The sequence below is a fragment of the Podarcis bocagei genome (genome assembly GCF_964188305.1).
Source record: "Podarcis bocagei genome assembly, chromosome: 5".
NCBI classification, from domain to species: Eukaryota; Metazoa; Chordata; class Lepidosauria; order Squamata; family Lacertidae; genus Podarcis; species Podarcis bocagei.
In genome coordinates, this window is record NC_138129.1 from 37652825 (window position 1) to 37797003 (window position 144179).

Consider the following 144179-nt stretch of genomic DNA (forward strand, 5'->3'; position numbering starts at 1 on the left):
AGACCTCTGAAGGCAGCTCTGTTTAGGGAATTTTTTAAATATTTGATATTTTGTCTTAATGTTAAATATTCTTTTGTGAGCTGTGGGGTAATAATAATAATAATAATAATAATAATAATAATAATAATAATAATAATAATAATGGTTCCGATTTGCCCAAGTTATTCAGGTTCAGATGAGAGAGGTTTGCCCATATATTTTTTTGGCCAAAAGACAACAGGCACCAACTAAATCCTTCTATCTGTGCAAGAATTTCTGCTTATGCAACAGGAATTTCTCACATCCCCTCTCCTAGCATGTGTCCTCCAAATCTGTTCCCCCAGGTTGGGGGAACCACCAGAACTGATTTATTGAGGCATGGGGCGGGGTTTGAGACGTCCCGTTGCACAAGAGGGAATCCTTGTGCTCATGGGAGATGTTACTTAGCATTCTTTTGAATACAACCCTCAGTCTTTAAATAATAATAAAAAACCAAATATGTTTCATGGGAAAAATCCAAACCTCAGCCAGCCAATCCTACTGATGGCTACATTAGTGATATGTCATGCTTGTTTATAGCTATTTTTTGGACTTGCTTCAGAGTCACAATGTCTTTGGCCTCTATAATAACAGAAATGAAAACTGAAGTATTATACCAATGGGCCCACTGGTTATTCTGTTGGGTTATGCAAAAGGTACAATATTCCCAGATGGCAGAGTAGTAGTGATACATATAATTATAGTTATAAATGGGAGATTGACCTAACATCTATCAATAAATGGCTTTAAAGATTATAAGATATGATCAGGCCTACAAACATAATTAGTGTTAGAGGGGGATATAGAAAATAATCAATTTATAGAGAAATGGAAACTTTTTTATTCATTCTAGGAATAATGAAGTTTAGGATTCAGTTCATTCCTACTCCTAAACCTAACTGAGCCTGTGATCATTTATCTGTCATTTCTTTCAGTTTTATTCAATTTATTCATCACTTTGCCTCCCACGTTGACAATATTTTTTCCTACTTTTCTGTTGAAATGAGGAGTCTGGCCATTTTTTCTTCCTCCAGTTTATATATATTGTTTTTGTTTGTCCATGAATGAAAACAAAGAAACAAAATTGGGGGTGCAGGTGAGGAAAAGAAATATTTGTCGTGGCGTGGAAAATTCAGAAATCCAGTCAACCAGCCCTATTGATTGCCATGATAGTAGTCTGTCAAGGCTGTTTGTGGTTAAGAAGCGTGCTGCTGTTCCCATTTGAGTACCGTTGAAGCAGTCATTCGTTGAATAAAGATTAACCCCCATCTGCTCTTGTTTTCATCGCTGAGCACACTTCGAAATTCTACACCCACTCTTGGCTGCTCCATAGCCAGCCCCAGAGAACAAACACTGAGCTACAGCAGCACATCCAGACCCTACTGGTACCAGAGGGGTTTACGGTCTACTTTCAATGCCTTCTGCTTCATAGCTACCAAGGCTGTGATGCTATTACTGATTCATTTCGTTAGATGTAGGAAAGGCCTTTCTGGTTGGCTAGCTGTAAAAAGTTGGTTTCCTTTGGAAAAATGCAAGAGCTCTGAAAATAAAAATTAAAAAGTCTGAGGGTGGGTTAAATTTGTTAAACATTCCTTGAAAACCAGCCAGTTCTTTTTCACCATTATACCCCAGCCATCATACCAACCATTTGTCTTTGTACACACGCCCCATTTTCCTATCTACATTTCTGGTTACAAATCAGCTGTCTAAAGCACTTGGATGCTATTCTTTAAAATGAGGAGCTGCGATTGGTTCAGTTGTTTTTAGACCCAAAATCAGAGTCAAATATATTGGGGGAGCGGGGGAAAAGCCTTCTTGATCCCTAATTTTCTTTTTTTATTATTATAAATTTTTTATTGGTTTTACAAAATTTTTAAGACAATACAAACATATAAAAAGACATACAAACACGTATAATTTCATAACCTTTTTTTTCATAGACCGTGTTTCTCAGACTTCCCCATACCTCCCCTTTCTGCATCCCAATGTCCAAAAGTTTTTAGCAACTCTAAATATATCTGTCAGACCTCTGTCCTCTTAATCTTTCCTTCAATCTAATCTTATTTCGCTGTAACCCTTTCTTACTCAAACCTCGACATTCTAACATTCAGCAAGTTTATAATAGTCCTTAAGATAGATTTTGAATTTCTTCCATTCTTCTTCCGCCGTCTCCTTTCCCTGATCGCGGATTCTGCCAGTCATCTCGGCTAATGTCATATAGTCCATCACTTTCATCTGCCATTCTTCCAGAGTGGGTAAATCTGATGTCTTCCAATACTTTGCGATGAGTATTCTTGCTGCTGTTGTAGCATACATAAAGAAAGTTCTGTCCTTCTTTGACACCAATTGGCCGACAATGCCCAAGAGAAAGGCCTCTGGTTTTCTTGATCCCTAATTTTCTACTTCCACAATATAAGGGACGTTTCTGGATTGAGGCACAGACACAATACTTAAGGAGCCGGATCTTTGTCAGGGAAGAATAAGTTGTGACAAGAAACTGTTCCTGCACAATAGAATAAAATGTGTGTGGTAAACCATCATCCAAGGGTGCAAAAAATAAAAGATTTTATATATAGCCTATATTTTAAAAATCCTGCATATACTTCTTTGAGTTTGTACTCTTTTCTTTGGTGAAGCTACACATTTTCAGTATTAGGCTATGATTTATTACTGATTTATCTGTTGACTCTCAGGAGGCATGCTATTCCTTTCTGCTTTGGCAAGAGTCAGTGGGAGGGTGGCATGTTTATCAGAGCTGGTAGCAATGGGCCAGTGATTGTGGAAATAGTGTAGTGTGACCTGACCAGTCTATAGGTACTGCTGGCTGTGTTACGATGCAGGATTTGGGGAAGAAGGGACAGAGATAACGAGTGGAGAGAGGGAAGGAAGTAGAAGCTAGGAAGAAAAGACTCCTCCAGACAACCTGCTTATTGAGCATACATCTCAATGCACTTGCACAAAGCTCAGACCCTCCAAGTGTCCCTATTTTCCAGGGACGTCCATGATTTAGAGAAGCCAACCCAGTTTCTGACTTGATCCCAGAATGTCCCACCTATTATTATTATTATTATTATTATTATTATTATTATTATTATTATTATTATTATTATTATTATTATTATTATTTATATACCACCCTATACCCGGAGGTCTCAGGGCAGTTCACAGAACAAAATCAAAATATAAAACCACAAAATATATAATCAAAATAAAAATGACAACCCAATAATCCCTCCCCCAACCCCCCAACCCCATTTAAAAAGGGCATACAATGTCAATCAAATGAACCAAAGGCCTGGTTAAAAAGGAACGTCATTCTGCTTTATTCATTATGCTGCAGTGTTTCCCCGGTGTTATCACATCACTGCGGTCTGGAGGAGCTCCTCCTGCCCCCAGACACTTATGATATCAAAAGTTACAGAATTTCAGCAGGAAGCTATAGGACATGCACTGCTTGGAAACAAAGCAGCTTGTTTGCCCTGAATGTTTGCAGGCACAAACATTATTGAAAGTGGGGTCCCATATAACTGCTCTGATACCATCATGAGCACAAATAAGCATGAAAACACAATAAAAAGGGCATCTGGGGCGGTCATGTCTTGAGTCTTTATTGAGCACTCATTCTGATTTCTTTGCAGGGAGGTTACTGTATTTGCATATATTGCTGTACACTGCCTTGATGTTTTAATATGAGTGGGTGGTACGTAAATATTGTTATAGATAAAATCAAATAAATACTAGCATTTGTCCTAATTTATTTGAGTGGTTAATCACTTGCTTATCCCACACTTTTCAGTGCATTTTCACGTCACTTTCTAAACCTCAAAAAAAAACAAAACAGGCTTGTTTTTTGTTTTTGTTTTAAGATGTGGGTCTGTTGCAACAGAGGACTTTAATCAGAAAAGGCTTACTTGCAACTGCTTCCCAACTGGTGCATCACTGCTGCTTATGGAGAGAAGGAAAAGGAGCAATGCAGAAGGGAGGTTCATATGGTACAAATGCACTGGCAGACCCAAACCAGCACCACTGCTGGTGTGTTTGCCCTGCACATTTTTCTCTACTGCTTCCCCTCTTCCCTTCTCCCTCCTGTTAAGCAACAGCAACTCCACTGATGGGAACATAGCAGCTCTGCCCCATTTGGCAAGCCACTTCCGGCTTTAATACACTTTAATGGTGTGCGCCTAACTTTCCAGTATGCACTTGAACCCCTCCCATAAAATACTGTCAGTCTGGAGTCGTCCAAAGGACAGTGGAGATGGAAGGTGACCTGAAACCTGCTCATACAACCAGCTTTAGCTCATTCTAATGGCCATGTTTCCACACACTTTCCCACCATTTGGTTTCAGGACTCTGAATCAACAATGGGGCTTTTTTTGTTCTTGAATTTGTTCTTGCGAGCAGTAGCTAGTAATATGTTCGTGTCTATCAAAGCACCCACATGTCTGCAGTCCCTGTGGTGATGTTCACTCAGAGCCCATCCCCATTCATGGAGACTTTTTAAAAACATCATTAAAAAGTTAGTACTTGAGCTAATGTTTGTTCTCTCGTTGATGTTGTTTTTTACTTTTTAGTTCAAGGCTCGTTTATTTTATGAAGGGATTATGCACAAAGAATAAGCCAAAAACAAATTCACTGGCGCAAGCCTTCGTTAATGCACAGAGTTAAAAGTAAACCTCAAACTAAATGCTACAAAGATGCAAAAAGACAAAGACGAGCTAGTCCTAATATTAACATCCAATCAGGGCAGCTTAATTCTTTGGTTAAATTGCTGGCTTTAAGGGAACAACAGGTGGAAGAGTTAAACTGTAAGTTCCAATGCCTAGAGAGAAAAGACTTTCAGAAGTACACAATCCATATATATATATATATATATATATATATATATATATATATATATATATATATAATGCTTTCGTAGATTTTCACGGGTACAGGAATGCAGGTTTTGGTGTCTTCGGGTGTCTTCCCGTGTAAGAGTTGGGGTGTCTAGGCGACGTTTCGACGAGGTCTCACTCGTCATCTTCAGGCTGGTGCTTTCGGCTTCTTGTTACTGGAACAGAGCAGGATCTCAGTGTTTGAGTTCCTATAAATACTGTTGAGGGGGTGTGGTGTATAGCCTCCAACGTTCTGGGCAGAGAGGAAGTTCCCAGGTTAGTGTGTCTTTTCTTCTTTTGTTCATTAATTAACACCACTCAGACCAATAGTCAGCTCCATAGGCTCACCTCTACAAAATCTCGCTAAATTTCTCGCTAAGCAACTTCAGCCCTATGCAGAATCTATCGCTTCACACGTTACAAACTCCTTCCAGTTCATAGAAACAATAAAGAAGCAAAACCTACATCCCGACGACCTACTTGTGAGCTTCGATGTTGTATCTCTCTTCACACAAGTGCCCATTAATGAAGCCTTGACAGCCATTCAAAACAAATACAATCCCCCCGAATACATCCTGGACCTGACCAACCACTGCCTAACCAACACGTACTTCATCCACAATGGACAAAGATACAAACAGATAGAAGGAGCACCTATGGGATCACCCCTCTCACCGGTCATCGCAAATCTGTACATGGAACACTTTGAAACCAATGCTTTAGACAAGTCAGAACACAAACCCAAACTTTGGCTCAGGTATGTTGACGACACCTTTGTAATTTGGCCACACGGGAAGAAAAAACTAGATAGCTTCCTCACACATCTCAACAGCCTACACCCCAAAATACAATTCACTATGGAAATAGAAGCCAACAACCAACTTCCCTTCCTTGACGTCCTAATCTACAAAAAACCTGATGGCTCCCTAGGACACACTATCTACCGGAAAAAAACACACACCAACCGCTACTTACATGCACAATCACACCACCACCCTGCACAAATAAACTCCGTAGCCAAGACTCTCATCTCCAGAACCAAACGCCTGGCTGACAAAGACCACTTGACAACTGAGTTACAGAATCTTTCAAATGTGTTAATCGCCAACGGATACCAGCAAAACAGGGTTACGAAGCTAATCCAAAAAGAAACACCCCCCAAAAAGCAAGACACAGAAGAAAACAATGGCATGGCCCTCCTTCCTTATATCAAGGGCACTACAGATAAAATTAGCAAAATCCTCCATAAACACAATATCAAAACAGCCTTTTGCACCAACCAAAAAATAGCCAATATCCTCAGAAACCCCAAAGATAAAATCCAGTTAGAAAACCAAGGGGTCTATGAAATACCCTGCAAAGTCTGCCCAGCCACGTACATTGGACAAACAAACAGACGAATAAATGCACGTATCGCAGAACACAAGAATGCCGTCAAAAAAGAAGAAAAAACTTCCTCTCTTTACCAACACATGAAAGAAACAGGACACGAAATTAATTTTTCAGATTCCAAATTGCTCTTTAACATGGAACACCACCACAAGAGAATAATCATGGAAGCCATCGAGATAGAGAAACACCCTCACAACATGAACAAGCGTGACGATACGTCCCGCCTGCCAGACATCTGGAAAATAGCCCTCCCCACAAAAACCGACACCAGAACCAGAGGCACACAGAACGCCATCTCCAATCAACCACACCAGACCCAAACCCAGACCCTCTCCACAGATAAATTACAGACACCATCCAGTAGCCAAACCATAGTGGCACCTCCGGATGCTGCACCCCCCTGCAATCCCTACACAGATCTGGCTGGCACAGGGCACAAAACCACAGCTCGCCCCTATACACGAAGCCAAGCCAGAGCACAACTAAGTGCAGTACAGCCATCTTCTCAGAAAAAACTCTTCACAAGGTCAAGAGGTCAAGACACGAAAGCTTTAGCAACTAATCCACACCTAATGACCCTCCTAAGTGGTACTCAGAATATCACTCAAGAAATCACTCAAGATATCCCTCAAGTAATTAATGAACAAAAGAAGAAAAGACACACTAACCTGGGAACTTCCTCTCTGCCCAGAACGTTGGAGGCTATACACCACACCCCCTCAACAGTATTTATAGGAACTCAAACACTGAGATCCTGCTCTGTTCCAGTAACAAGAAGCCGAAAGCACCAGCCTGAAGATGACGAGTGAGACCTCGTCGAAACGTCGCCTAGACACCCCAACTCTTACACGGGAAGACACCCGAAGACACCAAAACCTGCATATATATATATATATATATATATATATATATATATATATATATATATATAATATATATTTGCTTTCGTAGATTTTCACGGGTACAGGAATGCAGGTTTTGGTGTCTTCGGGTGTCTTCCCGTGTAAGAGTTGGGGTGTCTAGGCGACGTTTCGCCCCTATACACGAAGCCAAGCCAGAGCACAACTAAGTGCAGTACAGCCATCTTCTCAGAAAAAACTCTTCACAAGGTCAAGAGGTCAAGACACGAAAGCTTTAGCAACTAATCCACACCTAATGACCCTCCTAAGTGGTACTCAGAATATCACTCAAGAAATCACTCAAGATATCCCTCAAGTAATTAATGAACAAAAGAAGAAAAGACACACTAACCTGGGAACTTCCTCTCTGCCCAGAACGTTGGAGGCTATACACCACACCCCCTCAACAGTATTTATAGGAACTCAAACACTGAGATCCTGCTCTGTTCCAGTAACAAGAAGCCGAAAGCACCAGCCTGAAGATGACGAGTGAGACCTCATCGAAACGTCGCCTAGACACCCCAACTCTTACACGGGAAGACACCCGAAGACACCAAAACCTGCATATATATATATATATATATATATATGCCTTGTTTACTATACCTGCTAATTCCTTTTCTCTACTGCATCAAATAGTCTGAAAAGCAGTTAAATAAATTATTTACACTTACAAACAACTGATCAATGCAAAAGCCAGACAGAGGTCACTCCCTGGGCAAGGCTACATCTTTTCAAACTGCCAGCCTCATACAAAAAACCAACAACATCCCATTTCTCTGCCCATGGCCATAATCCAGCAAGGCACTTAGGGGCTCCGGGACTATAGCTCAGTGGCAGAATATATACTTTGCATGCAAAAGGTCTCAGGTTGAATCCCTGGCAGCTCCAGGTAGGGCTCTGAAAGTCTCCTGTCTGAAACCCCAGAGAGCCATTGCTAGTCAATGTAGACAACACTGGATGAGCCAGTGCTCTGACTTACAATAAGGCAGTTCCCTGTGACCATTAACATCAAATAAGTAACTTTAGAGCTAGCACTGCCACCTGTTTTGCAAGGCAGGGGATTCTTTTAACAGTAATGCCAGTTCAGCAGCAGAGATCTTATCACGCTAGGAAAAGGTTGCACTGACTTGCTTTCCATCTAACAAGCCACAACAATGAACAGAGAGCTTTTGCTGGGAAAAGAAGGTACCCCGTATGAAAAAACGTATTTCCCGTTGACTGCCCGCTCTTCACATTTTAGAGCTGTAATGGAATTTAAGGTTCTCCCTAAAGCAGCAACAGGGAACCTGGGGCCCTCAAGGTGTTAATCTAATTCCCATCATCCCTGACCATCTGATGAAAGCTGGAGTTCAACATCTAGAGCAGGCATTGCCAGACTTGGCCCTCCAGATGTTTTGGGACTACAACTCCCATCATCCCTAGCTAACAGGACCAGTGGTCAGGGATAATGGGAATTGTAGTCTCAAAACATCTGGAGGGCTGAGTTTGCCTATGCCGGATCTAGAGGGCCACAGGTTCTCCATCCTAGCCCTAGGAATAGACAGCAGGCATATGCTCTTGCTTCTTGAATTGCTGAGATGAAGATTTGATTTCACAATTCCCCATCTCTTGTGCCAGCGAATTTCGTTTTTGGCTTTTTCTTTCCTTGGGGAAATTCTGCAATCAGATGCAATTCTGCAGTCAAATTATTTGTTCACATACAGGTCTTATTGATGCAGTTCCTTGTCCAAAGTTAGAGGCTCCAAAACCAGTATGACCAGTCCTATTTATGATGAATAGAATGTTTAGTTTACATATGGGGGAAAAACACAGGTTCAAATCTCTCCTTACCTATGAAGCTCAATGGATAGCCTTATGCCTATTTCATGGGGGGGGGGGGTTCTGACCCTGGGGCCAGACTCTCTTACTTCGGGGAAAAGGCTGTAGATTTGGAGGGATGGTTTTTCTAATGGTCAGCCCCCACTGTACATACAAACTAGAATCACCAAAATGATTCTACTTCCCCTCCCAAGGTGGTTTCATTGCCCTTGTTGGACTCTGAGGACTCTAGCTCAGAAGCTCTATACATCAGTTACCAACCTTTATGAATACATGGACCCCTGTTTTACCACAGGGTTGTTGTTTTTTTCCTGACTCCCCACATGCTAACTGTTGTATTTTTAAGCTTTGTTAATGGAGAAAATACCTTAACAACAAAAAACTATTATGAACATAGCAGGGTGTCAATCCAACAAGTTTCAAATGCTGATCTGCACATTCACTTGCTCGCTCGCTCTCTGTTCCCAAATGAGCAATTATGATATTGCTGCATGGCACCCCAATTTCAAAGCAGTGTGAGATTCCAGGGGATCCAGTTGTGTACCCAGGGTTTGGTTTCCTCAGAATGAGGGACAGCGGAGACTGTGGTGTCCTTATGATATATGGTTTATTTACACATATATCCAACCTGAGCCTACAGTGGAGGGGCTCACAACATTAACACCCTAATAAGGTCTTGCTACTTCCATAACCACAGCCTTGGATTCCTGCAGAAAATCAGGCATGGCTCTGTCTCCCAGCTGCCCAGCCTGCAATATACTTCTGGCTTCTAGCTCATGCACACAATCCTGAACTCTGGATTTTGTATTTCTAACAGACAGTTGAGGCTACTTTGTTACCTTAAGGGCCAATACTTAGGCCATTACCAAGAAACTATTGCTATCTCTGTTGACCACCCATCCAACCTGAAGGCAATGAAGCCAGTGTTTCCCTCAACAAATCATAAGCAAGCAGGTGGAACATCAGATAGTCAGGTCCCAGGCCATATAATGCTTTATATGGCAAAGTATCCTTAACTACTGTGTGGGACTGTACCTACAAGCAAACTGATAGTCAGTGTGGAACTGTAATCAATGGTGAAATATATGCGGTTCAGTGTTGCAGTTAACAGCCCAGCTGTTTTATTTTTTTTCCAGTTGGTTACTGAAAAGTCTTCATTGGCAGCCACACAAATAATTCATTATACTAGTCAAGTCTGGATATTAACAGGGCATGGATAACTGTGGCTGAAATGTGCTTCACTAGGAAGCTGGTGACACATCAACACATTGGCTGCAGGTCCGAGAAGCCACACACACCCTAATTTGGTTGTCCATCTGCAAGACTGGAACTAAATACAACCCCACATTGCTCTTTCAGGGGGAAGGCAACATCTTCTAGTGATTCGTGGGCCAAGTGCACTTGCAGCACCTCTGCCTTGTCCAGATTGCATGGTTCGCAAGTTCTTCCTGATGTTCCACCTTGTATTTGTCCCTCTGTGCAATTCCAGTGCAGCTGGAAGCAGCAGGTAAAGAGTGTAATTTAGTGTAGGAATTATTCTGAAGCAGCTCCATGCCTGTTCTATACAAAAAAATGATGAAGCTACAGAATCAGTATCCATAGATTTAAAAACTATGGGTTCATTTTTTAACTACTTAACCTCTTATTGAAACAAAGGTGACATTAATGTTCCATAATTGTAACAGTGGGATATGTTACACCAGGGAACTATTGTAAAAATAAATAAATCAAAAATCAAATCTCATTGCTTAAAGTTAAAACATTTCATGTTTCCCTTTTTTTCTGCCATTGTTTTAAAACATGTCCTACTATTTCCAAAGAGTGCTATAACCGCAAAGGGTAGTGTTGAGAGTGACCAGATGCGAAAATAAGAGGAAGCTTCCACCCTTAATAGTTGTGTAGGAGAAGGCATTTCAGCAAGTGCAATTTGTCATGTAAGCTACAACTGCTGAAATTCTTCCATCTACAAATCTATTAAAGGTGTAAGAAGCCCCATCAAGTTTTCTGTCTAGCCACCCTGAGGAAACAGGGAAGTGACAAGCACAGGGCATGAGTTAGAAAGAACCTATCGCTTGAGTTACGAAAGGCTCCAAAATTTGTAATCAGAATATTTAATTCCCTATCTTTCCCTTTACCCTAAGGAACCTTGGAGCTGTAGTTTTGTAATTCATTATTTGAACTATTTTTAAACAATCTCTACATCAAGTTGAAGTTCTTTAAATTGGACTTGAACATGACAGCCCATCATTTTGATTGATTTAACAACATCTTGGCTGTCTCTTACTGCAGACCCAGGTCATCGAGCCTGAGCTCCTACAGCCGCGGCCTGCCATGAACCACCAGTGGCAGGACTGGCAGCGACAGCAGCAGCAATGTTCTATGCTTATGATGCTATCTTACACTCTTGCTAATCATACTGCTTTAAATATGCTCTTTATATTTAACTTCCTTTAGTAATGTTTTCTTTTGAAATGTTTTAAGATAATATTTTTATTTCTTGCTAATTACGTTGCTTTGAATGTATATTTGTCTTTCTTCAGTAATGTTTTATTCTTGATTGTTTTAAAGGTAAAGGTAAAGGGACCCCTGACCATTAGGTCCAGTCATGACCGACTCTGGGGTTGCGGCACTCATCTCGCTTTATTGGCCAAGGGAGCCGGCGTACAGGTCATGTGGCCAGCATGACTAAGCCATTTCTGGTGAAACCAGAGCAGCGCACAGAAACGCCGTTTACCCTCCTGCCAGAGCAGTACCTATTTATCTACTTGCACTTTGATGTGCTTTCAAACTGCTAGGTTGGCAGGAGCAGTGACCGAGCAACAGGAGCTCACCCCGTCACGGGGATTCGAACCGCCGACCTTCTGATCAGCAAGTCCTAGGCTCAGTGGTTTAACCCACAGCACCACCCGCGTCCCTCTCTTGATTGTTTTATTTGATGTTTAAATGTGTTGTAAACTGCTTTGAGATTTTTTCCCTTTAAAATACAAAGCAGTATGGAAATGAATTAAATAATAATATTGTTCTACAATTACCATTCAATACAGTGTTCCACACTTCCAAACCTAGAAGCAAGGCAAGCTATGTATTTGAATAAATAAAAATCTGCCTGCTCATGGGTGTAGCTAGGATTTTTGTTGTGGGGAGCAAGACTTTGTTTGGGGGCAGGACCAATGTAACCGGTCAGTTAGTTAAGTATTTCTATTGTTTTACTTGATCTGGGGGGGGGGGGAGTTGCCCCTCTGGGTCCCCCAGCTACACCCATGTGCCTCCTTCTTCCCTCAAAATCCACCTTTTCGTCCAATGGGTTTTGTCGTAGTTGAAAAATACTTCCCTCTTCTAAAGCCAGCATGAAGCTCTCAGCAACAAAACCTGAATTACATTTTAACCACTACTTGCAAAGCAAAATGAACAGTCAGAAGTAGGCACTCTTCGATGTCAAGGCTGCAGTGCTGGGGATTTGCTCAAAAACTGGTCACATACAAAAGCATGCACTTAACCAGGTGTTTGTGGGATTATCAAACCCAGTGAATGCACCAATCAACTACAGAGACAAAGAGAAGCCCAGATTTTAAATGCTACCTTTGGCCACAGAATAGGACAAACAAGAAGGGTATTATACATGAGAATATATAGTTGAAGGTGCAAACACTACACTCAGCTGTGAAATATGTAATGAAAAATCTGCTCCAAAATGCATGATGGAACAAATCCATCTCATTGACCTTGATCTCCTAGGCAGGAAGGCTTTAATGGCAACAGCCCTGTGAAAAGGAACATGTATTTCATCAGCCCCCCCCCCCAGGAATCTAGATTGCTCAGCTCATTTTTTATATAAATATTCTGCTCCACATTCAAAAAGTAAGTACCAAACCAAAAAAATCACATTAATCACTCATCTACATATAAAATAAGCATCATTTATGGAAAAGATTCACTGTCTGTAACCAAGCATTCATTCTTCCCACATCATTTTTAATTTTCTCTCTAAACCAGGCTGGCAAGACTGTTCTTATTCCATTTCATTGCTCATCTGGGAAGATTGATTTAGACACCAGAGAAATGCATAGTTCAAAAGTGTAAATTAAAAGTTCAGGAAACCTTGCGACTCTGTTCTTCGCCAGAAGTGTAGCTCTTCTCAGGTGTGTAATTCTTCCTACTTCTGCTAATAAAACACATCCTTGGAACTCATGTGACTTTCTTCAAAACTACGTCTTTTTAGAGCTCAGTAGTTGATAATTTAGGGATGCGGGTGGTACTGTGGTCTAAACCACCGAGCCTCTTGGGCTTGCCAATCAGAAGGTCGGCGGTTTGAATCCCCACGACGGGATGAGCTCCTGTTACTCGGTCCCTGCTCCTGCCCACCTAGCAGTTCGAAAGCACGTCAAAGTGCAAGTAGATAAATAGGTACCGCTCTGGCGGGAAGGTAAACGGTGTTTCTGTGCGCTGCTCTGGTTTCGTCAGAAATGGCTTAGTCATGCTGGCCACATGACCTGGAAAAACTGTCTGCGGACAAACGCCGGCTCCCTTGGCCGATAGAGCAAGATGAGCGCCGCAACTCCAGAGTCGTCTGCAACTGGACTTAACTGTCAGGGCTCCTTTACCTTTTTCGTTGATAATTTAGCATGCAGGAAACCCCAGTTCAATCCCTGGCACTCAGGGCTTGGGAAGATTCCTGACTAAAACCTGGGACAGCTGCTGCCAGGAGGGCCTAGCTAGGAGGGGCTGCACTGTTTATCTGGCTTCCTCACAATGATGCTGCTGCTACTTGTCAGGAGGGTGAAGGGTGAAGCAGTGGGGAGGTCAGGGTGGTATAGGCACACCAGCAGGAGTGCTGGATTGGCCTCTCCCCTTCTGCTTCTCAGTATGCTGCACAAATGCCATTGATGGGAGGCCAGATGTATGGCACTGCCTCTTGTCCTCCAGCTGCTCCTGGGTGATATAGATAGATGGGCCAGTGGTCTGGCTATATTCCTAACTTCAATGCTTTCATGGTACTTTACAGTTCATTCCAAAACCTTTGCTCTCTCCTGAAGAATTTCCTTCACTCAGCAGCAGCAACTACCAAATAAAGCAGAAAATCCCACCTCTTAGCATTGTGTCATGTGCCATGTGCCATGACTTCTGCTTCCCAAAAGGTGCAGGCAATGTGTATAACAGGGAAACCACCTGAGAGTGCTATGCCTATTTGCATCCCATGGATGTGCAACGTTCCCCTGAGTCTGGTTGTGTTGTAGTAATCACATTATTTAAAAAAGCTAAAGGTAAAGGACCCCTGACAGTTAAGTCCAGTCGCGAACGACTCTGGGGTTGTGGCGCTCATCTCGCTTTAACTGGCCGATGTTTGTCCGCAGACAGTTTTTCCAGGCCATGTGGCCAGCATGACTAAGCCATTTCTGGTGAAACCAGAGCAGCGCACAGAAACGCCATTTACCTTCCCGCCAGAGCAGTACCTATTTATCTACTTGTACTTTGATGTGCTTTCGAACTGCTAGGTTGGCAGGAGCTGGGACCAAGCAATGGGAGCTCACCCCATCGTGGGGATTTGAACCTCCAACCTTCCGATCGGCAGACCCTAGGCTCAGTGGTTTAGACCACAGCACCACCCGCATCCCTATCATATTATTTAGGACCCCCAAAAAGTTGTGCAGCTTTTTTTTTTTTTACAAAAATGACAGAAAAAATATGACATGCCTAAGATCCACTGCCTTTCAAATATCCCCCCCCCCAGATGTCAATTCCAACTTAGAAATCCCAGTAATGTCTGGGAAGATCCAGACCTGTGGCAGCCCTCCATTTTATCCCCTGCCCATGTGTTCTCCCACCCCAGCTGCATTAGTGAAAACAGTGGGAAGTAGCCATAAAGTGACCAGGTAAAACTACAGAGTGTTGCTAAAGCACACTGAGGGCCAAACTAGACATGATGTTAAATGTGAGGTGCTCGTTTCTCCCCAAAGGCAAATTGCATCAGCAGAGGGGTATAATATTTGGTATTGGAGAAGGCAGGGAGGAGTTTTAACTATTTTCTCTGCTGCTGTGGTCCTGAACACCACCCCCCCTGCCCATTTGAAGTTGATATTTGCTTTCAGGGATCCCACTTCCTGCATTGGCACCAATCCCTCTCTGCTGGTGCCTATCAGGGAAAATGTATGTTAAATGCAAAGGCATATTTAACATTCCATCTAGTTTGGTGCCAGTTGACATTTTCTGTGGATTTTGCATCTCAATTCCAGAATCTATTTCCTAGTTCAATTCTCATCAGCCTATATATGAGGGAAGCTAAGATCACTTTTCACTCTACATTTACATTAAATCTCACTTGTTGCTGCTTCATTCAGCTTGGAGAACTCTAAAAGGCCTAGTTACAGTGCTCCATATTCCAATATTATGCACACTTCCTTGCCAGTAAACTGCATTGAACACAGTAGAATTTATTTCCAAATAAATCTGCATAAGCTGAGGTTTCACATTACTATATGAGCATCCACAGGTTATAATAAACAAGTGTACAGTACAATCAGTGTAGTTGTCCACAATAGCTGGTTCTACATTTGTAGAGTCTGTGTACCTGTGCCTTCAATAGCTAAGCTGTACAAATCAACAGCTGTATGCTGTTTCACACAAACAGCTTCTATCTGTGTTCAGTGTAGCATAGGAACAAGCCTCATGTGAGACTCTGATGCCTGTCTCTCTAGTCTCTGCCTTCCATTTTTTTTCCTGCTTCCTTCGGGGTACTGTCATCAATACTCTAGTCTGCTGGTCTTAACTACATTTCCTTCTAACTAATCAGAATTCCCAGGGCAACAATTTAATCATTCCGCCACCAGTAACTCCTCTACCCTCCTTACACATGTGGAAATACAGCTGCTGGTGGCAAATAAAAGACTTTCTGTCTTTTGCTTCCCCAGCCCAATTGCTTTAAACTCTTGCTTTCTCTAGAAATATTTCAAACAAAACACACCTATATGAATGGATGCATTGTAAATCCACACACACTCTATGTGCATTTGCACATCTCAAAGCTTGGCAAAGCCCTGATTATTCGCTGCTCTGTTAACTCAGTTTAAAAGCTGCCTTAAAGATTAATGAAATTAACACAAGGCTAACGCTTTTGCCAAATCTCCCAACGGCAGCAACATCTTTTGCCAAGTGTTTCAGTAGGATGCTGGAATTTCCAGCACATGAAATTTGCTCTGGTTTCCCTACACAATGAACACAGGCCAGAGTCTAGAATCCAGAGGGAAGCTAGGAGAGAAATCCAGAAGAGCAAAGAGGTGAATTGATTTGTCTCACTTCAGCTATAATGATCAGATTAAGTATAACCACAGTTTACTCCTTTCTGAGCTGTTGGAGATAACTCTTGTTATCTTGGGGCTAAACTAGACAGGAGGAGGAGGAAGGGCCACAACTCAGTGGGGAGTATCTGGTTTGCATGCAGAGAGTCCCAGGTCCAGTCTCCAGCATGTCAAGGTACAGTTGGGTGAGTCTTCTTGTCTGAAATCATGGAGAGCTGCTGTCACTCAGGGCTCAGCCACACTCACCTTTTGCCCTGTACTTTCTAGGCACAGGTCTGTGCTTTAAAGCTCTGTGTCAAAGGGCTTTTTGTACTTGTTTCGCCCTGCTGCTTTGTCCAGGAAAACCGACTCTTTAATGCTGAAGCTACAGTCATGGCTTCCACTGTAATGCAAAGAGCAGAATGCAAAAAGCAGAGACAGAGTAACATCCTGATGCAAAACACACTGAAGGTGGAGGAAGCTCTTTGGGGGATTAGATAGTAGGCAGGGTAATGCCAATTTTTAGAATGGGGGGCAGGATCCAGGACTCCAAGAGAGTCAGTCAAATACCGATCCCAGAAAAATTGTTGTCAACATTTTTAAGCCAGGCACCAAGGAGGACAAGTCTTGCTGAAGAAGAATCAGATTTCTACAAAGAGAAGTCATGCCTCATCAGTCTCTTAGAATCTTGTGAGAATATCTGCAAATGGATAGATATGATCTCATGGATAGTGTATATTTTAGAACTCTCAAAAGATGTTTGATAAAGTCCCAAGAATACTTTGCAGTCTGAGCATATGAGCATGGGGCCTTCTTATGGATCAGTAACTGATTTGGGGGAAACATGCACAGTGTGTTATAACTCATGACAGTTTTGACAATGCTAGGAAGTAAACAGTGCCGGGAAGAGTCTGCCATGGATCAGTATAAAGGGCAATGCTATTTAAGATGCATATGTGACCTGGAATCAGAACTGGACTACACCAAGTTATTCAGGACAGCGAAGCTCCAAACATATGAAGCAGCTTCAAAATAATAAATGAGTTAACTGAACAGCAGGTGAGGTTCAATAAATACAAAATAATGCAAATAGAGATTCCTGTGTCAAACACATTCACTAAATTACCACTGTCTGATCAAGCATATATATGAGTTGGAACCATAAGCCTCCCCTCTATGACATGAGTACAGACACTATTCCAGGCATTTACAGGGTAAGGAGGCCTGTGCACACATCTCATATGCAACTTGCCTCTCTGCTTGGAGCATGTGTTCCTTTACGCAGGGGAAGGGAAGAGGCCAGAGGGTGATATGGCAGGAGCACACCAGCCTCCAATTCCCTGAGTGGATCAATTGTGTCCCTGCATCTGTGCTAGGAAACAAGGCTGTTTGCTGAATAACAGGGATAGAGAACCTCCAGATCTTGTTGGACTACAACTCTCATCATGCATGACCCTGGCCATTGGTTATGGGCCAAGACTCATGGAAGTCCAACGGCATCTGTTGGGCCATAGGTTTATCATCCCTGCTTTACAGAGTTACTTCTGCCCACTGACAAGTCACTGGCAGTGAATTGGACTGAACCTTATCCGAGTCGTTACAAACCCCTGGGGAGCCAGCAACATTTTGACAGGCTTTTTGTACTCAAGAAAGAGTTTCACTACTTTGCCAAAAAGCTAAGGTAATAGATTGACATGGTTTAAGCAGGTACACATAATGAGGTTCTTCTCTTTCCTCCATCAGAACAACCCCCCTATTGTAAACTGCTCAGTTGCTTTTTCGATTACTTGAAGATGATTTCAGAAAGCCCACAGCTTCTCCTCCCCCACTTGGCCTCAAAAACAAGCTCATATTTAAATGAACAAATCCATCCTGCAGAGATTAAAACGAACTTTAATATTTCACAGCCTGGTATTTACATCGCATCCGAAGCAGGTATAACATTGTCTGTTACAAAAAAACGTTTAGATAACAAAGTCAGCAGGTCATACAGTCACAGCATGGAGGCCAGGCCAGTGCCAAGTTGGACAGGTCAAGGCAGAGTTTTGAAGGCGCAGCTGTTTGCCCATTCTCTCCGGGAGCTCCTGACATCCATCTTGGTTGAGTTGGAGTCAGGTGTTCACTTTGGGTTATACTTAGCAAGGGTAAGCAATCATTCTCAGCCTCAGCCACCACCCTCCCCCAAGTCAAACCAATGAACCTTCATGATCAAGGTAGACATAATGAGACACAGACATGGAACATGTTTATGGATGCCAATTAGCTGGGAGCAGATCTCAACATTCCAATAGGAAAGATCAGCAATGACTTGTCTTTAAGAAACCCTAACCTTTCTGTTTTATGCCTGTTGTTCTAATTTGCTATGAAAAATGCTAAGTAAGCTTTGAATAAGCATTTCCACTTTGGGGCTTAGATGTCCTGTGCATCCAGAAACAATGAGAGAACTTCACCAAAGCTATGTCGTTTCTCTCTGTCTATTGTCTTCTCCTACCCTTTCCTTGTCAAATCCCACTGAATTAAAGTGGATCCTCTCCTCCATTTATATCAGCAGAAGCAGCAATGGCATCATAAGCTGGGAAGTTTAACTTAGTTCTCATAATATTTTCTTGTGAGGAGGTATAAGAGCAATCAATTGGTTCCTGAGAGGGATCTGCACTCATTACAGTTGCCAAGTACAAGTCTTTATTTAATACTAAATGTAACTAAGCTCTCTCAGTTCTCTGAGTAAAATTTAAGACTGTAGCAGACACAACATAGCAAAGAGAAGAACACACCTTCCCCCCTCGCAATTTCTAATATTTGCAATAGAATTCTGACAACAACAGTAATTTGTGTGACTTTGAAGGAACAGAAGAGATGAGAGTATAAGCCTGATTAATTACTGAACAGGAGAGGAAAAGACCAAGAGAGAACATTTTGGGTGACTCATGAAAAAGAAAGAGACAGCATTATGAATACTTGTTCTCATCTCTTGTGCTTCCAACAAAGTGTAATGAACTTCTGTCTGTACTGTAGATTCTTCCATCCGTCCAGGTACAGAATCTGAAGCTGGTAACTGGGTAAATGTTGGAGCAACTGCATGGTCTTTCTTGGAGTTCCTCTAATTTCACAACACAAGATTATAATTTGGTTTCTTGTTTCCAGAACTCAAAGCCTGTCTTCTATGAAAGCGACAAAAACATGAATTGGGAAGATTTTGTAAAAACACGAATTTTATTTTGAATCGTGAACTTGACACCCACTCGACACCTTGATTCTCTTTAGTGATCGTCAGATCCAGCCTACAGACACAGGAGAATTCAAAGGAAGGAAAATTGCTTTCCCCTCCTTTGTAGTTATCAACAGATTCTATGCAACTCCAATATTTAATTGAGCACTAGGGGAAGAAATACGTTCTTCTCTTTTGCAGGTATATCCATGGTATGGAAGGAGAATGTGGAGCAGTTCTTGTAACTGCATTCAAGACCCATAATTGTAGACTTAGTAGCAGCTGATGGTTAAATACCTTAGAGGCTGCACTGAATCAGTGGTTGATGCAGTATTTTATCTTCAAAAACAAGGGAAATTTCCCAAGATCTCTGCCCAGACAGGTACGTCACCCCTTTCCTGTAATCCTTGGTGCTGTTCTTCCAGGAGGGAGCAAACTGCAGCACCACTCCCTTGGCAGGTGTACACAAGGAAGAACAATAAAGTGCCCATGAAAAATAGGCATCCTATACCACAGTTGCATCCTATCCTGTGCCAATGAGGTCCTTCTGTTTCCAGGTCTTCAGAACATAGAAGGAATATCTTGCACCTGGAGAAAAGCCACGTTGTGCCATTTCTGCAGTGCCAGCCATGTCAACACAGATGCATATCAGATGAGAGCAGATCTTCTCAAATCTACCTTGTCACCTGGGAACAAAGGAAAATGCATTAGACAGATATCTGGTAATCTAAGGAATTATCTCTGATCCAGAACCTCCTGTGCATCCCAGTGCATACATAGAGCTCTTGCATGAATGGGCTTTCCTTGCAGGTGAAGTTGCCCTGCATTGAAAAAGATGCACTGAGAGTTTGCAGGAATAGAGAGGATAAGTCGACCATTCCTATTCAGCATTCAGAAGATGTCTAACAAGATTTTGCAGACCTGTTCCTCATAAGATAACCAATCCCCCAAACATTTTTCTTTCATTTTGTGGGGAGAAGAAAACATTCCATAGGAGTGAGCTGACTGAAGCATGTAATTTTCAGAAGTCAACAATTCTGGAAGCAAATGGAGGGGCAGGGAGGGAGGAGACAAGCCAAAATGTTTACGTAGGAAAATCATATCAAAGTTATTTAAGCAAGCATATGGTTGCATTCTGACATGAATTTCAGTCCACAAGGGAAGGTTGCGGTACATCAGAATTATTTGATGATGATGATTAAATTTGTGTACCGTCCTTCATCCATAGAAATACCAGATAAAATACCAGCATAAAAATACCAGATAAAACCACAAAATACATAGCCATATTAATATGTTGCAATTTAAGAGAGCAACCTTGCCAGATCACTTCATAGGCCCATCTAGGTTAGCATCCTATTCTTACAGTGGCCTAGCAGATGCCCATAGGGAGCTCACAAGCAGGGCATGAGTGGAACAGCACTTGCTCCAGCTGCATTCCCCAGCAACTGGTTTTCAGAGGCACACCACCTACAACAGTACGCAGCCATCATGACTAGCAATCACAGACAGCCTTATCCTCCACAAACCTGTCTGCCTGCTTTGAAAGCTGGTGCAAAGTGGTAGCAAATTCCAAAGTTTGACTACACGCTGTCCTGAATCTTCCAACACTGGATCATCCTGGGTTTTAGTAAGAGACGCTGACAGCCTCTCTCTATATTTTCTCCATTCCCCATCTTACTTGTCTTTTCTCAAAATTAAAAAACCCCAGACATTGTAACCTATTCTCTTAGGGAGTTGCTCCATTCCCTGGATAATTTTGTTTGTCACAACAATGTGTATAGCAACATCTTGGCAGTGTTTATTTTCAATCCCTTTGCTATTTTCATGGCTGCCACACACAGGTTCAACATTTTCATAGAGATATTCACCAAGAACCTAATATTTCCTTTGTGATCAATCACAGCCAATTCAGGCCGTATGTGAAGTTAAGATTATTTGCCCCAACAGAGTACTGTGGTAGCAGCATGATTATGTGGTTGGAGAACTGGACTAGAGCCAGGAAGGTCCAAGTTCAAACTGTCTCTCTGTCACGAAGATCACTGGGTGACTTTGGACCAGTTACCATCTCTCAGCCTCATTTACCTCACAGGGTTGTTGTGATGAAGAAAGGAGGTGAGTACCATGTAGGGTGCCTGCAGCTTCTTGGAGGAAGGGCAGGAAAACAACTGAGTAAAAGGATTTTTAAAAAAGAAAAGCTAACCGTATTTATCGTCACATGAGCTTTTGTAGGCAAGTTCCCGTTTTGTTACATGCATTAAATGCTCCATTGCAGGGGGTTGGGGTCCCTTCCAACTCTACAATTCTATGAAATCAGGGATGGGGAAACAAACATGACCCTCCAGACATCTCTAACTGGCCCTCAGGTCTCTCCAAGGCCATATACCTTGCTTAGGCCAGACCCCTCTGTGGGATGGCCCTCTGCTATGACATCGTCATGTCCTTTTGACTGGCTGGAATATATCCTTTGACTGTGATCATGCCTCTTGCCTGCCTGGATGGAGAGATGTGGTGTGTGTGTGTGTGTGTGTGTGTGTGTGTGTGTGTGTGTGTGCTGGGACCTCTGGTTTCTGCGTTGCTGGAATGTAACCCACTGGATGTAAGAATCACCTCTTGGTCCACCCACTTTTTATTCTGGTCCTGCCAGCTCTGCCACTGTCTGCTGAGAGGTAGGTTCCAGTCTATGAAAACTTGGGCCACAATAACTTTGTTAACCTTTAAAGCGCCTCAGACTCTCAGTGGCTTATTATCTTTATGAAGGGGAATCAGTCACCAAATCCCAGAGATCAATGTAGAGATCAATAAAAAGTCAGCCCTGGAAAAATATCACTGACATTTGAAAGTGACAAGTTCAGCCCCGTAACAGCAGCCTGCAGAATCACTCTCAGCATTGGAAAGGCACACAAATCCAACCTGATGCAATTGCGTCTCTTAAGGCAGGATCCTCCATCCACCAAATGAACATGATCCTATAGTGGGTTTGCAAATGGGTGCAAAATAGTCTACTCCTGTGCTTGTCTGCTTGGCCTCTGCTCCATACCCTCAAGCCATGCATTTTTTCTTGCATGCATATAGACAAAGAGGGGCAGTGAAAGACAGCCAAATCTTTCAAATCTAAAATGCCTACTGTGCACCTAAGATTGAAGAGCAACAGCTAAGGATATTTGGGGGGAGTGGGGAAAGATTTATTTGAGGCAGGCCAAAATGGAATCTGTTCAAAAATGCATAACTTAACATGTTAATTCTTTCAAGTACCTCAAGGCTTCCAGTTCCAAGATTACCTTAAGTGACCTTTTTAGCAGCAGAGGTGCTAGGTATTATTATATTATTATTATTAAGCATTCTTTAGCATTCATCCAACATAGCTACATTTACATGACTCTGCCTGCGGAGAAAACATAGTGTGTGTAAGCCTTTCAAAATAATTTAAAGCAAGTGTCTGCATTTTACAAGAGAAATCATTAAGAGAACCTCTGCGGAGGGGAGGGGGTAAAAGAGAAAGGTGTGCCCGGCATGCAGGCAATAATTTATATTAAGCCCAGAGCCTGCTTTTCTTCGCTGCCATGTGTCCTATGTGCACGGTAAATAGTCTAAACAAATTCTTAAACAGCAGCTTGAAAATTGTGTCTTGGCTTTGAGATGCTGGGTTATTCCAATGGCTGTGGATGATTTCATAGTCTTCAGATGTACCGAGCCCTATTTACCCATTACAATGTCCTTTCTTATGGATTTCACAGTAGGACTAGCGATTTCTGTCAAGGCAGCCATCAGAGCTGTGGATGCATTTGAAATTTTGCTATTTAAATTCTATCCCTGCCCTTGTGTGCATGCCAAACAAGAGACACATTTCAGCAGGAACAATTTAGCAAATCCATTGCAAAAATGGCAAGGAGATCAAACTGAGAGCATCAGAGAGAGAGAGAAGCTCAATTTGTACGCAGCAGAGGCCCACAGCTAAGGGGGAAAGATATGCTTATTATTTAACTGCCCATCCAGTAATACCATAGCGGTTAGATCCCAGGCTTCAAAGTGGACAGAACAAACAGAGGCGGTTCGCTTTAATGCAGAGGCTGAGATGACCAGATTGAGAAAAGCAACTCATGGTGCTCTTTGAAGGCACATAGAGATAAGGAAGGGCAAACCCTCATTCATTTCCCAGACAAAAGTCACAGGGTGCTTCCAGACAGTTGCTTAGTTTGCAAGCAGGTCACTGAGATACTGCAAACCAGACATTGGCATCGGAGGGTATTTTTTTAAAAAAAAATGTTCATCAGCTATCCCCCAGAAAGGGCAAATCCAGATTAAATTAGACTTTGTGTGGATGTTGCAAAAAACACACACACACACAACAAAAAACAAAACAAAACAAAACACCAGTCCCAAATAATCCTCAATCTGGTAGTACCCATGTTCTATGGCAGGGATACAGAGCCTGGGGCCCTTTGAATGCCGTTGGACTCCAGCTCCCAGCAGCCCCAGGAAACATTGCCAATGGTGAGGGATGATGGGAAGTGGAGTCCCACAACATCTGGAGCACCACAGGTTCCCCATCCCTGCTCTATGGTATCCAAATGCTTAGTGCAGACAAATATTGCTTGTGTCTTTAAAGAAGTAATATGGGAAACCGTTCTCCAGGAACTGCTGAAGGCGGCAGAAGTGTCAACTGGTTCAACTGAGCAGTGCCTTCATGACGACTGGTTTCTTCCTTGTCACTGCAAATCACATTCAGCCCTAAGAGAATACATCACCTGTCCTCTTCTTCAGCCTACTCAGAACTTGCTGTTTTCCTGCCTCCCTGCAGTCTCATCAGACTACACTTTGTTCCTTCTGTCCTGCTATTTCTGTGCAGCAGGCACATAAGCACCAAAGCCCTTCCTCTACACACACACACACACACACACCTGGTTGCAAGAGCATGGGTTGCCCCACGCAATAAAGACTAGGGTTGGGTTAGGTTTCTGCACTATGTCTCTGGAATGTGAAAGATGGATCAAGGCATTAGCACTATAAGAAGGAAAGTGCGTTGTTTCCTGTTGGAGGGGGGAAGCCAGAATGAGAGCCTGGCTGTGGGCCAAATGGGTTACTGCCAAGTGCTCCACATTCTGAGAGCACAAAGGGTGCGTGAATGATGTCAAGTTGTAACACTGCCAGGAAAAGTGGGGAGCAAGCAAAGGGGAAACAGATAAAGAAAGGTTGGTGGTGCGAAGTTGCTGTGATTGATTACTCAGCAGCATTTTGATTCCTGAGCCAACGGAGGCTGCTCTGATACTTTCTCCCTCTCTTCTTCTTCTTTTAAAAGCCCTTCAGTGTGAACATGCTATTTGTCGAGTAAAAGATAAGGAAGGAACAACAGGCAGCTATTTTGCAGGATAATTTTATGGGGTGTTTGCGTGGAAAGGAGATGGAAGCACGAAGCAAGCAAAGCCTGAAGAATAATTATGCTCCACTGTATGAACAATGATTACAAAATTATGCAACTGATTAACCATGACATACATGTAATTACTAATGAGTTTGATAAAATTTTAATTATACCTTGTTCTTCAGGGTATTCAGCAAGCCATGAAAATAATAATCATGTAGCTCTCTGTCACAGATGATTGCTCCAACTGGAGGAGCTGTGACAGGCTGGAAAGTCCTTGGCTGGAACGTGATGCAAAGCAGAGGGAAGTGGCTGCAACAAGCCAAGGCTGGCAGGCGTCTTACAGGCAAACCATCCTCCACTATTGTATTTCTTGGGATACTGGGAGGAGTTTCATCTACACACTTAACTGCTCTTGCATAAGATGCTGTTGCTAAACACCCATTAGAAGGGGAGACCTCAAAACCCATTTCCATCTACCGGCTCACGTTCGCTTTGACTCTGCAACTGATGACTCACTCTACTCATCCACTTCTTATTTTGTCACTCTGCTCTTGAATGCTATGCAAGATATATAAGATAAATCTGGAAAGAAACTTGTTTGAATGAAGTCATCTCCAACGGATAAAAATAAAAGGTTTTGAGTTTCTGGGAAAATGATATTTAACTCAGATGAAGTGAGAAGGTTCATTTTTAAAGAGCGCACTTCCCCCAATTCCCTCCTAAATTTTCTTTTCTACTGCTGTGTAAATTCTGATGAGAGTTGCACTTTCAAATCACTCCTAATAGCAAATAAAACCTGCCAACAGGACCACACAAAAATGGGGCCACATAGAAATAAGAGGGGGGTATCAGTGTGTATTCAGGATCCCCCAAGGTTCAAAGAAGCACAAGAAGTACCGTTGTAAGTTTTTTGGGGGGCAAGGATCCCCTAAATTCCTAGGCGCCAGATCCTCCCTATAATTCCTGGATTTAGTAAAAGGTGGAATTAATCAAGGTTTGATTAAACTGTGCCAAACACTGCTGGCATAGTCCAGCCTGGCATAGCTAGCTGAGTGTGGGTCATTGGTGGAACAAGGCTGATGATGGCCAAGTCTTAAACCTTACAAAAGATGGGCCATCAGGCAATTCAGTGCCATACTGCAAGGGGAAGAGAGCTCCTCCAGCTATGTGTCAGTGGGCAGAGACAAAAGGGATTGAAAAAGGTTTAGGATTTCAGTTTGGCCTGACATAAGCGAGCAGGAAGATCAGTTTGGAGTTTGCAAGCTGCAGAGAAAGTGGAGTCAGAGCACCACGTGGGCTGACAGGCAGGAAAAGGGACAGAGAGCATGGCTTTTTGCTATTTTGGATCCAAGACTGCTGCACCTATGGGAGAAGCAACAGACCCTCTTGGGGGCTTGCCTGGCATCTCTGGAATTTCACACCACTCAGATTGGGATGTGGTGTAACAGTACTAAGGGGGGGGATTTAAAGGGTCAACCCCCCCCCCGAACAGCACAAGAACGACCGATCCTGCTTAGTAACCACAGAATGCTGAGCATTTGTTGGGGGTGGGGGTAGAATAGAAACTCAGGGGTGGGGGAGAATACAATAGAGTATCCTGGAAGATGGGCTGACTGGCTGGAACTTCACACTGCTGGAGCAATCCACACTACATTGTGTTCACATCCCACTTTTGAGTAATAAACAGAAAATTTCCCATTTTGAACAAAAATGGCTTTGTTCAGAATGTGTGTCCAAGCATTAGAAAAAGTAGTTCCGATTACATGCTTTGATTACATTTAAAATAAAAAAGGAAATATAAGGAACTAACCAACCCTGTAACTGAAGCAACAAAGGCACTCTAAAGTTTCTCAGAGTAGCTTCAGACTTGATGGACAAGGATCTTGGGTAGGTGTATGAAGAGTCTGGTGGTTCCTGTCTCCATGTAATCTAATTTGATTTTTTTGTCGCATGAAACTGTATCGAGGTCTCTTAAAACGTGCTGCAGTGTAAGCTGTGGATCTCCACTGCCTTCCTGACATACAGCTGTTGCTTCTCTTCTTCCCTTCCCAAACCTCCTGCCATTGCACTGGCCATGGCGATCCTTTTTTAGGTATATAGCAACTGCCTAACAAATACACAAAGAAGTCAGATATCCATTGTCACTTATCTGAAATCACTTTGAACTGAGATCTTTATGACAGGTGGTCAGGAATGGACAAGATGCATTGTGGGGCTCTTGAACCATTATATGCCCTGAACATACTGTTGTTTATTTGGCCTACCAGATATTATGAAATAGAGTCAACTATTTGAAATAGATTCAAAGCATCACAATTGTCATTCACAAAATCATGCGCTATGTGGATCTCATAAAAAGGATCACAACAATGCCCTCTTGGGGGGGGGGTGTGAGAGGGGGAGCATTATTTGACTCGGCCTTCTCTCACCCATCTTGGATTAGGAATACCTTGGTGGTCTTTACTTTGTTTCCAGTACTGCAGCTCCATCCGGACAAATCTGGTAGCACTTTACACTCTTCTCCTTCTACACATGGTTGCATTTGGCACCACCACTTCTGAAGCACTATTGAGGCTAGGAAAAAACGAAAGGCATAGGACTTTAAAAGCAAAGCAAAGCAACGACACCAGGCTGGACACTACAGTTATTTACTCCTCAGGAGAAAGTGTATGCAGTCAGTGAAGTGGATCATCTCTTTGTGGCAGCAAAAGGCCCCAATATAAACAGAAACTGAAAGAAACGTTGACCATAATCTTAAATGTTAACAGGTCAGCTCCAGAGTAGACCAATATGAACACTCAAGTCAATTCTCTTTAATTCATTCATTCATTCATGTTGCTGTTGCTGTTGTTATGATTATGAATTTCTATACCACTTAATATCCAAAAAATTCCAGGCAGTTTACAATCAAACATAAAGCATCAAACACAACATTGCAAAATATGAAAATAAGACAATACTAACTAAGATCAAATGCAAGATGCACATTTAAGGCAGCATGGTTAGTGGGAAAACAAAATATCCTCTTAAACATATTTTTTTTAAAAGGCGCAGGAGCATCACTGCATCTTCACACATCCCAAGGATGGAGTGCTGGCTGGTACTACAATCGAACCAAGCAGCCCCAAAGCATATTTTATTAGTTGTTTCTCTACCCACTATAGGGGCCATCCACCATGCCAACCTGCAGTGCAACAATGGAATAATTTGAAGACACAGGTCATAAGAAAAGCTCATCTCATTATCAACCCAAGTTCTGCCACAAACATGACCAAAGTCAGAAGGATCATCAGGTAAATCGTTCAGGGCCAGAGAGGAAGAAATGTAATGAAAGAGCAGCAGTGTTCCATTCAAAATGGAGGTGTGGGGATTGAATGAGCTTGGCAGGATGTGCACACCATGACAGAATTGGTGGGAAGAGTTGTCTTGGTGAATTAGGGCTTCCCTGGCTCCTGACAGTTTCAAAGACAAAATACATGTTAATGACAAATGTGCAAGAGCAAGAAACCTTGAGAGGCTAACTGAAACAGAGATGATGTACCTAATGGTGCCAGGGCCCTAATTTAAAATCAGAGTGAGGTCTGCTTCTCTCAAGTTCTTTCTGACCTTAGACATCGGGCTAAAGTCAAAGGTGGCATTGTAGGAGATCAAAACTGCAGAGCCTGATTTTGCTTGGCCTGTCATCTTATTCTCAACTCAGGACAACAGAAAGGCTAAGAAAAAAGAAATGGAAAGACTTGGAAGAAGGAAGAGACTGGCCCAAACATGCACAGGCAGCTGTGAACCTCAGGTTCACATTCTCCACTTTCTTCTCCCAGCATAGTCACTTTAGCTTCCAGTTTTAAACTAGTCAAAACCTTGCATTACATCCTAGCTGGGAGAACACTGTTTAAATTCTGGTTTGTTAACAAACCTGGATCATAAGCCATGGTTTGCTACTGACTTGTTTAAACCAACCATAGTTAAGACTAGATTTGTTTCAAATATTTACACCCAGCCAAAATGTTTTGGTTGTTTCAGGAGGCCTTTAGGAAAGAGGAGAACAACTTCCAGGATTGGTGTACTTAGTAAACTTATTAAACTTAGTAAACTTACAACTATACAAGGTGATCCAAGAACTTTTCATCCATTAAAAAAAAAAAAAGATAAGAGGAAATCAAAGCAGCTAGGATGCCCAGGTGCCACCATACATTTTCACAACAGGACAGGAATATCCATGGAAATGATGCATGGGAAACACATGGCCCTGCAGGTATTCTTGGATCCCTACCTCCCATCAGCTGCAGCCAGCATGATGAATGGTCAGGGATGATGGGAGTTGGAGTCTAACATCTGCCTTAAGTTCTCCATCCTTGGGTTAACATTACATTTGAAAGACTGCACTGGGTCCTGGAACTTGTCCAGAGTGAGTAGCAGGTGCAGTTCGGGTAAATACTTCTGTGAATGTTGATACAATTCTAGTTCACAGCCCAAGTACACAGGACTGATTAATTAATTAATTTTATTTAAACTATTTGTCAGCTACCATTCAGCCAAAGCTCGCTGAGCAGCTTACAGAACTGTAAGTACACAGCAAATAACAATCAAAACGAATTCACAGCAAGCAGTTAAATTATATATATTGCTGAGATATTTTTTCTTTCATAAACTTTATATACAACTTGGTTGTTAAAAAAAGCTTCAAGGTGGTTTATAAAACAGATAAAACAAAATTACCAAGAAGAAATAGAACAATAATTCATTTTTTTTCCATGAAGTTAAATAACAATAGACTAAAAACAGATAAAAACTGCAAAATCCTGGGACAACAAACAGGTTTTCAGCTGGCACTGAAAGAAAACCTGGAATGAATATTAAAATGGCACCAAGGGAACTTTCCTGGTAAGGGATTGTAAAGGTGTGGTGCCTCAGCTGAAAAGACCCAAACCCCTGACTTGTTTCAGATGGTGGAGAAATTGGGAGCAGGACTTTTGAGGCCAATCTAAAAATCATGCAGGAGTAGGGCTGTACTTTGGGAGATAAAAAAAACTTCCTAGTTCTGCACATTAATTCTTCAGTATGCATAGAAGAAGAGATCTCACTCGTTCAGAGGCTGGAGGTTGCCAATCAAACAGCAGGTTTCCACTACTGGGAAAAAAGAAGGCCAGTTTCACTGAGGGGATGAAGTTTTTATTCTCTGAGCCAATTACTTTTCCCCAAAATCCAGCAATAGCCAGTTTGTTGTGCCAAATCCATTGGTAATTCAGAACCTCTCTTCTGTGGTGAGTGAAAGTAACTCCTCTTCCATCTACCCACCACGCCCTGCAAGAACCGGCTGTTGATATAAATCAACTGAAAAGGGCCCTGAAGCAAAGTGAAAAGAAGACTCTCCTGACAGAGAATGCTCTGTAATCCGAATAATTGTTTTTGTCTTTTTTTAAAAAAAATGTTTACAACAGAGCTACTTGCATCACAAATTATGTGATAGAACCACTATCCCAGGTTATTTGGAGGGTGATCTAACTAACTGAGGAAAGCAGCCATAGCTCTGTGAGACAAAGGGTCTGTTTTCCACAGGGAAGGTCCCAAGTTCAGTATCTGGTGTCTCAAGGCAGGGCTAGAAAGACACATCTTTGAAATGTTTCACAGCCATATCTAGTAAGTGTCAACTATACTGCGCTAGATGGACCACTGGTCTGACTCAATATAAGACAGCTTCCTATGTAATGGGAACATTTCAGGTCAAGTGAATAGTCCTTCTGCTATTCTGAGACAGTATGGAAGGGAGTAATGATGTCATTTAGGCCCAATATGTACAACACATTTAAAGCAGTATCATGCCACTTTAAACACTCATTGCTTTCCCTAAAGAATCACGGGAACCAAAGTTTGTGAAGAGTGCTGAGGTATTGTTGAGATGCCCATTTGTCTCATAGAGCTACAACTTCCAGATTTCTCTGGGAAGAGGTGGTCCTGTAGCTAGGTGGGGCACCCACATTTCTAGGTGGGGCATTTATTGGACTGTGGAGGCACATATAGCACCAGTCAACCCTGTGCCCATATTCACTGGTGGAGGTTGTGAGCGCCAGGCCAGGGGAAGGGAGAGGCAATGACCTCCTCTCACACTCATCTATGCAGAGTGTGTTAATTCACATAATGGGCTATGTAAAGGCCAAGTTAACAGAAAATTCAGTAAGAACACCAGGATGACTGCCAAACGAACACCAGAAAATGCAATGCAAGCAAAAGTTTATGCTATAACTAAGAAACTATAAACAAGTATGGAGCATGTTTTTGTTATTGTTTAAAAAAAGTTTTAAAACTGCAGTGCGAAAAGAATAAAACCAGGTTTAGAATCAAGCAAGAGCATACTGCAGTGCAACGTTAAGGAGAACAGTGCTTCAGAATAATATGCCTAAATTTCTTGTTGAAGTCCATGAGTCTGAGTCTTTAAATTTGTAGTACAGTGTACTGTATTTACTGCACAATATGCTTCCTTTTGTAAACTTATAAAAATGCTTGATAAACATTTGAGAAAGCTTTTGAATGGTAAGTTCACCTTTTCAGCGATCAGAACCAATTCTCCCCTGCTCATCATAACCACAGAATAACAAACTTATTTCTTACTGCAAGCAAACAAACATGCTTCTTTTTTTGCTGGCTGTGTAGAGAACACAACTGAAACTGAAAAGCAGAGCAAAGTCCAAGGGGTGGAGTCTAACTGTGGCCCACAATACAAGATACAGTACTAATAATTGACTCTTCTGTGGTCATGTTACACTAGAGACTGTTTTTTTCAAGATAGGGTGATGGTGTGATAGGATGATTGTTTTAACGAAAAGTCCACCTTTAGCCAGGGAAAGTCTTGAGTGAGCAGGGTTGTTTTGGGGGTGGGGGGTTGGGGCTGGCCAAGGGTGAAGTTTGTTGCTAACCCAAGCTAGACTTCAACTTCCAACCTAGAACTTGTATTGCTGACAGCTTTCACCTAAGCAGCTAAAATGATTCTGATCATTCCCAGAAGTAATAGCTCAACCAATGGTTTGAAGGATGAGGTGACTGGGAGATATGAACCGTATTTTATATTGTATTAGAAATCTTTTTCTGCTTTCTTAGCACTTTTAATTGCTGAGGTATGTAGAGCACCCATAAGAACTTTATGTCTGGGCTGCAACCGATGCGGGCACGATAATTTCTGTGAAATTCCAGTGGATAATTTCAGGGAAACTGCTTTGTTCACAAAATAAGAAGCACCTTTGTGAGGCTGCTTGGGGATGCAGCCTTTCATGGGAATTGTATCCTGTGTTTTTTAAGTAGTTTCTTGGCATCATGTACAAATCCATTTGCACCAGCCAAGCTGCCAAGCCGATCAATAATGCACCAGCAGAGGCTTCCAGCCACTTCAGATAGATCCAGAATGACACAGCTCAATAAAATATAGATGGGGGTGGGTGGGTTAGTGCTTTGCACAGGTGATTAGATGGCATGTTCTTATTCATGCTGGTAGCACTTACACTGCAGAAACAGGCTTTTCTAAGTAAAATAAAAATAAAAATAAATCAACAATAGACCTTAGAACCAGTCTTGGTTACTTGGTTAATGACTAAAAAATAAAATAAAGGAAACAGAGCTCTGTAAAGTGAGCCCCTTTCAGAGTTAAACTAAGGAACATTCATACAAGAGCATTACCGTATTTTTCGCCCTATAGGACGCACTTTTTCCCCTCCAAAAATGAAGGGGAAATGTGTGTGCGTCCTATGGGGCGAATGCAGGCTTTCGCTGAAGCCTGGAGAGCGAGAGGCGTTGGTGCACACCGACACCTCTCGCTCTCCAGGAAGCTATCCGTAAGCCTTGCGCGCCCGGGGGGAGTTCCCCCGGGTGTGCAAGGCTTGCAGGCGGCAGCCTGCAGTGCGGAGCACGGGGCGCCCTCCGGAGGACACCCCGTGCTTCGCACAGGTGTCGGCAAGCCTTGCGCACCTGGGGGATCTCCCCCCCGGGAGCGCAAGGCTTGTGGGCGGCAGCCTGCAGCGCGGAGCACGGGGCGCCCTTTGGAGGACACCCCGTGCTTCGCGCAGGTGTCCACAAGCACTGCGCGCCCGGGGGGACTCCCCCCGGGTGCACACGGCTTGCGGGCGGCAGCCAGCAGCGTGGAGCACAGGGCGCCCTTCGGAGGATGTCTCGTGCTTTGCACAGGTGTCTGCAAGCCTTGCGCGCCTGGGGGAACTCCCCCCGAGTGCGCACGGCTTGCAAGCGGCAGCCTGCAGCACGGAGCACGGGGCGCCCTTCGGAGGACGCCCCGTGCTTCAAGCAGGTGTCGGCAAGCCTTGCGCACTGAGGGGAACTCCCCCCGGGAGCGCAAGGCTTGCAGGTGGCAGCCTGCAGCGCGGAGCACGCGGCGCCCTCCGGAGGATGCCCCGTGCTTTATGCAGGTGTCCGCAAGCCTTGCGCGCCCGGGGGAACTCCCCCGGGTGCACACAGCTTGCGGGCGGCAGCCTGCAGCGCGGAGCACGGGGGCCCTCCAGAGGACGCCCCGTGCTTCGCGCAGGTGTCCGCAGCCTGGTGCCTGGCACGTGGGGCGCCCTGAAGCAGAGCGCCCCTCGCGCCGGGCAGACATCGGCCAGCCCCACAAGCTCGGGGGACAGCGGGGAGGCGCAGCGCCGCCATCCCACTGTTCCCCGACCTGGTTTTGGGGGGGAAATAAAGGAAAAAAATTCCCCTTTATTTCCCCCCCAAAAAAGTAGGTGCATCCTATGGGACGGAGCGTCCTATGGGACGAAAAATACGGTAAATATTGGTTCGGAGTCTGAAACTGAGCAAATCAACCCACAAGTCATTTATCTCTAAGTAGTCTTACTAAAATCTCTGATTTATCTTTCTGAATAAGTATGGAACCTTCGTGTTGAGGGGTGAAATGCAAAATAAATAAATTGACAACAGTGCCACATTTAACCAATTAACCGAGCCGCAGTTATGTTAAAAACCTTTGGAGCTACAGAATTCTGAAATACCACCCAGTGGTTCCTTCTGTGCCACGTCCCCTACCTATCATATATGCTGGAGTTCCATGATCTGTATTCTCCAGCAATGTAGGCCCTGTTTTGCGAGGGAGAAGGGAAGAAGAAGAGCACTTGAAATTATAATTATATACCAATTTCCTTTATTTTTTTAAAAAGCATTTTGGATATAAGAGTAAGGATCTATGGGACCCATGGGACGGCTGTCTATAGCCTACTGTACTAGTGACAAAAATGATGGGAAAGGTCAGTCTTGTTGACTTCTATCCCGCATGTGACTCCCTTCCCTTTAGCAGCAAAAGTGTTGGTGGTCTCGGTTTTCCAGGAAGAGCAGGAGTCTCAGTTTTCTAGGACGAGCATGTCTGGCCAATGCCAATATCCATCGCAGTCAAAAATAGAGGTGGTCCACTAATCTAGAATTTCACAAGTACTGAATCCCAAATCAGTTACCTAACAATGAATTATCCTGAGAAGTTTAAAGAATGGTTGCAAAGATATGCCTGAAAACACATCGCTCCAAGAAGGTCCCCATGTGTAGCCAGTGGATAGAGCCTTAGATCTGGATGAGGCAAACTGAGTTCAAAACCCAAGTTGTGCCCTCTTGACTGCTGTACCCAGACTGTGAAAATGAAACAACTAACGAGTTACTTCAAGGGGACATTTTTGAGAGTGAATGAATTCCAAATCCTAGCAAACAGTAATGATGGGCTCTATGATTCTGTTCCCCTGGGACAGCATACATAGTTCCCCATGTTCTACCAGTCTGCCTTCAGTCTCTGCTCTTCCAATGGTGTTGTGGCTTTTGTTACTAGTTCAAAACCATGAGGGGGGAATGGCAGCTTTAATAGGGAGAAGCCAACTCCAGATGTGAAGAGTAAAGAAGGAGCATGAAAGAAAAGCGCCTTTGGAGATGGTGTAGTGGTCAGTGTCTCAAGCTGGGACCTGGGAGAACAGGGTTCAAATGCTAACTCACCCATGAAGCTCTCTAGGTGACCTTAAGCCAGTCACTGTCTCTCAGCCTAGCCTACCACACAGGGGTGTGGTGAGGACAAAAGGGAAAGGGAGAGAACCATGCATGCCACATTAAGCTCCTTGAAGGGAACGTAGAATCATTAAGTGGGTTTTGCGCTCCTTTTTGCACCAAAAATGTTCACTGAAGAACATGCAGCTCAGCCCAAGACCTCAACCATTTTGATGTGTTAGGTTGCAATCCTAACAATGTGTACTCAGAAGTAAGTCCCACTGAAGTGGGTCATGATTGCTGTGTTAGCCTTAACTATCTCTCTCTGCCCCTAAGTGGTGCCTGCACCCCATACAGATGGTTTGGTGCTGGCACAAATTCAAAACCGGGGTATGAAATTGGAGTGCCACTTAGGCAGTACTGCTGACTACTGTACAAAGTGATTTGAAGCTGTGCAAACCTGGATTGACATGGCTTGCTTGGTGACGATGGCTGAATTACTAACTTCTTGATCCTGAAGATATTTACATTTATTTGAATGTGACTTTATTCAAAGTGAATCAAGCTGTCGGGGCCAGTTTCTCAAATGCACATCCATCAGCTGTCAAATGATAATAATAAATTCTACCCATTTGAAAAGTGTGTTGTGCTTTCATAAAGAACCCGGTAAGAGCAGGAGATTATTTCTGATTGCAGCTAAATATACAGCTGATTTTGCTTAAACTACGAAGCCAGAAGTATCCAATGTAAATCTCCCAGCAGGCACACCTAACTAGAATTAAGGCTCCAGAGCTAGGGGTGGAACTCTTAATCGATTCAACAGCAATTTCCAAACGCAAATGCACACTTTACAGAGAGAGCTGCTCACTTACCGTCTACACATGAAGGAGCAGCGTGCGTCGTCCCAGCCACCTGACCTGGAAAGCAGGAACATTTCACTGTTTGTGAGCGCTCCTCAATCTTGTTCTTATTGCAGCACCTGTGAGCAGCGATGACTTCGCATGTGCCAGGCTCTATGTGCACTGCAAGGAAGAAAGGCACAGCAAATTACAAAGGGATGTGGTAGTCAAAGGGGATTGTGTGTTTGTGTTACAGCAGCAGCAAATGGGCCATACAATGCTGAACATATGGTGATACATTCTAGAGGAATGATCAGGCCACAGAGTACAAAATGCCAAGCTGGACCCGTCCTGTCTATTCAAAGATGCTACTGTATACAAGATCCAAGGAAAAGGTTGTCATTTCTCAGCAACAAGTTAGAAGCAGTACAGAAATCTAATTGCACCGTTCACAGATTGCCACTGGACAGCTGGAGCTCTGTTGACTCTGAAAGAACAGCTGGCACTTGCAATAATAATAATCAAAAAATCCAGGCAAGGTAAAATGTACTCAAGGGAGATAACTTGTTAGGATGTGTATAAAATTTTTAATTCTAAAGGTGGAACCCATGCCCATTAAAAGACCTCTCTGCAAAAGGTTTTGATTGGAAAGAACTCATTTGTATGATGCCCTTGACATAATTTCTAGATTGTATCTAGCTGCATGTATCTAATGTGTTACAAACCACAAAAATGTACACACCCATTCCAGATGGGTCACATCTTGTAGATTAGAAGTGGGGAACCACGTATATTTGAAACACCACTGAAAAAGCATGCAAACACCCTCCTCCACCCCTGCGCTGCCCTTCTTTGTGGCCCTTTGGTGACATTTTAGGGCAACTTCTATGTTCAGCATGATGTGTGTGTATAGCTGCACACATATCAGGTGTGCCTAAAATGGCTGCTGCCTACAGTGACTAGACATAGTGGCTATGTTATGCCTCTACTGTCAAGCAGCATGTCTCTGAATGCCAGAGAATCAACTGTGGAAGAGTGCTGTCGCACTTGGATCCTGTTTTGGGCATCCGGATGACCACTGTGAGAAGAGGATGCTTGTCTAGGTGGGCCTTTGGCCTCATCCAGCAGCCTCTTCTTATGTTCTAATGACTTCTCGATGTTGGAGTCCAACTAGTTAAGGAAGCCTGGCTGGATGAGAGGAACTAGCACACACCATTCACTCACCAACAAAGCTACCCCATTCTTGTCATACATTCCTGTTCCTTTCATTCCAAAATCCATTTTAAGACAACAGTTTATTAGACCAACCTACGTATCAGAAAACTGTGTTCACACTTTCAGGTTCTCCAAAACCTTTCAACAAGCTCAGTCAGGGAAAGCCAACACTGTGCCTTTCATATGCTGTCGGACTACAGTTCACATCTTCCCTGGCTATTGTGTCATGCTGGCTAGGCCTGCTGGGAGTTGTAATCCAACAACAGCTGGAAAGTCACCACACTTAACACTCCTAGGTTAGATGGTAAAATAGGCAAGCAAAGGAAAGGAAAAACCTGGCAGGTAGTGAAGCCATGGATACAGAGTGGACTATGGCAGCAGACATTCAAGGAAAGCTTTGTGAGATGCTGATCAGGTTGTACCTAAGTTGCTGGGCAGAAGCAGCTGGCAGGGCAGGGTAGCACTGCAGAAACAGTCTCCCAGTAGCAACATCACTGCCTCATACCAGGAGCAATGGCAAGATGGGAATGCTAGATTGGCTCTGCTAGTGCACCCACCAGTGGAATGTGGAAGGATGTAGAAGACATTCAAATAGGTCTCCCATAGGTTCCATGTATGTTGCACTTAGGCCTGCTGGGTAGTAGCTACTGGCGGAGCAAGGTGGTGCTGAGGGTTGTGGCATCACTTAGCAGGAAGGGTAGGGCAGGACAATAGCCAGGTTGGGCAATGCAGATGCACTAGTGTGTCCATGCCACCCTGAACTCAGTGCCACCCTGTCCTTCCGCCCCTCCATCCTGGTAAGTGGCATTGATCCCTCTGCTAGGAGGCTGTTGCAAGGTGCTGCTCTGCCCTTCCAGCCACTTCTGCTCATGGTAAGAAGGGAAAGCAATGGCTGAAACCTTATCTTCAGGAATAGAAAATCCAGCTGTTACCCAGGCATGTCTCCAACCTTAGGCAAAAGACACAGGCTCTTTGGTAGGTAGGAAACAAGACAAAAGAGACGTCAGGCCATTTCTGTGTTAACAGAGCTGGAGGTAAAATTTAGGCAGTGTGCAAGGTTTTTTTTGAAAAAGATTAATGGAAGCTAAATCAAGTAGTTTGACCTAGCAGCTTCAGGAAATGTTCCATTGTTTAAAAATCCTTTTTTGAGATGGATGACTAAAACAGGATCCTGTACTGTATTATATCTAGCAGTGTATTTATTTTCCTTATAATGCATCACATCAGTGGTTCATAGATGTCATGCATGTTGACCCAAGACCCTCGGCTCAGGTCAATACGTCATTTCTGGCAGGTACCAAGACTGCTCTGAAGCTCATGATTTTGCACTTTGCCCTACTAAATTTTTGCTGTGCAGTTCATGAATCATCCAATACATTATGTATACTTTCCCAATTCTCAGCTGAATTGACTGTTCTCTCCATCTAATTGCCATTTCATTGACACATTCTTCCTTTTCTCACTAAAGTTGTCAACAAACATACCAAACAAAACAGTCTTGGGACTGACTTTGGAAATTCAACTGGGAACCCTTTCTTCAGCTCAAAGATTTGCCTTTTATTACCATCAGAGAGTCTTTCATTTGAGCAGTTGCTTTTCTATCTCACAATACAGATATCATTCAAGGGCTATCTGTTCCCTTTTAAGTAGTAATTTCTCTCACAATATGGTATCCAACATTTTGTAAAGGTGCAAATACGTTGTATTTAACTGTATTTCACTTGCCTCAGAAAGAGAGATTGCTTAGATGTAACTGCCTTTGAGTAGTTATTTGCATAAAAGAAGCAGCTATCTTTTTGGAATTTGTGGCCATATCTGGAAATTCAAAAAATCGATGCACAAAATGGCTGCTGTTGGGGCCTGGCTAGTCACAAATGACAAGTAACTTGCCCAAGAGACAAAGTGCAAGGCAGAGCTTAGGGCATGAGCCTTTGCACATAAAACCACTCATTTGATCCTACAGTGGTGGGATCTTTAAAAAACAGATACATTGGGCTCATCCATACTGCTGTTTAACGTGAACAGTAAGCTTTCTGTACCTCCACTGATTCTCTGTTGTCCATATGATGTTCTGCTCCAAATTACTGCCTTCCCAACTCTTCCCCCTCCCTCAGTCTGGACTTTCTTATACTTGGGATACTCTGAAAGTGAGAGAGTATGAGAAAATCTAGATTGAGGGAAGGGGAAGTGTGGGTTGGCTGTGTTTTGGAAGACAACATCATATGGACAACAGAGAATTAACAGATGTACAGGAAGATTACTATCCACATTAAACAACAGGATCAGTGAGCTCAATATTACATCTCCTTTGACATTTTCTTCCAATGTTCAAACATTATGTAAATGAACTAAGCAAACAAAGAATGAGTGAGTCAAATCAGTTCCTTAACTGTCCAAAGACTATTGTTCACATGAGAAAGAAAGGGGGGGGGTTAGTTAAGGGAGAGGTTGAACAGAGCAGCCCATAGCTCAACTCCAATCCTCCAACTATTATTTGAGAATTAGAGATGGAGAAATATGTCAATTTCCCAGTTTCCCAATCTTAAATTAAGTTCTCCAAATTTCCACAGCAATTTGGATTCTTTTTTTAAAAAAATTCACCCTCTTGAAAATTCATCTGCATTTTAGCACTCCTTTCTTCTAATGAACACTTTTTTTTGTATGCAGTTTTAACTATTATACACATTTTTGCACAGAATAATGCACGCACGCACACACACAATTCAATCCACATTTTCCCCTAAAAGTGCAAACAAAATCAAAACTGTTTCTCATGCCTAGTCTAAATTGATGACAATTCTTTTCAGTCAGCTTCATGGTGCAATGATCAGTTGCAATTCCCTCCATAGTTTCACCAATCTTCGCAACACCACACCACAAAACCCTCAAATGACAAGACATACCATTTTGAAAAACCATGCCTTTTAGTGACTTCCATACAATTTCATATAATTCCCTGGAGCACCCATTCAGTTAGAGCCTTTCCCAACATTCATAATTAAACAAATCCAAGGGGTCATTGCTTATTCAAATTACACACTACAACTCATTAACCACGGAGAAAGGAGTATGGGGTTGGTTACTCTGTAACATGGTGCTTTGCTGTCTATACTTCCACTAAAGCCCATTTTCTTTTGCATACTCAAGCTTTCATTAAAACTGAATTATGACGCTATTTAAAAGAGTGAGTCAAATTTATGGTCAGGAATGTTATTACTAAATACTTCCAGGATAGGTAATTGTGTAATTATGATGGGCAGAAATGAAAGTGATGGTTCATTAGTAGAAAACGTCCATGAAATAATAATAAATAAAGCTAAATGGAAATGGTAGTAATGCAGAGCCTTCATTGGCTCTCAGCCAAGGGCTTCCCTGGGCTTGCACATTTCAAACACTGGCTGACACTTGTAATGGGATATTCTTTAACCCTTGCAAGCTAATGGGGCTGACATGGAGCCCGACAGCTTCCTGAAATACTTGTAGGACTCCTTAAACAAACCAGAGACACTTTATGTTAGGGATGGAGAACCTGTGGCCCTCCAGATGTTGCTGGACTCCAAGCCCCGTTCACCATGGCCAGTGTTGAGGGATGAAAGAAGGTAATGAGGTCAATGCAGTGCACTGTGCCATCCTCTCTGCTGCCTAGCCCCTTTCCCTTCTAGGAAGCTGCATCAATGCCGGTGATGGGAGGTTAGGTAAGCACTGGTGTTGTAGACCACAACCAAGCCTATCAATCTAACAATTTAAAAATACATAGGAAGCTGCATTACACTGAGTCACACAACTGGTCTATCTAGCTCAGTATTGTCAACACTGGTGGGCAGTGGCCTCCAGAGTCTGAGACAGGGGCCATTTCCAGTGCTACCTAGAGTTGTCATAGATTAAACCTGGGGCCTTCTGTTTGCAAGTTGTGTTTGCAGAGAAGGCCCCTGTTTGTCCTCAAAATCAAGGAGTTCTGGGCCTTCCCCAAATCAGTTTGTTTACTATACCAGTTGGATGCTTCCTTGTAAGGCACTCTGTATATGCTGCTGCTTATCAGCCTTATATAATCTAATAAGTAGCATGTTGGGGTGCAAGGTGCAATACTGCAGGAGGGACTTTCAGTAAACTCTCAAACTTCTGAAGTGTTACACTCCCTCCTCAAGAACACAGTCCTAAGCGGTTAAAAGAAGGAGATTGCAAATGCCATCAAAGCAATCTTGTCCGAAGTTGTTAATGAAGGAGATTCTGTGCCATTGTGCAATAGGTACAAAGGAAATACCTTTTATAGACTTGGTAGCCCCATTCTGTATTAAAGCTAAAGCCAGACAATTGTTCAGCCTCTCATCAGCAATGATTACGTGCACCTTCCAACCTATTTTCTTCCTGCACTCTCTGCTGCCCACTGGCTGATCAGTGAAGAAGATAAATGCATCCAATTTCCCCACCTCATTCCCCTGCAGACTTTGGGGGAAAGCTCTTCAGAGGCTCCTTTGGAATATTTGGGGCCATTGTTCAGATGACGGACAAGTTTGGCTGAAAAGTTCTGTTCATTCTCTCAAACTACCTCTATTTTCTGAGTCACTTTGTACTTTTTGGAAATGTCCTTCCTGCTAGTTAATTTTAACTTTTACATCTTTGATTCTCCTTTTCCACAGCATTCTTCAGGAAGTACATCAATGGGTCATATTACCGGTACAACCTAGTTTGAGGTTAAAAGAAGTAAGCCCATTTGCCTAGTCCAACATTTATCTAACCCTTGTGTCTAATGTGCCTTCCCCAAGTTCATGAGTTTTAGCTAGAGGGCTGCCAGCCAATCTGCTTTTGAGACAATGCAGTCTGTTGCTTTCATTAATTAATTGACTAGAATATAATTTACAAGCTATTTTTAGCACTTCCATCGCTTGGCACTTTACAAAGTAGCATAAGCAATAGACGAGTCCTTGCCTAGAAGAGCTTGCAATCTCAATTTAGTAAATTGATAGAAGATGAAGGCAACTAAAGGAGATGAAGGAAGATCCTAAGGATAACAAGAGATTGATAAAGATATTTCAAAGTGAGCCTTTATAGCACCATTGGATATTGAGAGCTTGGACCCAAGAATCCTAGGCCTTAAGCAAATACCTACTTCACAGGTAAGGATTGCAAAGCCAGAAAATAAGTGTGCAGGGAATGGCTGTCTATTCTGCATGCTTCACTCACTCACTGGCTGGGATGCTTTTCTTCCTCCTGCTACTCAAACACACAGATGGCTGCATATTCCCAGTTAGGTGGCTATCATAGCTCTATGACAGCTACTAAGATCTGCATGCACACTCTTAAAGCAAAGTCTATCTAACACCCTTTAAACATGGTGAAGAGTTCCTACCCTGGATGGAGCTTCTCTGTCTATCTTGGAAGCTATTTTGCTTTCACTGGGTTCAAAATTTCCTTTCCTGTCCTTGTTATTTTTCAACTACAGCCTCTCTTCTCCATCATACAGTTAACTGTTATTCAGAAATAATAAAAAAAATGCAATCCATGCAAATAGCTAATCAGACAGAGCCTTGACTCATGGGGTTCTTCCTCTCCAATTACGGTTTTATGCTAGCATAAAAAACTTAAACCCATGCAAGATGGCGAATCCAGTTTGTCATAATCTCTCCTGCCTTCCACTGCTGTGTATATCATATTCCACATTGTTCTGGAAGGCTCCCCACATCCTAAGTAACAGCTGTTGGGAGGGGGGAGCAAAAATGGGGTGTTCCAACTTACATGAGTGTAATAATAATAATAATGATAATAGAGAAAAAACAAACAAACCCTGGATACAACCCATTATGACTCAGTATTGCTGCCAAGCTATTAGTTCTGTCCAGATCTTATCAGCAATGATTTTGAGGGGCAGATAAATCCAGGTTTGTAATTAACTAACAATTTATTTTAAGAATTTGCTCATTCTTCAAGCAAAATTGTCATTTTAAAAACTTTTCATAATACCCACTTAAAAGGCATTTCATGAGCAATTAAGCTGTACTTTTGACAAGCATTTAAAAATGAACGTTAAGAATGCTTTGAAATTAACAAGATCAAGTGAATGCTCTAAAGTGCAGTGCGATCTTTTATTAAAGATTAGAGACCAAAAAAAAAGAGTTGTGCATTTGTTCTGTTTTGCCCTACAAGAAGGTTTAACTACTCATGCCATTTCAAGAAACCTAGCAAGCTGCTTTTAAAGTGGTCAATTATTTAAGCATTTAATGAAAGGAGCAGCTTTTAGGAATACTTAGCACGTTAGAAATTAGGAGCATAGGGCTGTATTCAATTAATTTGCAGTGCTAGCAGGAGCCGGTGCGATAATGCCCACGAGCACAACAGGATACCCTCTCCTCCCCATCCCAAATCTGCTTTGGAGGGTGGAGCATGTAAAGAAAGGGGGCAGGCTTACACCTTTATTGCACAACTGACTGGCAAGGTAGGGCAGCTGAGTCTCCACTATCTGATAATCCCTACCACTAAATCCCTGTGAAGCCCTACAAACCTTCTCAGGGAAACAGAGGCATTTTGGCTCTAGTGGATCCAATCTGCCTCTTCTCCATTGCTGGAACACCCTGTTTCTGGGCCTTCATAGGCTACCACTGGTGAATAATCTAGCTGTGGTAGATCAATGGCCACAGAGCTTTCTGCAAGCATAGTGGGTGCTACTGAATGGATGTGTGCCCCCCACTGAAGCAGAGCAGCTCTCTGCTATTGGGCTCCTCCACCCCACTCTTACCACCTCCAGCTGGTAGATATGATGGTTAGGATTACTCTACAAATACCCCAGATGCATTTTTGGGGGGGTTTCTGATGCTGTTCATCATTTCAAAATACCTGCTTCTACTAAGATCATAAGAGATCTACTAGGGTGGCATTCAACTAAGTGTGACCCATTTAAATTAATCTAACTTAGTCTTTGTCAGGAGCAAGTCAGCAATAAATCACATGAAGTAAGTTAACTCTTTATTAGAATAAACTGGATCTGCTCAGGAGTGCCAGATCTAATGAGAAACTATTCTTCAATAGGTCTTGCTCCTCTGAGACAGTTCTAGAGACTGAAGGTCCTTGCCTTCTCACACCTACCTAAGGCTCCTCCTCTCCCAGGTCTTTCCCAATCAACCTGAGACTCCACCGTCATGTCTGCCTTTGCTCCTCCTGTTTCATACCTCTTTTGGTCCTGGGAGACTCATCTCTGCCTCTTGGCCTACCTCCTCTCTTCCTTCAGCTTCAGATTCTAGACTTCCCTCTGCCTCCCTCTGTCCCTGCTCATTAAACCCTGCTACCTCTTCAGTTTCTGACTCTTCCCCCTCCCGGCTTCTCCCTCTCCTCCCTCATCATTGTCCCACCACCATTCTTCTTTCCTTAGAGATTCCCCAGCTGGTGCCTTCTAATATTCCTCTGTGTCCAGCCAGTCCATGACAGTCTTGCTCATTAATTTCAGTGGGTGGCATCCAACTTATTAAATGTATGTGAGGAATGACTCCCACTTGCACGGCAGGACTCCCCCCTCCTCACCCTGAGTGTACCATTCCAAAATCTGCTTCAGGGTATTGGGGGGAAACTCAGAATTGATTGAGGGGGCCTGCAGGGTAGGATAGTGGGGGGAAGTTATTCTCGCAAAGTTCTACTTTGATTGCAACCCTCCTCTGAGTAAAACCTTGTTTAATGCCACCCTGTTTAGGTGAGCATGACCACTAAGAGGTGGGTGCCATTCCTGGTCATGTGAGAGAGCACAAAAGATTCATAAAACATCCCCCGCTTTTGAGATTGCAGCACTGTGCAGTCACTCTTTAATGCAGATTACATTAGCTTGTCTAGGAAAAGGCGTTTTGATGATGTGGAAACTCTTCCAGTCAGCCTACATGCCTCTATAATCTGCAGTTTGACAGCTGCTCAATTTAAATAAGCATCTGGGATTAGACTATTTGATGCCTTTCCTCTTCCAGCGTGCTAATTATTTACTAATACAGCAGCAAGGAGCATTTGATATTGGAGGTGGTGCCTTAGTAGTTTCTGTTGTCACCATGAATTTAAGTCACCAAGGATGTAGGTATTCAGGACTCCCCAACGTCAGAATGTGGAATCGCAGATCTGATTGCACCTTGATATTAAAAGTTCCATATATATATATTCTATTTATTTTAAACATCTCTAACCTATGTTAAGAGTTAACACTGTAGTCTGAGAGGTAGCTTACAGCATTCATTTAAAACAAAAACATCATTAAAAATCAACATTAAAACATAGCAAAACACAGCCATAAGACTCACATAAAATATAATAACTTCAACCCAGCTGCAGGAACAACAGCACAATTCAGTTAATAAAAGCCTGATTTTGTGATTTACGTTATGATTATTATTAATTTTTTTCTACTGATGTTTTTGCTTTTGTTTGATTACAGTAGGTATGTGGGGTTATTGTAATGTATTGTTCTTTTATAGTTTATGTTATGCTTATACTCTCTTAAAATGTTGCAAGTCAGTTAGAAATTCCTTATGTTAGTACTTGGCTGATACACTGAATAAATAACAACAGATGCCACAAAATGCAGAGATTAAAATAATAGTTTTCACCTGGTATATAAATGGCAAGTGTGGAAACAGATGATAAATTAAGGAGAAGGTGTTCCACAATGGGAAATTTGACTTTCCTCTTTAAAAAATGGTTCCAGGGAACTATTCTAGAAAATGTGCATTTTCACAAATATCACTGAAAGCATTGTTTTGCCCAGAACATGTCACTTCTAAATGTAGTGTACAGTATAAGCAAGGCAGTAGGAAGCTATTTTAAAATCATATATACCAACTCCTCGATGTACGTTTTCCATTTTCAATAGGAGGAAAATGAAAAATCCAATTTAAAGCACCGCATGTGCAAATAGCCTAATTCATTAACTAACAATTCAAAATGCAGTTTTGAAATGTGACCCTAACTGAAAGCACGCCTCGTGAATGGAGGGGTGTTCACTGAAGATCTCAATGTTGTAACCACCTTGGTGCATTCTGTTAATTCTGGTGCTGTTTCAGACCTTTCTGTGAAACGGCATCTTACATTTTAGTCACAGCTTGATAATCCACCAGGTGACTTTTTTCAGCGACAGTAGGATAATTGCAGGATGGGATGGGGCAGGGGGAGGCAGGGTAGAGAATAGCCTTGTTCTGGCGGAGAGAGCTGTTTAATGTGTCTTATAGCTCAGTTGGCTAGTGGATGGTTTTGATAATGCCAAGGTTGCAGGTTCAGCTGCATATTCCTGCATTGCAGGGGGCTGGACTAAATGATTCTCCAACTCTAGGATTCTATGAAATGAGGCAAGATTGAATGTATTGCCCTCAGCTGTACTTGAGGGACGAGTCCAACAGATTCCACATGAAAAATGCTTATATCCCTGTGGAGATGGCAGTACTGAATCGGTGGCGCATGCCCTTCTGGCTTGCACTCTTTATAAAAACTCGAGGAATGAGATTATCACCCCTCTTTTATTGTCCATTCCGGGTTGCCCAACCACCACCACAGAGTCCTTTATCCTGGCAGATCAAGATGAGCAGGTGACAGCAAAGGCTGCAAGGTTTTTAGCTGGGGTAGAATAAGATCCACTATTTGACTATTGATTCAAAACCTTAAAACGTATTTTACATAATTGACTTTTTATTTCTATTCTTTGTATATTGTATTGTTGTTTTATTGCTATGACCTATGGCTGACGCAAATGAAAATTCATTCATTCATTCATTCAGATAGTCAAAAGTGTTGGTGTTTTTATATAAAAAACACCCCAAGACAAAAATCTCCCAATAATATTTATTTGTTTGTTTGTTTGTTTGTTTGTTTGTTTGTTTGTTTGTCTGTCTGCTTGCTTGCTTGCTTGCTTGCTTGCTTATTTGAAAGAATTTTATCCCACTCTTCCATCAAGAAGGGTTCTAGATTGGCTGGCAGCAATCAAGAATGAGACAAAGAGGAAGTGGATTAAAAGACAGTTAGCATGAATGGGAAGAAGAGGACAATTGCAAAGGCTGAAGATGGTGGTGGGAACTAGGGTATTTCTCAAATATTTTGAAACAGTTCCCTATGAAAGTCTGAGCATAACTGATGCTTAATATTATCTGTTTCTGGGAAGGGCCCTAAAGCATCAGCAGTAAAGCATCTTCTTTATACACAAAGGGTCCTAGTTTTGACACACACACCCTCCCACTTTTCCAGGTAAGGCTGGGAATTGTCTCCAACCAGAAACCCTGGAGATCTGCTGGCAGTCAGAGTAGACAATACTGAGCTAGATGGAACAGTGGTATAAGGCAGCTCTATGTTTCATTCTGTGGTGGGTTTGAGCCCCATGTTGGGCAAACATTTCCTGCATTACAGAGGGTTGGATGCGATGACACTCGTGGTCCTTTCCAACTCTACGATTTTTTTATTCTATAATGATATAGTATATATATCCACACTAGTTTATTCCAAGCTGCCCCTCAATTCATGGACCTTTGTGCATTTTCCTCTGTATTCATGTGTGTTGCTTCTTGTTCCGAACTTGAAGGATGTATTATGTTTAATAATGCTAAGTGTGTGTGCAGTTGCTCCCATATGCAAGCCAAATCATTTTTATTCAATGTGATAAGAGGGAAGAGAATACTGTGGTGTCTTTGCAGGTTCAGTAAGTGGGGTGTATGCAAGATTAAAACTTAATCTCTCTCCTCTTCCCTCAAATGAAAATGAACTGAATGAATAGGCAAAGTGGTGAATGGGTGTTGTGTCCATATTCAGGGTTTTCTCCCCTAAGTATAAAAGAAAGAAAAAATCCCGTGACAAGGAAGGTGGTGATTGTGAGGTCATGTGCTGATTGACTGATAATTTAGTTTAAAGACAAAGGAAATAGGCTTCAAGGCAAGTGGCAAAGATCGGGGTCAATGCACTTGTTCAGACCTAAGAAAGACTTAGGAAGCTTAGTGCTTCTTTAACAAGCTGCTTACTTTCATGCTGATCAGGAATCAATTATGAGAAAGTGCTGACTTCATTGGCTCCTTCCTCTATATTTCATTGGCAAGATTGCCCAGAAATTAGCTGATACCAGATATACAGAGTGCTATCCAACATTAGTCATGCTCAGAGTAGATCCACTGAAATCAATAGGTCTACTCAGAGCATCATCCACAAGATTCTACATGTGAATTTATAACCATTTCCGGCCATGATTTGGAGTGGATTTCTGATTTTGGTGTAAAGGACAACTAATGACCATGGTTTGCTAATATGCACATAATGACAATCTATGGTTAGTACTAAACAACAACCAAATTGAAAGAGAAGATGTGCACAAATGCAGATCATGAGCTGGAGGATCATCTTACTTAAGCGAGGCAAAACAATCATATAAATAATATTTAATCTTGTGTGCTGAAGGCCAGAAGATCCTACACACTGTTTTTTCAGTATTCATTTAATTTTATAAATGTTTCTAACCTGCCCTATATCAATCAATATCCAGGAAGGGTACACTTCTTAAAAGCAATAATTCAACATATGAAAGCTCAATAAAACCACCAATAATCAGCAATGAACTATAAGACAGCGAGCAGATCACAAAAACTGAGTGGCAATCAATGACTCTCAGCTGGCCCAATGCCCTGATCAGGCCTTAACCTGGCACCAAAATGAAGGCACATTGGGCAAGAGACAGGCCTCCAAGGGAAGAGAAGGGTTCTTACCTGTGTGTAAACTAGTATAAGCTACACCATCTCTTTTAGAAAACTCACAATCTGAGTACACAAACTAGCAGAACAATTTGGCTTAGTCCCAATAAATCTTCCACCTTTGGGGGGGTGGGCGGAATCTAACTCTGGCTCCCATCTATTGCCTCTGTGGAATCTCTTCGCAACATATATGTATTTGTTTTCATTTTCCCCTGTCTTGCCTTGATTGTATACTCCCTTAAAAAAAAGGAGCAGTAAATTCAAGATTAAAAAGAAACAAACCAAGCCTCCCATCTGCCAACTATGGTTTTTTCAAAGTACAGTACAATCTATACGAGTCTTAAGAATATCTTTCCTTTGTAACTTCAGCCCTCCAGAACAAACACATGGGGGTGTAGAGACAAGTGGAAAGCCAGGTTTTTAGAAGGCACAGGGGAGCTGAGGAGGCTCCTTGTTTCCAAAAGTTGCAGAAAGTGACAAAAACAATGTCAGAGCCCTGATCATGGCAGCCCTCTCTCACCTGTTCACTTTATGCAGTTTTGTAAGCCTGAATATGGCTTCTCTGAATCTCTAATCTAAGAGCATATGTAAAGTTGAAACTACCCACTTCCCTTCAGAAAGCAGTTGGGGAAATGTTTCCCCACAGCAGAATCTCTCTCTATATATATGTTTGGCAAGTGTCATAAGCACAGCCTCTGCAAGTATTTATTTATTATCCTTCAACAAAGGATCACAGGGCAGTTTACAGTATAAAGACACAAAAATACATAGCCTAATGACAGACAGTTTATTTAGCCATAGATAATTTAATTAGCCAAGGCCTGGGTTAAGAAGAATGTTTTCCCCTGGTGCTTAAAGATATATAATGAAGGCACCAGGCAAGCTTCCTTTAGTGTAACTTGTAAGCATTATTGATATTATTATTATTTATCTATTTTCATAGCTACTCTGAGTGGCTATTCCCATCCCTAATCAGCTTCTGGAACTATATGAAGAAAGAGAACATCCATCCAAACACACAAAATAAGTTTATGGGTGAGTCTAATAGGTTACCAGCTGAAACACTGACCCTTGGGAGGCAATCCATGAGCTTGCATACCATAGTTCCATAAGGACAAACCACACAGGCCAGGAAAGTGTTCTTGGCCACCACACAAAGACCATTTAGAAGACTGTGGCTCTCTCTCTCTCTCCTCAATTCACAAATGAGCCTGCTAAATGCTGCTTGTCTCCTTTGCATCCTTCTATCAAGTTCTGCCAGCCTCTTACAGGTCTCAGTACAGTAAAGGATTCTGGCCAGCTTAGCTCAATTTGTTCCTTAGATCTGGCAACCAGGCTAGGAAGCAAAAAAGAGCTCGAGATAATAGCAGGTGCTCAGAGATGTGCAAAATGCTGAAGTCTCAGGTGCTCAATGAGCCAGAAAGAGCTTCAGAAATCCATGCAGGAACCACACAGCTGCCTCAGCAGAGCAGCTGCCCTGCAGAATGACAGTCAGAGACTGGTTATATGAGCGAGGTGGCTGGGTACCTAAGGCACACAGGGAAAAGAGCAACAACATACATATCCACTGAGAATAGCACCAGACTGCTTTTCAGAAAACCTAGGTTTTCTCCTAGATGGATACAATATGGTTCATATTTTTCAAATGTGACCAAATTTCCCATTTCCCATTTAGCAAAGATTATTCTGAATTCTGAGCCTATAATTTTTATTGCTTGCAGTCCTTTATCCTCTGCAAATTAACAAGCATACTCTCTGTTTTCCCATCCAACTCACACTTTTGTCGGGGGGGGGGAATAACACCTAATGCTGTTGTTACAGTTTTATTAAATTGACACAGCTCTTTAGGTGTAATCTTCCATTAATTCTGTAACAGTTCCTAATCCTGCTCTTATTTACTGATGAGTTAGATGCAGTATACAAATTTTGCTTTTACAAAACCCAACAACTTTAAGTGCTGTGCTGTATTCGAAGGCACATTCAATGCAAACTACAACTGCTTATCTCTGTTTTGCCTCTCACATTTTAGCCATGTTAAGTGGGTTCCAGCGGCAAACCGAAGCATTTTAGCTTTCCCAGACCTTTGGTTTGGAGGGGTATGAAACCCCTAATATTGTTTTCAGATATGGTAGGCCCTGTAATTGAATGAACTAAAGGATTTCGTTAAGTCTTTTTTGTGCTTTGGTATTGTATGGTTTTAATGCGTTGCATCCTACCCTGTGGCCTTTTGGTGGAAGGCAGGATACAAGCAATGAATATAAATGAAGAAAGAAATGGTTTATGAACCATGCATGAGCATCAGAGTTGAGCACTCCTCCATTGTATGATCCCACTTGGAGCTTCATGCCAAGCTTGTATTAAGTCTGAGTTAGTTTCCTGTTACATTCAAACCAGGGGACTCAGGCTAACACCCATTAACAAACCAGTATTATAAACCAGCATATCAGTGGAGAAGCTTCATAAACATGGGTTATGTGTTTATGATGATGAGAAACTTCATCTCTCACCTGGCCTTTGTGGGTTATTAAAGTTCTTTTGGAGCACATTCTTTCTCTTATTATGTTTACACAAGCAACACAATGGAGTCCATTTATCTTATGTTTTCCCCCTAAGTACCACTCAGCATGACGATGAAAATGGAGAAGAGTGGGTCTCTTTTTCTTTGATGGTCTGCTGCACAAGAATAACAACCCTCTCTCCCCTTACAAATTGACAGTCTCCAGATGGGCAGAGCGTGCTTGTCATTCATGTTCCACAAGCAGCTCAATCATGTTTGAGGCTCCTAAGTAAGTAGCCTGGGGGATGTGGACGACTGCCTCAGGGGTTGCTGGGAGCAGCCACCAAGTATTTTTTGAAGGGAGCAGTGCCTGAGGACAGTGGAGCATTAGCTGATTCTCAGGAGAAAAAGTGACTGAGAGTAGCAAGTTTATACCATCTCACTTCTGTTCCTGCAATTTTCTTTTTCCGTTCACACCCATTTTCATATTTGCTACTCTTTCAGGGGTTGTCTACTGGCAAGTGACCGGCAAAAACTAGAGAAGAAAACCAAAGCCTTGGTTTACTATGTGTGTGAGGCAACGCTTAGGAAGATCTTGGGAGGTATGCAATTAACATGCCCCATCTGCACAAGGATTTCCTCTTGTACAGCTGGACTTTCCTCCCCCCCCCCCCGCATGCTCTACACCCTCCTCAGGTCTGATTCGGAGTGCACTGACAGAGCATTCGCTTGGCACTACAGTGGTACCTCGAGTTGTGAACTTAATTCATTCTGGAGGTCCGTTCTTAACCCAAAACTGTTCTTAACCTGAGGCACATTTTCGCTAATGGGGCCTCCCGCTGCCACTGCCATGCGATTTTCGTTCTCATCCTGGGGCAAAGTTCTCAACCCGAGGTACTACTTCCGGGTTAGCGGAGTTTGTAACCCGAAGTGTTTGTAACCCGAGGTACCACTGCATATTGTAACCATGTTACAATGAAGTTTAGAGACTCGATCTGGGTAGCAAAAGATCAGACTTCCACACAATATTCAGGAGGCTGCTAAGGGCCATGAATTTCAAACAGCATCTTGGAAAAAGTAGAATGCGATGGAAACACATCTCATTAACTCCCAAAAATTACACTGGAGGACACACACCAATTCTGCCAATTTCCCATTTCCAGGCCTGCCTCCCTCCCTAAACCCTGAACCAAGGATTCTTTCCATACTCCAGAATGCAATTATTGAGACATCTAACCAACTACATCATGCTCAGAAATGACCCCTCACCACATTCCTAGCCACATGCCCGAGAACTCTTCAGTTCTTTCTTTCCCATCCTCTCCAGGGTACAGTCTTTTAAAAGAGGCTGTAAGAATGTACGGTATACAAATTTGCCAAGGTTAATACAGTTACATGGCCTGCTCTATGCTTACTCATGCAGCTGCAAACACTAGGGTTTGTTTTTGTTTTTTTACTAGCATTTATTTATTTATTTTAGCAGAGCTTTTTAGCCAAGACTCTTAGCCAGGCAAAGAATGGCAATCCTTCCCTTTCTCTTTTACTTTAAGATAGCAATGAAGAGCTTTTACACTTAGTGAAGTAAAAACTCCTTTGTTCAGGGGCTCTTCAAGAGGCTCTAGCAGGCTTTTAATTTGGCAGTAGAGAATGAATTAGATTTTTATCATGTTGAGGCACCCTGACAACAAACATTTCCAAAAGATGTCAGAAATATAACTCTACCATTGAAATCATTTTTTTTTTAAGAATGCATCTATTTTGTTTCCGAATCCCACAAATTAAAGCTAATGAAAACTCCTTAGAACTGATCTTCCCGTCTCCTTGGCAGACAAATTCTGAACAGCAGGAGAAGTTTGGGGTATAGAAAGGCTTTGGTCAGTATGCAGTTAACACACAGTTTTAGAATCCCACTGGGATGGTAAAATCTATGTCTGGCAAGTAGGGACTTCACTTTAAAGAAGACTTTGCTTTGCTAACAGATTAGCAGGGCTTGAATAAATTTAGCAGTATAAAAGGAAGTGGAGATAATCAGTAAGAAGGACAGAACTTGGTAACTTAGAATACACGGAAGAGAGAGAGAAAAGAAAGGACATCAGAGTAGGAGAAGAAGGGAAGTCCTTAGGTGTTTTGTGTTGTGTTCCTTATTTGGTCGTGGTTGGGTTTGCATTTTTCTCCTCTTAATCTTTACTTATTGTTTTCGAAGTCTATGTAAAAACACAAGCTAAAAAAGACTTTGCTTTTTAAAAAATAAATAAATCACAAAATAACTATCATGCTCAGTAAATGCAGTATCTCCAACTTTCCATGCTTACAGGAAAACCCAGCTGAGAACATCATGGCGCTTTCAGGACATGCCAGCACCCAGAAAGGCTGCAAAGTAAAGACTACTGGAGAGATGAATCGCGGAATGAAAGGAAAAAAACACAAACACAACTTGCCCACCTTGAAAGTAAGGTGAACACGATAAAAACATTGCATTCCACCCAGCAGAAATGCACCAGAATTTCCCCTCCCCTTCGAAATCTTTTCAAACGCAATTTCTAAAATGAATGAACGTTCATGAAAATTCATGAAGAACAAATGAACCTACAGAAATGAATGGGAGAAATAAATGAAAATCTATCCTTTCCTTTGTCGTAGGAAACTAACAAGAGTCAGTGCATTGCTGCACATATATCCCAAGCTGTGAACCTGCTCTAGCAGTGGAAGAGCAGTCTTCTTCCAGCCGTGCTGAATGTCCAAGTGTGTAGAAGTCTGTTTGGACTAAATTTGAAATTTGTTAGTCCATCCCCATAAGAAGAGTGTGCAGGATCAGGCCAATGTTCTCACAATGGCCACCCAGATATCCGTGGGAAGCCCTCAGGCAGGCCCTGAGCACTCTCCTGTGGTTTCCAGCAATTAATATTCAGAATCATTACTGTGGTCAACTAGGGGGACAGAGCTAGTAGCCACTGATAGGCTGATTCTCCATGAATTTGTCTAATTCTCTTTTAAAATCATCCATGTTTGTGGCCATCACTGCCTCATGTAGGAGTGAGTTCCATAGTTTAACGATGTACTATGTGAAACTAATCCTTCACTGACTTCTGGCGCTGGTTGCTACCACGCAGGAATCTGACTAAAATGAGTTATTGTTGTGTGCTTTATCCAAGCGGTAATGACACAGAACACATACAGGATTTATTTTTATTTTTTTTGCTTTTGCAGGGAGCAGGAACAGAGAGAGAGAGAGAGAAATTGTTTCAATTTTGTACAATTGCACATGTTCAACCCAATAATTTAACTGGATGGCTTGTTTTTGTATTGTTTTTTAAAGTGCAGTTGAATTTAGCTAAGTAAAGTTGGTTTTCTCTTATCCTTAATAGTGCACGCAGTTCAACAAATTCAGCCACACACACAAAATCAATAATGAAAAACAAAACACACACACAAATCAAATTGGACAGATATATATCTGTGCAGATGTCCATGGCTGTTTTAAATGGGGAAGTATACTGACCTATAACCTAGCCAACTATAAGAGTGGCTGGGGAAACCCAGCCAGATGGGCGGGGTATAAATAATAATAATATATTATTATTATTATTATTATTATTATTATTATTATTATTATTATTATTATTAGCAAAGAAAATATTATAATACAGTGCAGAGCTTCTAAATACCAGTTTCAGAAAACCACAGAAGGGGAAGAGTGCTCTTCTGCTCAAGACCTGCTTGCAAGCTTCCTACAGACATCGGGTTGACCCCTGTGAAAAAAACAATGCTGGACTAGAAGATGGGCCATTGGTCTGATCCAGCAAGCTCTTCTTATGTTCTTATATAATGACAGGTGCATAGCCCCACCCTTGTATCAAAGTCGGTGCAAGGGGTGAGGTGGGAAGATAAAGACCTGGCCCATTGGGTCAAAAGGGTTCCACACTCCTGATTTTGGATAAACAACTTGTTAACTAAGTCCAGGATGAACCAATGACTCTCCTAGCCACACAGGGAGGCCCAAAGGGGTGAGTGCTGGGAAATTTGGCAGGAACCCAACAGTGGCTGAAATAGCTAGAGCTAGAAACCTTGACATTTCCCATTCCCACATTGCACCATTATAGAACTAAATTCTTAAGAGCTTTGATACAGCTCTGCACTTAAAGCATATAAAGCATTCCACAAATAACACAACGTGTCAGCCATGATACTTTACAATTGTATGATTCTTCCCCAATGAATGAAATATGGAGGGATAGGCCAAAGTCTTCCATAAGTTAAGATGGAAGACTTAAGTAGTAACTTTCCTAGCAGTACCTGCTGCAAATCTGAAGGTCTGAAAATAGTAGCTGACAGGAACAAAAAATAAACTGTCAGTCATAACAACTTAAGGTTAAGATTAGCTGAACTGTGCATTTCCTCACTTTTTAGCGCTTAAGCTGAAGAGGGCTTTTAACCTCAAACAGCTTAGTGTAACTGAATCCGAAGTTTCTCTTGAAAGTTTCTGCATATAGTGACTTAACTTTTGATGAAGATGGCACAGAAAGGCTCCATTTGCAGACATCTTATCTCTCCCCCACCTCCACTTAATAAGGGAGGCAGAGGAGTATGAAATGACTCGATAATGAAAGGTTAGAGTGACACTCAAAGGTAAAGGGTGTATGATAAAACTTATGAGATATCATAACACAGATTATTTTCCCCATAAATCTACTCAAACAAACAGTTGTCAATGTGAACATCAGGAGAGTAACTGTGAACAATGAGATAGAAAGCCATTCCTATGGTTTAACTAACTGTGGCTAATTAAAGTGATAATGAAGGCTTCTTGTGGCTTTGTAGGAGAGGGGGTACATGTATCCAAGAATTACTGTGGCTTGTTCACATTGGACTAAACCGTGGTTTAGCAAATGTTAGTGTGACATACCTCAATCCTCAAGCTATCTTCAACTTCCAGCAAGAGCCCTTATTTTCTTTTCCTTGACCCAAGGAAATTACTGTCCCTATTTTTGCTTTCTGGGGAGGCCTTGTTAAAATGTTAATGCATGCTGTTCAATCTATGATCTTAGGGTCAGCTCCCTCCCCATCCCTTAAAACGGAGGGAATCACTGCTCCAATCCCCAAAGCACCACCTGGGTCCACCTGCCAAGATTGGTTGGAGAGATATTAACAGTGGGGGGGCAACCTCTGTCTAAGTAGCACTGCAGGGGCAGGATACCTTGCCCAAGGGCCCCTCAAACTTGTTGCCAGGCTTGGGGATTGAGATCAAGTGAATGGTAGATTCAGTATAAATGAGTACAGTTGTACTTTGGATCCTGAACGCCTTGGGTGCCAAATAAATCGGCTCCTCAACAATCAAAACCCGGAAGTGAGTGTTCCAGTTTTCAAACAATTTTCAGAAGCCAAACAACTGGCACTGCTTCCAATTGGCTGCAGGACGCACCCAATTGGAAGCCGTGCTTTGGTTTCCGAATGTTTTGGAAGTCAGAGTTAATAGTTATCTGTTCTATTGTTAGTTGGTGTGTTGAGTTCATCAACCTTTGCAATAACTGTTATTGACTAAAAATGACAAATATCTGTGCTGCTGAATGCATTTTTATTATTCTGTACCTAAATATTATCCTTGAAAATAAATATAAATATACAAAAAAATGCATAAAGTCTCTGTCTGGAGGAAAAGACAACTCTAGTCTAAATCCATTTATCTCAAGGCACTTTAGAAACATGGAAGAGAAAACAATTTGGGTTGGGAGCTGAAACTAACTGTGTCTAACATCAGAAGGGATGTTGCTAACCCCAACATGTTTTCTCGGTAGTAACATTTTGCTGAGAGAGTTTCACAGGGAAAATAGCTGTTTGCTTTACAATAATCATTGTTATGATTTGAACTCACTCTTTTCGATTATTAAGATTTATTTTAAAAGCTCCAAAAACACATGGCTGTTATTAAATTACTAAGAAGTTCAATGAACAACTTGTAAAGAAAGAAAAACAATGTTACAAATCAAATTTCAATACACAATGAGATGAGAATTTCTCATTTACAATTCGTAATTTTGTTGGAATTTCTACTATTTTTAAGTGTGTCATAGCAGACAGGTAAGATGATATTTGAATCTCAGGATGAAATGAATATCTTCCCATCTGATTCTTTTCACTTATTTAGCATGCATGTGAAGAAACAAACTTTGAGGGAAATTTATACTGGTGGGGGAAAGTATGCATCCTTCAGAGAGAAAAAAGAAGGAAAGAATTAACTATGGTTCTTGAAACTAAAGGAAATTACTGCTGCTCTTGAGAGAGAGAGAAGGCAGCACTTTTTTTTTAAGGTCTATATGAGTAACAATGTGGAAAACAATAAGATAGATAGATAGATAGATAGATAGATAGATAGATAGATAGATAGATGATAGATAGATAGATAGATAGATAGATAGATAGATAGATAGATAGATAGATTCTTTATTGTCATTACACTAGTGCAACATTGCACAAGTGCAACGAAATTGGATGCCATCCCTTAAAAACAGTAAAAACAAAACAACAACAACAACCAAACAAACCACCTTCCAACCACACCCACACCCACCCCCAAAAACTCCCAGATCTCACTATCGAGTTACAGCATTCAAAAAGGCCACAGCTCTTGGATAGAAACTGTTTTTCAGTCTATTTGTCCTTGACTTGATGTTTCTATACCTCCTGCCAGAAGGCAGTAGTGCAAACAGACTGTATCCCGGGTGAGATGGATCCTGCAGGATATTGTTTGCTTTCCTAAGGCAACGGGAACCGTACAGTTCTTCCAAAGGTGGGAGAGGGTGACCAATAATCCTTTGGGCTGTGGTTATGACCTTCTGGAGCACCTTCCTCTCTCTAGCTGTACAACTGGAGAACCAAGCACAAATACAGTATGTGAGAATGCTCTCTATGGAGCCTCGGTAGAAGGACACCAGCAGTCTCTCACTCAGATTGTTCTTTTTTAAAAGTCTGAGGAAATAAATTCTCTGCTGGGCCTTCTTCACCAGAGCAGTGGTATTTGCGCTCCAAGTCATGCCCTGATCCATAGTCACTCCCAAAAACCTGAATTCCGCCACCCTCTCCACCCGTTCCCCGTTGATATACAAGGGCTGAATGTCCGCCTTTTTTTTTCCTGTAATCCACCACCAATTCCTTGGTCTTAGCCGTATTAAGAGCCAGATTGTTCTCTCCACACCAAACACAGAGCCGCTCCACCTCGTCCCGATAGGCGGACTCATCCCCTCCTGAAATGAGCCCCACCACCATAGTATCATCAGCAAACTTGATGATTTTGTTGCTGGAGTAGATGGCTGTACAGTCATACGTATAGAGAGCATAGAGCAGGGGACTCAACACGCAACCCTGTGGTGAGCCGGTGTTAAGGCTAAGGGCTGTGGACACATGTGACCCTACTCTAACCCTCTGAGAACGTTCTGACAAAAAATCCAAAACCCAGAGACAGGTGGAGTTGGGGAGTCCAATCGTCTCTAGCTTGGACACCAGTCTATGGGGGAGGATAGTGTTAAAAGCAGAGCTAAAATCCACAAACAATAAGCCTCTTTCCATATTGTACTTCTTTTGGTAAGTCTGCAAAGGGTCCATCATCAGTGACAACACAGGCACTAGCCAATAGGTGCACATCGCCATGTCAGTAATACTTGTACTTTATGGTGGGGGATTTCTGAAGATTGCAGGAACCTTCTCATTCTGTTAAACTAAGTGGTCGTAAACAGCTATTTTGTGTTAATTAATGTCTTGGTCTAAGACTGAAAGAGGGAAGAGAATTTCTTAGAAAGTGAGAGGCATTTGAAATTTAAGCAATCTGTCATCACTGCAAGCTTCTCAACATCTCTTCCTGCAGCAAATTGGGCTTGTTCCAGGCTACCTTCTCTGAAAGATACATAGACCATGCTTCATCTGTAGCTGTAATAACAATCGGAGAACAGGCTGTGCAGAGCACAGAATCGATAGGCAGTGTAAACAGGTGACACAGAGAGGAGATTGGGCCATAAAGAATAGGTATGAAACTGCTCTGATTCCCTATGCTGGAGTGGGTGCTGTCAGGGCACGCTATTTATCCTGCTGCCAGATCATTCTTCTGTGGCTAATTGCATTTTCCCACCTGCTAATGAGCTCCAGATCTCCGGCAAGGAGCCATAAAAAACCAAAGAGCCCCAAGCCACACCAGGATAAAAATAAAAGGAAAAAGTGGGTCAGCAGTGGCATAAGAAAATTAGGCACCTGGCATGACAGTGGAGCAGAGGCCTTTTCCCAGGGAAGGGAAGTTAAGCAGTCAGCAAAATTTATTCCTGGAGAGCTAGCATGCTAATTTTGGACAGCTTGAGATCACGTTTACTCCAGCTCCCGCAGACATAACAACATGGATCCATAAAATCATGAACACTTTATTTCCCTGTGCAAACTTTATTGCACAGATAGTCTGCTGTAGTTTTGCAAGGAACATTACGAAAAGTACACATAACCAGCGTGAAGAGGGGTTTCAATTCACAATGGAAGATAAGCTGTTACACAGCACTATGACAATTTAAAGAATTATTTGGCAGATAGGTGAGTGGAATGTGATAAAAGTAGAAGCTTAACTTTTAAAAAAATTCATGTGCTGGTTTTCATCTGCTCTTTGTGTTATCTGCTACTTGTATAATTAATGGGTGGTATTTGACTAAGTCATGCTCAGACCAGACCCACTGACATCAGCTCCTTAGAAATGCCAGCTCTGCTTCAGCATCATAAGATGACTTGGGCTGCATACGCACAATGTTTTATTCTGCAATCACTGATGGCCAAGTACTTTTTTCCTACATAAGCTGCACACAATCTAGATCTATTGCATATTTGTTACCCCTGAAAAGAGCTTTTCGGGAAACTGGTTTCATTCCAAAAAATAAAAGTTCATTGCAGACTGATTCTGCACTACCCTTCAGTGTGTCCATTTGAAAGCAGATGTAGTGCCCCCCCCCAGCAATGGAGACCGTGTAGCCACACTTGCCCAGTGATGTTGTGGGTGGGTGCATGCCAAGATGGCAATCACCACTCCTTTCTTCATTCACCTGGGGCGCATGCAGGGAGGAAAAGGGGGGGGTAACCTAATCAAAGGGTTTTCAAATGCGTATCTCGTGACATATGCATATTGAAATACGGTAAATTATACGGTACATTTTGATGGGGGGATCTGAGTCAAGAAGTGCTTTGCAAAATCCAGAGAAGTGTGAAATCTGAAGGATAAGCTGCATCCTGATCTGCATATTAGTAGTCCAAGAGACTTAATCAACACTCTCAAGGAACCAACACAGTTTTCACCTTAGGGACAGATTATGCCCCCAGATGCATAATACCTAGACCAATACAAGTGACGCTTGAGGTGTGGGAGATTGCTAATTTTTGGAAGTGTTTTGAGGATTGAAGAGTGATGTGAAGCTGAAATGCAAACCGACAAACCCAATGAGAGAATCCATGAAAGCAAAAGTTCCTGGTCCCCCCACATCCACTTTCAATTGTGTATACCACCCAATGTGATGACACCCTGATGATTAAATAGACTTTTGGAGAGGAAGAGTTATCTGTAAACTATTGCTTTGTGGAGAAGGATGATACCTGGAATTCCAAGCTTCTCTGTCATCCTCAATTTAATGTCACCCATGGATATTATATTTTTGAGGAACCATTCTGCGACATCATGGTGGTTTCTGCAGTTACCTGGGCACCTAATTCTCCAGTACAGTTCCAAATTGTTGTCTTAACTAAGAGAGAGTGGAGATCTGCCGACAGTTTATCTTTAACCACCACTTCTTCTACGAGACAAGAATACTCAATAACTACTTTTAATTGGAAGAACTTTAGGGGGTTTGTTAAAACAAGTAAAATAGGTACTGCTATATTGGCTGTTTCCTTTGAAAGAAACATACTGTGATTTGAAAAAAGGATATATTCAGCTTAAATCTGTAGGCTATGATGCCACAATTGAAAAGCATAGTGTAATGGAACCTCATACCATAACAATGGGTACAATTAACAAGCAAATTGATCCTCTGATTTGGAATGCCATGACTTTAAATTATATAGAATATCCAGTTGTGGGATCCCATGTGCTTAAATTGAATCAGCCTCAAGAGATTATTTTGCAGCCTCAAAATTCTGTAATCCTGGCCCAACTGCACTGGCTGCCAATTCATCTCCAGGCACAATTAAAAGTGCTTGTTTCGACCTATAAAGCCTTAAACAGCTCAGGACCACAATTCCTCAAGGATGTATCTGACCCAGACCCTGCAAATATAATCTAAGGGCCTTCTTTGTGTGCCCAGAAAAGTTCAGAGAATGGCAACACAGAAGGGGCCTTTTCTGTGCCTTTGTTACATATCTTTAGACACCCATAAAAAGCATTCCTCTTCTCCCAGGCCTTTGACTAATTAAACAATCTATGGCCTCTTAAACTGTGGTGGGGAATATTGTTTTCGTTTGTTATAATTGTATGTGCTTTTGTGTTTTTATATTGTAAACTGCCCTGCAATTTTTGGATGAAGGGCAGTATAGAAAGTTAATAAATAAATAAGATAAAGAAGAGATGCAGATCAAGTGGTTCATGTTTGCAAAAAACAAATTCTTGAAACATCCCTAGTCAGAGGGAGTATATTCATGGTCACACATTGGGGCATAGATGGTAATGGTCAGATGACAGTGGGATTGGGTCTATCTTGTTAGTAGCAGCTAACATTGCCACAAAACTTCAGTGATCTGCATGCGGCTTTCATTTCATATTATGCATCTGTGCAAAAAGAGGACCCTGCTCTAGATAGCATGTATAATGAGAGTAATAGTTTTTTCTTCTCCTGCAACTGCCCCCCTTTCCGCTTCTTGCTGAGCAGGAAGAAACCTCCTATCAGTTCTATCTGAGAAGGCAAATCAGAGAGTGTTTAATGCTGAGCAGCAGGAAACCCTTTGAGAGCCTGGGACAATTTCCTGCACTGTATGCAATGCTTTTCACTCCAGTTTAGCTGTTATTTTCCCTCCAGAACTTTGGGGAAAAAACACATTATCTTGCAGGAGCATATATACATTGTAAAAGCACAGAGCTTTTGAAGCCTGGATGTACAAAATAAAATTAAAACCATGCCCGATTCTGACTGACCTTTAACTGAGCAGCCAAACACGTTCTTTATGCCATTACTTGGAAGGACAAAGTCTTTCTCCAGAGATCTGCAATTGCTCCTCAGATCACTTGTCACACAAATACAGACAGAGGAACAGCAGCATCCACAAATTGTTTTAAGAAATGCACAAACAATTACTGTGTTGCCAGACTTAACTCACACTGGGGAATTCTGTCTCCCATGTGTGATACATAGTCTTCAGCTCTGTATACATTAGTGGTTAATCTTAGTGGTTAATCTGGATCCAGTGTGTTCCCATTTCTGCCCTGAACACATGATGTTAGCCAGGATCCACAGGCACCTAAAGGCAGTTTTTCTTTGAAAACAACCACCCCCCTGTGTTTTCATGTGGTTTCCCACAAGCCAGCCTCACTCTGACTTGAAAAAAGTTTTACTTATTCAATGCTTGGCGAATCTGAGACATGAAGAATGGAAACATTTGCTGGGGGTGGCCCTAAATATCTGGTGTCTGTAGTGGGTGTGAAATACCACTTCTGCCTTTGACATACAGTGTGGGATAAGTTCACTTCCAGAACACTACTCATAGAATCGTAGAATTGTAGATTTGGAAGGGATCCTGAGAATCATCTTAGTCCAACCCCCTGCAATACAGAAATTTCAACATGCAGTCCCCCATCTTATCTAATTTATCTATCTGAAACCATACTGGACACTGCCTAGCTTTGCAACTGTGCTAGCAGTTTTACTGATGCCTTTCTGGGTAAAAGGAAAAGGGGGGGAGGTAGAGCAGCCTTTCCTTCTTTCTGCAACCCCTGCCCCCGCCCCCAATTGCAAGCCTGATCAAGGTGGGAGCAACTAGTTCACTTCTATCTGCTGCTTTAAACAGGATCAGTAGCCTGTTTCCACCCCTAGTCCCAGAAGAGAAGGGCTAGCCATAGGAGCAAGGCTGAGCATCAGGAGGAGTTACATGTTCATTCATCATAAACATCAGCAGCAGCCAAAGCAAGAACCCTCTGCTTGCTCAGTCTTGCTTCAGCCTTATACCGAGTCAGACCATTCTTCCATCTAGTTCAGTATTGCCTACAGCAGGACTGGGAGCAGCTCTCCAAGGTGTCAGGCAGGGGGAGATGTGAGAGACTGAACATGGGACCTTCTTCCATGCAAAGCTGATACTCTGTCACTGGTCCTTCTTGAGAGAAGGGGGCAGATTGTCTGCCATGATGGCAATAACATCAATAAAACTACTTTGCCCACTGAAATTAGGCTGCTGAAATAAATAAATAGGAGTGGAACTTTGAGTCCAAGAATTATGAGCTCAGTTCAGTTCTGCTACTGAAAACAACTCCCTTGACTTATAATATGTTCAAAGGAACCCTCTTCTTCAAAATATGACTCTTTTCCATCTGGCTCTGCTTGGTAAATCTTGGGTTTCTTGGTAAAATACACACACATTTAAAACTTGCAATTATAGCATTTATTTATTTTTTTAAAAGTAGCTGGTACCCCTTGGAATCCTAGTAAGATATGAATTAGATTCAACAAGCATGAAGTTTTTGTCTGTCCCTGCCAAGGCTGGCACTTCCTTGGGGTGATCTGACTGCCTCCCCCTCCCTGCTGTTGCGCCACTGCCACTGGCGCCACAGCACCTTTGCAGTCGCTGCTAACATGGCACTATCATGGCTTGCACTGCATTGTGACAGCAGAAGGGGCGCAGCTGCAGGTGAGGTGCAGTTGTGGTGGTGGGGCCAGTGGCAGTGCAAGCAGCGAAGTGGGCTGGATTCTGCCTACCACAGCAAAAGAGGCCCAGGCCACCCTGGGCCCCTGCTCTAGATCAAACAACAGGCTGCTTTTTTGGCTCTGTGGAACTGTTGCAGCCAAAACTCAGATCCCAAACCAAATCAGTCCAATTCATGTCAACCTGAAGCCAGAGAAGGTTGAGGCAGCCCTGAATTGCACCAGGTTAGATCAGATCCACCTGGAACAAGCCAGGATGGTCAAAAGTTGGGTGATGAGGAAATGGGGTAATGAAGGAAACATAAGATGCCTGTGTTTCCTCCCCTCTCCACTCCCAGCCACATGCTTAATTGTGGCTTAAACCCCTAAATGAACATTGTGCAAGCCCCCTTTATTTGATTCAGGGCATGGATATAGGTTGGGTCATTGCTGGATCATCCTGAGTCAGATTGGGACCAGCAAATTCAGGTCCCAAACTGAATGGGGGCTGTGCTATTTTTGCCATGGTTTATGCATTCCAGAGTAGAATCAGTGCTTTTCAGTACATGGTTGGAGGGCCCCCCATCTTTCTTTTGACACTACCACCACACTGCTAATGATTCTAAGTGTTTCAGGCTACTGACCTGAGATGTGGTAAACGTCTGCTCCTTAGCTCTCCGACAGCCAAATATCAAATCAGATAATGAATTCTACCGTAGAAAGATCCCACGCTCATTTCCATCCCAGTTAGAGGCCAAGTGAGAAATCTGTATTCAGTGCTCGGCACAGCACATCGCTACTACTAATATTCAATGAATAATTAAAGTTTTTAAACTCACTTCTGCCTTTCACACATGTATTATTAAATGGCTACTAGAGAGAACTAGACCTGTTTTTACTGCTCATTACTACTAACACCTTAACTGAGCACAGAGGGGGGGAAACATATTTTTATCATCTTGTCACATCAACTGCAGAGCATATTGCAAAAATAATCTGCATGGGGATGATACATGCACTCAGCTTTTTTGCCACAGTTTATATGAAGTATGCACATGAATGTCTGCCATCGGGCTGGCAAAATGGTTGTCCTGCAGTTGTAGCTAAACCATATAAACCATCCTGGGTGAAGTCTGTATGCATAAATTCCATCTTATCTCACATATAGATACTGAAACCTCTCTGCCAATCACAGCTTTCCAGTAATCCAGTATGACCGCGGGCAATATAAACATATTTTAAATATATAAATAAATGTGGACTGGTTGAATTGGGTGGCCACGCAGTACAAAGATTCTCTGAAACAGTTTCAAACCCAACAGCTTCTATTCCAGGAGAAGGGTTTCTTTCTAGACTTACAGGTTCCAACCAGAGTGATTTCTCTGTTCTTTGCCATCATCCGTAGAGGATAGCTACCCATACCCCTCTAGAAAATTCTGTGGTAGAGGTCCTGAAACTGACAGACTCTTGCCCAGATCCAGACCCTCAAAGGGAGCAGCTGCACTGTTCCCTGCCAGAGGCAGAAATGACACTTTACTCATAGAAATTACTCAAAGCTACTTACGAACCCAACAGAAACACTAAAACCTATTACAATAAACATAATCAATGGTTCCCAGCTTAAACATACTACTAGAGGCTATGTAGAGCCACTGTACAAAATCTACACAGCAAAAGGACAATGGTTTTGTTGACTCCAAGTAAAACTGCTAGTGAAGTTCACCAGCTTAGATACTGATCTCATTGCTCAAAGGAGAGGTGAGCATTACAAGATTCAGGAGCTTATAATTGTCACTTCAAAAGGAGAGGTTGGATGGCCATCTGTCATGTATAAACTAGTTGAGATTCCTGCATTGCAGGGGTTAGATTAGATGACCCTTGGGGTCCCTTCCAATTTTGCAATTCTATGATTCTATGAGAGGCCCCCCAAATTCTTATCTGTCTCAGATTAAAATCCAATCCGGAGAAGAATTTCCAGTGTACTCACCTACCATTTCCAGTGCCTCCATACACTTCCCCCTCCCACAACATCTACCCAGCTGTGGCGGCAGCCGAACAATCATATCCAGCATTCACTATCCTCTCCTTTCCATCAGGCTGTTAGTGCACGAGGAAAAAAGGGCTACTTCAGACATGTAATTTTTCCCATTTCCACAGCAATTCCAAATTTGATATCCAAAACTATGGCTCCAAAAGTCAGCTATTATGTCCCCCTCCTTAATTTTTTTTTTTTAAATACTTATTTTCCAGTCCAATCCAATGTGAGCTAAGAGAGGGAGACACCCTCACTAATTCTATGGCATTTAAACACAAAAAAATTCTTTACTTAGGAATCTGGAAACGAGATGATTGTTTAGGGCTTTTAGATCTGTCGCCTTGTCTAATCGCCACCTTCCTGTTTAGCATGTGCTTGTTCAAGAACAATCATTTTTCTAAAATCGGTTTTCTGAAACTGGATCCAATCAGTCAGGCCCAAGCAGTACATGATGAGAAGGCACCACAGAGCTGCGTTCAACAAGCAGCTGCATTTAAATAGATGCATACATCAAACAATGCGATTAAGGTATTTCCACATGAAATAGGGGTGGCATTAGGCTCAGCAAGGCAATGAATTCCCAGCCTAAGTTGCCTAAATGGATGCAGTCAAGCAGCTTTGGCTTGCGATCATTAGTCCTCATCATAATACCATTCTTACTTTAATAAAAATCCATCACTGTCGATGAGGAGTGGGGAGTGTGTGAGTGGGTAGATCTTTAACAGGTGCTCTGTTCCGCAGCAGGAAATCTAGTGGATACATTCACAAAGCAATCAAGCTATTTACCAGCAGGAGCGGAGAATCTCAGGCCCAGGGCCTAATGCAGCCCTCCCAGCTTATTAACCTGGTGCTCGGGACTCTCCCCAGGCTCCACCCCCTTTCTCCAAGCCACACCCCTCCCTAGCCCTGCATTGCAGCCTGCTTGGGTGTTTTTGCCTATCTTGGACTCAGAGCTCAGTTGTTGCTTTGTTGCAAAAATCACTACAATGCCCAAACATAGATCAGGCAACAGGTAACACCAGGCTTCCTCAAACTCGGCCCTCCAGATGTTTTTGGCCTACAACTCCCATAATCCCTAGCTAGCAGGACCAGTGGTCAGGGATGGTGGGAACTGTAGTCGCAAAACATCTGGAGGGCTGAGTTTGAGGAAGCCTGGGTTACATGGTTCAGAAGTTCATAGAAGAGCTCTAAGGAACAAGCTAGATGAATGCTAAGATTTGGTCCCAACATTTGATGTGTAAATAAGTTTCCCTTTGGAGGAGCAGTCATCCGTGTGGTGGTTGTCCCAAGCCACAGGACTGGGCAAGCAAGCAGGCATTCCTGCAAGTAGGCTGGATCTACTTGCATGGTCTCAGCCATCACAACATCCTTCAAGAAGGAGTCGGCATAGCCAGCTCACTATTCAATTTAGCTTCAGGAAGCGCAATCACACCAGGAAGATATACCATGACATTTGGGGCATCTGATGACACTGAGTTGTGACTGTCTCCAGGCAACTCACCGAGCCTCTCCCTAGCATCCAGATCAGCACCTCCCAAACCACAGGGCCCTTCCCCTAGATCCAAGCTCTGCATTCTCATCCCAGTCCTCCTCCCACTTCAGAAAAGCCCTGCAAAGAAATCTCAATTGGACTCATGAAAATGGTTTGCCTTCTGAATTGGGTGCCAAATTAATTTTTAATTCTGATTTTATTTTATTTATTAGATTTATATACTGCCATTCATCATAAGATGTCAGGGTGGCTCACAGAGTTTTGAGGCCAGATCTGTACAGGGTAGCAAAAGATCGGATACATTACGTACTAGGATCACTTCTCCTTCAGAGCTAATCCCTCCAACATTTGGCGCTTCCTTTGAAGATAAGTCACCTAGTGTAATGATGATACAAGGCAGAAACAAAGCTCAGCACCTTGCCCAAATCAGGGATCATGGCTTTGCTCAAAATGCAAACAAACAGCAATCAATAAGCCAAAAAACCCAACCCTTAGCTACAGAGCAAACCAAACCTCAATCCCTTTTTTCCTGATATGATTCTGAGTCAGCAGTCATGGTTTGTTTCCTTCTAGCAAGTGCAGGGAGTGTCAGGAAGCAAATCACACAGTAAGCTATGTCTTATGGCTTGCTGTGACATGCAAATATGATGAATATCTAAACACTGCAAGCCTTTCCTATCCACAAAATGCCAGTTCCCCCTATGCAAAATCTTCCCAAAACTGGGGCTATCTTTATTTACAGCAACTGTTCTCCTTCCTAGGAATCCCCTGATGGATCGTGCCCATGAGATCACTTGCGGAAACTGCAAATATTGTAGGCAAGTTCTGCATTCTCTCCAAATATGATATTATTATTGTTACGTTTATCTTCATATGTAAATGGCTGCAGGTTAGCAAGATGATAAAGGGGCTGAATGCTCATTGATTGTTTGGAATAGTCACACTGGGAGATATAGGTTAGTTGTGAGCAGTGATATTAGGGATTATAGGCTTAGAATTGTTTTATCTATAGCAGGGAATGGCAGAAGTGGAACAGGGGTCTATGTGAGGTCATACATTAGCAAATGCAGCTGCAGTTTACCGTATTTTTCGCCCCATAAGACGCACCGGCCCATAAGACGCACCTAGATTTTAGGGGGGGAAATGAAGGAAAAAATTTTTATTTCCCCCCCAGGTGCGCTGCGCTACACCAGGAGCTTGGGGCGTGCGGAGCTCAGCGCGCCCCAAGCTTCTGCATGCCGGCAAGCAGTCCGCTGCCGCCCCAAGCCTTGCGCACCCGGCGGGACCTCCTGCCGGGTGCGGGAGGCTTGGGGCGGCAGCGGACTGCTTGCCGGCATGCAGAAGCTTGGGGCGCGCTGACCTCAGCACGCCCCAAGCTTCTAGGTGCGCGCAAGCAGTCCGCTGCCGCCCCAAGCCTCCCGCACCCGGCGGGACCTCCTGCCGGGTGCGGGAGGCTTGGGGCGGCAGCGGACTGCTTGCCGGCATGCAGAAGCTTGGGGCGCGCTGACCTCAGCACGCCCCAAGCTTCTAGGTGTGCGCAAGCAGTCCGCTGCCGCCCCAAGCCTTGCGCACCCGGCGGGACCTCCTGCCGGGTGCGGGAGGCTTGGGGCGGCAGCGGACTGCTTGCCGGCATGCAGAAGCTTGGGGCGCGCTGACCTCAGCACGCCCCAAGCTTCTAGGTGCGCGCAAGCAGTCCGCTGCCGCCCCAAGCCTTGCGCACCCTGCCTTCAGGGCGCCCGACGCTCCGAGAAGCAGGCTGCTATCCGCAGCCTAGACATCCCTGCGGGTCCTCCCACAGGGCTGCCTGGGCGGCGGAATTGTTCCCGAAGCGTCGGGCACTCTGCCTTCAGGGCGCCCGACGCTCCGAGAAGCAGGCTGCTATCCGCAGCCTAGGCAACCCTGCGGGACCTCCCACAGGGCTGCCTGGGCTGCGGAATGGTTCCCGAAGCGTCGGGCGCTCTGCCTTCAGGGCGCTCGACGCTGCGAGAAGCAGGCTGCTATCCGCAGCCTAGGCAGCCCTGTGGGACCTCCCACAGGGCTGCCTGGGCTGCGGAATGGTTCCCAAAGCGTCGGGCGCTCTGCCTTCAGGGCGCTCGACGCTGCGAGAAGCAGGCTGCTATCCGCAGCCTAGGCAGCCCTGTGGGACCTCCCACAGGGCTGCCTGGGCTGCGGAATGGTTCCCGAAGCGTCGGGCGCTCTGCCTTCAGGGCGCTCGACGCTGCGAGAAGCAGGCTGCTATCCGCAGCCTAGGCAACCCTGCGGGACCTCCCACAGGGCTGCCTGGGCTGCGGAATTGTTCCCGAAGCGTCGGGCGCTCTGCCTTCAGGGCGCTCGACGCTGCGAGAAGCAGGCTGCTATCCGCAGCCTAGGCAGCCCTGTGGGACCTCCCACAGGGCTGCCTGGGCTGCGGAATGGTTCCCGAAGCGTCGGGCGCTCTGCCTTCAGGGCGCTCGACGCTGCGAGAAGCAGGCTGCTATCCGCAGCCTAGGCAGCCCTGTGGGACCTCCCACAGGGCTGCCTGGGCGGCGGAATGGTTCCTGAAGCGTCGGGCGCTCTGCCTTCAGGGCGCTCGACGCTGCGAGAAGCAGGCTGCTATCCGCAGCCTAGGCAACCCTGCGGGACCTCCCACAGGGCTGCCTGGGCGGCGGAATTGTTCCCGAAGCGTCGGGCGCTCTGCCTTCAGGGCGCCCGACGCTCCGAGAAGCAGGCTGCTATCCGCAGCCTAGGCAACCCTGTGGGACCTCCCACAGGGCTGCCTGGGCGGCGGATATCTTCCTGAAGCCTGGAGAGCGAGAGGGGTCGGTGCGCACCGACCCCTCTCGCTCTTCAAGCTTCAGCGAAAGCCTGCATTCGCCCCATAAGACGCACCCAGATTTTCCCTTCATTTTTGGAGGGGAAAAAGTGCGTCTTATGGGGCGAAAAATACGGTAACTGTTCTGCATCTTCCCTCATATACTTGATGCTCAAATTTACATTGCTAAAATTAAATTGAAAAACATCAATGTGTGGCCCAAATATGTCCCACAGATGGTAAAATCAGCAGCTTGTGGATGCAGACGGGATTTTGAACAGAATCTACAGACTGAAAAGGCCTAAAGCAATTTTCTGTGCTCATATGTAAAACTGAATGCAGTGCATTATTGGTTTATTATGTACCACATTTTCCACAGAAGTAGTACAGAGAACTTGATAAATAAATACATAGATACACATAAATAAATAAATAAATAATCACCACACATGGGAGTACTTCTGTAAGTAATTCCTATGTATGGACTCATTAATATAGCCCTAAGCGGGGTGGAGCAAAACCAGGACTATTGCAACTTTTAGGGGAAATGAAAGATGGAGCAGGCTTGTTTTCTCCTGCCCCAGAAGGCAGGACCCGGACCAATGGATTCAAGCTACAAAAAGGAGATTCCGAATCAACATCAGAAATAACTTTCTGACAGTATGAGCTGTTTGACAGTGGAATGGACTCCCTTGGAAGGTGTGGTGGGCTTGGAGGTTTTTAAGCAGAGGTTGGATGGTCATCTGTCATGGATGCTTTAGTTGAGATTCCTGCATTGCAGGAGGCTGGACTAGATGACCCTAAGGATTCCTTCCAACTCAACAATTCTATGATCTTGGAAATAATCTGTGTGCCTTTCACAGAGCTCGCTGTGTGCACATGGCCCTCCCACTTTATTATGCACAGAAGCAAGTTTATAACACAGTTCCTATGCCAAAACGCAGGGAAGGGTCACCAGGCTTGATTGCCTTAATACCAGACCATGATGGGCAGAAACCAAGGGCAGAAACACAAACTTTAGAGACATTACTGCAGTGTGAGATGCAAGTATGCCACAGACGTGGATGGAATTGAGATCCAAATTAGGAGATTAATTTGCCCAAGTTCCACCAGCTCTCTCCATCGAAATAAAGAACTTCTCTTTTAAATGATGTGGAAAATAACTTGCACATGAAAATGACAGAAATGTTTTGTTGTTGTTGTTTTTGCAAATTGGATGGCTACAATGCAGGCATACCTCTGAGATTGGAACATCATTTGCCTTTATTCCCCGCAGACAGGTGTTTATTATGCATCTCTCTTTCTCTAAATTCCAACCACATTTCGAGACACATGCTAGACAGCAGAAATGGGATTTAGGCACCTGCGGTAAACTAAAGAGGCTCCCCCAAGCCTGTGACTAGGAAGAGCACCAGAGCAGCTACTCACTTTTAATTGCTCCCTGTAGCATGGAGCAATTAGGGAAGCAAGTCTCAGGCAGAAATCCTTTGAAGTCCTCATATCCTGAACTCCAACTGCCTGCAGCTCCATAGCTCTCGGTTCAGATACAGCAGAAAACAGTGGGACAGGTTTTTGGCATGCACAACACATTAATGCCGTTGTGTGCTAACTATGTTCACTACTGCCCACCTCTGAAAAATCTAAATTCTACATTGCCATGTTTAGATGACTCTGTGTGTAGCAGAAGCTCATCCTCCACCCAACGGCATACTTGGGAATGACCCATGCTGACAATGACAGAAGCAAGTAGGTCAGGTATAGATTCCTATTCCTAGATGCATATTCCTAACAGCAAACGCACACACATTGTACCGCTGCTTTTTAAGGCTGAGTACAATTCAAGAATTTATTCTTGTTGTTCTTTGTATGCAGGTCCCAGTCTGAAAGAACATCAAGTGACCCCTTTGCCTTATTTGGCATAATTGCATAGTAGCTCCTATAAAACATGCCGGAATTGCCAATTAAAAAATGGTAAAGGGACCCCTGACAGTTAAGTCCTGTTACAAACGACTCTAGGGTTGCGGCGCTCATCTCGCTTTACAGGCTGAGGGAGCCAGCGTTTGTCCGCAGACTGTTTTTCCAGGTCACATGGCTAGCATGACTAAGCCGCTTCTGGCGAAACCAGAGCAGCACACGGAAACGCCGTTTACCTTCCCGCCAGAGCGGTACCTATTTATCTACTTGCACTTTGACATGCTTTTGAACTGCTAGGTTGGCAGGAGCTGGGACCAAACAACAGGAGCTCACCCCTTCGCGGGGATTCGAACGCTGACCTTCTGATCGGCAAGCCCAAGAGGCTCAGTGGTTTAGACCATAGCGCCACCTGCGTCCCACGAATTGCCAATTTTAAAGCCTCCAGGAAAAGCTCTCTCTCCCCCTCTTTATTAAAACACATTTATTCAAAAGTTACAACACAGCTTCGTCCACTGCCATAATATCACCATAATATCACAGAATGATCACTCCAATCCTCAGTCCCTTGTCACTGTCATGCTGGCTCACCAAATACTCTCAATCTGGTTTACTGGACATTTTAAATTAATATATCGCCTCCAAAGACACCTCTGTGATGATGGTGGCATTGAAATATCCTGTTCTTTTTCAATAAAAGAGAAAAAAGGAGACCAAATCGTGCCAAAGGTATCTTTCTTGGAGATGCCTTTGATTAGTTGTCCATGGTATGTGAGGCATTCTAATAAAGCAATGTTCCAGGTGTTATTAATCCAAGCCGTTACTGGTATATTAGAGGCTTTCTTCCATCGTTGGGCAATAACTAGTTTAGTTGCTCTGAACAGGAAGGAAATTAATTCTTTAGATTTAAGGGTAGAATTTGGGGCCAAATCTAGTGATAGTAAGGTAAGTAAGGCAAGGAGAGATAGATTGTTTAGTGATTTGGGAGCGGGGTCTGACTCAAAGCTGTTTCCAGCTTTAAGCATTAGAACTGTACCTTGAAATAGCCAGAAAAATAAACTTGCAACTAGGTACAGTTTGTGGAAGTGCCAGATACCAAAGCTCATCGCATTCTCCATCAGATGAAGTTTCAAGGAATAAAGGCATAATATGACTTCTAATCTTAACCAAGCTTGGCTGCAGCAAAGACATACATATGGTGGTAATCTCTCCAAGTCAGACTGCAGGCTGAAATAAGTTGGAACGGGTAGAAAGCACTCTTGACAAGAACTGCCACCTGCATATACAGCACCAGGCCAGAAATGCAACAGAAATTACAGGCTGCAAAACTGAGTCAACAGCCGAGGAAAATACCAGATATGACCAAATGGCTACCCACGATAAGAAAATTTGTGGGATTTGCAACTTGAGTCAGCCCTATGACTAACACAAATAAAGAATTAACCCAACTAAAGAACACTTCCAGTTCCTTAGAATTAAAACATAAGAATCAGTTTTTAAATCCAAAAACTAAAATACAAGAATCATAGGAACATTTGTCAATTTCTGAGGTTTATTTACTACTTGTTCTGGCAAAAAGGCATGTCACTACAGTATTCCCACTGGACACAATAAACAGGTCAAAATGTAAATATCATAAGGCTAAGCTTAAGCTGAAAGCACTAAGCTTGGGGGGTGGGGGACAGACAATAGTTTTATACCTTAGTGAGCAGAAGTTCTCCATAGTTTGTTATTGCCCAGTTGACACATCTGAGTGAATGGTACACCACAAGAGCAAAGATGACTCCTGCTTTGCTCCTCGCCTAGCACAAGCAATAATACACAATACCTGGAGAATTCTGACATCTGAACCAGGAATAGTGGTTTATTTTGCTCAAACTCTTAACTCTGAATAACACACCTTGGCTACACACTATGGTTTGTTTGGAGCACCGACAGCAAGGGAGAAGCAAAGCAGGAATCACCTGCACATCCATGATAAATCATTAGCTGAATCAGATTTTGCTGAGTTTTCCATTCCATTTAAAACACAATAATAGCATAAGAAGAGCCCCGCTAGACCATGCCAAAGACTCATCTCATCCACCAGCCTGTTTTCACAGTGGTCAACCAGATACTGATTGCAGCAAAGCGACTGCACTTCTTGCAGGGAGAAGACCCTTCTCTGCACATGGAACGTTGGGCTCTGTCGCAGAGATGTCCACTTGGGAGTTGCATTTGCCTGATGTCATTTTCAGAGGCTATATCAGGTACAATAAGCACAAATGGGAGAGTGCCTGCAGCATTCCAGCAAGTTCTACCCAGCCACCCCATGCACATTCGTTGTAGTTTCTGAAAACACTACTATGAGAACAACTGCAGACACAGATGACTCTGTCCATGCATTCGGAAACCCTGAAAAAGGACTACCAAATATGCAGAGGAAAGCTGCCCATGTGTACAGTCACATATGTGGGAGTCATTTCAAACATTACAATGAATGTCTGTCATTCAGGGACTAAGCCTGCTGCTGCAATGCTGCTCACCATTCTCCACAATGCACATTATAGGTGTGAAAGGGGCTTGAGTCTGTCTCGGAAAGGAGGTTTATGTTGAGGGAAAACTCTGAAAGGGTTCTGAAGTTGGTGCACCTTTTTTCCTAAGGCACACTTGCAATTTGCCAATGCCTTTCTTGGCTTGGGCAGCTAGGAAATCACCCTGCAGACAGGCTCTTCTTTGAGAATTGGCAGGTGCCAAACCTCATGTGCTCATGTGAACTCCACCCAGCAGGAGACAGTGTTGAGGCAAGAACCTATGTGATGTTGTTTCTTCCACCTTCTCCAATCCTTAAAACGGCCTTTTGCAGAGAGGAGAAAGGGATGAGGGTCTGAGTTTCATATTTACTGAGTTCAGTAAGTGGCTGGCTTCCCCCTCCCTCTGTGCCCAGTGTCAAATACCTGCTGGCTTTATGCAGCTGTTAAGAGCATTGAGAGAGCATGCTCTGAGAAGGAATTCTAAAATAATGGTGGCATTCTGCCTCTAGAGTACATCTGAGTACACCTCTCACACCTGGAATTTTGAACAGACTTGAAATTCTGAGAAAGTACCAAGGGCACCAGTCACAAAATGGATGCTGTGTATAGGAGAAGCCAAACCAGTGTAAACAGCAACTGAACTGGAAGAGAAAACAATCTCTCCCGCACTGTAGATTTCTGAGGAGTATTTATGGAGACTTCTTGCAGGTGCCATAGGAGGTACTGCTGGACACACCGGTGACTCCTGCTCTAAACCTCTCAACATAAAAAACTGAACCTTCTTCAGAAGTCCAGTTGGTAGCATCTTGCAAGTCCTCAGAAGGTCTGGAGATGCAAGAAGTCTAATCCTGCGCACACACTTTTAGTCAAAGCGCTGCAATAAGAAACAAGGGCAGATTCAAGAGAGATTGTTTGGCCTACCTGAATGGCTTCTGTGGTGTGATGAGGCCAGAGTCAGCCTTCCCCATAGCGTTATAAGGCAGAGAGAGAGCACCAATACCCCTTTGCTCAAGCTTCGGATGTCCCTCTCACTCATTCTGCCAAGGAAAAAGAAATTGCATTAAGATCCACATGTCATGGATAGGGCATCTACAGGTCAGAAAAATCCCAGCATCTCAGACTAGATCAAGCTGCTGTTTCTGGAACATACAAGCTTTATTTTAACATATCTCAGCATTTCAAAACTAAGTGAGTGGAGTTATACAAATATAGTCCAAATAAATTCAGAGCAAAATGAGCTTCTTTTTGGTGCCAAAATAAGTTTAGTCCAAAATTCAGCCGAGGAAAAGGGAATTGGTGGCATAAAGGAAGATCTGTGTGTTCCAAATAAATTCGTGCCACTTTAAAAAACACACCATTTTGCCAAGATTCATTCAGCCTTTTAACAACAGGCTTTCTTGTGCAATAATAGAAATAAGTATTTGAATAATGATACTTACCTCCTACTGGGGCTTCACAGCTATTGTCTGTGCATTGGCCAATCTCATATAGACTCGGTATTTGCAAAGAAGGGCAAACATCAGGGCATCTAAAAAATGAAAACAAACAAACAAACAGCTACTTAAATTTACAGTGGACAGAGTCTGCCTAAAAGCACCAGTGAATCATACTGCCCAAGACAAAATTCTAGAATAACACATACAGTAGCTTGTAAACAGAGGCTAATCATCTTTGCAGAACCAGTGGGGGCATTATTATTATTATTATTATTATTATTATTATTATTATTATTATTATTATTAAACGGTCCCTCTCCTGCCCTCCTCATATTTCAGCTAACATCATGGGTGCCTATTTTACAGAGGACAGTCATCTCTTTGAAGGGTTGAATAGAAAACCTGAACAGAAATCTGGGAAGGCAGGAAAGTGATAAAAGAGCACAAGATCGCTACTGAAGGAAACCAAAGACCTGCCTAGTCCAGCATTCTGTCCTCCTTAGTTGCAAGACTGTCAGGTATTATTCTTCCCTTCTTCCCTTGAGGACAGTGGTGGCAGCTATTTTTGCCAGGGTAGCCCACTCATAGGATAAATGGGACAATGGCAGCAGCTACAGGGCAATATGTGAAAGGGGCATGTCCATTCCTGTAACTGCAGCTGGAATACATCTATATGGGGATCACAGTCAAACTGCTGTATACCTTGGATATGAGAAATGTTGTTAAAAATGGGCCCTTGCGGAAGTGATTTTTCCCAAAACAGGTTGAGCTTATTGTAAAGTGCATTTCTAGCACCTAAAGTTCTTTTTGCATTTTGTTTCCTTTCTTTTTTTGCCTGCTGTCCAGAGCGCCAGATCCTACGGCAAGCTTATAGCTGCTATCCATCCTCCAACCACATCCAGACACTCACACAGGACATCCACCGCTTTCACTGATTCAAATTTAAAAGAGAGGTAGAGCTGGGTATCATCCGCATACTGATGAACACGCAGCCCAAACCCCCTGATGATCTCTCCCAGTAGCTTTATATAGATGTTAAAAATCATGGGGGAGAGGCCGAAACCCTGAGGCACCCCACAAGTCTGAACACTCAGGGGTCTGAACACTCATCATCCAACACCATTTTCTGGACACGGCCCAGGAGGAAGGAGCAGAACCACTGTATAACAGTGCCCCCAGCTCCTCTAGGCAGTCCAGAAGGATTTCATGGTCGATGGTATCAAAGGCCACTGAGAGATCCAGCAGAAATAGAAAACAGCTTTCACCTTTGTCCCTAGCCCACTGGAGATCATTGACCAGCGTGAACAATGCAGTTTCAGTCCCATGAATGAGGATGTAGAAATGTTAAGGGACAGCAAGCAGTCGCAGAGCATAGAGTCTTCTTGCCTGTGCAGTCTCCATTTACTAGGGATGGGGGGGGGGGGATACGACAATTCACAGCCTTGTATATCACCTGCTGCGATTTAACGGGGTCCAGAGTGAACAACCACAGAAGCTGTAAAACTTTAGTGCCCAATCAGAATTTATTAACAGGGAGCTGGAGAGTGAGTGTATGTTGTTTGTGGTGATGGAGAGCCCTTCCTGGGCACAGGGCCAGCTCACAACTGTTCCTTGTCAAAACATAACACTAGATCTCTAATGATTTATCTGTAAGCATTTTAATCTGTCATTCTATGACAGCAATTCTTAAACTCTTGTTTTATTGTGGCCCACTATTCTAATTTGCTTGTTCTTCAGGAATCACAGTACAGTATTTGCTATGAGGCTGCCTGAAAGGCTTTCTTGGATGAGAACAAATCTCCTTCCAAACTCTGAAATGGCTGTAACGAATTCACAGAAGGGGGAGCATAGTTTGTGTATGCACCATGTTACTGAGTTGTATTTGTTAAGCAAGGCCAGTAGTGGGGGCCCAATCCATTACGGTGGATGAGGCATTGCCCTACCAACTCCCACCTGCCCTCAGAGAGCCCTTCCTTGCCTGCTTTCTTACTTAGATGTAGCCCAGGGTATGGCAGTGCCTGCTGGTTTCATCCCCCACAGACTCAGTGTTGCCTTTGTTCAATTCAGCTGTGAGGAGCATGGGGACAAAATTAGGGCCCCATTAGCAAGAGGGCTTGCTGCTGAATATGAGAAGAGCTATGAGTCTCAATGGATGCCGTTTACTTGATGACCAACTGCACCATCCCCTCAGTAGAGATGCTGGAGGATTCTGACAAAAACAGCAAAGGGAAGTGGAAAAGCTGCAGGTTGCATGTTCACCTGTGGTCAGGAACGAAACTCAATCCTGCCAATATAATCTGTAGTCATTCGCATTGATGTTGTTTTAAATATGCAAATGATACATAATTCATTACTTTGAATACATTGTTTTTGACATTTCCTTTACATTGAAATGAATGCAAGTTACACAAATAGTTTCATAAGTTGCATAACTTATGTTAACTAGCGGACTGTGAGATGGCTAACACAGTATTTGGCAGAAACTGAACTGCAGCAGAACAGAAACAATGTGGATTATGATGAATACAGGTTGGAATGGAACTTGCCTTCTTATATCCCTACTCCCCAGCGCCTGCTGTCTTATAGCTATGCTATTATGGTGATGCCATGGACTGGCTGGATGCAGAGAAGTGGTGGGAGGCACCAGCCAGGGAACCCCCATGGGAAGGAAGGCCCAGAACCAGAGGAGTGGTGGTGGAACAATGATGAGCAGTCAGAGGAAGAAGGAGAAGGCTGCGAGAAGGAGGTGTCAGCAACAGGAGACAGGGTTTAGTGAACAAGAAGAGTCTGTGACAAAATGCAGTTCAGAGTCTAAGGCTGAAGCAGACGCTGGAAAGGAGGGGGTCAAGAGCTTGCTGAAGAATCCAGGAAGCCTCCCCCTCCTGTTGCGACCAGCTCCCCTTCCCCCTTGGTCTCCAAGAACACAGAGAGAAATGAAAAGAGGTTAGTTGTGCACAGACACAGTTTGAGACTGTGTGGGTTAAACTCTGAAAAGGAGGAGTCGTAGAGAAGGGTGCTTGCAACTGCTTCATCTGGGCAGGACCTCCTAGGAAGAGTTGCTGAGACCACTAGGCTGGAGCTCTGTGGTTTGTTTTCTTGAATAAAAACTGGCCTCAGGTGATTTGTTTTTTTGTTGCTGACCTACACCCGAGTCAAGCCTTGACAGGTGGGCACTCAGTTGTACAAGCACAATCACAAACCCTTCCAATTTTCCCCCATTCTCAGATAAATTTTTTGTAAGGTCTCATAACATGCAAGTCATGTTATGGCATAGGAATCACTTACACAGACACTACAGAGACTAATGTTCCATTCAAACAGCCTTGTTCGCATAAGTTTATTTTTCTAGTCAGACAATGGTGAGATCCACTTGCAAAGTGGTAGTATAAAAAGGTTCTGCATGAATTTCCAAACTAATAAGGAAAATGTTGACTCACAGCCATTTGGGATCCTTTTAGTGACCCAATTTTATATGATTCTAGCTACAAGCTTATTCAGAACTCACAAGGGGAGCCTAGAATAGAAAAAGCTCCCAACACATAGAGGGCTATGAGAATTGCAACAGAAGGAAAGGAACCAGGAAGCAGAGCCTCACGCTCCCTTCTCACGCAATGGTAATCTCATGAGGGGGGATGCTGGAGAGAGGGAACAGCAGAATCCATCACAGAACCAGGTGTACACAAGATTACTTCTAAATGCTTTCTTGTGAATTCATGCGTGTTAAAACAAGTGGTTTTCATGTACTTTTTCAATGGTAATCCTATGACCAACACAGATCCATTTCCCACTCAACCATAAAAAAGTTAATGGAGCACCTACTGAGACCCAACTTTTTACATAAATTCTGACCTTGATTTGGTATGTCAGAAAACAGCCTACCTCAGTCCGAGGCACTTCATAGGCTGCCCAGCTCAACTCAGTTTCTTTCTGAACTATTTGTCATTCCCACTTCCTCTCAGTTCCATTTTGCAATTAAGCAACAGGCAGCTAGCCTTTAGCCTCCCAGTACCCTGAAGTGGACTCATGGTGGGCCTAGCCAGCTAGGAATCTCATCCCCTTACAGGCAACAGCAGCACAAAACACAGCCAAACCCCACTAAGCAAGGAGGCAGGCAGCAAGCAAGGAGGCAGCTGCCTGCTAGCTAGTCCACCCACCAACGCTCTGTCCCAGCTGGAGCACTTCCCTATGTCTGCAACCCCAAGAGGAGCAAAGCAGGCGAAGGGAGGTGGTAGCCAGGCGAACGGCTCCTTGGAGCATCCTGTGCTGAGCATGCCACATCGGAGAAAGCATGATGAGCAGGAGTGGGTGGTAGGGCAACCCAGGGGAGATATCAGGTAGCAGCTTTTAACCTGGCAGCATTCCTCTCCACAAACAGTTTTAAGCCAGCCCACCTAGGATGAAATTAAACATCACAATAGTGACTTGCCCTGTGAGATATTTTCATTCTCCAGAGAGTGCATTTGAACTTCACCTGCTCCTCTTCTTCATGAAATGTATGAAAACAGCAGTGCCTATGTGATCAAATCTCCATTGTTTGTATTAGATATCACAGCCACTGGAAATAATTTAAAGGATTGTTGGGATGTTTTTTTCCCCCAACTCACTGATGCAAATCTGCACTGCTGATTTGATTGTTCTTCTTGGCAAACTCTGGCAAATTTTTTTGCAAAGGAATAGAAATGTGCCTTGCTCCCAAAGACACAGTTGACCTCAGCTATTTGCTAATTTAATATTACTTCATCTACTGGTCAGGATTTGTTATTTTGATTATTTTGTTATTTTTGATTATTCTGTATGTCTTGATCCTGAAATTGTGCAGGGGTGCTTGCATGAATTTTAACCAATTTAAAGAGGGTGTTAAACTTGATTGAGCTAAGCCAGAGTTCTGACAATGAAGAGTCTTATTCTGCCTAATTCTGATTGGAGCTGGAAAAGGAGAGGCGCTCTATTTAACTGAGCACTAACACTGAACATCTGAACCAAGCATAGGTTCACAGTCAGACTCTTAATGTAGATACACATATATGCACACTCTGCCCCATAAAGCCTTGATCCAAAAATGAGAAGTGTGCATAAGAGTTTCCAGCTGGGGAAAAGAAGGAGCCACACAGAGTATAGGCATACATACTAGAAATCCCATGGAAAAGACTAAAACCTCCTGACCTAATGTTGCCTGGTTCGGATGGAAATTTATAGTCTCAGGCATGATATTTATATAAATGCTTTATTTGAAAACTTGTAGCCCTAACTCACTGTCCTTTCAAGAGTGCTGCTCACAGCAACCGGGAGCTCCAGACTAAAAAACATGCCCTCAATTCTTAAGTTCTGGCAGAATCATCCTGCACAGGGCTTGTCACATGGCTTTGGTGCTTTGCAGCGCACAGTTTGCATGCATTGAAATGATTTAACACTGGCCAAAGGGCAATCAAGCTGAGCGCTTTCTGCTCTGTACCTATCATTATACATGCCCTTCTCATATTCCTAGCACTGCTGAGGGGGCAACTAGCATGATTGGCTGATTGCATGCGGTACTAATATGCTTGAAATTAAGAGAGATTGCGAGGCTGTGGCCATTAGGGCTCTGACTGATTGAAAGTCACACACAAAGATCAAGTGCAGAACCTTAGACAAAAGATGGAAGGCGGTGGTGAGGGAGCAAAGGAAGCCCATTGCTAAGGTCCTTGCACTTTCAAGTGGGTACATCTTGGCACCAGTGGGTCAGGAAAAAGCTCTTCACAGGAAGGGTATTTTATTAAATCAATTGTTTGCAATCAGCAGCCCTGTCTCCAAGGTCCTTTCGAAAGTGGCATCCACAGAAAGTGGAGAGCCTGATGGTTGTGACATTGCAGCTTTGGAAAACTCTCCATGCAGGGTAGCTTGCCAGAGGCTCACTTTGGTACCTGGAATGCAGACTTTCATTTATTTATTTGTCCAGGCATTGAATGAGTAACGGTAATGCGCTCCTGTATTTAACGCTTGTTCTGTTTTACGGCTGCTGCTTCCATTTTAGCCTTTGTATTTATAATGTTGCATTATTTTTTATTGCAGTTTTAATCGAGTGTTTGAAATCTTTGACAATTTTAATAACTTCCCTTATATAATAAAATACAGTACTTGTGAATGGTACTCTTCTGTGCAAGTGTTTTTAAAGGTCCAGGACCCCTTCCCTCCCTTTATTTTGTTACAACTGTATCCTCCAATGTGATAGCCTCCAGATGTTTCAGACCACAATTCACAGCAGCCCCAACCAATACAAGCTGATGGGAGTTGTAGTCCATCTGGAACCCACCACACAAGAGCTACAGAAACTAGATGCAGCAAGCTGCCCTTTTTCTAAATGGTAGATGTTTATGCCCCTTCATGGATCACTGCCTTGCCGTGGCGAAGGGGCTTGAATAACTCAGAGAAGCTATGAACTATGCCGAGCAGGGCACCCAAGATGAACAGGTCATAGTGGAGAGTTTTGACCAAACGTGATCCACCTGGAGTAGGAAGCGGCAAGCCACTGCAGTATCCCTGCCAAGAAAACTCCATGGACAAAGACAACAGGCATAGAAAAGTTATGACGCTGGAAGATGAGCCCCTCAGGTCGGAAGGCATCCAACATGCTACTGGGGAAGAGCGGAGGACAAGTACAAGTAGATCCAGAGCTGATGAAGCGGCTGGGCCAAAGCCGAAAGGACGCTCAGTTGCGGATATGCATGGAAGCGAAAGGAAAGTCCAATGCTGTAAAGAAAAATATTGCATAGGAACCTGGAATGTAAGAACCATGAACCTGGGTAACTTGGATGTGGTCAAAAATGAGATGGCAAGAATAAATATTGACATCCTGGGCATCAGTGAGCTAAAATGGATGGGAATGGGCGAATTCAGTTCGGATGACTATCATATCTACTACTGTGGGCAAGAAACCCGTAGAAGAAATGGAGTGGCCCTCACAGTCAACAAAAGAGTGGCGAAAGCTGTACTGGGATGCAGTCTCAAAAATGATAGAATGATCTCGATACGAATCCAAGGCAGACCTTTTAACATCACAGTAATCCAAGTTTATGCACCAACTACTGGTGCTGAAGAAACTGAAATTGACCAATTCTATGAGGACTTACAAGACCTTATAGAAGTGACACCAAAGAAGGATGTTCTTCTCATTATAGGGGATTGGAATGCTAAAGTAGGGAATCAAGAGATAAAAGGAACAACTGGCAAGTTTGGCCTTGGAGATCAAAACAAAGCAGGGCAAAGGCTAATAGAGTTCTGTCAAGAGAACAAGCTGGTCATCACAAACACGCTTTCCCAACAACACAAGAGTCTACACATGGACATCACCAGATGGGCAACATCGAAATCAGATTGATTATATTCTCTGCGGCCAAAGATGGAGAAGATCTATACAGTCAGCAAAAACAAGACCTGGAGCTGACTGTGGCTCAGATCATCAGCTTCTTATAGCAAAATTCAAGCTTAAACTGAAGAAAGTAGGAAAAACCACTGGACAGGTAAGATACAATCTAAACCAAATCCCTTATGAATACACAGCGGAAGTGAGGAACAGGTTTAAGGATTTAGATTTGCTGGACAGAGTGCCTGAAGAACTATGGGTGGAGGCTCGCAACATTATACAGGAGGCAGCAACTAAAACCATCCCAATGAAAAAGAAATGCAAGAAAGCAAAGTGGCTGTCCAGCGAGGCCTTACAAATAGCGCGGGGGGGGGGGAGAAGGCAAGCAAAATGCGAAGGAGATAGTGAAAGATACAGGAAATTGAATGCAGATTTCCAAAGAATAGCAAGGAGAGACAAGAAGGCCTTCTTAAACGAGCAATGCAAAGAAATAGAGGAAAACAACAGAATGGGAAGAACCAGAGATCTGTTCAAGAAAATCGGAAATATGAAAGGAACATTTCGTTCAAAGATTACCATAATAAAGGACAAAAGTGGTAAGGACCTAACAGAAGCAGAAGACATCAAGAAGAGGTGGCAAGAATACACAGAGGAATTATACCAGAAAGATATGGATGTCTCGTACACCCCAGGTAGTGTGGTTGCTGACCTTGAGCCAGACATCCTGGAGAGTGAAGTCAAATGGGCCTTAGAAAGCACTGCAAATAGACTTCCGGGTTGGCGCGATTTGGAAATGGCGGATTCCCTCCGAGCTGCGGAGGGAATCGGCTCAACCGAGGACGGGTCTTTGCCGCGCCGGCGACGCGGGGACCCTTAAAAACCGCAGGCGCGGAAGCCTGCGGACTGAAGACTCGGCGGGTGCCTTAAGCGCCCCCCGATCCACGAAGAGCCTTTTTAAAGGCTGCGGAGAGGATACGGAGGGCGGCGTTGCACTGAGAGTCGATCGCTACCTCGGTGGAGTGAAGCCGCGAGCCACGACCAGAGAGCGCTGACTTCCTTCCTTGAAATTCGGACTGAAAAGAAAGAACCCGTGAGTAAGACGGAATTGGATCTTAAAAACATTACCCTGAATTGGAGACGACCGGGGGGTGTGCTAAAAGGAAGTCCGCACCCCCCCCTTGCAGACGATCTAAGCAACGACAAAGTGCTAAGCTGGAGAGCCTACCCTTGGAGGGGTGAGTTAAAAAGGACACTAACTTCCAAGATTTAGTTAAAAGAAATTTTGAGCTGGAGAGTGGAGATTGGGAAGCCTTCTTTTTGCTTTAAACAACCCCCCCTCCCGGGCCCGGGAGCGTCCTGTCTCTGTGCCTGTGTAAGAGCTGCGGAGTTTGACAGCTGTCAAAGCTGTCAAGCGGGCAGTTTAGAGTGGAAAAATTGCTATTTAAGATCCCTCTGGACTAAGATGAGCTACAATTGAACTAAGATTGTTGGAAACAAAGTAATAAAAATAAGTTAAAGGATTGTTGGAGAAAAGACTAATAAGTAACCAGATTCCCCCTAGGGGGAATTCTGTGAAACTACAATGGATACAATGGCTGTGGATGGAAAGTTACTAGTGGAAATCGAAAGGATGTTTCAATTGGTGGGAATTCTACAAGAGCAGAGTTTAGTTATGAATAAACAACTTATGACCTTGACTTCTGGAACAGGCAGCTCTGCTGTATGTATTGAGGACCTGAATGAGAAAGAATCCACAGCTGAATGGGAATTGATATCTGAAGAGGTGGAAGAGACTAAACAAGAAAAAGAGAAAGCAAAGCTGGGAAGTAATAACCAAAAGCCGACATCTGTGGAATACAAGCAAGGAGATTTTTGGATTACATCTACCACAAGTCTGCGAAAGAAGAAGAAGATGAAGGAGGAGGCCCCGGGAGTCTATGGAACACAGGAACTTAAAACAAAGAAATATGATTGGGGCCTCCATTCTGACTTTGACTTTGAAGATGCAGGATTTGTGGAAACCTTTCAGCAGTGGCTTTCAAATGTCCTTGTGGGAAGAGAATATGGTTTGATGGCGAAAGAACTTTTTCCAGACTTGATGACCAACATAAAGGACTACCAACAAGACCGGCGGAGAGGGACTGAAAGAGACTTGAAAGCCTCGGACGTGAGGAACCCAGGCTAAGAACTGCTATTTTGGATATGTATTGAGAAGGGACAAAAACCGGGGATGGGAGGGAGGGAAGAAGAGAATCTTAAAAACACTCAAGACCTTTAGGTTTAGTTAATATGACTTTTAATTAAGACAAAATGAGAAATCGACGGAAGAGAATTTGAGTCCAACTTAGGAAAAATCTATATTTCTTTATAAAAAAGGTAATAAGATGGTTAAGAGGAGAAACACCAAATTGCTGACACAATCTTGGGAATTGGGATGCACGAGGGGGGTGGGGGGAAGTCTGGGAATAGGGTTAGGAAACTAGGATTTTCGGAATTTATACATGTTCTTGTCTTGTGTCTTTTTTGTGTGTGTTTTGTCTTTATAAAAGTGGAAAAACCAATAAAAAAATTTTTTAAAAAAAAATAGAAAGCACTGCAAATAACAAGGCCAGTGGAAGTGATGGTATTCCAGCTGAACTGTTTAAAATTTTAAAAGATGATGCTGTTAAGGTGCTACACTCAATATGCCAGCAAGTTTGGAAAACTCAGCAGTGGCCAGAGGATTGGAGAAGATCAGTCTACATCCCAATCCCAAAGAAGGGCAGTGCCAAAGAATGCTCCAACTACCGCACAATTGCACTCATTTCACATGCTAGCAAGGTTATGCTTAAAATTCTACAAGGAAGGCTCAAGCAGTTTGTGGACCGAGAACTCCCAGAAGTGCAAGCTGGATTTAGAAGAGGGAGAGGAACCAGAGACCAAATTGCAAACATGCGCTGGATTATGGAGAAAGCTAGAGAGTTCTAGAAAGACATCTACTTCTGCTTCATTGACTATGCAAAAGCCTTTGACTGTGTCGACCACAGCAAACTATGGCAAGTTCTTAAAGAAATGGGAGTGCCTGATCACCTCATCTGTCTCCTGAGAAATCTCTATGTGGGACAAGAAGCTACAGTTAGAACTGGATATGGAACAACTGATTGGTTCAAAATTGGGAAAGGAGTACGGCAAGGCTGTATATTGTCTCCCTGCTTATTTAACTTATATGCAGAATTCATCATGCGAAAGGCTGGGCTGGATGAATCCCAAACTGGAATTAAGATTGCCGGAAGAAATATCAACAACCTCAGATATGCAGATGACACAACCTTGATGGCAGAAAGTGAAGAGGAATTAAAGAACCTTTTAATGAGGGTGAAAGAGGAGAGCACAAAATATGGTCTGAAGCTCAACATAAAAAAAACGAAGATCATGGCCACTGGGCCCATCACCTCCTGGCAAATAGAAGGAGAAGAAATGGAGGCAATGAGAGATTTTACTTTCTTGGGCTCCATGATCACTGCAGATGGTGACAGCAGTCACGAAATTAAAAGACGCCTGCTCCTTGGGAGAAAGGCGATGGCAAACCTAGACAACATCTTAAAAAGCAGAGACATCACCTTGCCAACAAAGGTCCGTATAGTAAAAGCTATGGTTTTCCCAGTAGTGATGTATGGAAGTGAGAGCTGGACCATAAAGAAGGCTGATCGCCGAAGAATTGATGCTTTTGAATTATGGTGCTGGATGAGACTCTTGAGAGTCCCATGGACTGCAAGAAGATCAAACCTCTCTATTCTGAAGGAAATCAGCCCTGAGTGCTCACTGGAAGGACAGATCCTGAAGCTGAGGCTCCAATACTTTGGCCACCTCATGAGAAGAGAAGACTCCCTGGAAAAGACCCTGATGTTGGGAAAGATGGAGGGCACAAGGAGAAGGGGACGGCAGAGAATGAGATGGTTGGATGGTGTTCTTGAAGCTACCAGCATGAGTTTGATCAAACTGCGGGAGGCAGTGGAGGACAAAAGTGCCTGGCGTGCTCTGGTCCATGGGGTCACGAAGAGTCGGACACGACTAAGCGACTAAACAACAACAACAGATGTTTATAACACACATAAACATACATACAATATATTTCATAATGCAATGCTTCATAATAAAATGTTCCTATAGGATGCTTTAAAAATATATATCTTAGTTTATATGAGCAGTATGTGAGTTTATATAAATGCTTATATAAAAAAAATGCAGAAGAAAATTAAGAAATACAAAATGTTCCATTATAGCTCTTAAAACTTTTTTTTTAAAAAAACTAGGCTTATTTTCTCATGCCTGGACTGCTCACACCCTGCTGTGTGGTATATGTCTGTTGAAACAACAACAAGAGCGGCTAATCTGGTCATGCATCAAAGTGGTGAAGCAGCTGTTTAGAAAGTGCATGAAAACTGTTATTATACAACAGCTTACACACATCAACACCATAAGAACAGCTGCACAATCTGGACCCTCTGAGAACCTGTGGGCTCTGAACATGGAGTAGTGTGTCCCATAATCTCCAGTTAAACCTCACAGACAGATACGGGAGTGTCAGTAGGGGACGATAAGACTAGGTTCTGTGGGGTCATAATATGCAGGACCCTCATTGTCAACAGCACCCCCACAAATGGAGAAGACTGCCATATGGAGGCCTCCAAGCACACGACTGTCTGATAACACAGTGCAAAGAGACCAAGAGCAAATGGCAACTGAATATGGACACTCTGTGACCTTCGGATGAACTGAAAGATTGCATCCGATTGCTCAGAAATGCCCCTTGCAAACATATCATGAGAAGCGTGCTGCTCATGTTACAAACGCTACAGATCTAAAGCTCAAATGCCAGCATTGTGTGAAAGAGCAAAATGAAGGAAAGATAAATGAACACAACACATGCACTTGGTCAGTCCCTCTCTCTTTGCAGTGAAACTTCCGTTTAGTTTGAATGTCTCTCAAAATCACCTGGTACTTGCACTGCAAAATATGCATCTCCTAAGTAGATTGTAGTACATAACACATCATTATATGATGCAGCCGAAGAAATACAGAACCCTATCCATATGGGGAAACTGCCATGCTATGTGTTGCTCACAGAAGGAGCAAGAGAGGATCTCCATCAATTTGCTTCCTTCCGAAAGCAAGCCCACATCAGCCAACATCATCAAGTCCTCCCCCTGCTGTGCTGACTTACAGTGTGTGGTGGATTGGACAACCCTAAATGGATTAAGGTTGAGAAAAGAGCCAAATCATCCTTCTTTAAGAAGAAAAAACACATACTGGAGAAATGGCTATGATGATCAAAGGATACAGTCTCATGCCAAGACTCTGCAACCAACAAAACCTTTTTGAACTCACTTGAGAGACATCTTCCACTGTACATTACATGACAGCAAACCTTACTTACTACCAAATTAACACTCCTTGGAGGGCTTTGGCCAGCATCCCACTTGGGGCAACTATATTGTCTGGGTTTGTATTCATGGAAAAGCCTGATGTCCAAAATAGTTAACAACCAACCTAAGGGACACGGGTGGTGCTGTGGTCTAAACCACTGAGCCTCTTGGGCTTGCCGAGTGGAAGGTTGGCAGTTCGAATCCCCCCAAAGGGGTGAGCTCCCATGGCTTTGTCCCAGCTCTTGCCAACCTAGCAGTTCGAAAGCACACCAGTGTGAGTAGATAAATAGGTACCACTGCAGCGGGAAGGTAAACAGCATTTATGTGCACTCTAGCACTCGTCATGGTGTCCCATTGCACTAGAAGCGGTTTGGTCATGCTGGCCACATGACCCAGAAAGCTGTCTGTGGACAAACATCGGCTCCCTCAGCCTGAAAGTGAGATGAGTGCCGCATCCCATAGTTGCCTTTGACTGGACTTAACCGTCCAGGGGTCCTTTACCTTACCTTTTTACTTGTGCACAGAGGGCAAGCAAAGTGAATGGGGCTGTGGAGCCATGTGTTTGGCCCCCAAACCCCACATTCCTTCTACTCCCATTATTCTTCCACTGCTGTGTTGAGCCCAATATCTACACCAATTATTTAGATATATCTGTATCTTCTCCATATGTGGGGGCTTCCCATGGAGTTGGAACTCTTGAGTGCTCTGGGTTCTAAATTATGTGAGGATCCTCCACACAGCGAATAAGTTAGAACAGAGATGTGGCCCTGCAGCCTTTCTTGCCACCCTAACACATCAGTGATGTGCTGTCTCGGCAGCCCAGGACCACCATACATACTGCCCAGGCTTGTGTCCTGGGGAGACTTTGGTGGTGCTACAACTTGGGTGCTGCTAACACAGTGGTTTGGCTTCCCCCTCGGAGGCACACCATTGTCTCTCAAGACAGATGAATACTAACAACCAACTTGAACATGCATTTGCCAGATTCTTACAGCACGTTTTTCTATAAGTGATGAGAGTAGATTCCAAACTTGGGAAGTTCGGAATAGCCAACTCTTGAAGTCTGAACAGCCTCAATTCAATAACAACTTGACCCTGGGTTCTTCTGAATTCAGACCTGGAGGATTGGGCTGGAGAGGTGTCTGGGTCCTGTTGTGCTCCCGATGTCATAGGGAGCACGATGCAGTTTTGAATTCAGAAGTAGGGTCAAGAAATAATGAAGGGGTTTTGTTTACTTTCTCGGGACGAGGGAAATCACTCATTTCGCCAAGGCCAATTCTGAACTGTGTGGTGGGTAGGTCACCCATCATTAATCTGTGTGCGCTTGCATTACCACATTTGTGGGTGCATCATAAATATGTGATGTGCGGAGAAGGCTCCAAGGAAAAGCCAGAAAAAGAGGAGGGAGGGTGAAACTGCATTAACTAATGCAGGTTAATTGATCCTCTGGAAAGAAAAAACACATACACAGAGTGCCGATGAGATCTCGGTTACACAAAGGCTGCTTTGCATTGGATTGTCAGTGTAAAGAGGCTTAGAGCAAGTGTCAGTGTCATTTACACCCCTTTATGCCTGCAGAGAGATGAAATGAGATCGGGGTGACACAGGCCCTTAAGCAAAAAGTGCATCCTGTCCCAAAGGGATCTCTATTTAGCCTGTAAGGTCTGGATAGTTTCCCCACACTGCACCCCCAGGCACTCTCACCACTGGAGGGTTCATTATCCTTTCCAACATCCAGGCATCGCTACAGAGCACCCTAACTTAATAAATGATTCAAGCAGAGCTAAGTGATGGTGTGGGTAATTTGCAGTGGTAAATGTAATGTACACTGTGAGCCACTCTGAACAGACATTGCTTGCTTCCCAGATGATGATTTTATTACAGTACTGTGGAAGCATGGGAATATACACCATGCCCAGCAAATATTAATGAATGAGGAATGCATACTAGGTGACTCTGGAAAGTGTCAAAGAAAAGGCAACTCAGACTCTGGAATCTGGGGGATCCCAATGAAAGTCAACCACACTGCTTATTCCCTCCGAATCACCCAAATATTTGTTTTTACCTGCCCCAAGGTCATCTCAAATAAGATTGCTCTGAGGTTCACCAGGGGAAAGAAGATCCCCAGTGAGGGATAACAAATGCTATTTTTAAAAAGCAGTCAAGCTTGGAGAATGGCACTGAGAGTTATTTCTAGGGCAGACAGAGGGACAAGGGAATGCTCCAATGGCTCGGATGGCAACAAGCCATATGCCTCAGATAAGAAAACACAAGCCCAGGCTTCCCAAGAAAGGCTGGGCAAGAAATGAGGTTCAGTCTGCATTTAAAGGCAAACCTACAGAAGTCACACTTTTTGAAACAACAGGGAAACTGAAACACAGCCACTCTTCGAAAGTCACACTTTCCCGAATTTTGCAGTGCAGCTCTCCAGCCAAGTAAGGTATACAAAAACGCTGCACAGTAAAGTGTGCGTTAGTGAAAATAACATAGAAAAATGCATTATATTAGGGGAAATTGCTTGGGGAAACTGTATATTAGGCGAAACTGCATACAAAAAAATATTTATTTGGAGAAATTCGCACTAAAGTCCATGCTGGTGAAGGGCAGGTAATGAAGGTAACAACAAGAATGCCAAACCAGGGATTGTGGTGTGTTCCTTCCACACACTCCAAAGCAAAGTCAGTGACATCGGCAGAGTCACAATAATCAACTAGCTATGGTCTACCATGATGTGAAAACTAGGTGAGTGCCTGATTCTGTTGGCATCTCTCATTGTGTCCCCCTCAGGTTAAGAAAACCCAATAATCTGCATACGTTCCCTAGGTCCTTTTGCCTCAACCTACTGGGACTTCCTTAGTGTCGTCTACCTAATGTACTATCCTGAGTACATCAAAACCTTCATATGCACTGAATTCCATGACCTGTCAGGGAGTAAAGGCAGAAAGAGCATATTTAAGGTTGGAGGGTGACAAGTCTTCAAATCCTTACAAAACGAAAAACAGCTAGATGTCCAATCCATGTTATGCAAAATATCAGAGGGAAGGATGATGGTGAAGGTTGAGATGTGGAATTCTTTGTGGACTTTTCCCATTTCTTCTCAGAGGCTGAACACTCTATTCTGCACTAAGCCAGAGGCGCCTTTTTAAGCACATACAGAAGGAGAGAAAACTGGCAGATAAAAGAAGAATTACCCCTTAATTCCATGAAGTTGTTTTAGGTGTTTTTTTTTAAAAAAAAAAATCTCCAGCATCAGCCTCATTGGGGGCTTTGGGCTCCCTTTTCCATTTACCGAAAGCATAATTCTCCCATATTTCTATAGAAAATGCTCAAAGTGGCAAAAACAAATTGAAAATCCCAAGCACAATTACTTGCAGGAGCTCCTTACCCATGTGTGCCCACTTGACTGCTTCAATCTGTGGAACTGGAACTGTTACAGGTGCCACATAACATTCGTTCTGCACTTGTAAGAAACTGCTTAGCGTGGCAACATTTACACTTTAGAACTCCCTGTCTACTCACATCAGGCAGGTGCCTTCGCTGTACTCTTTTCACCACCTGCTAAAAACATTTTAGTTTAGGTACACCTATCCAGACATGTAGAAGTTACATGCTTATTTATTTTTAGCTTTTTTGACATTTATCATCTTTTGAAGATGTTTAGATACCCTAAATCTTTTGAAGATTTTTAGATACCCTCTTTAACTTTTTTTTTTTAAATGATTTGTTTTATATTTTTGTAAACCACTTAAGAGGTTCTTACCATCAAGTGGTGTATAAATTTTGTTAAATAAGAGAAACATAAATAACAATGTGAAGGTCGTAGGATTTTCTCCTTAAAAAAATATAAACAAACAAACAAACAAACAAAAAAACATAAATTTAACATGACAACAAAGAATATAACTCACCCACATAGCAACATAAAAACTATGACCAACAAATAATGGGAAATCTGACTACAGAAGCACTGTAAGCTGCCCAGAGTGACTGGGGAAAAGACTAGCCAAATGGGCGGGAAATAATAATGATAATTATTAATATAATGATAATAATTATTCTAATGATAATGCTGAAATAGCAACTTTCCCCTCCAGTGGAAAGCCTTAAAAAAGGAGGCAGTTGCTGGGGCATAACCACTAACAAGGTCTGCCCCACTTTTGGGGGGAAGACTGGGGGAAAAGAAACAGGGCCTCTGGCGGCTGTCTAAACACTCAAGTGACTAAGCACACTTTTAACATGGTTCTGAAAAGGTCAAACATGCAGTAAACCTCAGAGTTTTCTACTGTAGCAAGGCCAGTTCCCACCCACCCCAATACCATTGTGTTCATAAAAGATATTATACTGTTAGGCCGATTAGGCCTGCCCATCTTTAGCAGCCAAGAGCTCTTGCTTTCAAAAGGCATTATGGCAGCAAACAAAACTCCCAGAACCAATTTTTGTTCCCTGCTACAAAGTACCCCATTTCCACTGAAAGGTTAAGATTCATACTCTCTCGGCATTTATTTTTATTCATAAAAAGGCATTAGCTCCTTCTCTGGAAAACACCCGAAGCAAAGCAAAAGGGGAGGGAGATGCGTCTGTTTAACACAGTGCATTCTTTAAAAAACAAACAAACCAGTGGCTGTTTAGCGAACCAGCAGCAATAAAATCTCCATTTAAAATCAAGCTCAACTTAAGCTATTTAACAGCATTATGCTGAGAAACCTCCCTGAATTCCTCCCCAGTCCAGCTTTAAACTCACTTGCTGGCAAAAAGAGCGCAAGGATGGACCTGGACATGCTTCTCAGTGGAGTTAAGCCCTGGGAAGAAGACAACCACAACTGTGAAAGCCTCATTCTGCAGTCCAACATGTGTAGAATTACTCCCTCCCCAGATCTATTGGACTGGCATAGAATTTGATGGCTTTCAGGCTAGCGAAACATACAGGTTTTGGGGGTTTTTTGCCCAGGCATGTGATGATGTCCTTTCAGGAGATTAAGACAGTAGCCATTGCTGGTTTGTTTTGGCTTTAACAAAAATGTTTTTGTTGGGAAACAATATATCATAAAGTAAATTGTGAGCTGCCTTGCAGCATATGGTTGAAAGGGGAGGGAGAGGAGAGAGGGAGGGAGGGAGCGTATGTATACATTAGTGGCTTGAAATGCAGTATTATTGCTTCCACACACGCCCTGCTGCTTTTCAGGTTACAATTCATATTCTCATATATATATATATATATATATATATATATATATATATATATACATACACACACACACACACACACACACACACACACACACATATATATATATATGAGAATATGAATTGTAACACACACACACACACATATATATATAATTGATTTTAACATATAAATTATAAAATGTACCACGAAACTTATCACTTATACAATCTTTTTAGACTTCCATCAGCACCTCTGATAATCCACCATTTTATCCACTTCTTATACATTTCTCAACTTTATATTGCCTTTAAGTCTCTTAACAGATTATCCTTTCCTTTATCTATTTTTGCAATACTTCCAATAATACTCACAGAACTTCTTGTAAACCTACAAACGTCGTCTGGTCTTCACAAATACTTTTCAAATAGCCCATAAATTTACTCCAGTCTTCCGTGAATTTCTGGTCCCGCCAGTTTTGAATTCTTCCTGTTAATTTATCTAATTCTGCATAGTCCATTAACTTCATCCTCCACTCTTCAATCGTTGGTAATTCTTCTGGCTTCCATTTTTGGGCTAACAATATTCTTGCTGCTGTTATTGCATATAAAAAGTGCTTACATTCATTTCTATTTATATCACTCCCAACAATACCCAATAGAAATGCTTCTGGTTTTTCAGGTTACAATTCCACGCTGCTGTACACATCACAGAAGGGGCAGGGATATCTTCCCGTGATTTGTTTCTCCACTTCTGCAACCCCATCAGACTCCAACCCATACAGCTGTTCCATACACATGGCCTGTCCTCTCCATGTGTGTAATGGCTGTCTCAATGTACACACCTCAGCTTCCACTGCCAAGTGAGTATGTGGCTAAAGTTTTCCAATTGGATGGAAACTGGTTCAAGGGGAAACAGAGTTTCCAACAGGAGTATTTCTCAAGAAACCACAGGATAGATCTGGATTGCAACTAACATGTGTTCTCATGAAGATGCAGTTTAGATGGGTACCTGACGCCGTCAAAGTTATCTAAGATGTACAAAAACAGTTCAAACAAATGATGGCGGTGTGGAGTATCTGAAGGAAACATGTTCCACATGTGGTGGGCATGTCCAAAAATAAAAGAGTTTTGGAATGTTATATATGATGAACTGAAAAAAATTTATAAAAGTAACATTCCCCAAAAAACCTGAGACCTTCTTATACTTGGAACAGTAAATAGAGAGATAGCAAGAAACTTAAAAGAATTTTTTTATATACAACTGCTACTGCAAGAATCCTAATTGCACAGAACTGGAAGGGGGAGAGGATTCCTACCAAAACAGAGTGGCTAAATAAGTTGGTAGACTCCACTGAAATGGCTCAAATGACAAACAGGCTGAGAAGCACTATGAATCAAAATCTTATTCAAAAATGGGACACGTTTAAGAAATATTTAATGAAATACAATAGTGGTGTGGCGTCTATGACAGCATTTGAATTATTTCTGTATATATGAACTATAAAACCAAAGCAAAAGGTTTTGTAAGTAGTAAGAAATTACAAGATATTATAACTAGAATAAAGCAATAGTTATTTGTATAAATGGATAATAGAAAATGTGAATATGTTGGGGGGGTGACGGGAAGTCATACGTATTCATGTAAGAATGTGTGGTGAAATGTTTTGTATATGAACAAACTGATTTTTATTTGTAATCCTTTTTTGAAATACCATATATAAGAATGTTCTGTTATCTATTAAACTCAATAATAATAATGATAATGTGTTCTCAGTTTCAAACGCCAGCAGTGAGAGAGTGAGTAAACAGTACTGTATACAGTGGTACCTCAGATTAAGTACTTAATTCATTCCGGAGGTCTGTTCTTAACCTGAAACTGTACTTAACCTGAAGAACCACTTTAGCTAATGGGGCCTCCTGCTGCTGCCGCGCCGCCGGAGCACAATTTCTGTTCTCATCCTGAAGCAAAGTTCTTAACCTGAAGCACTATTTCTGGGTTAGTGGAGTCTGTAACCTAAAGTGTATGTAACCTGAAACGTATGTAACCTGAAGTGTATGTAACCCGAGGTACCACTGTACTCAGCTTCAGATCCAAAGCACAGCTAACCAGACCTAGAACAGACCATCAGTCCATCTACCTCAGTACAGTGGTACCTTGGGTTCAGTACTTAATTCGTTCCGGAGGTCTGTTCTTAACCTGAAACTGTTCTTAACCTGAAGCAACACTTTAGCTAATGGGGCCTCCCACTTTTGCCGTACCACCGGAGCACGATTTCTGTTCTTATCCTGAAGCAAAGTTCTTAACCTGAAGCACTATTTTTGGGTTAGCAGAGTCTGTAACCTGAAGCGTATGTAACCTGAAGCGTATGTAACCCGAGGTACCACTGTATTGTCTGTGCTGACTGGCATCAGCTTTCCAGGGTTTCAGGCAGGTATCCTTTCTAGCCCTACTTGGAAGATGGCAGGCACTGAATTTGGGACCTCCTGCATGCAAAGAACATGCTCTACAACAGAGCTACAGCCCATCCCCAAGTTTTGTTTTCTCCACATATGCATTAAATACCCATATTTATCTCAAACAGCTCTTTCCCCAATGCAATAAAGATTCTGTACTTTAGAGAATTTCCTCATGTTAAGAAGACTTCATATTAAATTGGCTCCATATTTCTGAAGTTTAGTTGCATATAACAACACAATGAAGCAAGTCACATACACCCCCCTCAAAAAAAGCCAAAGAGAAAAGCAACCCCTCTTGCTTGATGTATTTAACTGATGACAAAGGGATCTGGTTTTCTTTTTTAAAAGCCCTTTATGTTCTTTTCTGCATTCCTTACTCCAGCGTGGCATGTTCCATATTATCCCAGCCTCTGGGGATTCCTGGTCTTCTTTTTACAATATACAGAGACTGCAATCTTTGCAGGAGGTTCAAATGACAAGCTAAAAAGAATTGTAGCTTGAATGCTTATCGCAAGAGCTTCCCCTCAGATAACCCATTTTCAAGAGCATCTCTGAAACCGGGGAGCAACCCATGCTAGGTCCACCTATAGATGTGCATGTGGGGTTCTAGAGATGGGGTGGGGGGCTGGTTTGGGGCAAGCATGCACCATGAAAGGGTTATTTTTTGTTTTTAAAGAGAGACTTGGTTTGAGCTGTAGAGGGGAAGCAGCTGAGCCAGGGAGATTCCTGGGTGGAAGCAGCAGGGAAAGACCACTGCTCAGGAAGGGCTCATTACATTTCAAAGCAAAGCCTGTGCTTCTTTCTCTACAGGCAATGACCAATTTATGCACACATCGTACCAAAACTGAAAGTGACTGGCAAAAACAGCCCTAAAAGAGTCCAGAAAGGGCAGGAAATGTGTGAAAACAGTACTTAGCAATCCCAGGAGCCTTTGTTCTGACTATTGAGGCCTGTGGAGAGTTGGGAGTTTGGGCAAGGAAGTTGGGATGGAGCAATTGCAGTAAAGTTTGGCATCTAGTATGCGCTGCTGGTTTTTCTCCAAGGGTTTTTCAAGGGATTCCAGAAGTTTAGAGGGTGCTTGCAGGCTTTTCCAATAGTGTTTTCAAGTATACACAATTTCACGGAAATGCGCGATGCCCCAGAACGTAATCCCCACATAAATTGGGAGTTACCTGGCTGTAAAGAATCATCTGGGACACTGGAGAGTAGCAAGACTTGAGCCAGGCTGGGGACAGTCTGGAATAGCAAACTAGAGCCACTAAACTGCATTTTTGTACCAACCATTTGCAATTCTGCAGGGGCTTCGGGCCTGATCATCAAAGTCCAAAGAAAGCTGCAGTCACTTGAAATCCCCACGCAGCTTTTCCTCCAGGCTTGATTGAATCACCAGGACTCGGCTCCCAAATAGATTTTCAATGCCAGATTTAATCCCCAGTGCATGTGAAATAGGATATTAACACATTTGCATTGGTTAGCTGCCCTTAAATAATAATCCTTCCAGCTGCTTATTCATCAAAGAACAATCCTGACGTTACGGGGAGCTGAGGATGGCATACATGGGGGTTACTGCTACTTTATCATCACTGCCTAACCTGGCTAGCCCAATCAGTGTTATGGCAGAGCTCACATATGAACCCAGGTCTTCTTGATCCAAGTCTGACACTCCAGCCACCATGGTCCCTCACACCTTTCCAGTCAACCACTGTTAAGCCCCATTACCCCAGTTCTGAATTCAGAGAACTTAGCTGAAGCCATGACCCACACTTGGCCCCAAGCATGCATTGGAAGAGTCAGAAACTGTTGTGTCGCTTTTATTCCAAAGAGGCAGGGTGTCTTCCCCTTCAACCCACAGCAAGGGTATTATGATAAACAAATGAAACCCAACACGTCATTTTGTCATGACCTGATGATTGTTGGCTTTCGCTGACAAAGAGGCAGGACTTTTCACTGGTGACACCAGTGTTGTGGAATGCTCTCCCTACTGAAATATAAAAAGCCCATTGATATTGACATTCTGTCAGTTCTTGAAGACACACCTGTTAGCATTCCCCTGATCTCCTGACTTGAAACTCCTGTTTTTATGGTTGTTTAAACGGTTTCTGATTGTTGTGCTGTTTGAGTGGGATTGTTTCATTGTACATTTTAATTGCAGGTGCTTATTTTAATGTTTTGATGAAAATGCCTTATTATGCATTTTAATTATGTGTGTTTCTGTAATTGGTTTTACACTTGCAAACCATTTTGAAACCACCTTGGCAATTAGGCAGTGTAGAAATGAAATAATAATAATAATAACCTACTTTATCCTGACAAGAACACTGTCAGGTATCCCAATAGTGATTGGCTCAAAGACACAGTGGATTTTGTGGGTGCATGGGAACTTCAACCAATGCCTCCCCAGATACTCTTACCACTCTTACCCCACTCTCCAAACACACACACGAGATTTGGTTGTACAAGGACCAACTTTGAAAAAGTCTATAAAATAAATATGCATGCATATTCCAGGAGTGTCTGAATCCCAAAAATCTGACAATGATCATGGAAGGCAAAAAGCAAAAAAGTTTTTACTGGTATCTAACTTCAGTGGGATTCCTGTCAAGATTCCCTTTTTCTCCTCATGTCCTATTTCCTTTGCTCAGTCTCTCCCCCACCCCCAAGTATCACCAAATCATTGATGGAAAATATAGAAATAGAAAAGATTTAGAAAAAGAGAATTAGAACAAGAGAAACTCACAGAAAAAGGATCTCTCTCTCTCCCTACCCTACTCTTGCTCTCTCTGAGAGAGAAAAGTAATGAACAAAAGATGTCCCAGCAGGGAAAAGACTTTATTGAAAAGTCAGTTCTGGGGAGGTAGAGAATTCATTATACGCTTTCTTTGACCTGTGGGTGGCTGGGAAGGAATTGACCCACTCACTAGGGAGCCCCTCGCAAAACATTTACTCCATATGCATCTCCAATCTCTCCTGTGACAAACAGGCCTGGGTGAAATATATATAGGGATCTAAGCCTGTCTGTGTAACAATCTATTTCACACATAAACACCATTGTGAAAAGGGTGAAGAAGTCATTGTGCATTCCATGTTCAGCACTATTGAGATGCAATTAGGATAGAGAGAGTAATGAGGAAGTGGCCAAACTACTTTCAGGCATCCCAGTTGTTTTCTTTTTCACGAAGCACCACCTCCTGACCTCTGCGAGCAATTTTATCCACCAAGGCAGGGGAACGAAGTGTCACAAGAGCCTCTTCTCCATAGCACTATTTCTGCAGGATTAAACATCTTGTCAGCTGCACTTACCAACCTGCCATCAGATGCCTGTCTCTGTCAAGGTCGTCCACAGTTCAGCATTATAAGAGGGATGTTACAGCTGATTTATCAGCTTCCCATCAGAGCTCCTGGATACCTGCAGGCCACAGGAAAAAGACACTGTACTCCGAGTGAAAGGGGCTCTCCACAACCAAAAAAAACAGCATGCCTGCTTGAGAGGGATGGTGAAAGTATTGAGGAATGGGTATCAAAAATTGATAGCAAGCTCAGGAATTGGGGGGAGGGGGAAGAGACCCATCTTCTAAAACTGGGATGGACAGAAGGTAGATTGAGATCTACTAGTATATATCTGAGTGAGTTGCAGCAGACCAGCTGCCAATTGTCTAACAATAGCAACAACTAAAAAGTTTATCCTCAAAATTAGGTGGCTGAAAAAGAACATTAAAAAAAGAAATGGAATGGATTTCCATGAAAGGGACTTCTGGGCTTGGTTCTGGAACTGATTGCAAAATTTCTGAGCTGAGCATGTGCTCAGAGGCACCCTGTTCTCTATTTCTTATCCCACCCCTGCTTTGCACTAGGCTCTGGTTGGTAAAACTCAGGGGTCTGGTTAAAAAGAAAAAGTAGATCCTTAAAACCTGGTCTCCACTCATCACTTCTCTGAAAGGAAGAGCAAGAAGATGGTACTAGCACTCAAGCATAGAAACAGTCACTTGCTCTTTTTGAGAAGAAGAAGAAGGGTTCTCAACCTCATAAGTGAATCTTGTTCCCTATACCTCCATGAAAAGCAAATATTATGGTTCTTTAAAGTCTGTTTGCCCTTGTTGAATCTCTTCCTCTACCTCTGGGTTAATCACCTATCCCACCCACAATAGGCCTGAATATAGCATTAGAGGAGCCAGTATAATTGTAAGAGTACTGGGAAGGGGGAATAATAATTTGGAAAGACCCTCACAATTTGACATGGTAAATGCAAAAGTAGTAACAATGCATCAGACCAGCTAGGGATAGGCATGGCCAAACTTGGCCCTCCAGCTGTTTTGGGACTACAACTCCCATCATTCCTAGCTAACAGGACCAGTGGTCAGGGATGATGGGAATTGTAGTCCCAAAATAGCTGGAGGGCCAAGTTTGGCCATGCCTGAGCTAGGGGCACTCTTGCTTCCACAATAGGACTTGAAGTCAGGCAGCTGTCCACAGCCAGTGGTGCTGAAGGCAGAACAAAGCCACATCCTCTTGCTCACTGCAGTGTCCTGCCTACATACCAAGTTGGCCGAAGAGAAAAGAGACTGAGAGCATCTGGAAGAGAAACAGCTGGCACAGTTTTAAATGGAATGGGCAAAGGCTCTTCTCTTGCCCTGTATAGCAGGATGGGGGAAATAGTGCCACTCCAACTCACTTTCCCCTTCTTCCAGTTCCAAAACAAAATACATGAATATGCCATTTATTGTTGCTGAGCAGCAGAAGGGGCACAGAAACTACTGTATAAGTTATTATAGCATGGCAATGTGGCTGTTGCAATCAGAGTCCTCTGCTATCAGACACAAGAGAAGTGGACCTGCCTAGATGCACAGAGTGTTGATTTCTTCTCTTCCCCTCATACCAGAATGTAGCCAGAAAATTATATATATGGCACACTTTTCAAAGCATCTCTAGTAAGGAGCCTGCCTCCTTATTCTGAGCCCCAAGAGGTACAACAGCAGACAGTTCATAAGGGACTCCCAACCTTTCCCTGCTTGGGTGCCTCATCCATCTGCTGAAGGTCAGTCAATAACAGCCAGATGTTCGCAGATCCTCCAGGCAATTGAAATGTGAGCCTCTGTCCTTGAGCAAGTCAGAGAAATGCTTATCACATGAATGAATTACTTGAGCAGCAGCATCTGCATATAGAGCAGCCAATTCAGTTCTCTCACAGGGATAGCCAGGTTACAAGAACAGAGCAAGGAGGCAGCTTACGCCACATGCTGTCCTGCACCCTGAAAGCATCTTACCATCATCAGCCACAACTATTTGACCCTCCACTCTTAATCTCAACCCCCTTCCTTCCAAATACATGGAAAATAATATATGCTAAAGACACTCCCCATTCTGAGTGAATGTTGAGCCTCATTACCTAGCATGGTGACCAGACTCAGGGATTTTAAATTCATCTAGTACAGCCATGTGGCAGGAGCAAGAGATTATTTCTTAAAGGAAGACCTCTTGCTCCAGCCACAAGACTGTGCATGATGTGTTTAAAATGGGTGAATCAACAGGCAGTACTTAAAATAATGTGAAGGAGGAGGAGGAGGAAGAGGAGCCTTATCACCACTTTCCTGCAGTGAAGGGCCAGGCAGACCTTCAGCTGAAATCAACTGATAGATCTGAAGGGGGTTTCAACTTGACTGCAACAGTCTTTGTTCCATTTTCACATTTGCTAACCAGAGCACCTGTTTGAGGCAAGAGAAGAGCAAGAGAAGTCCTGGAGGCTTGCACAGTGGTCCTAGGCTAATCTCAAGCTCAGTGGAAATAACCTCCTCCCAGCTTCCCTTATCCTACCAATTACTGCATATTTTTGTGCCTTGTGTCCTCTTGGCTTCACTTGCAGCTGGCTTTGAGCATTTTATTTTATTGTTATTCTTCCTCAACATAAAACCAAATATACAAGCAAAATATAATCTAAGTTACAAAACACAAGAGCAGCACAAAGGTTGTAATTTCCAAATAAATACAGAGCAGATAATGTAGAAAAAGAAAAGCAGCAGAACACATCATAAAAGCCAGTTTTCACTAATTAGTTTGGCAAGGGAGTTTTGGATATCTGAATTTGACATATATATACTTTAATTTTTTTACTATTATCTTTTATAGGCTTTTAGCTTTGAGTTTTATTTGTGTTTGTTTTGATTTTTGTGAGCTGCCTTGAGTCCCGGTTTGTCCCAGTTCTGGGAGAAAGGCGGGATATAAATACACATGACTATTATTATTATACATTACACTGAATATTTTTCCAAAGACACTCCTCTGGGTCCCAGGCATACAGAGGGAATATTGGCTCCCATTTCTGCACACATTTCCCATGTGATGTGGGCCCCATGAAACAGTGGCAAAAAGATTAGATCCTGTTCTTTCTGTTGGGAGGCTTGGAGAAGCATATTTAGGACTCCCAAGATCTGTCCATCCTGGCACTGATCTGTTCCACAACAAGTTCAAAGACAACTCCCACCACTTGGAGTTGTGGACATAGGAAACAGCCATGCAAAGACCTGTGATGGAGCTTTTACAAGGTACATTGGAAGATAAAAGGTAAAGGTACCCCTGCCCGTACGGGCCAGTCGTATCCGACTCTAGGGTTGCGCACTCATCTCGCTCAAGAGGCCGGGAGCCAGCGCTGTCCGGAGACACTTCCAGGTCACATGGCCAGCGTGACTAAGCGGCATCTGGCGAGCCAGCACCAGTGCCGCACACGGAAACACCATTTACCTTCCCGCTATAAAGCGGTACCTATTTATCTACTTGCACTTAGGGGTGCTTTCGAACTGCTAGGTGGGCAGGAGCTGGGACCGAACGACGGGAGCTCACCCCGCCACGGGGATTCGAACCACCAACCTTGCAATCAGCAAGTCCTAGGCACTGAGGTATTACAAACTGAGTTTGTAGGGCAGCAGTTGAAGAAGGAGCAAAAAGGGTTTTCTTGTGTGTGTGTGTGTGTTTCTTGTGGCTGATTAGCTCTTTTCCCTGTGTAAAGGTCAGAGGGGGCAGGGTTTCTGTTGAGGCAGGGGATTAGCTGTGGGAGGAGCTTATCAGAGTTTGTAGGGCAGCAGTTGAAGAAGGAGCAAAAAGGGTTTTCTTGTGTGTGTGTGTGTGTTTCTTGTGGCTGATTAGCTCTTTTCCCTGTGTAAAGGTCAGAGGGGGCAGGGTTTCTGTTGAGGCAGGGGATTAGCTGTGGGAGGAGCTTATCAGAGTTTGTAGGGCAGCAGTTGAAGAAGGAGCAAAAAGGGTTTTCTTGTGTGTGTGTGTGTGTTTCTTGTGGCTGATTAGCTCTTTTCCCTGTGTAAAGGTCAGAGGGGGCAGGGTTTCTGTTGAGGCAGGGGATTAGCTGTGGGAGGAGCTTATCAGAGTTTGTAGGGCAGCAGTTGAAGAAGGAGCAAAAAGGGTTTTCTTGTGTGTGTGTGTGTGTTTCTTGTGGCTGATTAGCTCTTTTCCCTGTGTAAAGGTCAGAGGGGGCAGGGTTTCTGTTGAGGCAGGGGATTAGCTGTGGGAGGAGCTTATCAGAGTTTGTAGGGCAGCAGTTGAAGAAGGAGCAAAAAGGGTTTTCTTGTGTGTGTGTGTGTGTTTCTTGTGGCTGATTAGCTCTTTTCCCTGTGTAAAGGTCAGAGGGGGCAGGGTTTCTGTTGAGGCAGGGGATTAGCTGTGGGAGGAGCTTATCAGAGTTTGTAGGGCAGCGGCGCGCGCCTAGCGGCGCGCGCAGTTATATCCATCTTTTAGATTTAGGGGAGCTAGTCTCAAACGTTTGTTGGGGGAGACCTAGGTTTTTTTTTGTGTGTGTGTGGGCGAAGTTATTTGTCCTGTCTTCAAGCTTTTTATGATGGAGGACCTCTGTAGCCACCCCCAACAACACGATCTCAAGATGGAAGGGGAGGGAACAGCTGCAGTCACCTGCGATTCCTGCGCAATGTTTGCCATCTTGCCAAAGGTTGCAGGCAGCTTCACCTGCAGCAATTGCATGTTGATTGCCCTTTTAAAAGACAAAGTCCAGCAACTGGAGGAACGTGTAGCTACGCTCCAAAGAATTAGAGAGCTGGAGCTCTTCTTGGAAGCAACAGAGCACACCGTCCCCACCAAGGAGGAGACAGGGGACTCCCCTGAGAAGGAGGCTAGTTCATCAACACAGGAGCCAGATATATGGAGAAACGTGACTCAAAGAAGTAGGAGGCCCAGGGTTCACTCTGATTGTTTAGAAATACACAATCGCTTTGAGGTCCTCTCCCCTAGCATGGAAGACGAAGAGCAGACTCCATTTGAGGATCTCTCCCTCATTACAGTCGATCAGGTATATGAAGACGAGCAGCAAAGTCAGTCCTCAGGGAATGTGCAGGCGACCTTGGAACGGACAGCTCACGGAAGAACCCCGACCAAACCCAAGAGGAGGCGTGTAGTGGTGATAGGGGATTCCCTACTGAGGGGAACAGAAGCAGTGATCTGTGGGCCTGACAAGATGTCTCGGGAAGTGTGCTGTCTCCCCGGGGCTAAGATCCAAGATGTAACTGAACGACTGCAAGGAATCATAAAACCCACTGACAAATACCCCTTCCTCTTGGTTCATGTGGGAACCAATGACACTGCAAGCAATAGCCTCCAGAAGATCAAAAGAGACTACGAGGCTCTCGGCAGGAAATTGAAGCAACTAAATGCACAAATTGTCATCTCGTCTGTCCTCCCAGTTGAACGACGTGGCCCAGGGAGAGAGGGGAAAATAGTGGAAGTGAACAGCTGGCTTCGCAAATGGTGTAAACAGGAACGGTTTGGATTCTTAGATCACGGACTGCAGTTTCTTGAAGATGGACTTCTGGCAAGTGATGGGCTGCACCTCACAACGGTTGGGAGGAATGTTTTTGCCAAAAATCTCAGAAACCTCATCAGGAGGGCTTTAAACTGACTAATGTGGGGGAGGGAGACAGTGCTCCTGAAGGTAGGAGTCTATCAATTAATGAAGATGATCATCCAAATGTCATAGACCAAATGGAGCAAACAGCACGCGGACCTAGTGGTGGGAGGAAAAAATCCTTAAATAAGAGACACGGGGGAATGATTAATGGACTTCAATGTCTGTACACTAATGCGCAAAGCATGGGAAATAAACAAGATGAGCTTGAGCTCTTGGTACAGCAAACTAAATATGACATAATAGGCATCACTGAAACCTGGTGGGATAAGTCCTACGATTGGAATGTAATAATGGGGGGATACAATCTATTTCAGAGAAACAGACCAGACAAGAAAGGAGGAGGAGTGGCGTTATATGTCAGGGATGTGTATACCTGTGAAGAGATCCAAGATTTAGAACCTCAAAGCCAATGTGAGAGCATTTGGGTCAAAATTAAGGGAGAGAAGAATAACAGAGACCTCATTGTGGGAGTTTACTATAGATCCCCAAGCCAAACGGAGGACATAGATGATGCCTTCCTGGAACAGATGGCCAAGCATGCAAAAGGAAGGGAGATAGTAGTAATGGGGGACTTCAATTACCCGGATATTTGTTGGGCGTCAAACTCAGCCAAGAGCATAAGGTCAAACAGATTCCTCACTGGCCTTGCAGACAACTTCATTGTCCAGAAAGTGGGAGAAGCAACAAGAGGAACAGCCATTTTAGATCTGGTCCTAACCAATGTTGATGACCTGGTTAGTGGGGTAGAAGTGGAAGGATCATTAGGCGCGAGTGATCATGCTCTTCTGAAGTTTACTATACAGCGGAAAGGAGCAGCCAAGCATACTAGGACTCAATTTCTTGACTTTAAGAAAGCCGACTTCATAAAACTTAGGGAAGTGCTGGGTGAGATCCCATGGACAGCAATACTAAAAGGAAAGGGAGTTCATGATGGCTGGGAGTTTGTTAAGAGGGAGATAGTAAAAGCACAACGTCAGGCAATACCAGTGAGACGGAAACATGGAAGGTGCCTAAAGAAGCCAGGGTGGCTATCTAAAGAACTTTTAACTGAATTAAGATTTAAAAAGGATGTGTACAAAAAATGGAAAAGGGGGGAAACCACCAAAGAGGAATTCAAACAAATAGCCAGCACGTGTAGACACAAAGTCAGAAAAGCTAAAGCACAGAATGAACTCAGGCTTGCTAGAGAGGTTAAAAGCAACAAAAAAGGCTTTTATGGGTATGTTCGTAGCAAAAGGAAGAACAAAGAAACAGTGGGGTCACTCAGAGGAGAAGATGGTGAAATGCAAACAGGGGACACAGAAAGGGCTGAACTCCTCAATGCCTTCTTTGCCTCAGTCTTCTCCGATAAAGAAAACAATGCCCGACCTGAAGAATTTGGAGCAAATGATTCAGCAAAGGAAACACAGCCCAGAATAACTAAGGAGACAGTACAAGAATATTTGGCTAGTTTAGATGTATTCAAGTCTCCAGGGCCAGATGAACTGCATCCAAGAGTATTAAAAGAACTGGCAGATGTGATCTCAGAACCACTGGCAGTCATCTTCGAGAAATCCTGGAGAACAGGCGAAGTCCCGGCAGACTGGAGGAGGGCAAATGTTGTCCCTATTTTCAAAAAGGGGAAAAGAGAGGACCCAAATAATTACCGCCCAGTCAGTCTGACATCAATAGCAGGGAAGATTCTGGAGCAGATCATTAAGCAAACAGTCTGTGAGCACCTAGAAAGGAATGCTGTGATCACCAATAGTCAGCATGGATTTCTGAAAAATAAGTCATGTCAGACTAACCTGATCTCATTTTTTGACAGAATTACAAGCCTGGTAGATGAAGGGAACTCAGTGGATATAGCCTACCTTGATTTCAGTAAGGCATTTGACAAGGTGCCCCATGATATTCTTGTAAAGAAGCTGGTAAAATGCGGTCTTGACTCTGCTACCACTCAGTGGATTTGTAACTGGCTGACTGACCGAACCCAAAGGGTGCTCATCAATGGTTCCTCTTCATCCTGGAGAAGAGTGACTAGTGGGGTGCCACAGGGTTCTGTCTTGGGCCCGGTCTTATTTAACATCTTTATCAACGACTTGGATGATGGACTCAAGGGCATCCTGATCAAATTTGCAGATGACACCAAACTGGGAGGGGTGGCTAACACCCCAGAGGACAGGATCACACTTCAAAACGACCTTGACAGATTAGAGAACTGGGCAAAAACAAACAAAATGAATTTTAACAGGGAGAAATGTAAAGTATTGCACTTGGGCAAAAAAAATGAGAGGCACAAATACAAGATGGGTGACACCTGGCTTGAGAGCAGTACATGTGAAAAGGATCTAGGAGTCTTGGTTGACCACAAACTTGACATGAGCCAACAGTGTGACGCGGCAGCTAAAAAAGCCAATGCAATTCTGGGCTGCATCAATAGGAGTATAGCATCTAGATCAAGGGAAGTAATAGTGCCACTGTATTCTGCTCTGGTCAGACCACACCTGGAGTACTGTGTCCAGTTCTGGGCACCACAATTCAAGAAGGACACTGACAAACTGGAACGTGTCCAGAGGAGGGCAACGAAAATGGTCAAAGGCCTGGAAACGATGCCTTATGAGGAACGGCTAAGGGAGCTGGGCATGTTTAGCCTGGAGAAGAGGAGGTTAAGGGGTGATATGATAGCCATGTTCAAATATATAAAAGGATGTCACATAGAGGAGGGAGAAAGGTTGTTTTCTGCTGCTCCAGAGAAGCGGACACGGAGCAATGGATCCAAACTACAAGAAAGAAGATTCCACCTAAACATTAGGAAGAACTTCCTGACAGTAAGAGCTGTTCGACAGTGGAATTTGCTGCCAAGGAGTGTGGTGGAGTCTCCTACTTTGGAGGTCTTTAAGCAGAGGCTTGACAACCATATGTCAGGAGTGCTCTGATGGTGTTTCCTGCTTGGCAGGGGGTTGGACTCGATGGCCCTTGTGGTCTCTTCCAACTCTATGATTCTATGATTCTATGATTCTATGATTCTATGATTCTACCCACAGCGCCACCCGCGTCCCCCACATTGGAAGATACAGCCCTGTTATTAATGATACTGCTGCACTCCATTTGCATTACTTGTTTCTGTGGGGATGTCATCTTTTGAATTATGGCACCACCAGCTGTAACAGATGCCTCATGTTATGCAGAATCCATTTGTCAGAGTCCACAGGTAAGCCAGGATCTGCGGCCTGAGACCCATTTCTTGAGCTACACAGTAAAATTGGCCTATCAGCGTACCATTTGTGTCTTCAGACAATATCAACATGATACCTTTGGCCCCTGTGTTACAGATTCCCTTTTTAAGAAATATAAAAAAGGAAGGGAAAACCTCCTCCCTCCTTCCCACACACAACTGTGCATAATGCTTCTCATGATCCCTGCTGGGGGAACTTTCACTCCCTACAAACCAGATAGGAATAGATGCCTTGCCCAAAGCAAAACAGGAAGGAGAAGTGACAGGCCCACCCCCTCTTCTCCCCACCCCCTAAATCTTCAAAGCCCCAAGCCTGCATGACCACTGCCAAAATGCTCTATTGTAATCAGCAAATGAGGCAAGCCAGGCATGGAGCCTTGACTTGCAAGCCAGACAATGCGTTTTGTGACAATGCCAGTTAAGATACTATGGGCTCCTGTCAGCTCAGTTGCCAAAAGGGACTCTGACAGGAATATTAAAGACAGAGAGGCACAATGCCTTCTAGGGTTCACTATCCCTCACAGCTTTCCAACTTACTTTTATGATTTTCATGTGTTCATCCCCCAAGTATTTAATACCCCAGGGGTGCTGCTAGCGAGGCTGTCAGACACTGATGAGATTATATTATCAAGATAAAAGAGAAGCCGCATCTAGTGCCCCCATTCCAGCAAAGGCTAATAATTACTAAGCGATAGAGCACACTTTTTAAAATAATAATAATAAAAAATTCCATTTTCCAGCCTTGGTCCACTCAGCCCCTATTGTGCCACCATCATTAAAGTATTTTATTTAATTTTTCAATGCAGTCCTTTTTTCAAAAGAGCCACCGCGTCGAACTGCGAGAAATAAATTGCTACAGTGAGTTAGCAGGGGCTAATCACCAAGAGTCAAGGAAAATTATGATCTCAGCACTAAAGTGTTGATTTCATTTCTAAAAGGTTATATGGTCCAGAGTGAACATTAAAAACAAGTCATCCCTCCACCACTGATGGAAAAAAGCTGCTGTAAAACATACACCCTCCACTTACCACCAGACTGCATAGGACTCTACTTGATGGGCTGTACGTGATGTAAATGAGGGGCTGAGCCTAGGGCTTGCCGATCAGAAGTTTGGCGGTTCGAATCCCCGTGACTAGGTGAGCTTCCGTTGCTCGTCCCTGCTCCTACCAACCTAGCAGTTTGAAAGCACGTCAAAGTGCAAGTAGATAAATAGGTACCACTCCGGCGGGAAGGTAAACGGTGTTTCCGTGCACTGCTCTGGTTCGCCAGCATGGCTTAGTCATGCTGGCCATGACCCGGAAGCTGTACGCCAGCTCCCTCGGCCAATAAAGCGAGATGAGCGCCGCAACCCCTGAGTCATCTGTGACTGGACCTAATGAGACAAAATATTATGGCAGCTGTAAACAAAATTTGCTCCCCCATATTCTATGATTTAAATATCTTAGATAGCAGAGCCAATTACATCACTAAATTAATAATCCCAGCCCAACGTAGGGCTTTTATGCTGGCCCGGTTGAATGTTTTTCCCTCAGCATTTGTCTGGGGAAGATATCAAAACATCCCTAGAAACAAGAGATTCTGCAGATGCTCTATGAATGTCCCGGACACTGTAGAGCATATTCTCTTCCATTGCCCATTGTACGGTACGCTCCGTCAACGCGTGCTGTCCCCCCTTTTGGGTGGTCTGGAACCCCAGCAAGGTGAATGTGTGGGATTCTGCCTATCCGACGTTGACCAAAGGGTAACGGCGGGGGTAGCTGAGTTTTTGGTAGCAGCCCTCCAAGGAGCAGGTTAACAAGGAAAACCACTGATTCTTTATGTATATATATATATATATATATGTATGTAGCCAACTGCTGCCTTTTTATATATATCTCAAGGCTTTTATATGTTATTCTCTCTTTTATGGTTTTTATTTGCATAATGCCTAATAAAGGTTTGATTTCAAGACTGGACCTAATGGTCAGGGGTCCCTTTACCTTTACCTATCACACTGAATTATGCTCAGGGTTCAGGGAAGTGCAGTTCTGTGTGCTGCAAACAAGCCTATGTTAACAGCTTTGCTGGGCCACACAAATGGTCTCTGCAATCGGGTATCACACCTTATGTTGTTCATCACAATTCCTTCTAATTTCAGTTCAAGTCACCTCATGCTTGTGTTTATATAGCCAAAACTGCACCACCCACACACAAGAGAAAGGTTCCAGCAGACTCAAAGTAACCCTGAGGTTTGTGAATGTGTTAGTGGGAGAATACTAAAGGGGAGCCCCTCAAAACAACTCAGTGGCACAGAATATTGAGAAAGTGAGGCCCATCTGCATTACACATTTAAAGCTATTTAAACATTCATGGCTTCCACCAAACAATCCTAGGGACTATAGTTTGTTAAGGGTGCTGAGAGTTGTTAGGAGACCCCTAGTCCCCTCACAGAGCTACAATTCTTCCCAGGGAATTCTGTGAAATGTAGCTCTGTGAAGGGAATAGGGATCATCTAACAACTCTCAATGCTTTTGAATTATGGTGCTGGAGGATATTCTATAGAGTCCCATGGACTGCAAGAAGATCAAACCTATTCATTTTGCAGATGACACCAAACTGGGAGGGGTGGCTAACACTCCAGAGGACAGCATCACACTTCAAAACAACCTTGACAGATTAGAGAACTGGGCCAAAACAAACAAGATGAACTTTAACAGGGAGAAATGTAAAGTATTGCACTTGGGCAAAAAAAAATGAGAGGCACAAATACAAATACAAAAACACCTGGCTTGAGAGCAGTACATGTGAAAAGGATCTGGGAGTCTTGGTTGACCACAAACTTGACATGAGCCAACAGTGTGACGCGGCAGCTAAAAAAGCCAATGCAATTATGGGCTGCATCAATAGGAGTATAGCATCTAGATCAAGGGAAGTAATAGTGCCACTGTATTCTGCTCTGGTCAGACCTCACCTGGAGTACTGTGTCCAGTTCTGGGCACCACAGTTCAAGAAGGACACTGACAAACTGGAACGTATCCAGAGGAGGGCAGCCAAAATGGTCAAAGGCCTGGAAACGATGCCTTATGAGGAACAGCTAAGGGAGCTGGGCATGTTTAGCCTGGAGAAGAGGAGGTTAAGGGGTGATATGATAGCCATGTTCAAATATATAAAAGGATGTCATATAGAGGAGGGAGAAAGGTTGTTTTCTGCTGCTCCAGAGAAGCGGACACGGAGCAATGGATCCAAACTACATGAAAGAAGATTCCACCTAAACATTAGGAAGAACTTCCTGACAGTAAGAGCTGTTCGACAGTGGAATTTGCTGCCAAGGAGTGTGGTGGAGTCTCCTTCTTTGGAGGTCTTTAAGCAGAGGCTTGACAACCATATGTCAGGAGTGCTCTGATGGTGTTTCCTGCTTGGCAGGGGGTTGGACTTGATGGCCCTTTTGGTCTATTCCAACTCTATGATTCTATGATTCTATGATTCATTCTTAGGGAAATCAGCCCTGCGTGCTCACTGGAAGGACAGATCGTGAAGCTGAGGCTCCAATCCTTTGGCCACCTCATGAGAAGAGAAGACTCCCTGGAAAAGACCCTGATGTTGGGAAAGATGGAGGGCACAAGGAGAAGGGGACGACAGAGGACGAGATGGTTGGACAGTGTTCTCAAAGCTACCAGCATGAGTTTGACCAAACTGCGGGAGCCAGTGGAAGACAGGAGTGCCTGTCATGCTCTGGTCCATGGGGTCACGAAGAGTCGGACATGACTAAATGACTAAACAACAACAACAACTCTCAAATTCTGTGGTCTATGCAATCCAAGCTACATCTCCAAGTATGATTTCTGTCATTTCTGGCACCTTGTAGAAATGGACTCCAGATGAACAACTAGAAGGACTTCTGCATAAATGAATGAGTGGCATATAACGGGCTTTAACACTTCTCCACAAAACATGATGCCAGCATTAGATTTATACCAAACCTAGCAGTAACCTTTAGGGGGGAAACCTTCTCTAATGGAACCTACAAATTATGAATCACTGACTATGTCTCCAAGGTAATTATGGCAAGGCTAGTTGTATCATTATTTGGACAAAAGTAAAAAAGTGCTAGTTCTGCACCATTCTCCACTTTGGTACATCATGTTTTCCTCGTTATGCTTTCTTCATTTATTCTATTTAATGGTGCACTTTCCCATCAATGGCCCTCAAAACTGCCAGCAATAAGACACCAACTAACATGTTTTGGAACAATAACCACCATACAATGTCATTCAACAAATTGCCTTAAAAGTAGAGGTCACATTTCCTTGTGGATAACATTCTGTGGCACTAATACAAGGGATGGAAGGGTCCAGACATGAAAATGGACACAACAATAGATGTAATCCTTGCTTTTGTACGGTAGGTTACATCTCAGCCATGCAAAAGACAGAAGTCTTACATACACACCTCTCCTTCCTCCTTTCAGGCAAGCAAGAGGTATTAATACAGTTCAAGGGATGTATTTCAGCCCAGCAAAAGTACATGTTGGTGGGGCCTCTGAGAGGGGGTGGGGCCCCGAGAGCCAATTCCAAGGTTTTCATGGGGGGAAGAGAGGGAGGAAAGCCTTTAGTCCAGGCATGGGCAAACTCGGCCCTCCAAATGTTTTGGGACTACAACTCCCATCATCCATAGCTAACAGGACCAGTGGTCAGGGATGATGGGAATTGTAGTCCCAAAACATCTGGAGGGCCGAGTTTGCCCATGCCTGCTCTAGTCAGTAAGAGGTTTAGAGTAATCTCTCAAGCCACTCCAGCAGCTGAAACTACACCCATATACAGAACCCATGGGGGGGGGGGGTTGGCAGCCCTAATCTGATCCACTAGGGATACCTCAAACACACCATTATTTCCTTAATGTCCACACTCAGGACAAAGTAGATTTTCCACACAGCTGTCTACATGCAAGGTTGCTCATATATTTAAAATATGAGCTTTCCTATACTGGCTATCCAGCCAATGACCACTTGGACCCACAGCTGAATCCTAAACCTCAGTGCCATTCTGTGGCAGCAAGTTCCACAAAATACAGGTAGCTGTGGAGAACCTGGGAGTCTCTTTGTAATGCTGCTGGAAAGATCCAGCCTAGAAAGCAGAGCCTCAGAAAGCACCACATGCTCCAGGGCCATTCTGCAAGGAATATTCCATAATAAAAACAAGAGCAGACAGGCTTACAGAAATTAGACCATCACATCTCCCAGCACATGCTATGATTTTGCTTCATCGTCCCTCTCCACAGTTTCCTTTGCCATCAGCATCTCTGCAATAGCCTCATGGCATCCTTAGATCCCAGTGTGGTGCCAGTGTGGTGTAGTGGTTAAGAGCGGTAGTCACGTAATCTGGGGAACTGGGTCCGCGTCTCCGCTCCTCCACATGCAGCTGCTGGGTGACCTTGGGCCAGTCACACTTCTTTGCAGTCTCTCAGCCCCACTCACCTCACAGAGTGTTTGTTGTGGGGGAGGAAGGGAAAGGAGATTGTTAGCCGCTTTATCACCTTTGGGTAGTGATAAAGCAGGATATCAAATCCAAACTCTTCTTCTTCTTCTTAGCCAGGGGAGAGCCAGAGAGTTGAGCCTACGGACTGGGACCACTTCCCACTCATGGAATACTGGAAATACTGACAGCAGCACTAGAAACCCAGTGTCAGTTTCCAGCTCCCCTGGCCTTATAAAAAACAAACAATGTAAGGGAAATTTGTGTTTGTAAGTTGTCATGCCTTAAAATAGTTACAGACAAGTGGGACTGTAGCAAAATGTTGCAGTATAGAGTGCTCACTCATTTTGTTCTGTTTTCAGCTTAACAAACACAGTTCCCAAAGCCCTTCCACTCCTCAGGATTGGAAACTATCCTACTCATTGCTATGTTCACGGTCGCTCCATTTCCATCTTTCTAGCCCACATTCCAATAGTATATAGGAATATATAGAAAACAACCACAGAAAAATATGGGCTTATACAGTATCCAGTTGCAGCAGTAAGTAACTGTCCTGTCAAGGCAAGGATTTTCACTTGGGTCGCAAGACTTTCTCCCCTCCTCCCTCCACCCACCCCCTACATCTGTTCAGGGGGTTCTCCGAAATCTCCAGAGCAGATTTAGAGAGGGTACAGGGCACACAGGGGGAGGAGATGGGAGGGATCCCACTGCGCAAGCAGAAATCTGTGTACTGGTGAGATGAAGGAATTGGATACCACCTACAGAAGCACACTTTTGTGGTAAAAGTGGGAGGGTCAGGCACCTTAGACAGTATTGTCGCTATGAAAAATAATCAGTTTCTCAATTTTGTACACTACAAAATTTAGTGAGCTCCTGGTTCTCAACTGTATCCTCCTTAAGCTGCAGGTGATCCCATTAAAAAAAAAAACTTGAGCAGGGGATGCTAACAAATCACCACCACCATTTTCTCTCTTTCATCTTACAGCTCCATTGCTGCCATCACTATGTGATAAAGAGCTTGAGAGTGTTATGGTTCAACCACCGGCTAAGCCATTTTGGGGCAAGCACTTTTCTTTGGAATCTGGCTATGAAGTTGCCCTCAGTCAATTTTGTGATGGTTCAGTCTTTGGCAGCTAAATATATTTATCATCTGGTTGTGGGCAGCTGGTGACCTCATAGCATCCTGGTTTCAGCATGCCTGAGACCATGTATAATTTTAAACAGTTGTAAAGAAGATATTTGCTCTTCTATTTGTGTAACAGATTAGTGGCCAAAAGGAGGAGATGACTCAAGATTTCTGAATTTTGTAGATACTCTGATGGTCATAAGCCACTCATTTCAGTAAGACTACCTGATTTGAGACAGCCATGATTTTGAGTAAGATGGCATCAGGGCTCAGCTGCTACCTGCAAGGCCAAAGAGGTGGATTTACAGCAGTCTTCCAAACATCATATTTTCTCCAGGAAAAAGTAGTAGCAATGTCTCTACCCCATGATGTCACCCTCCTATTAAGGAAAGGTGTCAGCATTATTTATTTATGGGGGAAGGAAATGTAGAGATCAGCATAGGCTCATCTGCTACTGCCCATGAATTAAAAAGAAAAGAAAAATTAAAACATGTTCTGCATTTATACAGATACAAGTGCACACAGAATTGGACTCACAATTCCTGAAATCACACAGGAGAGACCTGTGGCCCTTAAGCACAGATCAGGGTATCATTCTGTGCCCAGCTCACTGCAGCCACAAGCTGCTGTCAATTCTGAGCAGCAGCGAACTTTTGACAAGCCCTAGAGCACCTGCCACTTGTACCAATTGCTTTGCTAAGCCAGGTGTTCTCATGCATCTACGAAATTAGGCAGGGAAAAGAGAGGGAATGCAGTTGAAATGCTGCAGGGAAATTGTGCTGGCTGAGGCTAACTGGGCACATAGTATGGCCCTCTTGAGGTCCTCTTGACCAGCAGTTTCTGCTAGTCAAGAGAAGAGGTCGCTAGACAATGGACAATGTTTTAAGCTGCAAGGAGGACTGCTCCCATACAACTTAAATGATTGGTGGAAGGAGGGAGAGAGAAAGGATTAAAGGAGGAGATAAGTCTTGGAAAATACACAGCTTTAAGCAGACATTCTCTGAATCCAACTTTCCTCCACTGTTAGAATTATTAGTAATAACAGTATGCATCTCCAAATATACATCCCAGTGCAGAATGTCTATCAACACTGCATTACTTTCAAAGGAATTTGAATTTGGATGGTACACATCAGAACTCACATTCCAAGGAATGCAATGTGGTGTGAGGAGACCATCATTCCACTAGACCGCACAAAAGCCACAGCATTTTCATGAGTTGGCCTATATTATCATCATCATCTTACTTATGTCCTGCTCTTCCTTGAGAGTGGCTTTCCATGATGCTCATGGGGGTCTCCCACTCAAGCATGGGTGGTCCAGCACCTCCTAAGTTCACCTGTACTGTAGGATTAGATGCTCCCAGACCCAAAACAGGCCTACATGTAAACAGGTGACTTTAAGTGCATAATAGGATAAAGGGGGAAAGCATTTCTAGAAAGTAACAAGATGCCTTGAGTGTAATTTGAGAAACAAAATTATTTTGGTTTCTGCTTCCAAGGCCAGCCCAAGACATTTTGCCACCTGGGCAGATCACAAGTGACACACTCCACGCAAGGCAAGCTGTTTCGACATCTGAGGCAGAAAATCCAGCACGTGCTGCTTCTTCCCCTCCCTGGAACTACAAATGCAACAACACGCCTAATTATGAATCTGCTACCCTTTCACAACGCCCACAATCAGCTGCCTGAGGCAGCTGCCTCCCTCTGCCTAATAGTAGGGTTGGCCCTGCAACAGCATCCAGTGAAGCAGGTGTCTTAACCTGCAGGTTGGGTGGTCCTGAGAGAAAGTAGCAGCAGGGGAAACGGGGAGGCCCCAGCTAGGGGTGCCCTCCATGTGGCTGTGCTGCAGCCCTCAGCAGCAGCCTGCTTCTCTGACACCTACTGTGACATCAGGGTTATCTTTAAAGTGATGCAACAAAATGCCACTCTCACTGCAGAAGAAATTACCTTGATCCAACACCCCCCCCCCAAAAAAAATAATAATCAGGGGTGAGGCAGGGCAACTCCCCTTGTAGGTAAACACTTCTCCTCTGTACCCTTAGGGGACCCAGGAGGTGCTCTCCATTTTGTGGTTGATGTCAACAGCCTCCATCCTACCCTTCCTGAGATTGTCCATTGCTTCTGTGTGCCAGCTAGGGAGCTCCATCGCACGAGGGTGAGGTTGCAAGGGGAATGCAAGTCAGCAACGGAATCTGGGACTGGCAGGACACAAGTGGGGCAGGAATGTTCTTTCCTATGTTCTATGCGGGCCCGAGGTCGACCTCTGCGGAGAGCAAGGTGCTGATTTTGCATGCTAAGGACCAGAACTCAACAAATCCCCCTGCAAGCATTGTTGGGGAAGGTATGAAGACCTCCAAAGATTCACTGCCTCTTGCAGATACCCCGCCCGTACTGTGCTTTCCTATTCTACGCATGGAAGACTGCTGAATTAACAGTAGGGCTGACCGAGGAGTATTAGGAGCAATTGCTGTTGTTAGATTTTCTGGATTTCTTGTTAGTGGCCGGTGCCAGCACTCGGAGTTTTGCTTTCCACCGTGTTCGGAAAGCTTTAAATCATTCTCTCTCTCTCTCTCTCTCTCTCTCTCTCTCTCTCGCACACACACACACACACCCCTCTCAAGAACACCAGTTGTCTTCAAACGTGCGCACTGCCAAAGCCCAGCCAAAATGGAGTGCACGTCAGACCTGCTCAGACGGCATCGGAGCCGCCGCGAACTCCGCGAGGAAGCCCTCGATTCCGTTGCCAAGAGCCCGTCCCTTACAAGCGGAGCCTGGCTTAGCAGACCCGGTTTCGCTCTTCTGACTGCCGGCGCTCCTGTTTCCCTTGAAGCAAGAGCGAAGGGACCCCCATCCCAGATCCGATTTCGACAACGCGCTCGGCGCTGAGAACGCTGAAGTTCAGTTCCCAAACTAGCTCGCCCGTCGCTCCAACCCCGAGAGCGCGCAACGCAGGCACCCTGACCAGCCTGCTGGCCGAAACCACCGCGTCCCCGGTGAGCCGGCCAGGCACAAGCAGGCGCGACGGAGCGGCGCAGCTCTCGCTGTCCAGCCGGCTGCAGGACCACCGCCAAGCCCCAAACTTGCGCGAGAGGAGCCCAGAAGCGGCTCGCTGCCCCGTCGAGCCCGCGGGGAAACTTTGCTCGCTCGCCTCCCTCCGAAGCGGCCGCGCCGAGCCATCTCCGACGTGCTTCCCTTACCGGTGGGCGGCGCGTCCTGGCGGCGGGCCCCCTCGGCTCTGGCGCCCCTCTCGCTCTACCCAGCTTGCTGCGCCCCGGGAGGGCCGTCGGGATCCGTCCGTCGCAACCGCGAGTCAGCAACGGTGTCTCGTGCCCGCGCCTCCTCGGCTCTGGCGCCCGGGGCCGCCTGGCATCGCCTCGGCCAGTCTCTCCGGCGGGGCTGCCCGGCGTCTCCCTGCTGCCGCTCGGCACGCGCGCGCAGCCTTTGCAGGAGGCTCCGCTCGCCACGGCATCCGGCTGCCTTTGCTCCGCGCGCTGCCAGCCTGAGCCTCAGCCTCCTCCGGGGGCTGCTGGGCGCGCAGAGGCGGGCGCACGGAAGGACCGCAGCGACCCCTACAGGCCGCCAGGGGCATTCTTCCCTTTTTTGGAGGTGAAGGAGCGTCTTAGGCTCCAGGGATCTAGGGAGGTCCCCTTACTAGATTCCTCCCTTCCGTCTGGGCGTAGGGGCTGCGTTGTGCTTCTTCCCGCGGCAGGTAAGAGTCGTTGCACCTTCATCATCAGCGGTGTGGCAGGCAGAAATTCAACAGGTGGAGCTTTTCCTCTGGCATGCTGGTGCAGAGGTAAGGAAAGCGTGACTGTCTGCCTGACGCGAGGCTGTTCGAGAGCAAAAGTGGCGAGCCTGCGTTGTCCCTTCGCTTCCAAGGCTACAAGGAAGGAGATGCATTTCCTTCCTTGCCTTTGGGTGAGGAGCTGCATTTTGGGGGTCGCTGGAGGTCGATCAAGTTTGCGCTCCCATCCGCGCTTAATTGGGGTTGGGGTAAAGCGCGGGAGAGTATCAGGGGTGCGTGCATATTGTGCCAAATTTAAAGGAGAACAAAGGCAAAGCGCTGAATTTCAAAGTATAAAATGAATTTAGTGGAAGACGTTGGGAGAGAGGAATCACTAATTGGCTCAGTATGTCAGTGAGAGCCAGACTGGCAGAAAAATAGAAGACACTAGGCTAGGACTTCTTAGCATAGTGCAAAGCCTAATAAGTCACTGGTTCACATTCTGAACACATTAGATAGCATTAGGAACTCTCTGTTTCCCACCTCCCACCCACAGTGTGGGAGTATCACACTGGCCTGCCTTGCAGGGGTGTTGGTAAAGAGTCCAAGAATACATGTGAAATATTTTCTATGCTCACAATTTCGATATAAATGCAAAATAAGAATATAATGGCTGACCACTCTCCCTGCTTTCTACAGAGCCTCCCTCCCTGTGTCCTTTCTTGCTCCTCCTCCTGACAGCCTTCTGCTGCCTGAAGAAAATATAAAGGGCCTGGTTCTGTCTCCTTCCAGCCCCAGCTGTTCAGTGCCATTCTGACCAATGCAGCTGCATGATGCTTGGAGCTCAGGAAGGGGATTCCCGTTGCAGTTGCAATGAGTGGGGGGGGGTCAATGCAGGCAGGCTGCTGCTGCTGCAGAGTGGCTGGCAGTCCATTATGACCTGATGCAGACATATCTACAGCAAGATCTACTTTAGCTGATGGGCTTCTGGGGCCAGGATGGACTGCAACTTCAAACCGGTTCACAAAACCTGTTTTATTCTACACGTAGGTAAGTAGTCTAGTCCCTGCCATTTCCCAATATGTATTTGGATAAACAGTGTAACATGCCCCCCATGCTTGGTATAATCACAATTGTAGAGCAAATGTGCAGCGTGAGATAACATTTAAACATTATTTGGCCGAGCAATATATCACAAGAATGCACACACTTAAAATGGGCCCTGGGTGGTTCTAACATTTTACTATTCAGGATGCCAAGATCATAAAGCTTAAAAGACAACAATAACAATTTAATGGTTATTGAACAAGGGAGCTAAATTGAATGCATTTTTAATACTAATCAAATAATTGAGGGAAACCCCTTAATAGTCCTGTGATAACAAGCCAATAGTGTGTTACTCTCAAAATAAAAATGTTTTTGTCGTGAAAAGTGAAAACAAATCAGATAAATTTCTTTTTTTTAATCACTGAAATTCTTGTTAAATTAGACCAGATTGTTCACCGGATGAAGCCTGCACAATTAAAATTTCATTGCTGTAAGTACAAATATGTTTGCTTCCAAATCATTTCACAGAAAATGAAATCCCCTTCCCACAGAAGCCTGCAGCTTTCAAGATTTCACGAAGTTCTTTCGGTATAGAAAAAGGCATGCTGAGCCGAGGTAGTTTTTATTCTTCACAACTAACAGCTCCCCAGGCAAGGAAGAAAATGAAATCCTAATGAAGTTCACTCTATCCAAAACTCCAAAAGTGGCCTTTTAGGACAAAACCGCTGGTTTTATGTATGTAGATTTTATTGAAAAACCACACTGCTCTTTATACCAGTACTTAAGTGATCTTGTCAATTTCAGAACTGCCTCCTAAGGTTTTGAAAGGTCAAGTGCTTAAGTTTGGCTTATATGGTCTTCTACATTTAATGCTGTACAGAAGGAGCCCATATCAATGGGTTTTGTATAAGAGGCCCAGAAAAATTAACTGGCTTGTTCAAGTTTACATAGAGTCTTTGGCTAGAGATGCGACAATGGCTACTAAACCTGCTGGCTATTTTCTACCTTCACTGATCTCCATACGTCTGAATACTGCAGGAGAGGAGAGTGCTGTTGTGCTCAGGTCTTGATTTCAGGCTTCCCATGGGCATCTAGTTGGCCACCGTGAGAACAAGGTGCTGGACCAGTGAAAAACATTTCTGTACCCACTTTCTCCATGCCAGGAATCGTTTTATAAACCTGGATCATGCCACCTCTTACTTGCCTTTTCTCTTAAACTAAAAAGTCCCAAATGCTGCAACCTCTCTTCATAGGGGAGTCACTATATAACTATATTTGGTTGCAAGGAAGTGTCCCTTTGCGCTATCCCACTTCCCTCTTCTGCCAGCTCATTCATTCATTCATTCATTCATTCATGCATGCCACTTTTCCATCAATAAATCATGCTCGAACCAGCTTACAACAAAGAAAAAAGGGAATGCATTCCAAGCAAGCATTACAGAAGATTACTTAAACCACCACCAACTGGAAAAATAACAAGGGGGCTTCACAGTTTTACCTTAGTCCTAGAAACACCCCTCCCAGCTTTTAATAAGTCTCAGTAGTTTCCTTGTTCTCTAGGACCTTACACTTTTCATCAGTATAGCATTGCTGGCGGAAGGGGGAGTTATTTAACACGTTTCTCCAGTGCCATTTTCCTGATCTAACTTGCCTCCTAGCTGCTATTTGTCAGGTGGCAGGAGGCGGAAATCAAGAATTATATGGGGAGCTTCCTATTGCTGGACAGAACAGGGCTTGATTGACATAACCATTTTGGGACAAAAGGGCGGGAGCATAATTAGACCCTCCAGGCCTCCCCATTTTGCCCACAATACTGTTTTGGCCACACCCACCTGCCGTACTCCTGATGTCATGCATGATGTCAACTGCAGGACAGGTAAAGACATGACTGGGCCAAAGGAGGTTTGCAGCCACTTGTAAGATTGTTTAAGATTTAACCCTAACAAGGTCTTAGAGGCAAATCATCCCCCAACTTGGACCATTGGTCCATCTTTGCCAGTGCCAGTTACTCTGTCTGGCAGGGATATTTCTCAGAACTTAAATCTGGTGTCCCTTAGCAGGAAATAGCAGGGACTGACCCAGAGGCCTTCTGCATGCAAAACAAATGCTTTGCTACTAATGCTCCTCCCTTGGATGATGACGATTTATTACTTATACCCCACCCATTCAACTGTGTTGCCCCAGCCAGTCTGGGTGGCGTCCAACATAATATAAAATAAACACAGTGAAGTATCAAACATTAAAAACTTCCTGATACACGGCTGCCTGCAGGTGTCTTTGGAAAGTTGTGTCATTTATCTCCTTGACATCTAGTGGAAGGGCATTCCACCACTACTGAGAAGGCCCTCTGCCTGGTTCCTTGTAACTTCACTTCTTGCAGCGAGAATGCTGAGAAAATTTCCATTAGTGGATCTATGAGTGGCGGGAACTACAGTTGCATAGTGTTTCCCCTGTGGTCTCAGTTTCAACCTTTTACTGTCCCTATGATCAGATCATAAAAATATCGGAACCACCAGGATATGACTCCAAAATCCTATAAAACAGAATAGGTAGGGCGGATGCAAATAAAATAGAAGGGGGGGGAGAGAGAGAGAGAGAGAGAGAGAGAGAGAGAGAGAGAGAAAGCACACTTCTGGGAAACTGCTATGAAAGTGACAAGACAACGTTTTGGAGCAAAGAGTTTATACTGGAGGGAGTCCTTGAGGTCAAAGGTTCTGTGAAGCAGCACACTCTGCAAATGCGTATTAGCAAATGAGGCCACAGAAGGTACAGTGGAGTCCTTTAGTTTTGGAGCAGCCTTCTCTGTGCAGGATGCAGCGGCAGCAGCAGGAAAGAGGCACGAAATGAAGATGTGTGGCTGCAATCAAATTGCCCCGTAAAAGGAATCACAATAAATTCTGCCCTTCCCGATTACAGGGGACAGGCAAACCTTCGAACCCATTAAGGGCTGCTCCTTTTCTTGATGAATTATCCAGGATGCACCAAGCTATTTGCTGAGCTCTACTGTATTACACTAATTATAAATTAATATATTGCTCATTACACACACTGAAGCTATGTAGTCAACTAATGCACTGCACCAAGGAGGCTATTTTGAAGCATCCTCTGGTGTTCCAGTGATCTAGAGGCTTCATTTATTCATGGATTGGTTGAAAGGCCACTGCTGAAGGACTGTTCCCCGCCCTCCAAAACTCTGAGCTGCCAGAAAGTGCATTACCACTCCAAAGGTAACGTTCTGTACATCGGGCTATAGCCTCCTCCTTTTGAAGCTTTTATAAGGCAATGCAGCAGGGAAATTTCTGTGTGGAAATGGAGCAAATAACATTCTTTCATCTTCTTTATTCCGGGGTTTGAACTGACTTTCAGTTTTGTATGGTCTGCTTAAAACACACACACATGTGTGTGTGCTGCATATCTAAAGTAGGGCACTTACTCAAGCCAGGCATAACTAATCTGGATTAAGGGATCCCAAGTCTGCGCTTGTACTTATGAACCACTTTCCTAGATCAGACTAAAATCCACTACAGTCGAGCCTCAGGTTACGGTGGGGATCTGTTCCAGAGTTCCCGCCACAACGTGAAAACGACGCAACGCAAAGCATCGCATCTGCGCTCGCATGCGATTTAGCAGTTCTGTACAAGCACGGACAGTGTGAACCCAGAAGTAACCCGTTCCGGTACTTCTGGGTTTGCACCAGTCTGCAGCCAAGGGTGATGTAACCTGAGGCTCCACTGTAATTCAACATTCTTTGCAACAATCCCAGCCACTAACAGGCACCACCAGGCAGTTCAATGGAATTTAGGGATCTGCTTTGTAGGCATCTCTCTTTGCCTCTGTTTGTGCTCTGCTCATCAGAGGATCAGCATGGCTGGGCATTTGCTGAGGGCCCATACTCAGAAGGGGGCCCGCTGACAGCCCATTCGTTCACACACCTTTCATTCTGGCATAGACAGAAGGCAGAGGTAAGAACGAAGAGCAATAGATGCCACTACCTGCTTGCTCATCAGCTCTCTGCCAGGGAAGTTAGGAAGGGGTAGCAATGATGAGGAACAAGAGGGACAGGGAGTGATAATGGCGAAGAGGAGATAGTCAAACTGAGGAAGGGGATCCAAGGAGGATATCTTGTTCAAGGGCCCTCCAAACGCTGGCAGGAGCAAAAGAAGAGCCCTGCTGGTGAAGGAGCTAGAGAGACCCTCTTGGTCTAAGTGTGTCCATGATGATGGCTTGCAACTGACATGACCTACTTAGCATGACCCATTTAGCTGTCCACAAGGTGCTTTTAGAAGAAAAGTCAAACTGTCCACTTTCGACAGACTTTGTGGTCGGAAGTTTCCTGGTAGTGCTGATGCCTTTTGGGAAAGTCAAACGTTCAGACGTCGTGATTGGGGGATTCCTGGTGTTGTCGGAAAGGCAATGTCCAGGAGGGAAGAGGTTGTGACAGAGAGCAACCACCAAATCTGCTAAAACGTTTTATTTAGGAACTAAGACCCTCATGCCCTGAAGACTGGCCACAAGGTGTTTCCTGTGAAGCCCAACTAGGTATTATCTGTTTGACTTTAGCAAAGCATGTCTGTGATCACATGTTCTTCACATGTAATGATGTATAACTGTATAAATATGTGTCATGAGCTCCTTAGAGTCACACAGATTTTTCAAGTATTAACCTATTCTGTGCCTTCTGCCACGGCTGAATAAACACTTTGGCTTTCCACCTCAGTGTGTTCCTTGGTTATGCTCACCCTGCTCAATTGGACACTTGTCCACAATGCTGGATCAGGCCAAAGCCCTATCAAATCATATCATCCTGTTTCTGGAGTGAATGATGCCTGTGAGAAGCCTGCAAGCAGGAGCTGGGTGCAACAGCACTCTCCCCACTTGCGATTCTCAGTAACTGGTATTCAGAGGCAAGGTAAGAAAGATAAAGGTAAAGGACCCCTGGACACTTAAGTCCAGTCAAAGGCAACTATGGGGTTACAGCACTCATCTTGCTTTCAGGCCGAGGGAGCTGACGTTTGTCCACAGACAGCTTTCCAGGTCATGTGGCCAGCATGACTAAACCACTTCTGGCACAACGGGACACGATGATGGAAACCAGAGCGCACAGAAACGCTCCCTGCTCAGGGAAGGGGGCGGTGCATAACACTGTTTTCCAGGAAAGAAACATTGGCTTGTATTCAATGCAGCACTAAGTAACAGTCCCATCAATGCAAGGGTGGATGCTTGTGCAACAGGACTTTCCCCTCTCCTTCCCCTGTGCATGTTCTGCACCCTCTTCAAATCTGATCCAGAGGTTTGGGGGGAAACCTAGGATAGAATTAGGGAGTATATGGGGGGGCTATAAACCCTTGTGCTGATGACACCGTTGCTTGGTGCTGAATTGAATACAAGCCATTAACACCAATGTGAAGGGGAAGAAGGCGCACTACTGTAGGGGAACATAAGAGCAAATGTCTCTTTCTCTCAGGATAACTGATAGACCAGACTTCTAGGTGCTAGTGCTGGCAATGAAAATGGGCCATTCTAGATCCACTGGGGCTGCCATTATGGCATGCCATCAGCCTCCTCTTCAATCACAGTGACATCCGCACACTAAAGTTATTGTGCATTTTCTAACACAATTCTTAATGCCTGTATTCCAGAAAGCAAGATGTCCATCAGCCTAGCCTGTATCATCAGGTTGTTTGTCAGGAGAAAATGAGGTATGGATAGATTTGACCTTGCAATGGTCCCATCCAAAAAGCCTACATGAAAAAATCTACAGACAGACGCACGTTCCGCAAACCCCTCAAAACAAAGCCTGAATACAAACAGTTTTGGGAAGCCCGTTTTTCTTCTTGAAATGCTTTTGCACTTTGATTAAAGGTCTGAGCAAACTCAGGAATAAATAAATAATGCTAAGAGCTCTGGCAGCCCTCCTTGCATGATCCTGCGATGTCAATAAACTAGCAAATGATACACAGGGCTGACAGGAAGAAAATGACCTGTGTCTGATATTGCATCGGTGTTTCTGTGTTTACTTTTACAAATTGCCCAGGAGAGCCTTGTGAAAAAGCAACAAAAAAACCTGGGTGGGGGAGAGGAAGAAGAGCGCTGTAAGAATAGGCAAACTGGAGGCCATTAATCATATTTTCAGTCTGCTTGTCCACTTATGATCAGCCATATAAGAGCTCTGCTACTTCAGTAAGGCAACCTATATAATGCAGGTAGGAAAGCAGACAAGAATGATAAAGGCCATCAATGGATGCTCAGGAGGAAGGGTAGTTAATGGAGCTGGAACTTCACATTACGGGTGCTTCCAGGCTGCCACTATTTTTTCTGGTTGGATTCAGCCCCATCCCAGCAAATTATGGCTGCACAATTAAAGAATGGTTTGGAGCTCTTGTGAGGTAAACCTGCTTCCCTAATAGGATCTGGACTTTTTGCAATAAGAAAAGTGACTAGAAAAGGCACCATGAAGTGTAGGATATGCAACACTGCCTAATCTCTACACAAATCCAGGGGGATGATGGATCACACTGCAGGATTCTGAATCATGTGCAGGATCACACTGCAAGTCTTTGGACTTTTAGTAGAGGGATCATTTTGGAGTTGCAGATCATGGAAATGCATATAATGACAAAGTGTGTCTATAAAATGGTCTGTTATAACAACTCTGCAAAACATGGACTCCTTTTGTTATGATTTGGCATTATCATTACCAATATGCAAAGTTGGAAAAGCATATTGTTGTGTAAGTTGTTAATTGGTGTGTGTGTGTGTGTTTAAAGTTAGGTGTCTTTTCTCACACTCATTCATCCATTTTCCAGAGTGCTTTCTTTCTTTGCTGCCTCTGATGCAGTCTGCTCTCCTACACAAAAACTTGTGCCATTATTAAATGTGTTAATCTTTAAGTCACTTTGTTATTTGTTCATCCAATTTCCTAAAGCTTTTTATTTGTTTTAATTTGATGATGAAATGCAAAGAAAGGGTGGAGAGTCTGTAGTCTGGTTTTGCTGTTAAACCAATCACATTGGCACAAAACTCATTCTCTCTTTCTTTTCATTAAAAAAGATTTGTCATTACAGTGGTACCTCGCTTACAGTGGTTACATACGCTTCAGGTTACAGACTCCGCTAACCCAGAAATAGTACCTCGGGTTAAGAACTTTGCTTCAGGATGAGAACAGAAATCGTGCTCCGGTGGCACAGCAGCAGCAGGAGGCCCCACTAGCTAAAGTGGTGCTTCAGGTTAAGAACAGTTTCAGGTTAAGAATGGACCTCTGGAACGAATTACCGGTAAGTACTTAACCCGAGGTACCACTGTACAAATACATTGTTATAAGCATGCAAACTCATGCTTGGTGCTGCTCAGTCTAGCTCTGTGACTTCAGAATGCCATTGCCAAAGGCCCCCTGGCTACCCTTGCAAGCCTCCCAGTGCCAGCTCCCCCCCTTCTTCTTTTTTTAGAAAGCCCTTTCCCCTTGTTTCACATTTGCCTAGGCTGTAAATAAAGAGGAATAATGAGCTGGGTCTCTCAGTTCTCCTTAAACTGCTATTTAACCATAAAGAGGGAATGTGAGGCCCTCTAAGGATGCCTTGATAGATTTATCCTGAGCCAACATGCGTGAAAGTGGGTCCAGCAGCCTGAATAAAATTAAACCCTCCAAATGACAGCAGCGCCAATAGGAAAAGATGGCGCGACTGACAGGGGCTGCAGAGCATCGACACAGAAGCCAGGTCTAAGCTGAGGCCACAATTCATCACAGAGTTAAGTGCCCTTAAATCCATTCAAATCGGTGGGCTGAAGTACATATAGCTCAAGGGGCAAGAGTCTAGAGCAGGGGTGGGGAACCTACGGCCCTCCAGACATTGCTAGACTGCAGTTCCCACTATCCCCCATCATTGACCATGCTGTCTGGGGCGGGGCTGATGGGAACTGGAGTTCAACAGGGTCATATGTTGGAATGGGCAAATGGCATCCATTATGGTTTCTCTCAAGTTGTCTAATCCTCTTTTCAAGCCATGAAAGTGGCCAGCCATATCAATACCATATCTTGTAGGAGCAAACTAAGGTAAAGGTAAAGGGACCCCTGACCATTAGGTGCAGTCGTGGCCGACTCTGGGGTTGCGGCGCTCATCTCACTTTATTGGCCAAGGGAGCCAGCGTACAGCTTCCAGGTCATGTGGCCAGCATGACTAAGCCACTTCTGGCGAACCAAAACAGCGCACGGAAACGCCGTTTACCTTCCCGCTGGAGAGGTACCTATTTATCTACTTGCACTTTGACGTGCTTTCTAACTGCTAGGTTGGCAGGAGCAGGGAGCGGGCAACAGGAGCTCACCCTGTTGCGGGGATTCGAACCGCCGACCTTCTGATCAGCAAGTCCTAGGCTCTGTGGTTTAACCCACAGCGCCACCCGCGTCCCTTAGGTGCAAACTATTGCACCATAATAGTGCCATGCAAAATCCGCACACAAAAATGTAACACAAGGAGGTTAGGTTCTTGCGCACTTCGATTGTATATATAGTTGCTGAGAACACAGACTGGGCTGGGCTGTTTTAATTTCATTAGTTCTTCCATATTTCCAACATGCTGGTCTAGAGGAAATCAATAATGACGCTGCTTGCTTCTGCCACCCCTGCTTTTCTCCCCTGATGTGCAGAAGCATCAGTCTTTGCATCCATGCACAGATTCTCTATTGTTATCAATTCACAGCAGCACTGTTTGTTTTTGGTAAAGCTGATGCCCCAAGCAATTTTTTTTTAAATCCTAATTTGCTTGGCCTTATCACTGGGGCCAGTTGCAGGAGCAGAGAATTCAATTAGTTCAACACAGCTGGAAGCTTGGTGCATCTCGGACTCAGGAAAGGCAGCTGTGTTGCGTGTTCTTTTCAAACTGGAACTTTGTGGCTTTTCATGCTGGCATCGCAGGGGGTTGTATCAGCAGTAATTATCTGGATCTGCCTCTGTGTATTTTCATGCTAGTACTTTGAAACTGCTTTGCTGTAGGAGGTGTACAGGAATTGCAGTCATCAGAACTTGTGAAAGCTCTCTTGCTTCCTCCCTCCCTCACACACCAGCAGCGAAGGAAGGAAGGCAGGTAAGGTAAGGTAAGAAGGCATGGTTACTAACCATGATGGTTATGCTCCAAATACCAGTTGCTGGAAACCACGGGAGGGGAGAGTGCTTTCGTGCTCAGATCCTGTTTGCAGGTTTCCCACAGCCATCTGCTTGGTCACGGTGAGAACAGGGTGTGGGCCTCAATGGGCCACTGGCGTAATCCAGCAGACTCTCCATAGGCATGTGTATAGGTATAGAACAGATTAGATGGACACCTTGTAAGTGCAGGGTTTTCTCTCTGTTTCTGAATGCCAGACAGCAGATCTGCTGCTTTGTAAGAGGGCCTGCTAATGCCCTCCAGTGATGTACTATCTGTATATTTGTGAACCAAGCAAATATTACAGATATACCCAAGTCCCTAGAGTTTTGTCATATGAAGAAAGCCAAACCAGATGCAGCTTCTGCCTGCATCTATCTTCTGGAAGTGGTAGTGTGGTGACTGGCTCCATGGACAGCTGTGAGGGAGGATGGATTCATCCTCTGCAGGCAAAAGCTGCAGGTCAATTCCAACCTTTTTCTTCTGCCTGTGTCTGTCTCTATCTCCATCTGAGCTTTCTGGCCACCTTCCGTGGAGAGAGATCTGTGGGGGTGGGGGACTGCTTTTGTGGCACACCCTCAGCCCTCAAGATCTGCCCTGCTTGGCAAGGTCAGCTTGGCTTTTTATCTGCAGGGAAAATATCATTTTTTGGCATGTTGACCATTCTTGTTGTCATTGCTTTGTTAGCTTTTTACCGCTTTACCTCTTCCTTGTCCTTACCTGTTTATCTTGTCATTTCAACACCCACCCTTCTTCCTTCATTGAAATAAGTAAATAAATGAATAATTCCTGAGTGCAGACCCTAATGAAATGTGCTGGGCATACCTATGACAGCAACCAATACCTGCCGTCTATCTTAGTTGTAGCAGGAGTGCCTAGCCAAATAGTGAATCCGGCAATGCTCTGGCCAGGGTAGCATCAGGCAGTCTGACAGTGAACATGTCACTGTGGCTTTCCACAGATGTGTTGGCATCAGGCCTTTCCTATTTCTGCTGTTGTTACAATACAATAACTGCAAATGCTGCCTCTGAGCAAAGAAGGCATTAAATAGGGCAAATAAATAGGGATCAAGAGAGGGCCCCAGCACGGCAGGTGCCGGAACACTGATTGCAACTCACCAAACTCAGAGCAATTCTCACTCCTGGTTGCCTCATTAAAAAGCATTTCGGAGCCCAGCAGTCATCCTGGCTGCCTGATTACATTTGCACATATGCAGGGTTGTTAAAAAAAAGGAAAATATTTAGAGAACGCACCGGTTTGGCGCCTTTTGCAGTCTTGCATTTTAATCAGCATTCCCGTGCAGCCCCTGGGTGCTTTGCAGAGCTGGATGTGGCAACTCTTCACTATGAGAGACGGGCTTGTGAGAATTAGTGTTATGGGAAGGGTGGGGTGAGAGAAGATCATTATTGGGAAGCAAAGAAGAGTGCACTGCCGCTTGGATTCCAAAGCACATGGTTAATTAAACTTCAAGGCATATGCCTTGCCATTAGAGAACCCACCAGGAGCCTGAACCTCAGTCCCACATCAGAGGCTGCAATCACTGGCAACATTTAGGAACAGGCCATGAAGCACAGCAGCTGAGACTGCAGGCCAGGAAGGTGGGTTTAAGATCTGAGAGAGAAAGGTAGGTGCTTGTTAAAGGGCAAGAGTTCTCTTGGAAGCAAGGGGGGGAGGCAACTGGACATTTGATCCCTCCACTTGTCTAATTATATTAAAATGTATAATAAATAATAATAATAATAATAATAATAATAATAATAATAATAATAATAATAATATTATTATTATTATTATTATTATTATTATTATTATTATTTATACCCCACCCTCCCCAGCCAAGGCTGGGCTCAGAGCAGCTTACAAGCAATAATAAAAACAAGTTGAATGATTACAACTTAAAAACAAAATTAAAATACAACATTAAAATGTCTCCACGATACATTGTTATTATTTTATTGTTCTCCACCTTGGGAACTTGCTTTTTAGTTGAAAAGCAGGCTATAAATACACATGCACATACATGCATGCCTCTCAGACTAGCCTGGCTCACAGGGTTGTTAGGAGGACAAATGTGGGGCAGGGGGTAGAACTTGAGTGAAGGTTGAATATAAAGAGTGGAATTCCATGTTGCACTGTTATGATTGTTCCATAGGATAAACATTTCTGCTTTCCAGGGAGTAATCTCTCCTCTCCTTCCCCCTCCCATGTTTCTGGGGGTTCCCCTGATCCCCCAGAGGTGATGGGGGTGGAGATGGAGTGAGGAGAAGGGGGAAAGCCCCATTGTCCTAGCAGGACTTGTTGCCCTGGCTCCTGCTAGTGCAACAATTGAGTTGAAACCAGCCCAAAATGTGTCGACACACACACAAATTACCAGTACATACAAATGCAGCCCATCTTACGCTCTAAGGAGAGCACTGCTGGGTCACACCAATGGTCCTGTTTCCCACAGTTGCATTTGGGAAGCCCACACAAGCACAATAGCAAGTTCCCCAGCAACTGGTATTCAGAGAAGTGTGCTGCCTCAGATCTTGGGGGTAATAGAAATCTCATGACCATGTCTAGCAGCTAATAACTCCCCTTTTAAAACCACCCAAGTTAGTAGCCATCACTACATGTGGTGCCAGCCAATTCCTCAAATTCAGTAAGAACATTGGATGACCCTGAGTCCTAACATTACAAAAGTGGGGAGGAGACAGGACATCCCCCTCTCTCTACTTCCTCCAACAGTGCCTTGCACTTCTTGTTCATCTATATGAGTGTTGCATCTAAAGTACGATGTGATGTGGAAGACGTACTTTGGACAAGTCAGAGGCATTCCTGGTTTTCACAGTATAAGCATCCCTCTCAGCATGTGCTTCCTATTGTGGCAGGGGAAGATGGCTAGATGGCTTAAGGCTGTCTTGTGTTTCTCCATTTATTTATTTATTTATTTAATCATATATCAGGAAAAGCCCTTCAGCTCCTTATTGTACTTGGCTACTCTGGTCAAATGATGTTTCCGTTCTCAACCTAGCAGTTCACCAAAATACTTTCCAAGAAGACGACTACATACACAAGCCCCTTCTCAGATCATGAGAACATCCAATGTCCCAAGTTATTATTATTATTATTTGCTTTTGATTGCTTGAATCTATCTATCACTCCTTTCCCTCACTCTTCAGAGAGATCTTCTGTCCCATTCAGTTTGCAACTTCATCACACATCCACAGAAATAGGCTGCAGGTGGATTTCTTCCCATTGTGTGCACAAAAATTCACAAATGCAAATACTCCCAAGGCTGTTCGTCTAATAGTAGAATATTGCTTAGTCTCCATCAAATGGTTCCCAAATCCCAAATAGGTAAGGATATTTGGAATAAATAGCCTCACCCTTCATTCCCTTCAGATCTCTTTGGCTGTCTGATCCTACTTCCAAATAACTGCTTCTGACAGCTGTAATCTAAACCATCCTGCCCTGTTTTGCTCTGGGACCCACTTTGGGTCTGCAGGGGATCATCCAAGTAAATTGCAAAGCAGAACAAAGCTAAACAATACAAATATCTGTCATCACATAGCTCAGATATCCACCTTGCCAGGAACAGCTCTCTATTGTCAGTGGAAGTAAAGGTAATATAGCAACAGACTAATATAGACTGACTAAATGCCCCAAGGCGTCACAAAGTGCATTTAAGTCCCTGCTTCGTGGCATATTGAGAGGCCAAATGACCACTGGTCTTTATGTGGGCATTGCTGAAAATCTAGCTAGAGAGCACCATGGCAGCAGCTGAGCAAGTTACAACAAATAACAAATAGAGTTATGGGCATCCCATAATAACTAGTGGGCTTATTAAAGTCCTCATCAGAACTTGTCTGCCCTGGAATGCATAGTTTTCTCCAATGTACACAGTGCTATATGCAATCTTGTCTAATGTACATATGTTAACACTCCACCCCAATCTCCAAGTGCTGAGAGACTCTGGGGGTTCGGGGGGTTTTCTGGGGTTCAGTTCCCTTGGAATGAAGGAGAGAGGAATGCCTGCTCCTTTTCCTAGAGAGCACCATCGCTTACCTCATTTGCTGAGATGCTGATGAGCACTCAACTGGCCAGCTAAGCCATTACCTTGGCAGAGGGGCTAGTTTGGCAGGCTACCTCTTATACATTATGCCCTCACAGATATAGGATTAAAGGTTTGGAAGGGGCCACAGGTTTCCAGCCGGACTGACCCCCTGGAAAAATCATAACAATAGTTTTATAAGCACCCCACCCTAATACGATGCATTTTGCATGTTATGTTCACCCATACATGCATTTCTGCACACATTATTGGTTGGAGACCTGCATCACAAAATTCGGGAATGTGTGAATTTCGAAGGGCAGCTGTGTGTTCACTTTGTGTATTGTTTCAGGAAGTGCAAACTGGGTAGATTGGCTTTTAAATGTGCACAGAATCTAATTCCTCCCCCATGGTTAGTGGAGGATCCAAATGGGCTCATCTTCTGAGCACACACAGCCCCAATGAAGACAAGCATTTGGAAGTTTAGTTCTTTACTGGCAAAGCACTCAATTACATCAGTTCCTAAGGTGCAAGGGATAGAAGCAGCAATCCTGCTAATTGCCTAGCTAGGCACCTCCTTTTTCAGACTTGTGCTCCAACCCAGATAGTTGCAGCAACAGCCCAACCACATTTAACGCCCCCCCCCCTCGTCTGACATAGTGAGAGTAAGCAACTTGTGATTTCTCCTACACGGCAGCTCTAGCTGCTACCATCACTTTAAGCCCCTCCATGTCACTGAAGAGTGGGGAAGGGGACAGAGGTGATTCTAATCACCCAACTCTCTCTAGGACTGTCTCTTCCACCTCTGCACCTTCCTGTAACTCTCCCCCACCTCCTCTTCTGCAATCTCTGACCACCCACACTTGTCCTCTTTCCCCTGCCTGATGGGTGGCTCAGAAGCCCACAAATCATTGGCCCCTTCCACTGGATCATCCTCTTGCCCCTTTACCTCCTCTGCCCACACTTCTGACTCCTGCCTGACCCTGACATCTCACTCACTTAATAGAGATTGACCAAAACTATATCATTATCGTTATTAAAATTTGCATACTGCCCTTCATCCAAAAATCCCAAGAAAGTTCACAACAGAAAAATACAAAATGAGAATACAGCATGCATAATAAAACAAAAACAAACCCAGAACCGTCTTTCCCTTAGGACTTAGTGGTGCGTCGCGCCAGGGCGCCGGCCTCTCAGGGGCGCCCAGTGAGTGGGGGAGCTGCGAAGCTTTGCTGGCAGCCTCTCCTTTCCCTGCACGCCCGCCAGCTGTGCCCCACCAACCATAAGGCTGGCAGGCGTGCAGCTTCCCTCCCAAGCCTCTTCAGGAGGAAAGCGATCCCCACAGAGACTTAGGATGGAAGCTGCATACCTGCCAGCCATATGGTTGGCGGGGCGCAACTTCCCTCCGAAGCCTCTGCGGGGATTGCTCTCCTGCAGCGGCATGGGGGAGAGTTGCACCCCCCAATGGTTGGCAGTGCACAGCTTTGCTCCCCCCCATACGTGGTAATTTGAGGGTGCTGGGCGTATATTTGCACCCCAGCACCACATCTGCTAAAGACAGCCCTGAACAAACCCTCTCCAAAAAAAAATCCATAGAATGTTAATCAGCTGAACACCTGGCTCAAGAGAAACAGTTTTGCCTGGCGCTTAAATATATGTAATGAAGGCACCAGCCGAGCCTTCCTGGAAAGAGCACCCACAAATGGGGAGCCACCACAGAAAAGGCCCATTGAATTCTACACCAGCTGAAGTTTCCAAACTGTCTTCAGAGACAGGCTTGCATATAACGCATTGCAGTAATCTAACCTAGGGGTTACCAGAGCATAGACAACAGTAGTTAGGCTATCCCTGCTCAGATAGGGGTGTAGCTGGGCCACCAGCCAAAGCTGATGGAAGGCATTCTGAGCCACTGAGGCCACCTGAGCCTCAAGTGACAGCAATGGATCCAGAATACCTCTTAACTGCATACTTGCTCCTACAAGATTTTATTTACATTCAAGCAATATTATAGAATTGTAGAGTAGGAACGAATGCCAAGGGTAATCTAATCCAAGCCTGTGCAATGTAGGAATCTGAACACAAGTCCCCCAACCAATTTGAAACCATACCAGACCCTGCTTAGCTTTGCAAATGTGCTAGCAGTTTTATTGCTGCACCACTAGGATTCATACGAATAACAAAGACAAATAGGTGGTTAGGCACATAGATGGCATCATATATGGAAAGGCAGGGGAAGGAGTTGGGAGTTTTATGGACACAAAAATTAGGTTCTGAATTGCTCCTCTATCAGTCAGTTCCTCCCTACTATACACTAGAGAGCTAGGTGGTGGTGGTTTTAAAAATCAATCTCTTGTTGCCGACTCTTCCGGCTCAAACTCTCCTAAATTACCAGCATGTTAATCATTGATGAACGTGGCGCCATCTGCTGGGAACTTTGATTCATTGATGCTACAAAAGTTCTGGAACAGAATTGTCAAAGACATATTCAAAACATCATGGAGCTCAAGGATGGTTCTACTGGGAATTCCAAAATTAGATACTAACTTTTACACGCGCACCCCACACAACTGCTTTGCAGTGGCTAGAACTCAAAATGCACTTAAATGGAAAAGCAATAGTCTGCCTTCACCTTCAGGTAGGTATAGAAAGCATCAGGAATATTTACTAGGAGTAATATATCGACTGAGCTAAAAGTGATACCCAGTCGTAAATGTAATCACACTTTCATGTCCTTTCATGCAATTGACATGCAATTAAAAATATCTCAAAACAGGAGTGCCCCACCAGATTTGAGACGGCAGGCCAGGTTGGGTAGGGAGAGTCCCCGGATGGTGCTGTTCATGCATTGAGGGCTGCATCACCTCATTCAGGGGCTGATAGCATCGCTTCCCTGCCCCAAGCCCAGTAGATGTGTCCTTTCAGTCAGGGCACACCAGCCTTTCTGAAGGAGCCCAGATAAGGGCCACCGTAGCAGCTCTCAGAGGTGGGTGGGGAGTAGATGGCCTTTTCTCCCTGATGGCCTGGGCTTCCTAGGACACAAACACATGGCTGACAAGATTGTGCTGTGTGTTATTCTGCCCAGTCCCAACAGCTAATGGGGGGGGGACAGGAGGTAGGTACAGATCAATAGGGAGAGGGCAGAACAGAGAAGGAGCAGCTTTGTGCAGTGGCGTAGCGTGGGGGGTGCAGGGGGGGCTGGCCGCACCGGGCGCAACATCTGGGGGTTAGGGTTAGGGGGCGCAAATCCACGGGTTAGGGGGCGCAAATCCACGGGTTAGGGGGCGCAAATTACTTGCCTTGCCCCGGGTGCTGACAACCCACGCTACGCCACTGGCTTTGTGGGTTCATTTCTTTGTACCCAGTGAATGGAACAGTCTGCCTTTCCAAGTCAGCCTAAAAGTGGGCTTGGAGGTAGAAGGGGCTTCCCTTCTTATAACAAGCTTGATGCATGGAGGCCATTTTCTCCCCCCTCCGCTCCCCTCCCTCCACACCTTAATGGAGCATGAATCACCTAGCTTGCGAGGAATCACTCCTCTGTGCAAGCCATTTGCAGGTGGTGAGAAGAAAATGGGGGGGCGCAGCCATTAAATACAGATGAAAATGGAGAGACATCTGCCCAAAAAGAACATAAAAGAGGAAAAAATGAGCTCCTTGAGGCCCTTTGACTCCGTTCTTCCCCCTCTGAGAGAATGAAAGCTTCAAGTACTTTGGAGGAGGCAGCCTGGAAGGGGAAAAAATGAGTTAGCTGTTTCAGAGTTGGTGCGCAAAAACCTCTTGCTAGTTACAGGCCAAGGGTTCCTTGCCTGTGAGGGGTGGACTTGCCACAGGCAGTCTGGGGCACCTACCACAGCGTGGATTGAGTGGATCTGAAAGGAACTGCCTATTTTGCTTGGGGCAAATGGGTCTGGTGAACGCTTTGGCCCAAACAGGAAGCAGCCATTTAGAGCACACAGGGTAGACACTGGTCAACACATAGAGGTCTGCTCTGCATTGCCCCTGTGATAGTGGGAGGTGCGCACTCTGAAAACATCGGACACATCCCCATCATACCTTTGAAGTGCTTGGCTTCTGCCCAAGAACCCTGGGAAATGCAGCTTATTCCCAGTACTAATATGGCATACTATATTTCCCAGCATTCTTTGGGGGGAAGATGTGTGCTTTGATGTGGTTGTGACCATACATCCCAGTTTTGTAGTTACTTCCACTACCTCAAGATCTCCCTAGTTTTGAAGCTAGAGGTATTTTGACGTTGCTGGGTACTTAAGTTCAAGGAAGTGATCTTCCTCAAATAATTCCTCTTCGCCACCAGCTGGAGTCTAGATCTGTTACTTCCATGGTCCTCACTTTCCAAATGTGTGCCATGGTGCCCAAGGCCATCAACTTCAGCCTTCTGATTTTAAGAATTTTCTTTCACTAAACAAGAGAAAGAAATAGGCTCATATTATAGTTGGTTCTTTTTTCAGCACCTGAGTGATGGACAGCATTCTTCTAACAGGCATGGGTATCAGTTCCAGAGAGAAATAGGCAAAAGGAGAGAGAAAGAAATGCTCTTCCCAAACTCTCTTTTCAAGCTGAGTTCTCAGAGCATGGGCAAAAGGGGTTCACTCAATCTAGCATGTAAGCAGGAAACAGTACTTAGCACTTGGCTAGGCTGGGGAAATCTCTGGAAAAGCTGTAAAGCTGTGGCTTCTCCCTTCTCTCTTGCCAGACAGGAGGAAAGACATGTCTGTCTCTTCAAGCAACAGCAACATGCAAAAGTTCATGTGTTGTGGATAAAGAGAAGCTTCCTTGCCATGGAAAGAATTGGCCTTGACAAATGAGTTTCCAGTGTTGTTTTTTTCTTTTGTTTTTAAGGAGGAAAGAGGTTAGGGTTCACTCTGTGATAGCTGCTTGTTTGAAAGTCAAAGAAACACATGCAGAAAATATATTTTTGGCTGCAATAGTTATATCAAGTGTTTTGGCATTCTCTAGTGTTCCTGTTCTTCTTTGGCTCTCTTCATTGGGTGAATTTTCCTCAAATTAGTGGGGAAGCTGTGTTTTTTAAAAAAAAAAAAAAATTAAATTTAAAAAACCTACACTCTGCAAAAAAAGTGTTATCTATAACACTGGAACCACTTAAGAATCAGATTGTTCCCCCTCCACAAAAAAATTAATGTTGGGAATCTGAGGTGAGATACCCAGGCAGCAGAAGTTCTAGTCACCACACGGAGGTAGCTTAAGGTCCAACAAGTTTACTGTTGCAGGAAATAAAAGCTTCAGCAATAAAGTTCCAGACTTTGATATATACATACAGCTTGTAGCCTTTGCTGATACAGATATATACAAAGCACAAAGTATTTCTGTTCCAGCAATTCCAAGACATAACACAGACTTTGGTTCACTTCACAAAACTCAGTGACTGACTGATGAGCTGACATGATTCATTCACTTATATAGATGGCACTGGGCTGTTGCCATAGCTACTGGCTCAGCTCCCCCTGCCCCTGTTGCCTTATCTCATACATGGATTCATTTGTGCCCATGAGAAAAATTAACCTCCATGTCATGTTCTACAAAACATCAGGGCAGTATGTTGAAATGTCTTATCCCTGGGCCCATATTCAACAAAACTTCTTTTGTAGTTCCTTAAAATAAAGAGAATAGAAGTCCAGCTATGCACAACTTCACTTGCATAAGGCACTGTTAGCAAACGTTCAGGAATTCTAGCTTTTTACTGTAATAAACTCCCCTGCGGTTTGATTTCAATGCAAAATCCAATTCCTCTGGGGAGGACAGAGGCAGGACAGAGGAATGGGGGAAGCATGAAGATTAGTTCTGGAAGAACGGGGGATGAGACTGACACAAGAGTGCTGACCCATATAAGAAATTTGAAGGGAACTAGGAAATTGGAGCTGACTCAAAGGGGCTTGCAAAAAAGGAGGCAATGGGAGGCATGGGAATGGGGTGGAAGATGAAAGCAGGGCCACGAAAGGGCTTGAAGAATGGGAAGGGGTGGTGAGGGTGTTTAGTTATTTTGCAATGTGTGAGGGGAGGAAAATTTGGGTTATCATGGGAAGGAGTTGTGTGCAAGGGGAGTTGCACAAAAGGAGAGGAGGAGGCATGGATGTGAAGGTGAGAACAGGAGGGCAAAGCAGGGCTGCAGAATAGCAGAGAGAAGTAACTTCAGAAAGGGAGTTGGGAAGGTGAAAAGTGATTTTATTGCTTTGAATACCAGCCCTCCCCCCCAAAAAATATTAGGAGGTGGTCTCTTCCAACTCTATGATTCTATGATTCTAACCTGCTCCAGTATTTAGTTATCCAAAACCCATTTATGCTGGGAAAACTTCTTTTCAAAAACTAAAATCTTTGATTTCCCGTAATCGATTTTTAGACAACTGTGCTTGACCCAGGTCTAGAGTGGAATAAATAACTGCATCATCAGCATACACTAGAATGCAGATTTTTTGATCTCCTAGTTTTGAAATGTGCCCTTCTGGGTCATTGAAGACATTTTCAAGATCATTTAGAAACAGACTGAACAAAGCAGGAGGAAATAGATTGAGAACATGGCACTGGGGGAGACAGATTATCTACTCCTCTTGATATTTCTTCAACTTGAAGATCCACACACACACCTACCTGATTTTAGTCCTGGAGTGGAGAAAATACTGTATTAGTGAGATCATCTAAGAACCCACTCAGAATTTATTTCTGTCCTGGGAATATACTCTCCAGTTAGTTAGGTAGACAGTATCACTCCATCTTAAAAAGCAGAGACATCACCTTGCCAACAAAGGTCCGTATAGTTAAAGCCATGGTTTTCCCAGTAGTGATGTATGGAAGTGAGAGCTGGACCATAAAGAAGCTGACCAAACTGCGGGAGGCAGTGGAAGACAGAAGTGCCTGGCGTGCTGTGGTCCATGGGGTCACGAAGAGTCGGACACGCCTAAACGACTAAACAACATCACTCCAGAAACAGTGGCATTCCTAACTTCTGGCCACTAGATGGTAGCATACAGCAAGACTGGAGGTAAAGCTCCCAAAACAACACACTATTGTAAGGCTTTAGAAACCTGATTGTGCCATCTCACACTAGGCAGTGGCAGTGATATTAACAATATTATGCACTGTTGAACAGCCTCTACTACTAGCTTAAGCGCACACATAATAAGGAAGTAGGATACCTTGTGTTCTAAGTTTGAGGACTGCAAGGACAAGAACATGCAGACAGTGTTGCCCTGTCTGACGCTAAAATTTGGCTTGCTCTCCCGCCTCTCACGCTCCATTCTATAGCATTGTTATAGTGTTCCCTGCAGCGTGGAGCCTAGTGCAGCCAAACCGGTCATGCTACCCTAAAATCACCTCTGATGTAGATTAACAACGAGAGGGTCCCTGCAGACATCATTTTCACTGTGCATTCACGATAATTTGTATTTATAGTGGACTCCAACAACTCGGCCCCATCTAGCATTGCCAATGGTGAAGGAACCGATCCTGATTCTCGGTTCAAGGAAAAAATCGGCATGAAAGGAGAATTTCTAGATGCCAAGATCCACGTTTGAGGCAAGTACACTTCTGAAGTTTGCATACTGGATGTGCTTCCTTTGGTTTGATAAAACCTTTGGGCTGTTCCATATAAATCTCTTTTGAGATCCGTCCATGAAAAAATGTGGTTTTAATATCCATTTGTTTGGAAACTGCTATGCTCAAAAGCAGCCTAATGGTGGTGTAACGGCAAAAGTTTCATTGTAGTCTTCCCTATATGTACTTTTGTGCGTAACCGTTTGGCACAAGTCTTGCTTTGTAGCACCCAGTTTCCTCTTCTGCACGCTGCTTTACCTTGAACACCCACTGGCTTCCAACTGCCTGCCTGCCAGGGGGCAGCTTGGGGAGGGTACTGGTCTGCTTCTGATGCAGTGCATCAGTCCCTTCCTGTGCTGCATCCCTCTTGCAGGCAAGTCTCAGCAGCTGGCATCTGCCCAATCTCTTCCCAAGTGGAAGGTTCTCGGGATTGCACTGACTTTGTGAGGTGGGGCAATTGTGGGGCTGGAGCACCTTTGCTGAGCATCTGATGCCTCACTCTGGAGTATCATCAGTCTCTTAATCACTCTCCAATGCAAGCATCTCATCATCAGTCTGCTCCCCTCTGGCTCTGCTGCTTCTTGGAATCTGCTCTTCTGCTTCTCCTTCCTGTTCAGCTTCTGTGCTAGGTGGTGTGACAGTAGATCTGGATTGTTATACATCAATTCAGGAAAGTTCACGAGGGCTAGTGTTTCCTCCTCTGAGTCATCAGAAAAGCCTATCGCAGTTCCTCTCTTGTTAGCTTTCCTGTGTTCATCAAAATTAACCACACGTCTTGTGCTGACTTTCCCCGTCTTCAAGTTCATCACCTTGTACCCGTTGCTCCCGGGAGCATAGCCAGACATAAGTCTCTTCTGCTATGGAATCTAATTTGTGATGACTCCCCTTGGGTACATGTAACATGCCAAGCACACACACATGACACACGTTAGGTACTTTTCCATGTCAAAGTTTAAAAAGTTTATGTGTGGTTCCCTTGCTTGGCAGTCTATTTTGTAGATACAGTGGTATCTAGGGTTACATATGCTTCAGGTTACAGCCTCTGCTAACCCAGAAATATTACCTTGGGTTAAGAACTTAGCTTCAGGATGAGAACAGAAATCGTGCAGCAGCGGTGCAGCGGCAGCGGGAGGCCCCATTAGCTACAGTGGTGCTTCAGGTGAAGAACAGTTTCAGGTTAAGAACAGACCTCCGGAACGAATTAAGTACTTAACCTGAGGTACCACTGTATATTGCAGTGGCTGCTGTATCTCCCCACATGCTTTTGGGAGGGTCAGAATCGCACAACATGCTCCTAGCTGTTTCCAGAAGAGGAATTTCAGGTGGTGCAAGATAAGCCCATGTTGGTTCAAGGAAAAATAGGTATAAAAAGGATAATTCCTGAATGGCATGATCCAAGTACATTTTGGTGAGAGAACCCCAGAAGAGACTTAAAATCATAAAATTTGCAGCCAAGTAAAGTGTGGAAATATAGCCTGTTAGACCTTTAAAATATTTCTTTTGCATTCCAAAACCTCCCCCTTCTCCCAGCATACTTTTGTTAAGTGAAAAATTGGTTTATGTAGAAACTCTCCAAAGGTTAGGTTCATGTGCTGTTCCATACATCGGTCAGAAAAGTCACAGTCAGTAAAACATAGTTTAGTTCCAAAGTGGTGAAAGTTCCTAAATTATTGGTACAGGAACACAAGAGTGGTTGGCAAGAGCCATGCGGTCAGAGCTGGAGCAACCAGCTCAAAACCTCTTCACACATTGAGCGTCTCATGGAGACGGGGGAGGGGTGAACAATTGCCTTGACTTCCTATATCCTTCCAGGGTAGGGACATAAGAAAGTGGACATAAGTAAGCCTGGCAGGACAACTTAGCATATAGTATTAACCTGTTCAGACTTAATCATGTTGGTTATGTGAGGCTGGTTCTCTGACACTACTCTCTGTCTCCCTGATTTCTAATTATAAACCACACCTCCAAAGTGAAGATGCAGAAGGTGTTTCATGCACTGCTCAGGGTTGTCATGGAAACCCAGATATTCACACAGGTCCTAGACACAAAAGCGTCTTTTGCAGGAACATTGGGAGAAACTCCCAGTTACTAGGAATCCAGATTGCACAGTGGAATGTCCATTGGGAAAATATCACTACTGACTTTTTAAAAATGTAACTCATGCCTTGGAGGGAGGGAGAGAGAGAGAGAGAGAGAGAGAGATACAGATAACACAGATAACACAGATAACACTGACAATATTTAACCCAAGGGAGTGGGGCTTACGGCCCGTGCGCGCACACACACACAGAGGTGTGGCAATGAAATGACAAATTAATGGTCATTTCCTTGTGGCCTGTAAGGAAGAAATTTACAGCAGAATTGTTAACTGGTGTGCTAAATGCTAGTGATCTATCTGAAACCATCTATCTCCTATAAAACAAAAAGAAATACTTTATATGCATAAGGGAGTTAAATTTGCAGCAGTTGCACAGAAGCCAAAAAGGAAGTGTGTTGAAATATCTGTTATAAATTGCCAGCACGCCCATTTGCATCATTTTATTTATGTCTGCCGTTTGGCTGGAAGGAGTTACATAGTAGCTTCTGCTTTTATCGTTATTGTCTTGTTTTAATCTTGCGTACGCATGATACTCCAGTGACCTTGCTGATTAAAAGCTATAAATCTGATTTGTAATTCATTGCCATAACACACACATTTGAGCATCCATAAATTCAAAATAAACATGCTGTAACAACAAACAGGCAACAAAGCAAATTCAATCACCTCTCGCAGGACAGGCATTTCTCTTAGACTTATGAATTTCATGAGCATGGCTCTTTGTTGGGTGAGTTGCACCCTGAATGAGGATAGATCCAGGCACCAGGAGCGGCACCATTTTATTTTGGACTTTCTTTATTTGGGTGTGTCCCCCCCCTTAAAAAACGCAAAAGATGAGGAATTATAAGGTGGGGTTGTGGAAGGAACAGAACGTTTTTTCATAAGGGGTGGGAATGTACTGTTGTGGGTACATTCTGGGATTGTGTTGTGGAAGAATATAAAAATAATGAACCAAAGTAGTACTAAAGACCCACAATTACTGCTTTTTTGGTCATAGTTGCTCAACAAATACAGTGGTACCTCAGGTTACATACGCTTCAGGCTACATACGCTTCAGGTTACAGACTCCGCTAACCCAGAAATAGTGCTTCAGGTTAAGAACTTTGCTTCAGGATGAGAACAGAAATCGTGCTCCAGCGGCACAGCGGCAGCAGGAGGCCCCATTAGCTAAAGTGGTGCTTCAGGTTAAGAACAGTTTCAGGTTAAGTACGGACCTCCGGAACGAATTAAGTACTTAACCCGAGGTACCACTGTAGTGGCAAAAAGGTGGCAGCCAGAAGAGCACTGTTTGAAAGGGGAGGTTTGAAAGCATCTTGTTATTTAAAAAGAGTAACTGTGCAAATGTGAAATGCGAGAAATGAGGATATATTCTTATTATTTAATAAATTTCTATATTGCCCTTCATCTGAACATCACAGGGCAGTTTACATATGCTTATAGACTTGGAGAATAAATGGCGCCCTATT

The 144179-nt window shown here is 43.9% G+C and overlaps 1 protein-coding gene across 2 annotated transcripts; it reads right to left on the bottom strand.

Annotated features, from left to right (window-relative positions):
* Positions 1 to 18148: 18148 nt before the first annotated feature.
* TAFA3 (TAFA chemokine like family member 3) lies at positions 18149 to 118577 on the bottom strand. Of its 2 annotated transcripts, none has more exons than XM_081195215.1 (6): positions 118315 to 118577; positions 76043 to 76131; positions 75525 to 75640; positions 35672 to 35821; positions 27298 to 27422; positions 18149 to 20169 (listed from the first exon to the last, which is right to left on the bottom strand). In XM_081195215.1, exons 3-6 carry the CDS (start codon positions 75637 to 75639, stop codon positions 20158 to 20160), a joined length of 402 nt encoding a protein of 133 aa, XP_081051341.1. In that variant the 5' UTR covers position 75640; positions 76043 to 76131; positions 118315 to 118577; the 3' UTR covers positions 18149 to 20157. The 2 variants fall into 2 exon arrangements, with proteins under 2 accessions (XP_081051341.1, XP_081051342.1); XM_081195216.1 differs by lacking the exon at positions 118315 to 118577 and adding an exon at positions 117803 to 117821.
* Between the last annotated feature and the right edge of the window lie 25602 nt (positions 118578 to 144179).

Bases quoted from the DNA above. Each gene is read 5' to 3' on its own strand.
- TAFA3 (XM_081195215.1), bottom strand. From the start codon at position 75,639: ATGAGTGAGAGGGACATCCGAAGCTTGAGCAAAGGGGTATTGGTGCTC. The intron at 35,822-75,524 runs GTAGGCCAAACA...TCTTCCTTGCAG, and splicing joins ACACCACAGAAGCCATTCAG to TGCACATAGAGCCTGGCACA. The intron at 27,423-35,671 runs GTAAGTGAGCAG...GTTTTTTCCTAG, and splicing joins TGCTCCTTCATGTGTAGACG to CCTCAATAGTGCTTCAGAAG.